General features: G+C 39.2%; 1 protein-coding gene and 1 non-coding gene across 2 annotated transcripts; one reads left to right on the top strand and one right to left on the bottom strand.

Moving 5' to 3' along the window:
• Positions 1–69562: 69562 nt before the first annotated feature.
• Positions 69563–137567, top strand: UFL1 (UFM1 specific ligase 1). Its single transcript, XM_019967337.2, has 19 exons — positions 69563–69721; positions 70912–71057; positions 72403–72431; positions 84874–84971; positions 85494–85608; positions 88049–88179; positions 113851–113909; positions 115895–116041; positions 118685–118860; positions 119495–119674; positions 121390–121510; positions 123811–123927; positions 126807–126924; positions 128018–128184; positions 128262–128392; positions 133472–133552; positions 133847–133932; positions 134428–134608; positions 135228–137567. Exons 1-19 carry the CDS (start codon positions 69645–69647, stop codon positions 135444–135446), a joined length of 2379 nt encoding a protein of 792 aa, XP_019822896.2. The 5' UTR covers positions 69563–69644; the 3' UTR covers positions 135447–137567.
• TRNAG-UCC (transfer RNA glycine (anticodon UCC)) lies at positions 101745–101817 on the bottom strand. Its single transcript has one exon. It is a non-coding gene; the product is annotated as a tRNA-Gly (tRNA).
• Positions 137568–144179: the final 6612 nt, after the last annotated feature.

The raw sequence follows: 144179 nt of genomic DNA, 5'->3' as shown, positions 1-144179 counted from the left end.
AATAAGCCAATGAGGTGGGGCAGTAATCAAAGTCTTCTATCCTAAAATGATCTCTGGTGGTAGTTAATTGAGTATGAAAATCCCTAGGAATAAAATAGATAGGCAGCCATTAAAATACTTCTTGATGTGTACAAATGAAAAAAATCTTAGGTCTAGTGATGGAAACTTGACTATAATGGGGATTAAAAACCACTTGAAAAGTGAAAGTGTTAGTCACTCAAAGTGTTAGTCCCAACTCTTTGGGACCCCATGGACTGTAGCCTGCCAGGCATCTGTCCACGGACTTCTCCAGGCAAGAATACTGGAATGGGTTAGACATTCCCTTCTCCAGGGGATCTTCCTGACCCAGGGATAAAACCTGGGTCTCCCACATTGCAGGCAGATTCTTTACTATGCGAGCTACCAGGGAGGTCCCAAGAATACTGGAGTGGTAGCTTCCATAAGCCTCTTACCCTTATCCATCAGAGGGCAGACAGAATGAGAACCACAATCACAGAAAACTAACCAATCTGATCACATGGACCACAGCCTTGTCTAAATGAATGAAACTATGAGCCATGCAGTGTAGGGCCACCCAAGATGGACAGATCATGGTGGAGAATTCTGACAAAACGTGGTCCACTGGAGAAGGGAATGGCAATTCACTTCAGTATTCTTGCCTTGAAAACCCCATGAACAGTATGAAAAGTCAAAAAGATATGACACTACATCACTGGCTATCACAGAAGTTTTTGTTTAGTCACTCAGTCATGTCCAGTCCAACTCTCTGCAACCCCATGCACTGCAGCACACCAGGCTTCCCTGTCCTTCACTATCTCCTGGAGTTTGCTCAAATTCATGTCCATTGAGTCAATGATGCCATCCATCCATCTCATCCTGTTACTCCCTTCTCCTACTGCCCTCAATCTTTCCCAGCATCAGGGTCTTTTCTAATGAGTCAGCTCTTCGCATCAGGTGGCCAGAGGATTGGAGCTTCAGCTTCAGCTTCAGCATCAGTTCTTCCAATGAATATTCAGGACTGATTCCCTTTAGGATTGACTGGTTTGATCTCCTTGCAGTCCAAGGGATTCTCAAGAGTCTTCTCCAGCATGACAGTTCAAAGGTATCAATTCTTCGGAACTCAGCCTTCTTTAAGATCCAACTCTAACATTCGTACATGACTACTGGAAAAACCATAGCTTTGACTATAAAGGCCTTTGTCAGCAAAGTAATGTCTCTGTTATTTAATACACTGTCTAGGTTGGTCATGGTTTTCCTTCCAAGGAGCAAGCATCTTTTAATTTCATGGCTGCAGTCACCATCCACAATGATTTTGGAACCCAAAAAAATAAAGTCTGTCACTGTTTCCATTGTTTCCCCGTATATTTTCCATGAAGTGATGGGACCAGATGCCATGATCTTCATTTTCTAAATGTTGAGTTTTAAGCCAGATTTTTCACTCTCCTCTTTCACCTTCATCAAGAGGTTCTTTAGTTCCTCTTCACTTTCTGCTTAAGGATGATGTCATCTGCATATCTGAGGTTATTGGTATTTCTCCTGGCAATCTTGATTTCAGCTTGAACTTCATCTAGCCTGGCATTTTTCATGATGAACTCTGCATAGAAGTTAAATAAGCAGGGTGACAATGTGCAGCTTTGACGAACTCCTCTCCCAATTCTGAACCAGACTGTTGTTCCATGTCTGGTTCTAACTGTTGCTTCTTGACCTGCATACAGGTTCTCAGGGGAAATTAGTGCTGCCATCAAAGACATGAAAGATGTAGTGGTAACAATTCCTATAATCTCTTTTTACTCCCCTATTTAGTTAGTATAAATTCCAGATATATGCTCAGGAATACCTGTGCGTGATGATAAAGATAATCAGGTTATGACACCAATTGCAGCTGCTATTCCCAATGTGGTATCATCAGTGGAGCACGCCACCACAGCTCTTGGCACCTTTCAGGCAGTCACTGATTCAGCAAACATTTATTTTCTATGCCAGGTAATAGAGAAAATTAGAAGCGATTCACCCTCGCTCTTATACCTCAGTGCTATGTCAGCTCTTGGCTCTTGGTCCCATAATATCCTAGGGGAACCTTGATTGCCTTGATATTCCACAGAGTATCACACTGGTTCATTATATTGATGACAGCATGCTAAGTATATCTGGTGATTAGAAAGTAGGAGAAATAGATGCTTTTGAAAGGCCCATGCATGCCAGGTAGAGGAGACATAAAACTCATGAGAGTTCAGAGACCAGCCACATAGATAAGTTTCTAAAGAAGCAGTGGGCTGTAGCAGGTGAGGATAACTTCTCTTAAGTGAGAAAAGTTGGCCTCACTTGGCACTGCCACTGTGAAGAAAGAGGCACAGCGCTTGATTGAACTTTTTAGACTTTAGAAAGAATGTATACCTTATTTGGAAGTGCTGTCCCAATCCAATTACAAGGTAATATATAAAGCTGCCACTTTTAAGCCGGCTTCAGAGTGAGAGAAGCCTCAGTGTTGTGTATGAGCTGTGGTTCAAATGGTGCTACAATTTAAGCTTTATGACCAAGCAGATTCAATGATACTGAAGTGCCTCTGGCCAACAGAGGCTCAACAGAAGCACCACAACACAGATCTTAGAATCTGGGTGTAAGGACATGCTATGTACTTCCAACAACTATCCTTCATTTGAAAAGTGGCCTTGAACTGGGTCCACCAAAGACATGAGTCTCCATGTAACTGTGTCTAGGACTCTCCTTTGTGAAATGAGACTTATTTGATGTACCAAATTATGAAGTTGAACATGTACAGCAGCATTTCACTCTTAAATTGAAGTGGTACACTCAAGACCAGGTTCAAGGTGGTCCAGACAGCACAACTGAATTACATGAGTTGGTGAATCAGACCTCAGGGCAGTTGCTGCTATTGCCTTTATGCCTCCCCCTCACCAACATCTATGAACTCATATGCAGAGGCTAATGACTAGCTCATAGAGGAGGAAAAAGCACAGGCCTTTTTTAGAGTTAAATCTACAAGGTATTATGTCTCCAGCCAAGAATAATCACTGCTTTATTACAGTCCCACTTCTAGATGTCCATAAATGACAGTAAGAGAGGGAACTTCCCCTGCTGAGCAGATCTTCAGGCAATAATTTGTGCTTCACTTTTTGTAGAAGGAGAGGTAGATGGGTACAAATCTAAACTAATCATTGGTCAATGCCTCATGAGTTATCTGGCTAGTCAAGGGCCTTAGAAATGTGAAGAGTGATGACAGCACGAATTGAGGAAAAAGTAACATGGATGGATGTATTGACCATGAAAACACCTTGCTCAGCTCCCCGGCTCCATGGAGCATAACTGGTGGATTGAGCTATTGCTCTTCTGGATCCACCACCACAGTCCTGTCCAGGCCACACTTCCCAGTTGTTGCACTGAGCCAGTGACTTTGCACAAAGGCTTACAGATGCAGACCCATTCCTGCAGGCACAGGAATTTTTAAACGAAGTACTTTGGTTCAAGGACTCCCTGTCAGCTAGGCAAACTTTTCTGGAATTGCACTGAGGCCTGATACACTCTGTACACATTGCCCCTTCCTTTTCACTCCTTTTCAGAGATGTCAGAACTGCATTTCCCCACTGCCTCTGCATTTTCCTTCCTTTTTGCCTTTACAGGTATTTCCCCAATAATCTATTGCATGTTGCAGGGGGACTGTATTTTAATATTTTAATATCCAAAGATAACAGGTCAAAATCCTGAAATCTTTGAATGTACCTAATTTGGGAAAGGTTTTTTTGCAACTGTGGTTAGTTAAGGATTTTTTTATCAAAGAAGAATATCCTAGATTACCCAGATGGGCCTGAAACACCATCATAAATGCCCTTAAAGTGAGAGTTGACATAAACACAAGTGGAGGGAAAGGCAACAGTGAGAGAGAGATTTGAAGATACAGGTAATGGAAGGCATCCACCAAAAGCTGGAAGAAGCTGGGAGCAAATGCTCCCCTAGAGCCTCCGGAGGAAGTGTGCTTCTGCCCACAGCTTGATTTCAACCCAGGGAACTGATTCTCAAACTAAGTTTGAGCCTCCAGAACTGTGGAAGAATAGATGTGTGATGTGTGCTGTTTGAAACTATTCAATTGACGGTAATTTGTTAAAGCAGCCACAAGAAATTAACACACATGTCTAATTCTGTCTCGGTGCCCCACTTCTTGAGGATCTGAACTAATACAGATGATACCACTTGTAGTTCAAGACAAGAGGCACTGAGCTTTAGGGGCAGGTTCATTCACTGCCCAGTAGTGTAAGATGTTATCATACTGAGTGGTATGTGGGGCCTGGACACTCTTTGGCCCAAGGCAGCCCAAGGCTAATGGCTACCGCAGATGACATGGAAGGCATTTAGAATATCAAGAGAATCAGTACCTACAAAGCAGCAGAGGTGGTTGGTTACTGATAAATTGTATTGCTAACTGCAAAGGAATAATAAGAAATTGAGCATTGCTAAAAGGCAGTTAAGGGCTAAGTGAGAGAGCCACTTACAAAGTAGAAAAGAAGACACAGCTGAGCACCAAGTTGAAGTTCTGAAAGTTAAGGATGCAGGGCTCCATAGATGATTAAATAGTTGAGGAAGGTCTGGGGTGGAAAATCAGGGTAGCCTGACACAAAGGTCCCTGCGCTAGAAGGTGTAACATATGTAAAGCAATGGGTGCCCCTTTTGGAAGCTGCTCGCACTTTCTCTCCTGGTTACCAGTCTTATGACCAGGGTTAAATCCCAACATAACCTGCACAAGGCCAAGCCAGGTGCAGCAAGGGAGGAAGGAAACTGAGCCCCCCAGGGGCAGCAACACCAGTGAGAGCCAAGAGAATGCATCTGGCATTGGACTTAGAGGGTGCTTAACCAAAGTGTTGGAATATGAGACCAGATAAACTAGGGATTTATTGATTTGGAACACTTTCACAGGGCATAAGATCTAACAACCTGGCAGGAACCTCAGGGAGTGGGTGCATTTGTTACCAGAATGGCTCCTGGAAGTCTGAGAAATTGATGTCCCACGCTAACAGATGGTAAAGAGTACAGGGGCTGAGAGAAGTGATATGCTGGAATAAATGCAAGGCTAGAATACTCATCAGAGGATTAATGTTCCAGTGGAAGAATGGGACACCGAGTAAAGAACTATTCAGCAAGGCCACGAGGCATGTACTGGTCTGGGTGCCAGCATCACTAAGTAGTTTGGTGGTGGCCTTCTCTGCAGTGCAGGCCCGAGTGTGGCAGAGGAGGCCACAGAGTTGGGTTTGTTTCTATCCATAGAGATGAGTCTGGGATGTGGGGCTTGGCAGCAGATGCCAGGAGGCCACAATTATCTGGTCAATTGGCAAGGCCAGAGAGGCAGCCCAGGGGCTTTGACTACCCAGGAGTTGTTAGTAGGGCTTCATCTCTCTAGAGCAATGGTCCCCAACCTTTTCAGCACCAGTGACTGGCTTTGTGGAAGACAATTTTTCCATAGACCAGGGGTAGGGGGGATGGTTTCAGGATGATTCAGAGCATTATATTTATTGTGTACTTTATTTCTATTATTATTATATCAGTTCCACCTCAGATCACCAGGCATTAGATCCCGGAGGTTAGGCACCCCTATTTTAGAGATAAGGTAGACATGCAGTCAATGGTGGTGTTACCCAATGTCTGTTATTATTGCTGTTCAGTCACTAAGTCATGTCCTACTCTTTGCTACGCCATGGACTGCAGCATGCCAGGCTCCTCTGTCCTTCATTATCTCCCGGAGTTTGCTCAAATTTGTGTCCATTGAGTCAGTGATGCTACCTAACCGTCTCATCCTCTGCCACTTCCTTCTCCTTTTGCCTTCAATCTTTCCCAGTATCAGGGTCTTTTCCAATAAGTCAGTTCTTCATGTTAGGCAGCCAAAGTACTAGAGCTTCAGCCTCAGCCAGTCCTTCCAATGAACATTCAGAACTGATTTCCTTTCAGATTGACTGATTTGACCTCCTTGCTGTCCCAGGGACTCTTCTCCAGCACCATAAGTATCAGTTCTTTGGTGCTCAGTCTTCTTTATGGTCCAACTCTCATGTACCTACATGACTACTGGAAAAACCATAGCTTTGACATACAGAACTTTGTTGGCAAAGTGATATCTCTGCTTTTTAATACAGACAGTCAGTCATAGCTTTCCTTCCAAGGAGTAAGAGCCTTATAATTTCATGGCTGCAGTCACCATCCACAGTGATTTTAGAGCCCAAGAAAATAAAATCTGTCACTGCTTCCACTTTTCTCCATTTGCCATGAAGTGATGGGACCAGCTGCCATGATTTTAGTTTTCTTTAATGTGAGTTTCAATCTCTAAAAAGGCAAGAGCAGGAAGAGCAGAATGGTCTCAACAATAAAAAGTCACAATCTTAGTCCCTAAATCTTAGCAAGTTCTCAGATCCAGAAAACATTAATTGAAGAGATGGACTATATCGATCTCACTTTCATTTAAAGAAACTGAGGTACTGGCAAGGTAAACAGCTGGCCAAGATCACACAGCTAGTGTGTCAAGGAATAAGCTCAGGAAAATATAACTGCAAACTCAGGACTAAATGTTAATATGTGAAGACATCAATAAAGTAGATGAATACTCACAAAAATGTGCAAAGGAATACAAGTGATAAACATGTGGCAAAATTTTAGTAAACAAAGAACATAAAACAATGTACTATCATATTAAACTTGATTAATAAGGATTTTAAATAATATGCTGAGCTAAAATTCAGGAATATATAAACTGGCACATTATTTCTAGAAGTAATATTCACTAAAACACCTAAATTTGGGGAATTTTTTGACCTATAAATGGTACACTTAGGAATTTATTATATACAAATCATTAAACATTTGCATAAGAGTTCATTTACAGAGGCAATGATTAGCATAAAATATAACAGGGAAATTAGAAAAAATACCCTAATAGCTTAAAAAAAGATTGATAGGAACATTATATAGTCATCTAATATAATACTATAAACCATTAAAAATCATAATATTAGATAATATTCAATGCCATAGAAATCTCCATAAAGCATTTTTAGATGTGAAATGGTGAATTAAAAAGAATTTTTATATTACTGTGCAAGAGTTCTTATCCAAAGATTAAGTGAAAATTTAATATTCATATAATGGGGGATAGACTTCAGAGATCAATTATAAGCAAGAGTCTCATTTTCTGATGAATCCACTGAAGCACATAGAAGTTAATATTTTAAAGTATAAACAAAACAAATAGACTGAGAGCAATTTTCTATCCAAAAATGTGCATGTGTGTTTGTGTGTATACATGTATATGAAAGAATTATAAGAGTTCATGTCACAGTGTCATTGGTGCCTGTCTACCTGTGGTGCAAATAATTATTTAATGTATTAAGTTTTCTCTATTTCCATTAGTTTTGCAATGAACATGTATGGAAAACCAAGAAATATTATTTGTTTAATTTGTTCAATAAATTAGTATGCAATTAAAAGCCCTCTGTTCTAACATCTCAAGATTTGCCTGTACATACCTAACAATTCTCAGGTGGCATTCATTAGCATTCACATAAATCCTTTAAGCTCAAAATTACCTTAGTTAGGATGCAATCTAATTTTATTTTTACAATCTGAAACAATAATCCCATTGCTTGAGTACGGAACTAATTTATATGAATACTGATAAGTATGTGAGTAAATACGAATATTGGTATCAGTTATTTTACTGAATTCATATGGAATTTTTAGCTTTATATCTAATTGTTATTTTACTTCTCAATAAATAAACCTAAGCTAAAATTAGGTCACAGAAGTACCATAGTTTTTATAATTAGTACTATAATAAGTATAAATTTAAAATTTTCCACCTTACATTATATCTATTATGAGCACAGATTTCCAGTTTTCCCCAGTGGCATTTACTGTTTAATTCTCTTTACCACCATCATCAGTAAACATCATCATCACCCACTGCAATTTCACTGTGCTGACACATTAGAAAAACCAGCACCACTGACTCCACCTCTCGTATTATATATGCTCAGATCCATTAGTGCTCTCCTGACACTTTACCACAATCAGAAGTCTTTGTGCACCTACTAACTGGACCACCCCAACATATCAAGGATCTCAGGGTAACAGACGACTTAAGGCCCTTAGAACTTTGGAAAATGAGGCCATGGTTTATCCAGTGTTAGGTTTAACAAGTACAGGGGATAGGGGATAATAGAATGAATAATGGTTCTACATCTCTGGTACTTGAGAATTTAAGAACTGAGACCTCAGAAAAGAAAGACATGTAGTAAAGAACATGGAAGACAGAAAGGAGCCCAGGGACATCGCTTCTAATCCAGACTCTGTGTATGTGTGTGTGTTAGTTGCTGAGTTATGTGCAACTCTTTGCGACCTCATGGACCATAGCCCACCAGTCTCTGTCCATGGGATTCTCCAGACAAGAATACTGCAGTGGGTTGCCATTGCCTTCTCCAGGGGATCTTCCCAACCCAGGTCTCCTGTATTGCAGGTGGATTCTTTACCATCTGAGCCACCAGGGAAGCTCATAGGCATTCTAAAAGACTACAGTGGTTTTACCTCTGGGGTTAGTCATCAGGCCAATTTAATTCAGAGATAAAGAGGACACTTGTCAAAAAAAAAATTCTAACCATTCATGCCTAAAATTATTTTACAGACACAAAGAAAGTCTTTATTCCCCAAAGAGAGAAACACAATAAAATACTAATACCAGGACGAGTTCATCTGAAGAGTAAGTGGAAATTTTAATTGTATACAGATTAAGAAAATTCTAGGGCTGGACCTGAGAGATCAATTACAGCAACATTCTCATTTTATGATGAGCCCACTGAAACCCAGAAAGCTATATTATAAACAGCGTAAGTAGATTGTGTGATAATTTTCTAAATCCCAAAACACTAGAATGAGAAGTGAGCTTGAAATTTTAGAGACATTGTTTTAGGACAAAAATAAATGCAAATTTTCTGCACTTATATGTTAGCTTAATTAAACCTGTAACCTTGCAAATGTCATTGAAAAACAAGAGTTCAGATAACTATAACATGGCAGACCACAGTAGATTATCAGGGAAATTCGGTGCTATGCAGACTGATATTATGACATAGTCTGGACAAGAGTTAAAAGGACCCACTGTATAGTCCTTGACAAAATAATGGACCTTTTAGGAACTCCTCTAGTACTTTGAGTGTAAGATAAAAGGATTGATCTTCAATGATCAAATTCCACAAAATTCTATGAAAGTCACACTTTCTGCAAATTTCTTGGGGTCTTTGTCCACAAATACTTGATTGTCTACCCCTTTGATCTTATCCACTGAGAACCTCTATGATTCTTGCAAAAACAACAAAACATAGACCATTCAATCAATGAATCAATACTATTACTTTTATCATAATTGCCTTAGATCTCACATGGCAGACCCTAAAATGAGGCATACTGCAAATATCTGCTGCCAACTCAAATACTATAGAGTGATAAAAATCTGATAAAAATCTAATAAAAATGATGAAATGTGTCCCACAAGAGGCAGCAGCAAAAATACAATAACCATTTATCCCCATGAATGATGAGTTTATAAATTACAGACCTGTTCTGGCTATCCCTATGAAAATTTTTATAACTAAAGATTAAAAAACAAAATTTTTTTAAAAAATTCCCTCTGTTCAGTTCAGTTCAGTTCAGCCACTCAGTCGTGTCCAACTCTTTGCGACCCCATGAATTGCAACATGCCAGGCCTCCCTGTCCATCACCATCTCCTGGAGTTCACTCAAACTCATGCCCATCAAGTCAGTAATGCCATCCAGCCATCTCATCCTCTGTCATCCCCTTCTCCTCCTGCCCCCAATCCCTCACAGCATCAGAGTCTTTTCCAATGAGTCAACTCTTCGCATGAGGTGGCCAAAGTACTGGAGTTTCAGCTTTAGCATCAGTCCTTCCAAAGAACACCTAGGGCTGATCTCCTTCAGAATGGACTGGTTGGATCTCCTTGCAGTCCAAGGAACTCTCAAGAGTCTTCTCCAACACCACAGTTTAAAAGCATCAATTCTTTGGTGCTCAGCTTTCTTCACAATCCAACTCTCACATCCATACATGACCACTGGAAAAACCATAGCCTTGACTAGATGGACCTTTGTAGGCAATGTAATGTCTCTACTTTTCAATATGCTATCTAGGTTGGTCATAACCTTTCTTCCCTCTATAATTATAATCAATTCAAAAGGCTTCTAATCAACACTGATCAACTACAAGCAAGATTCTGTGTACTGGCTCTTTAAATACCTGCTCAGTTAAAATATTATTTTAACAAACAAATCATAACTTCTGCTTATATTTTATAACCATAGTAGTGTGCTCAGTTGTATCTGACTCTTTGCGACTCCATGGGCTGTAGCCCGCCAGGCTCCTCTGTCTATGTAATTTCCAGGCAAGAATATTGGAGTGGGTTGCCATTTCCTACTCCAACTTTATAACCATATCAGGACTTATAAGACGATTTTTAATTCTTCCCTTGAGCCTCCATGACAAAATTGTTTTAAAATGGTTTTCAGAGACCTGACCTTGCCAAATGTTCCACTGTTCCTTCTTCACCCCCTTTCTAACAATCAGGGAGACTCAAAGTAAAATGGTTGATGAATATTAACTTCCCACTTCAGAAAAAAAGAGTATACAAATGTTAAACTCTGATCCACAGGTTAAGTTTAGGTCTAAAAGGAAAAGAATTTTTTTCTAAGAATATTGGAAAGAAAAACACCTAATCTTATACCATTTATTCAAAGAGTGAGTATTATTCATTAAAATACTTAACTGAAAAAAATTGAAGAAATTCTAAGGGTCTTAAAAAAACCAAATCATTTCAAGTTTAAAAAAAATGAATGGGATTCTCTCTTGTTAATATATCCAGCAATATTAGGGTCTCAAGAACATTAATTTCCATCAAACACCTGGTCTCTCTGAAAACTGGTACATTCCCACACATTTATCAAGAAACAGTTCCGATTTCTCAGCTTTCCTCATTTACAGTTTCAGGGAAAGATCTTGACATCGATTTTTGCACATGACTCTGATTGAGTCCAGTGGGAATCCTGCACGCAATTCAGTAGTACAAAATGACCCCTCACCTAGCAGACACTATGCCCCTGTTACATATGTTATAGTTTCCAATTCCCAACTTTTTATTTTCTAAATCAGTTGCTCAGCTCTTCGGAGATTTCTCCCTATATTCTCTAACATTTTAAAGCACAGAATTTAAAATTTGAGAAAATCATTTTTAGTTTAATATTGACTTAATATCTTTTTTTTTTTTGTCAGCATTATGATTTCTTTTATGTATTATACCCATAATAGGCAGAACATAGCAAACAGACCAGCGATCACAGCAGCTGGGGAAGTGGGGAATGGGGAGTGACTCCTTAATGGGTATGGGGGGTATTCATGGGGGTAATGAAGAAGTCTCTAAACCAGACAGGCGGCAGTTGTACAACACTGTGAATGCACTAAATGTCACTGAACTGTATACTCTGAAATGGCTTATGGTGGGTAATGTGAATTTTTTTCTGCAATTCAAGAAAAAAAGAAAGGATTGATAGGCTGTGTCCTGGTTCAGCCACGGGCACCGAAGTGGGCGGTGGCGGCCCGTGAGCTACACGTCTGCCAATCCTGACTTAGGAACGTACACGTCACCACAACCCCAGGCCTGTGGAGGCCCCCAGGCTCACAGCTCTGCCCAGTCACAAGCTCCGGTCTTCACAATCACCCCATGGAACAGTGAGGGCGATCCCTACTGCCCCCAACTGCCAGAGCAGGAAAACCGAGGCTCCGAAAGAGAAGGTGGCACTGCTGTCGGGAGAACAGGCTGAATCGGAGCCCAGTTCCCCTCAATCTCAGCCTTAGGCTCTCCTCCACCTGACCAAGCTGGCTCAGCCTCAGGAGGTAGACCCCTAAAGGAGGGGCGACCCTTTATTTCCAGAGACCCAGGGGATCAGCAGTAAAGCAGGCTGTGGGGCCAGAGTGGCAGGTCTGGCGTTCAGGGTCACAGGAGGGGAGAAGCAGGAAGTCCTGACTTCAAAGCAGTTTGTCAGACGGACCCCTGGGCTACTGACACAGCCCAGAGGAGCAAGGCAGACGCCAATGCGAGATGAAGGCAGGCTCTGACAGCCGGCTATCTGGGCCGTGCACTGCACAGCTCCAGGGTCCACCACTCACACAGCCCCTTGGACTGTGACCGAGATCAGTCTAAGTCTCCTACCAGAAAACCACCAGGTCGGGAATCTGAGGCCCTGTCTTCAGATTCAGTCACTAGACACCACCGATCCAGCAAAACGGAAAGACAGTAAAAGTCGCTCAGTCGCGTCTGACTCTTTGCAGCCCCATGGACTATACAGTCCATAGAATTCTCCAGGAGTGGGTAGCAGCTTTCTTCTCCAGGGGATCTTCCCAACCCAAGGATCGAACCCAGGTCTCCGCATTGCAGGCGGATTCCTTACCAGCTGAACCACAGGGGAAGCCTGAGAATACTGGTGTGGGTAGCCTATCCCTTCTGCAGCAGATCTTCCCAACCCAGGAATCGAACCGGGGTCTTAAAAGCCTCTTGATTAGAGAGAGACTTCAGACACGAGGAGTCACACAGACCGGATGGATTTAAATCCCAAGCCTGCTCCACATGCTGTGTGGCCTCCAGCAAATGACTTAACCTCTCTGAGCCTCAGCTTGCTGCTGCTAAGTTGCTTCAGTCGTGTCCGACTCTCTGCAACCCCACAGACGGCAGCCCACCAGGCTCCCCCGTCCCTGGGATTCTCCAGGCAAGAATACTGGAGTGGGTTGCCATTTCCTTCTCCATGACTTAATATCTTTAGCACACAGTCATTATGGCCTCAGGTGCCTAAAAGTTCTAAACAGTGTTACTGGCACTGAATTTCCAACAGAAAAATTATAAATTATAATAGTCTCAAGATTAATACAGTTTATAGCAAGTATCAATAAGAGCAAGTAGTTGTATACTTTTATTCTGTTGCTGACAGGAATAAACATAATTTGTTCTTTCCACAAGAATTTTTCATTTAGGAGGGGTGCTACTTCAAATAACAAAATATGTGAATGAAAGGGGATTTAACATTAAAGATATTTTAGTAACTCACTTATCCAGACTGTTTGAAGTAGAAGTTTTAGAATTGGTTACTTTAGCTGCTCAGAAATATCAGGACCCTGGGTGGATTTCCCTGCTACTTTGTTGCCTCTACCCTCATGGTCACAAAATGACTATAACACCTCCAAGCCTCTCAGACTATATCTCCTAGGGCATGAAAGAGGAATGTGGGCTTCAGTTTACAGTTTATTCCTTGGAGGGAGGAGACATTAGTGGAACTCCACCTTATCTGCTCACATTTCAGCCATATAGCTGAAGAAAATCAAGATTTGGTTCACAGTGAAGTGGAGTTGGTAGTGTCTACATCTGGAACTCCTTACTTGACCGTAGCAGAAGCCACATTTATTGGATGTTTTGTGTGACCACTTTTGGGGTAGCTACGTATGTACAGAAAGTTCCCAACAAATATCCACAGTAGGTATGAGAAGGAGGGTGGGGCCCTAGCACTCAACAGGTTTCTCTCCAAAATAACTCCATTTTTAAATAAGGCACCATAGTCAGAGATGTTGAGATGACTTAGGGAATACCTCAAAAACATCTGATTATCTTCACTTTATCATTAAAGCTAGATCAGTTGGTAAAGAATCTGCCTGCAATGCAGGAGACCTTGGTTCAATTTCTGGGTCGAGACGATCCTCTGGAGAAGGGATAGGCTACCCACTCCAGTATTCTTGGGCTTCCCTTGTGGCTCAGGTGGCAAAGAATCCACCTGCAATGCAGGTGACCTGGGTTTGATCCCAGGCTTGGGAAGATCCCTGAGGGGAAAGGCTGCTTACTCCAGTATTCTGACCTGGATAATTCCATGGACTATATCCATGGGATCGCAAAGAGTTGGACACAACTGAGCGACCTGCACTTTCACTTTATCATTAACCCTACTATCAGTATATATTTTATTTAACTATACACTAACTCACTAGAATACCAATGGTATAGACTTTAATATTCAATATTCTTACAATGAGTGAATTTTCTAATATGTGCATTCAGTTCAGTTCAGTCACTTGGTTGCATCCAACTCTTTGTGACCCCATGGACTGCAGCACACCAGGCTTCCCTGTCCATCACCAACTCCCAGAGTCCACTCAAACTCATGTCCATTGAGGTGGTGATGCCATCCAACCATCTCATCCTCCGTTATCCCCTTCTCCTCCTGCCCTCAATCTTTCCCAGCATCAGGGTCTTTTCAAATGAGTCCATTCTTTGCACCAGGTGGCCAAAGTATTGGAGTTTCAGCTTTAGCATCAGTCCTTTCAATAAATATTCAAGATTGATTTTCCTTAGGATGGACTGGTTGGATCACCTTACAGTCCAAGGGACTCTCAAGAGTCATATCCAACATCACAGCTCAAACACATCAACTCTTCGGTGCTCATCTTTTTCCATACATGACCACTGGAACCATAGCTTTGACTAGATGGACCTTTGTTGGCAACGTAATGTCTCTGCTTTTGAATATGCTGTCTAAGTTGATCATAAGTTTTCTTCCAAGGAGCAAGAATCTTTTAATTTCATGGCTGTGGTCACTATCTGCAGTGATTTTTCAGTTCAGTTCAGTCGCTCAGTCTTGTCCGACTCTTTGTGACCCCATGAATCGCAGCACGCCAGGTCTCCCTGTCCATCACCAACTCCTGGAGTTCACTCAGACTCACGTCCATCGAGTCAGTGATGCCATCCAGCCATCTCATCCTCTGTCGTCCCCTTCTCCTCCTGCCCCCAATCCATCCCAGCATCAGAGTCTTTTCCAATGAGTCAACTCTTCGCATGAGGTGGCCAAAGTATTGGACTTTCAGCTTTAGCATCATTCCTTCCAAAGAAATCCCAGGGCTGATCTCCTTCAGAATGGACTGGTTGGATCTCCTTGCAGTCCAAGGGACTCTCAAGAGTCTTCTCCAACACCACAGCCCCCAAAATAAAGTCTGTCACTGTTTCCACTGTTTCCCCATCTATTTGCCATGAAGTGATGGGACCAGATGCCATGATCTTAGGTTTCTGAATGTTGAGCTTTAAGCCAACTTTTTCACTCTCCTCTTTCACTTTCATCAAGAGGCTCTTTAGTTCTTCTTTGCTTTCTGCCATAAGAGTGCATTGTGTCTTAATAAAACTGTACCACCACTGCCTGCCTTGCCCACCCCCCCCCCACCCGCCACCCCCGCCCCCCCAGCCACCAATAAAAGGTACTGTGGCTTCTGCATTGGTGCACTCTTTTGGAATATTTGCCCTTGTAACCTGCCATTATGTAATGAGGAAAACTCAGGACTGATGAACAGGCTCCATAGAGATGCTCCAACCAAAACCACAGTAGACACTCATTTGACAGCTAACATCACCTGCCAGACAGGAGACTGAGCAAGCCTCTAAATGATTCCAGCTTAGGTAAGGCTCCAGAGATCAAGGAGGAGAAACAAGCCATCCCTTTTGTGTCCTCTCTGAATTCCTGACCCACAGGAAGCATGAGAAATAATAAGTGATGGTTGTTGTTTTAGACCACATAGTTTTGGAATAATTGATTATATCAATTGATAACTGACACTAATGAAATAGCAACACAAATTTAAAATGAAATGTAAAAATGTAAAATAAAAAGATCTCAAGAATAGGAAGTATATAATTAGGGTATGAATTTATTTCTTACAATAAATCCACAAAAAATCAGGAAATCAGGAAATGCTTCTAGCTGTGATATGCTACATTGAAAGGCAAACCATTCAATACCACGGTAATCCAAGCCCATGCCCCAACCAGTAATGCTGAAGAAGCTGAACGGTTCTATGAAGACCTACAAGACCTTTTAGAACTAAAACCCAAAACAGATGTCCTTTTCATTATAGGGGACTGGAATGCAAAAGTAGGAAGTCAAGAAACACCTGGAGTAACAGGCAAATTTGGCCTTGGAGTACAGAATGAAGCAGGGCAAAGGCTAATAGAGTTTTGCCAAGACAACACACTGGTCATAGCAAATACCCACTTCCAACAACACAAGAGAAGACTCTACACATGGACATCACCAGATGGTCAACACTGAAATCAGATTGATTATATTCTTTGCAGCCAAAGATGGAGAAGCTCTATACAGTCAGCAAAAACAAGACTGGGAGCTGACTGTGGCTCAGATCATATACTCCTTTTTGCCAAATTCAGACTGAAATTGAAGAAAGTAGGGAAAACCACTAGACCATTCAGGTATGACCTAAATCAAATCCCTTATGATTATACAGTGGAAATGAGAAATAGATTTAAGGGCCTAGATCTGATAGATAGAGTGCCTGATGAACTATGGACTGAGGTTCCTGACATTGTATAGGAGACAGGGATCAAGACCATCCCCATGGAAAAGAAATGCAAAAAAGCAAAATGGCTGTCTGGGGAGGCCTTACAAATAGCTATGAAAAGAAGAGAAGTGAAAAGCAAAGAAGAAAAGGAAAGATATAAGCATCTGAATGCAGAGTTCCAAAGAACAGCAAGGAGAGATAAGAAAGCCTTCCTCAGTAATCAATGCAAAGAAATAGAAGAAAACAATAGAATGGGAAAGACTAAAGATCTCTTCAAGAAAATTAGAGATACCAAGGGAACATATCATGCAAAGATGGACTCAATAAAGGACAGAAATGGTATGGACCTAACAGAAGCAGAAGATACTAAGAAGAGGTGGCAAGAATACACAGAAGAACTGTACAAAAAAGATCTTCACGACCCAGATAATCACGTTGGTGTGATCACTCACCTAGAGCCAGACATTCTGGAATGTGAAGTCAAGTGGGCCTTAGAAAGCATCACTACGAACAAAGCTAGTGGAGGTGATAGAATTCCAGTTGAGCTATTTCAAATCCTGAAAGATGATGCTGTGAAAGTGCTGCACTCAATATGCCAGCAAATTTGGAAAACTCAGCAGTGGCCACAGGACTGGAAGAGGTCAGTTTTCATTCCAATCCCAAAGAAAGGCAATGGCAAAGAATGCTCAAACTACCACAAAATTGCACTCATCTCACACGCTAGTAAAGTAATGCTCAAAATTCTCCAAGCCAGGCTTCAGTAATACGTGAACCATGAACTTCCGATGTTCAAGCTGGTTTTAGAAAAGGCAGAGGAACCAGAGATCAAATTGCCAATATCTGCTGGATTATGGAAAAAGCAAGAGAGTTCCAGAAAAACATCTATTTCTGCTTTATTGACTATTCAAAAGCCTTTGACTGTGTGGATCACATAGACTGTGGAAAATTCTGAAAGAGATGGGAACACCAGACCACCTGACCTGCCTCTTGAGAAACTTATATGCAGGTCAGGATGCAACAGTTAGAGCTGGACATGGAACAATAGACTGGTTCCAAATAGGAAAAGGAGTACATCAAGGCTGTATATTGTCACACTGCTTATTTTTCTTATATGCAGAGGACATCATGAGAAACGCTGGACTGGAAGAAACACAAGCTGGAATCAAGATTGCCGGGAAAAATATCAATCACCTCAGATATGCAGATGACACCACCCTTATGGCAGAAAGTGAAGAGGAACTCAAAAGCCTCTTGAAAGTGAAAGAGGAGAGTGAGACAGTTGGCTTAAAGCTCAACATTCAGAAAACGAAGATCATGGCATCTGGTCCCATCACTTCATGGCAAATAGATGGGGAAGCAGTGGCAACAGTGTCAGACTTTATTTTTTGGGAGTCCAAAATCACTGCAGATAGTGACTGCAGCCATGAAATTAAAAGACCTTACTCCTTGGGAGGAAAGTTATGACCAACCTAAATAGCATATTCAAAAGCAGAGACATTACTTTGCCAACAAAGGTCTGTCTAGTCAAGGCTATGGTTTTTCCTGTGGTCATGTATAGATGTGAGAGTTGGACTGTGAAGAAAGCTGAGCTCCAAAGAATTGATGCTTTTGAACTGAGGTGTTGGAGAAGACTCTTGAGAGTCCCTTGGACTGCAAGGAGATCCAACCAGTCCATTCTGAAGGAGATCAGCCCTGGGATTTCTTTGGAAGGAATGATGCTAAAGCTGAAACTCCAGTGCTCTGGCCACCTCATGCGAAGAGTTGACTCATTGGAAAAGACTCTGATGCTGGGAGGGATTGGGGGCAGGAGGAGAAGGGGATGACAGAGAATGAGATGGCTGGATGGCATCACTGACTCGATGGACATGAGTTTAAGTGGACTCCGGGAGTTGGTGATAGACAGGGAGACCTGGCGTGCTGCGATTCATGGGGTCACAAAGAGTCGGACACAACTGAGCGACTAAACTGAACTGAACTACAATCACTAAATAAAGTGGGGGACTTCCCTGGTAGTCCAGTGGTTAGGACTCCTCACTTCCAATGCAGGGTGCTCAGGTTCTATCCCTGGTTGGGAAAATAAGAGCAGCTTATTTCAAGCCACAACTAGAAAAGTAATTAATTAATTAATTAAAAATCACCTTAATAATATTAAATAAAGTGACTTTGTTAGATAGAATGGGAGGGTAGCCATGGGCATAGACTGGTTAGATAAATCTCCCAGTTTGGGAGTCCCCCTCTGCCACAGTTATTTATGAAACCTCGAACACCCAGGTGGCACTAGTGGTAAAGAACCCACCTGTTAATGCAGGAGACATAAGAGACAAGAGTCTGAATATTGGAAGATCCCCTGGAGGAGGGCATGGCAGTCCACTCCACTATTCTTGATTAGAGAATCCCATGGACAGAAGAGCCTGGCAGGGACAGAAGAGCCCATAGGATTGCAAAGAGTCAGACAACTGAAGCAATTTCACACACACATACACACAATACACACACAACCTTGAACAAATAACCTTTATGAGTCTGTTTTCTTAAATGAAAAAGATGTATTTTGGAGAATTAAATGAGATGATTCATGTTAAATACTTAGCCTAAGGCCTGACCTGATTAGTGCTGTAGCTACCATGAAATACTTGGAGAGCAGCAGCATGGCCCTAAATTATCTCCATCTATAAAGCTGCTGCTTAACTCATAGATTTTAGAGAGATAGAAATAGTAAGTCCTTTCTATGAACATGCTATCCGTGACGTTAAAGCATCTTCTTTCACATTTTCTAATTCCTAATTAATTGCTCAAAATCACTTGTTGAAAATAATCATGGAATCAAGAAGTGCAGTTGCTGCTAAACAGATGAAGAATGAGATTTCCATTTATTATTTTATGGAATTTATGGAATTTGATGGTAGTAAATATTATTTCAGATGATGCCTTCCTTGCTGGAGAGGCAATATCACCTTGCCATTTTTGCATGACTATCAGATGATGTCTTTTTCTACATGCTATTTGCTATTTTAGAGAACAAGTGAAGTCAGGAGTCAAAAAAAAAAAAAGATCTAAAATACAGGGATGGAAGAAGAAAGTTGGCTCTTATTCTTCCGTTTCAGTTATTGCATATCTGTGGTCTAAGCTCAGTAAGCCAGCAGGTTAATAAACAGCTTTAAGCAGCCATGGCCTGCTACTGATGGCCAGAGAGGATCCTAGGAATTTGATTCATCTTATACAAACATCTTCAGTTGCACTTCCCTGAATGATTTGAGATGTGAACAAAAAGGGAGGTTGACTTCTAGTAAGAAACAGGCACACATTTGGAACTGTGCATTTTCACTATATCATTCTGCTACTTTAAGGGCATCAGCAAAGAATGCCATCTGAGGACATTTATAAAATAAAGAGCATCTTTCCAAGATTTAATGCAGATTCTTATCTGTGTCTTACCTGTCTTGCTGTTCCTAGCACATTACATGATTCCTAGATCACAAGAGGCACTCAGTAAAGGTCAGCTGAACTGAATTTAAGTACCAGGTCAGAAAGTAGTCTCAAAACCTTCAGAAGAATACTCTACAGGCCATTGAGCATAAAGAAGTGATGTTTCTCCCCCAAGCGCAATAAAGCTTCACTACACCTTCTGTTGTACTTTTCTCTCTCCCTCCAGGGCTTTTCCAGCTAAGATGGCACAGTGTAGCTTGGTGTGTGCATGTTCAGTTGCTCAGTTGTGTCCAACTGTTTGCAACCCTGTGGACTGTAGTTCACCAGGCTCCTCTGTCCACAGAATTTCCCAGGCGAGAATACTGGAGCAGGCTGCCATTTTCTCCTCCAGGGGATATTCCTAATCCAGGGACTGAACCCACGTCTCCTGTATTGCAGGTGGATTCTTTACTGTTGAGCCACCAGGAAAGCCCATAGCATGGTAGATGAGTGGAAAATCTCCACAGCATGATGGTCAAGTTCAAATCCCAGCTCTGCCACTTTTCTAGATGTGTTATCTTGCGCAAGGTTACTTAACTTCTCAGCACCTTAGTACATCATTTGCAAATGAAGAATAACAATACCTACCTGTTGGGGTTATTGTAAGGAATAAATCCATAAGAATTTGCCAAGTAAACAGATTGAAGTAAGCATAGGATAAACAGCCAATAAATGACAATTGTAATGATAGGCATCTGATCTGTTATTGTCCGAGGCATGCAGCCCAGGCAAGGTCTTAGTTCCCCTCTCCCTTGCCACCCTGGTTAAGAAGACACACAGATGTTACAGCAGAGAATGCTCTTTGCACTCACATGCTCTGAGAAGGATGACTGGAAAGGATCTTGTTTCTACCAGAACTCTAATCAGCGTGGTGAATGGAGAATCACACTGATGGTCCTTAGAAGGCCCAGCTGTGAACAAAAACAGTCTTATTTTATTTCATGGGCAGTTATTTTCCTGCCACTTTGAATTTAATTAATGCCAAACATGCCCTGAAAATTCAACAAGTCCTTGATTTTTGTCAGCAAATTAGGTTATCTTGCCAGGCTTCCCCCAAATCATCACTAGCCACACTCAGGAACACCTCCTTTAATGGCAACCCACTCCAGTACTCTTGCCTGGAGAATCCCACAGACGGAGGAGCCTGGTGGGCTACAGTCCATGGGGTCTCAAAGAGTCGGACACGACTGAGCGACTTCACTCATATAATGTATTAGAAATGCTTGAAATGCTGCCATCTAGAGACAAGTATTTAGTAAACTATACGAAGGCAGTGATGGTGAAAGACTGCAAAAAATAGAACTTGGACGTGCATTCCAAATATCATTTTAAAATTCTATAAAGTAAATTGGTTATTTATCTATTTTATATAAAATAAATAGGATCAAGCAAAAAAGGTGAAAGTAATTCAAAGCAGAAATAAATAGCATCCTTCATAATTAATATTTTTAAAGCAGTTGTCTATCACAGGCAATACACTAGAATAATCCTTCACTCAGAACACAATGGGAATGAACAGGAGTCAGAACATCTTGATTTTCAGTCTATCGCCCATGCCTGGGGGTCAGAGTCCCACGTGCCCTGCCCAGATAAACCATGTACTTCTTCAGGAGAAGAGAGACCAGATGGTGTATGCATGAGGTAGTTCCAAGAGCCTCAGCACCTCTCTCTGTCCCTCTCTGTGCACATACCTTTGGGTAAACTATTGTTAGCATTCAAGGATTGACTTTACACGGTGGAGGATAGGACATAAGCAACTAGTTACATTCGTTGGTTATAATTAGAAATTTCATGAGGAACAGAAGAAAAAGTTTTTTGTTATTTTCATCCCACAGGAAAGAATGTTTCCTAATACTATCCCTTAGGTAAAGAGAAAAACTCCAATCATAAATATATCAAAGTTTTCTACATTTTCCATTATTTTGTGACCAGTGTTTCCTTTCTAGCCTTCAAATCTCTCTTGCTGACATGTTGCTTTTGGCAACTGTTACTGTTTCTTATTCTTGTTAATGGTATGGACCTAACAGAAGCAAAATATATTAAGAAGAGGTGGCAAGAATACACAAAAGAACTATACAAAAAAAGTCTTCATGACCCAGACCATCATGATGGTGTGATCACTCGCCTAGAGCCAGACATCCTGGAAGGCAAAATCAAGTGGAACTTAGGAAGCATCACTATGAAAAAGCTAATGGAGGTGCTTGAATTCCAGTTGAGCTATTTCAAATCCTAAAAAATGATGCTGTGAAAGTGCTGAACCCAATATGCCAGCAAATTTGGAAAACTCAGCACTGAGCACAGGACTGAAAAAGGTCAGTTTTCATTGCAATCCCAAAGAAAGGCAATGCCAAAGAATGTTCAAACTACTGCACAATTGAACTCATTTCACATGCTAGCGAAGTAGTGTTCAAAATCCCTCGAGCCAGGCTTCAACAATATGTGTACCATGAAATTCCAGATGTTCAAGCTGGTTTTAGAAAAGGCAGAGGAACCAGAGATCAAATTGCCAACATTTGCTGGATCATGGAAAAAGCAAGAGAATTCCAGAAAAACATCTATTTCTGCTTTATTGACTATGCCAAAGCCTTTGTGTGATCCACACATAGACTGTGGAAAATTCTGAAAGAGATGGGCACACCAGACCACCTGACCTGCCTCTTGAGAAACCTATATGCAGGTCAGGAAGCAACAGTTAGAACTGGACATGGAACAATAGACTGGTTCAAAATAGGAAAAGGAGTATGTCAAGGCTGTATATTGTCACCCTGCTTATTTAACTTACATGCAGAGTACATCATGAGAAACGCTGGACTGGAAGAAACACAAGCTGGAATCAAGATTGCCGGGAGAAATATCAATCACCTCAGATATGCAGATGACACCACCCTTATGGCAGAAAGTGAAGAGGAACTCAAAAGCCTCTTGATGAAAGTGAAAGAGGAGAATGAGACAGTTGGCTTAAAACTCAACATTCATAAAACGAAGATCATGGCATCTGGTCCCATCACTTCATGGCAAATAGATGGGAAAACAGTGGAAACAGTGTCAGACTTTATTTTTGGGGGCTCCAAAATCACTGCAGATGGTGACTGCAGCCATGAAATTAAAAGACTCTGACTCCTTGAAAGAAAAGGTATGACCAACCTAGATAGCATATTGAAAAGCAGAGACATTACTTTGCCAACAAAGGTCCGTCTAGTCAAGGCTATGGTTTTTCCTGTGGTCATGTATGGATGTAAGAGTTGGACTGTGCAGAAGGCTGAGCACCAAAGAATTGATGCTTTTGAACTGTGGTGTTGGAGAAGACTCTTGAGAGTCCCTTGGACTGCAAGGAGATCCATTCAGTCCATTCTGAAGGAGATCAGCCCTGGGATTTCTTTGGAAGGAATGATGCTAAAGCTGAAACTCCAGTACTTTGGCCACCTCATGTGAAGAGTTGACTCATTGGAAAAGACTCTGATGCTGGGAGGGATTGGGGGCAGGAGGAGAAGGGGACGACAGAGGATGAGATGGCTGGATGGCATCACTGACTCGATGGACGTGAGTCTGAATGAACTCTGGGAGTTTGTGATGGACAGGGAGGCCTGGCGTGCTGCGATTCATGGGGTCGCAAAGAGTCGGACACGACTGAGCGACTGAACTGAACTGGGAACTGTCCTGCCACCTCTGGGTGTGTCATTTAGCTTGCAGATTGGGGATCAAGGTTTAATTGAATTTGACTTGTCATCTTGGACACATTTGCGTTTATTCGGTTTATGGTATGCCCTTGCGCTGTGTCGTTCTGCCAAAAGCTGTTCGCTGCCCCCTTCCCTCCTGTTTCATGCTCTTTTCCTGAGCCCCATCCAGGCCCACAATGTTGCCTCTACAATCTTCTGGAGGGACAACCAGAAAATAGCTGGCCCTTGGGAGGAAAATGCTGTATAATATCCAATCCCTCTAGATATTCAGGCCTTCATTTTCCATGTTTCCTACAACATGTGCAACATCAGCATCTCTCAGTGAACCCACTAGGGCAGGAGACAGGCACAGAACACCTGTTAAAAGTCCATGTGTTGGCATCCCTTCAAAGGCAATTGGGCTCCCAGGGATAATGTTTGCCACTTTGGGAATTAGCCCTGCAGGCTGTTTGGGCCCAAACCCTTACTACCCTTCTCCAAAAGTTACAAACACACCCCCAGATCAAATCTCCACTCCACTTTTATGGAACATCTGTTCTGTTGCCTCTTATCAATTTGTTCTTAAGTCACTTACTAACTCCTACAAACAGGACCCTGCCCCCTTGAAGGCCAACATCACTCCACCTACAGGAACAGATAACCCACTCCTTTGTCATTACTTCTGTTATAACCTAAAGTGGGTTTATGACAATCAAATGTTTACCATTGCAAACACCCTAAACTGCTCTTATGGAGGACTAGAAGAGGAAATCAATGACTTACATTCCCTCAGAGCAGTAACAGGATAAGGCTTATGGCTGCTTCACCAGGTTTCCCATCTCAGGGCACAGGCTTGGGTTGCTTTACATCTTGATAACTATTCCCATCTGTGGTGAACAAACTGGCAATAAATTAAAATTACAACCCCTTAATCCTACCCAGCACTGGTCACACTGAAGACCTTAACTCCAGCCTGGGGGTACCAAGAGGTTGACCTGCCTTGACCTGCCTAGGGATCTGGTCCCTGGGAGGTTGTCACGCCTCAACCTGCTCAGGGATCTGCCAGTCCGGGGGGTCCCAGGAGGTCAATCTGCCTTGTCCTGCCTAGGGATCTGGTCCTCAAAAGGTTGTCACACCTCAACCTTCTCGGGGATCCACCAGTCCAGAGTCCCAGGAGGTCGACACGCCTTGACCTGCCAGGGACCCAATTCTTAGGAGGTCGACCTGCCTCACCCTGCTTGGGGATTCAATCTCCAGGAGGCTGTCACGCCTCAGCTTGCCTGGGGATCTGCACCCTGATCCAGGGATGCCTGGCTCTCAGGCTGCAACAGTACTGGGTAGGATACATTTCAAAAAGACTCACCCCTAAGGAAGTCCACCCATGGAAATAGAAGGAAGCCTATTATTTCTGGGACTGTGCCTAGTCTCAGCAGTAACTCAGGAGCCCAATGAGAACCCCATTGCCTTTCTGAAAAAGCTAAAATAGGCCCTCTAAAAGTTTACCAATCTGGACTTAGACTCTTATGAGGGACAGGTGATTTTAAAGGACAAATTCCTGTCCCAATATGCATCAGACATCAGGATAAAGTTACAACAGCTACAGTAACAGGACCCTGCTGCCTCTTTAGATGAGATGGTCCAGACAGCCACCAACACCTTTTATAACAGAGAAGAGGAGAGGGAGGCCAAGGCCCAGGAAAGGGAAAAAGGGAAAGAGATAAGGTATGCCCAGATACTGGCTGCCCTCCAGGGAAGCCCTATGGCAAACCCCAAGTCCTTGAAGGACAAGGCATCACGCAAGTGCCTAATCTGTAGATAGGTGGGGCATTGGGCCAAAGAGTGTTCAAGTCGTGACAAATTTTCCTAAAATGGCTTGCTACAAATGCCATCAATTGGGACATTGGGTGGCACTCTGCCCTTGCAACCCAAGAGCCTCAAGGTCAAGTGCCAAGCCTTCCTTCACGATGGTTCAACAGCACTGAAGCGGCCCACTCCAGCCAGCCCACCTGTCACAGATAACCATCACAGTGCTGGAGCCAAGGGTGCAACTGGATGTGGCAGGTAGGTCTGAGAATTTCTTGGTTGACACAGGGGCTACTTACTCTTCCTGACCTCCTACTCTGGAGCCTTCTCCTCCCAAACTTGTACCATTTTGGCTGCTATAGGAAAAACAATTACTAAGCACTACTTCATTGCTGGGATGAACAAACATTTTCCTACAAGTTTCTGGTGGTCCCTGAGTGTCCAACTCCCTTATTGGGAAAATATCTTTCCTCCCTTTGAAATCTTGCAGCTATTGCAATCCTGATAAAAGATGCCTTAAAACTCTCTCTTAGGGGCAAACTATTTTTATCAACCACCAAGTGAAACAATTCCTAAAATGGGGAAGGCCATTAATGGATGTCTGATCAAAGAGTCCTAAGATATCAAGTAGTGCTGATGGAAAACCCAGGCCTCACTGTATCCCCTTGTGAGGGTCTTAACCCTGCCACCCTCCTGCCTACCCCCGAGGGCCCTCTCCCCTTTCTGGACAAAACCATGAGAGGGATTGTCAGAAGATCCTCTGACCAATCCTGAGGAAACCTGGTACACTAATGGAACCAGCTTTGTCTTCGATGGAAAAAGAAGAGCCGGATATGAAGTAGTCTGTAATTTTGAGACCATAGAGGCTGAACCTTTGCCACCAGGTACTTCAGCCCAATTAGCTGAGCTCATAGCCCTGACTCAAGCTTTAGAGCTGGGAAAAGGAAAAAGAGTAGCCATTTATACTGACTCCAAGTGTGCCTTTCTGGTGCTACATGCACATGCTGCTATTTGGAAAGAAAGAGACCGCTTGACCACCCGAGGGTCCCCAGTCAAATAAGATGAGCGAATCCTTAGGCTCTTGGAGGCAGTCCATCTGCCCGCTGAGGTTTCAGTCTCCCACTGTAAAGGACACCAAAAAAGGAACACAGAAGTGGCACGAGGGAACCAAGCAGATGATCAGGCAGCTAAGAGAGCACCATTACAGAACAGTGACCTAATAGGGGTTGCCACCTTAGTTCCACACATGAATTTTCTAGAAACTCCTTCATATGCTGAAGGTGAGACTCTTAAAGCTAAGAGTGGGGTCTTTCAAGAAGATCATATGGGGTGGTTCCAAAAGGAGGGACTCCTTTTTATGCCTGGGAACCTCCAGTGGAAATTAATTAACTCCTTACATGCCACCACTCATTTAGGGGAGAAGACCCTCCAAAGATTGCTAGAAAGGTCTTTCAGAGGAACAGGGCTCCAAACGACTATAAGGTAAGTGATCTCCTCTTGTCCCACTTACCAATTAAACAGCCCACAAGGAGCTCGAAGACCCCAGCTGGCCCAGCCTATCCAACGACATGGGACGTACCCAGGAGAAGACTGGCAGATGGACTTCACCCAGATGCCAGTTTCTTGAGGGTATAAATACCTATTAGTCATGATAGATACATTCACAGGATGGATTGAAGGCTTTCCCACCTGGATTGAGAAGGCTGAGGAGGTGGTAAAAAAAAAAAAAAAAAAAAAAAACTGCTCCATGAAATCATTCCTAGATTTGGTCTGCCTGGGTTTTACAAAATGACAATGGGACATCATTTGTTTCTAAAGGTCACTCAAGTGAAAGTGAAAGTGAAGTCTCTCAGTTGTGTCCAACTCTTTGCGACCCGTGGACTGTAGCCCACCAAGCTCCTCCGTCCATGGGATTCTCCAGGCAAGAATACTGGAGTGGGTTGCCATTTCCTTCTCCAGGGGATCTTCCCAACCCAGGGATCGAACCCAGGTCTCCCACATTGTAGGCAGACACTTTAACCTCTGCACCACCAGGGATGCCCTTAAATACAAGAATACAGTTTCTCAGAAAACTTCCTATAGAGACACAGAACTTCAAAAGGAAAAGGTAACCCAAGGGGTCTCTAAAGCATCGGGCATTACTTATTATCTCCATTGTGCCTGGAGGCCTCAATCTTCAGGAAAAGTAGAAAGAGCCAACCAATTCTTAAAATCAGTGATAAAAAATATAACCCAGGAGACCTCCCTGGAATGAAAGGGGGGTTTACCAATAGCTCTCCTCTGCACCCCTATTGTCCCTAAGGAACAGGTTGGTCTTAGTCCTTATGAGATGTTATATGGGAGACCTTTTGTTTATGTCAATGACCTCTTCCTAGATCCAGAGGTTCATACCCTCCAGTCTTATACCATGGCCACTGGGTAATTCCAACAGAATATATGCTTGTGGGGTGTCAACCAGGACCCAAAAGATTTTAAAGAGTCACCACTATATGCTCCAGGGACTCAAGTCCTAATTAAAGTCTGGAAAGATGGGTCCCCAAAGGCTCAACTCCAGCCCACATGGAAGGGCCCCTACCCTGTAATACTTTCTACCCCCATACCAGTCAAGGTACAAGGACACAACTCCCAGATTCACTACTCCCGAGTCAAGCCATGGAAAAAGACAGAAGAGAACACTCAATACACCTGTGAGCCCCTGGGAGATCTCAGATACCTATTCAGAATTACAAATGAGTGCCTTTCTTATGAACACCCCAAAAATTAAGTTTCTGGAGATAAGATTTCTCAGGATATCTCTAAAAGCCAACACAGCTTGGCAGGGGTTGTACACCAAAATAGACAGGAGATAGATCTCCTGATCCCTGAGCAAGGAAGGACTTGAGCCATCTTGAATGAGATGTGTTGTTTCTGGGTAAATACCTCCAGCTAAGTTAAAGCAAGTCTCACAGTCCTCAAGAAAAACATTCAGACCGTACAGGATCTCAAAGAACAAGCTGGAGAGTTCTTGGGGTGGCTACAATCTCTCTTTGGGAGATCTTTCTGGAGATGGGAATTTAGAGTTGGCTAATGCCCCTACTTGGAAAAGGCAATGGCACCCCACTCCAGTACTCTTGCCTGGAAAATCCATGGATGGAGGAGCCTGGTAGGCTGCAGTCCATGTGGTCGCTAAGAGTCAGACACGGCTGAGTGACTTCATTTTCACTTTTCACTTTCATGTATTGGAGAAGGAAATGGCAACCCACTCCAGTGTTCTTGCCTGGAGAATCCCAGGGACGGCGGAGCCTGGTGGGCTGCCATCTATGGGGTCGCACAGAGTCGGAAACGACTGAAGCAACTTAGCAGCAGCAGCAATGCCCCTACTAGTCCTTGTTATGACCATATTGATGCTGCTTGTGATTGCTCCACGTATTATCAATTGTCTAACCTATTTTGTCTCTGCCCAGGTCAACAAGTTACAACATGCAGTGTCAGTTAAACAAGGATATATAAAACTACAGCTGACCACAGAAAATATCACTCACCTTTAGATAGACACAGCTATAAGGACTCTGAGGCTTGAGAATAGCAAGAGGGGAAGGCCCAATGCCCCTCACCATCCCAGTTCAGCAGGAAGTAGCCAGAGAGACCTTGATGCCCCTATTCCCAAAGAATTGGGCCTCCTTTCTCTTGAGGGGGGAATGTTAGGTGGTTAGAATAGGAAAAAGGAGTCCAAAATGGCAGTGACTAACAGACAAAGAAGAGGAAAGCCCACAAAAATAGAACAAAAGAAAGTCCGAGGACCTGAGTAAGGACCTCAGGTAAAACAAACAGCCCTCCTAGCTAGCCCAATTTCCATAGGGTAGGCTCAGTAGAAAGAGAAAAAACATATAAAAAGAGGAGCCAAAACTGAGCCAGGGGCTTCTCTTCTCTTCACGTCTTTTGGGTCGGCTCACCCTCATCCCTTGAGGATATATTTTCCTTTACTTTCTAAATAAAACTGAGCTGTAACATGGAGCTGTAACACTGGTCCGTCCAAGAGCTGTAATGCTGGTCCATCTGTCACTTCAAATTTTTGTTGCAATGAGATAGAACCGAGGGTATTACACACTCGCCCAACAACTGGAAAAGGTCAGTTTTCATTCCAGTCCCAAAGAAAGGTAATGCCAAAGAATAGTCAAACTCCCGCACAATAGTACTCATCTCACATGCTAGTAAAGTAATGCTCAAAATTCTCCAAGCCAGGCTTCAACAGTACGTGAATCATGAACTTCCAGATGTTCAAGCTGGATTTAGAAAAGGCAGAGGAACCAGAGATCAAATCACCAACATCCACTGGATCATTGAAAAAGCAAGAGAGCTCCAAAACATCTACTTCTGCTTTATTGACTATGCCAAAGCCTTTGACTGTGTGGATCACAACAAACTGTGGGAAATTCTCAAAGAGATGGGAATACCAGACCACCTGACCTGCCTCCTTAGAAATCTGTATGCAGATCAACTAGCAACAGTTAGAACTGGTCATGGAACAGACTGGTTCCAACCAAGGAAGGGAGTATGTCAAGCCTGTTTACTGTCACCCTGCTAATTGAACTTATATGCAGAGTACATCATGAGAAATGCTGGACTTGATGAAGCACAGCTGGAATCAAGATTGCCAGGAGAAATATCAATAGCCTTAGATGTGCAGATGCCACTACCCTTATGACAGAAAGTGAAGAAGAACTAAAGAGCCTCTTCATGAAATTGAAATAGGAGAGTGAAAAAGTTGGCTTAAAATTCAACAGTCAGAAAACTAAGATCATGGCATCTGGTTCCATCACTTCATGGCAAATAGATGGGGAACAGTGGAAACAGTGACAGACTTTATTTTGGGGTGGGGGAGCTCCAAAATCACTGAATATGGTGACTGAAGCCATGAAATTAAAAGACACTTGCTCCTTGGAAGAAAAGTTATGACCAACCTAGACAGCATATTAAAAAGCAGAGACATTACTTTGCCCACAAAGGTCTGTCTAGTCAAAGCTATGATTTTTCCAGAAGTCATGTATGGATGTGAGAGTTGGACTATAAAGAAAGCTAAGCACCAAAGAATTGATGTTTTTGAACTGTGGTGTTGGAGAAGACTCTTGAGAGTCCCTTTGACTGCAAGGAGATCCAACCAGTCCATCCTAATGGAAATCAATCCTGAATATTCATTGGAACGACTGATGCTGAAACTGAAACTCAAATACTTTGACCACCTGATGCAAAGAACTGACTCATGTGAAAAGACCCCGATGCTGGGAAAGTTTGAAGGTGGGAAGAGAAAGGGACAGCAGAGGATGAGATGGTTGAATGGCATCACCAACTCAATGGACATGAGTTTGAGTGGACTCCAGGAGTTGGTGTTGGACAAAGAAGCCTGGTATGCTGCAGTCCATTGGGTCACAAAGAGTCAGACACAACTGAATGACTGAACTGACTGACTGACTTATACAAATTTTAAAAGACGTTTCTCTTAAAATTCTGTGTTGCTGTGATGACACCTATTTCCACCTGAACTTAACTGTTCTCAAATAGGTTCTGCTTAAGACTCAGAACTGATAAGGGCTCAACAAACCTGGATGTTTTACTTATACATTGTTCTCCTAATCTATGTTAATGAATCTATACACTTATGTGGAAACCTGCCTTTCTTGAAGATTCGTGTCAATGGTTTTATGGCCCGGGGTGACTCGCCTGTTGCCAATATTATCTCAAAATGCATGTTGTGGGTGAGGGGCCTGGTGCCACTGAGTTTTGGGACATCTCCTTTATCTAATTAACAGCTGGCTGATAGGTATATAGCACTGCTAAACACTAGCAGAGGAGAAGGCAATGGCAACTCACTCCAGTACTCTTGCCTGGAAAATCCCATGGACGGAGGAGCCTGGTAGGCTGCAGTCCATGAGGTCGCTAAGAGTCGAACATGACTGAGCGACTTCACTTTCACTTTTCACTTTCATGCATTGGAGAAGGAAATGGCAACCCACTCCAGATGGTGGGCTGCCATCTATGGGGGTGGCACAGAGTCGGATACGACTGAAGCGACTTAGCAGCAGCAGCAGCAAAGGCTAGCAGGGGAGCACTCTTTCTGCCCCCTTCTGATGTCTATGTTAGAAGCTTTCTCTATCTCTTTTATACTTTAATAAAACTTAATTACACAAAAGTTCTGAGGGATCAAGCCTCATCAGTGGTCTCAGATTGAATTCTTCTCCTCTGGAGGCCAAGAATCCTGGTGTATTTCATGGCTCAGCAACAACCTTTCAGTAGGACATCTCTAAAGCATTGAGAGATACAGATAAAAGTCAACATGTGAATATTTGCATATTCATCCTTCACATTTATAGGTGGGAAGCTTTCATTTCATGGAAATTAAAATTTTATTCATGTGAAATCTCAGAACAAGAAGAGGATGGATGACAGAATAAACTATTTTATCTCCGAATGGCTACTGTTTTACTCTCATACTCTAAATGGCTATTCTTAAATAGTTAAGAATATTTATCTTAGAATTATCTGTGGTGGTAATGGTCTGGCCAAGAACATGTCCAGATTCTAACATGCAGGATACTTTTTGCAGGAGAATTTTCCCTGATTTCTTTTAATGTTTCTTCTAAAGCAATGTAAGAGCAGAAAGTAATTCAAAAATCATGTCTTAGAAATGACTAAACTTTGCATATAAAATTATCCTGATGCACACCACTCATTCATCTAAGGTCGGTAATTCTAACCATCTACAGTGTTTCCAAATAATATTAGGTTTGTAGAATTCTGGATAATAGTAAATGATCTCTTCATTCACCAAATCTTAGTAACCTCATGTGATTCAAAACAATATGTAAATGCTAAAAATTAAAAGAAATCAGAATTGAATGGGTTCCTAGAGTTTGCATTCATAACTGTATGATAAATCATATCTAGTCTAATGATTACCAAATTTTTCCATGAAATGCTCTAATATGTAGTGTGATCATATCATTGCACTGCAAAGTCCTATCCATACTGCTCCCAGGACTTCCTTTGATAGAGCTTCCTTGATATACCAGGATGATATATACAAGGTAGAGTAGAATTCATAGAAAATTTAATTGACTAAGATGCCCATTAGCATCATGGAAGCAGGTGATACAATATCACAAGGAAAGCTCAAAAGAATATATTTTTCTCTAAAATGTTTTTACATTAAAATATCTTCTTAAATTCTCTTCCAGTCTGGCCCCTAACTCCACTTCCAATATTTCACAGTAAACAAATTTAGCCACTATCAAAAAAGAGTTTTTGATACTTCTTTTTCAAGAGTTTCATCTAATGTGCTTATCTGGCAGGGTACCATATTGCCAATTAGCACTATAAAGTTTCCAGGTTATGCAGGTGTTCTAGATATTTTGGTACCTGAATTACATAAATCTTTCACAGCAAACATGATAAAAATGTGTTTCCACTTTATCACAAAGATGATTGAAATAAGCCTGAAGTCAAAATGAAATACAGAATGAAAGTCTCTGTGGAGGCATTAATAATTTATTTTTATTTAAAAAAAAAGATTAAGTTTTTATGGATAGCTTCTATCCCCCATGAACAAAGGAGAGTTAATGAAGATGCACCAATGAAGACGTTAAAATTCCAAGCCCTTTCTCCTAGGAACCCAGGGCAGTTCATCCAAAAGGAGTTCTAGGCTGTTAGAGGATACAACTATACGATTACTAATAGATCATAACTGAGGTCACATAGATTTCCTCAACCAAAAAGTAACAGATACTCAACAATGTGTATAGTCTCATTGAAACAGTTCCACAATTAATGTTAACATTTCCTTATTGGTTTAGAGTTGGTGATGGACAAGGAAGCCTGGAGTGCTGTGATCCATGGGATCGCAAAGAGTCGGACACGACTGAGTGACTGATCTGATCTGATCTGATTGGTTTATTAAAGGTAGACTATCATAAATGTACTTACTCTTTTCCACAGACAACTTTGCTTTATTCAACTCCTCCTCTGAGTATACTAAGGGCAAAATAAGAGGAATCTTCTCCCCTCCTGTCCTTGCAACTCTTCACACTCAGATTAATCTGTTTTCATGAACTATGTCTGCCATGTGACTTTTCCCCTCAAACACAACCAGTGGCTTCCTGGTGGAAGCTGAAGCAACCTATCCTACCTTCAATGCCTCCTATAGGCCTTGTCCAGCCTGCATTTCCTGCCTTAGAGCCTGGTGCATGGCCATTCAAAGTCTCTCTTCTAGTTGGGCTTATCTGGCCTTTCAAGCACATGTGAGTCACTGTGGCACAGTATTGTTCCCCAATTTTCTTTACTTGGAATGAGTTCTCATCCTGTTCCCTACCATCTGAACCTTACCCATGATTTCAGGTTCAGAGAAAGTCACACGTTCTCTCTGAAGTTCTTCCTTATCAGAGCATTTCACAGTCCCTATACTTATTAGTGATTTGTATTGTGTTTATTATCTTTGCTAGCCAATTAATATCTATCCTATTCCTTGGATTTTTAATTAAATACTTGAATATTTATATATCTTTCTTCACATAAATTTGACTTTAATAAGGAAAGAGACACTCTTAATATTGCTTTTGAATTTAATTGTCCTTCCCCAGTGTATAGTGCATAGCAGGTGTTCAGCAAATTCTTAATTCATTCAAAATAAACTCAAAGAGCAGCATGAGGGGTTCATGCTACATATAAAGCATCCCTTTACAGAGAAACCTGCTAAGCATTGCTCTAAGTTTCCAAGAGGAATATTATCCCCTGGGTGTCATTAAAAATAGATACATGCTATTTTGTGCTGGATGATATAAAGGAAAGTAATAACTCAGGAAATAGATAACCAGAGGTGCATTAGCCCCAGTTCTCCTGTTTCATTATTCTTTGGCTATTTCAATGCTTTCCAGACTGTAAACATCCAAAAGAAAGATAATTTAGTACCTGGATGTGTGCTTTCATTTCCAGTGTGCACAGAATGAAGTAAACCAGCAACAACAGGGAGTTCTACTTGTAGTTTAAAGTTAAGCCTGACAAATCCGTCAAAGCTCTAACATATACAATACAGCAATATCACATTACATCAGATAATCTTCACACTATACAACTTCTCCTGAACAACAATAGCAAGCACCTACTACCAGTGCATTTCTCCCTTTCATCCTTATAATTCCATCTTTACTGTCATCAATGTTGCCTTTTGATTGGTCCAGACCATTTAAATGTAATGCAATTAAATGATGAATAAATAATGAGTCTTCTATTCATGATAGTGTGGGTGCTGTGTGTGTGCATGTGTGTGTGTGCGAGTGTGTGTGTGTACATTCATGCCTTAACTCGGATCACCGCTCAACTTTAGTTCTTGACCTAGTCTGCACTGTCATCTAGGTTGTATTGCACATCTCAATCTGAACTTCATCCTGGCAAAAACAAAGTTGCCGACATAACAGTTAGAGAATGCATTCCTCCAGCAGAGTGTTGAATCAGGGTGACCCTGAGCCTTCTTTGGATTTTATTTGGAACTAGGCTGCAGTCCATGGGTCGCTACAAGTTGGACACGACTGAGCGACTTCATTTTCACTTTTCACTTTCATGCATTGGAGGAGGAAATGGCAACCCATTCCAGAATTCTTGTCTGGAGAATCCCAGGGACGGGGGAGCCTGGTGGGCTGCCGTCTACGGGGTCGCACAGAGTTGGACACGACTGAAGCGACTTAGCAGCAGTAGCAGCAGCTGGCATGGAAAGCAAAAGTGGACTGCCCCAAGGAAAGACATCAACAAGGAAGCAGAGAGAGCCAAGTGCTAGCATGTCTTTGGCCTCTGTGTATCTGTGCACATTGTACGTCATTCATGATAGTTTATCTACAACTTGACTAACTTGGAGTTCTGCTAATAGTGGCAATCTTGACATTTCTTGGTCAGAATTTAGGCAGATGTAAGACTTTCAATTAATGTCTTACTTATTTCTTTTTGTTGATTAGCCTTTGAGATATGTGCTGAATCAGAAACCTAAATAAAGATAATTTTTTAAAATAAAAAAAAGATTAATGCAATTATTGATACGATTGATTGTAATTATACCACTTTACTACTTGGTTTTTATTTGCCCTGGTTTGTTTCTTTGTTTTGTTTTGTTTTTTGATTCTCTGCTCCTTCTTTCTTTCCTTTCTTGGGAGGATGGAGGGGTTAATCAAATAATTTTTATCATTTTATTTTAACTTATATATTGACTTTTTAGTTAGAACTACCATTTGTATTATTTGGTCGTGGTTATCCTAGGGAGTAATTACCACACTCTACTTATACTTAATAGTGTGTTAATTAATATAAAATTAGGAATCTTATAAGTGTAAAATTCCATTTGACTATCTCCTCTTTTGTACTATTTTTATTATTTTTTTCTTGTAGTATAAATTTTCACAAACCTCAGTCAGTTGTATTATAAAGGAAATGAAAGAAGAAAGAAATTGTCTTTTATATTTATGTATATATTTCCCATTTCTTGTTCTCTTCTCCCCTGCAATAGATTCAATTTTCATCAGGTGTTATTTCCCTCTGGCCTGAAGGACGTTCTTTAGAGTTTCTTGAAAGAACAGACCTGATGATAACTAATTCTGTCAGCTTTCATTTATCTGAAAACATCTATATTTTGCTTTTATTTTAGAAGAATATTTTCACTGGATATAGAGCCATAGATGGTAGAGGTATACATATATTATTTCACTACTTTAAAAATGTCATTCTACTGTCCTCAGTCCTCCAATGTTTCTGGTGAGAAAACAGGCACCATTCACATCATTATTCCTGTGTATGGAATGTGTCTTGGTTCTCTGACCACTTTCAAAATTTAAACTTATGTTGGCTTTTCCAAAACTTTGACTATGACATACCTAAAGTTTGGTTCGCTTTGATTTAGCCTGTTTAGAGTGTTCTGAGCTTCCTATCTGTAAATTTATATTTTTCACTCAATTTGGGTCATTAGTTTTTCAAACATTTTCTTCCCCTTCTATGTCTTTTCTTTTTTTGGAATTCATACTAGACATATATTGGATCACTCAATATTATCCCAGAGGCCATTGAAGATGTGGTATTTTCCCGTCTTTGCTTTCCTTCTCATCTTCAGATTAGATAATTTTTATTGACTTGTCTTCTCATTACTGACTTTATTCTGCATCATCCAATATGTTGGTAAGCCAATTTGGTGATTTTTCTTTTTTTTCGTTTCAGAAACTGTATTTTTCAAATCTAAAATTTCTTTTTTGAATAGATTTTCTTTCTTTACTGAGATTTCTCATGTTCACTCTTTATAACCATCATTTCCTTTGGGTCATTAAACATGTTTATAAAATCAAGTTTAAAGTCTTCATATGCTAATTTTTACACCTGATTCATGTTGGGGTTTTTTCCCCCTTGATTAAAAGTCACATTCTTCTGCTTTGCATATTTATAGCTTTTATCTCATATCAAGTATTGTGTTCCATTGTAAAATACTGTAATCTATTTTCTTCACTGGAAGATCGTTGATTTTTGTTCTAGAAGTGAGTTAAATTACTGGATGATCACCTAGAACTTGTGGATGCTTATTGTTATGATTTGCTAGGGTAGGTAGTTGAAAAACCCTGGGAGTTTATAAAAATCTTAATTTGAAAGAATTCAGACTCGAAACTCTTTTCTGCTTTGAGAAGCATCTAATATCTCTACTCACTTTTTCATCCTTTCAGCTACTACTTTCTAAGTGAGTTTCTTGGAGTCTCCCTCATACTTACATAGTCTAGAAGTCAGCCAAGTATTTGAACAGAGTTCATCTTCATATTATTGTGTCTCCTTGTCTAGGAATTCCTCTTAAAGTGTGTCCTCCCAAATTTTCAGCCACTCTGGCATCCTTGAACACCAACTTTTAATTTCTCAAGCCAGTAGTATTCTGACTTTCTGCTTAAGTCTAGGTGTTCTATATTATGCAGACAGCAGAGAGACTTGTGTAAAAAAAAGGGGGGGTCATATAAATGTGAATATCTCCTGTGCATATGAGTGTCTTCTTTTAAGGGTTAAATCCTGTCTCTTTGCTTCTAGTTACTATTCAATGCCTTCAAATTATATACACACAAACATACACACATGTATGTGTTACAGTTGTTACTATGCAAAGGTCAGTCCAATTATCTGCAACAACTGAGATTACTCTTCTAACACCCTTGTATGGCTCTCATTATACCTAGAATTGTAACCAGAATTCTAGATGGCCTTCAGTATCCTACATAATCTGCCCCTGTCTATTTCTTCCACTCCATCTTACCTGCTGTTTTATTTTATTTCAGATATTGTATTCCACTGTAAAATAAAACCAGATCCTCTGTGTTGAATTAAATCGTAAGTAGATTATTAGTTTCATTAAAAGATTCTTGGAAGAGATAAGATTTAGGTCATATGCATTGTACTTTAGAGTTAAGTTTGGTAAGGGCTGTGTTTCAAACATTAAAGACACATTAAAAATAAGTCTTGCTTGAAAAGAAAAGTGAAAATGTTAGTCTCAGACCTGTCCAACCCTTTCCGACCCCATAGACCATAGCCCACCAGGCTCCTCTGTCCATGGGATTCTCTAGGCAAGAATACTGGAGTGAGTAGCCATTCTCTTTTCCAGGGGATCTTCCTGACCCAGGGATGAAACCAGGGTCTCTTGCAATGCATGCAGATTCTTGACCATCTGAGCCATGAGGGAAGCCCAAAGTCTGGCTTAAGAAGCTAATAAAAGGATATTGATTTTCTATTGGAGGTCACTATTTTGATTATGGTTGAGTTGTTTTCAATCTACGTATTGAATTGAATAGCTGAATATTCTGTTATAGATTTCACAGTTTAAGTCATTTAAGACAGAGCTGACAGACTTCAAGGAAAAAATGGTGAAATATTTTCCATTCCAACTACCTCTAAAAAGTAACACAGTTAGCATCACAGCTGAGACTTTTTTCGAGTCTCTCAGGGTATATCACACATCTGGTTCAATGGAAAAAATCTAGATTTCCTGATAACTCTAATTAATTTCCATTCATTTATTCATTCAACAAATATTTCTCATGTTGCTGCTGTATGGTAGGCATATACTAGGCACTGGAAATCCAAAAACTGAATGAGGTCAATACAGCCTCTATCCTCATGGAGCTTGATAGCAGATTTCTCACAGTTATCTAGATTTACATATTCTATATACCATTTGTAAGTTGAAAAAGTAGATAATCAGGCACGTAGAAGTGTTACACAAAATACACAAAATAGCTAACTGGATGTGGACCTGAGGGGATTTCCTGTAAAATAAACCCTATGGGCTTTATGATGTGACGTTCAAACACCCTGATTCTTACTTTTCTCTCACTTCAGATGCTCTGTTTTTATGGTACATCACCACCATTTTGTAAGAAGCAGTCAGTTTGTCACATTCATGAACAAAAATTTTACTTCCTTTAAAGGATGTTTTCAGTGAGTATGCTTCTGTTGATTTTCAGTGACCCCCCCACTAGGTGCTTCCTTCTCCTAAGGCAGAAGCTGAAGCAGAGCGCAGAGGAACCGAAGTAGCATGCTGTCCAGGGATTAAACAACTGAGTGGTTTGGAAATAGTAGCTTCCTTGAGCTTCCTAGCTTGAGTCAAAATAATGAGTCCAAGAGATTTGGGGTGAGAAGTTTCTTGGCCCTGATAATATTTTAGTCAGACATAAAATACACCTCATTCTAATTAATTCCCACTGTCCTTCAAAATTAACATCACAATGATATCAAATAACAAAAAGAAAGTGTTGGCAACCAACTGGACGTAGCAACTAAGTTAAACAAGGCTCTAGACTACCTAATGTTCTGCATAAACTCCCCCTGAAGGGCCCTAAGCTGTTAGCAGCCTCCAGAGGAGGTGTGCTTGCCAAAGAGCTCTGTAAGATGCCAAGAACACTGGAATCAGATCAAGTTGCTGCTTTCTTAGACTCCGGGCACTTCCCAGATTGAACTCTCTCACCAAACCATTATTGGAGATCCTCTTCCTTATTATAATCTCTGGATTTCACAATCGTTTAAAACTGTCAGACCTTGTTTACTTTTTCAGCTTATTTTTTCTCTTATCATTTAAGATCCTTCTAATTTCTCCTTATTTTCTCTTTTGCTTCAGGATCTCACGAACCAAAGTTGTGTGTGTGTGTGTGTGTGTGTGTGTGTTTCTCTCATGTGGCCTGCTGGGAATGAAATCAACAAGGATTGCTCATCCATACTTAATTTTCTTCACAGCAGGTGCTGTAGTGCAGCAGGGATTCTGGACAGAAATACAGCAGGGCTTTTGTTGAAGCTGCCATGCTAGTTACTGGAAGATCAATAAATGATTAGAACACCTAACACAGTGAATGATTCCAGTGGAGTTGAAATGAAGATATTGGAAACCACTTAAAATTCATACACACATTTTATGGCTATCAAGATTTCAAACTTAACATGCATAGTACCTAGCCATTTTCTGAATATATTGTTTGAAAGAGATATAAGATTGATTTTTTTTCTTTATGTCTCACTAAATACACATTGAGAAAGAGAAAAAAAAATTTTTTTAATTGATTTTGGCAATCAATTTGATCAGGTAAAAAGTAAAGAAATTCAGTAAGAGTTCATTTGTCCAGTATTTGTAGATGTAAGGAAATTTTCATGATAGTTTATTTTTTCTAGCATAAAACTTTTAAATTTATAATAATTTGTAATATTATATTTATAATATATATAGTTATAAGTATATTTATAATATAATAACCTTCAACCAAAGACCTCAAAATTCCTATAATAATTTCTCTCTTTCTTAAAATCTTAACACTAAATAGAACTTCATCTTTTTCTTGATACAAGAATTCTAGTTACTCATTTGCCTTTGCTCTAACTGTGCCTTTAATTATAATTGTGGTTTACAGCTTCTCCACATTTCCATGGTTGATATGTCACAACATCACAAAATGAGTATATTTCAAATTTCCATATCCATACTCAGGTTGTCAACACTGATCAGCAGCCCTTCTCTTCTCCTTGTTCATCTCTCTCTCTTTCATGCAGAATCTGAACTTTCACCTAGTTCCACAGGCTTCCAATTCCACTACCCACTCTCACCTTCTTTGTCTTCCTATTACTTGAGAAAATTGAACCATGAATCTGTCAAGGACTTGTCCATTCCTAACTCAACATGTCAACATCAGCTTCCCTTCCTCAGGGGATGAATGGGCCCTCTCCCTTCAACCTCTGCTCTCCATCTCTCTTCCAGTGTACTGGCAGAATTTCCATCAATTATTTCCCCTGACTTTCCCATCTAAAATCTGTTTTTCCTCTTGACCTAGAAATAGACTTAAGTCTATTGCACCTTAAAAAAAACAACAAAACAAAGCAAAACAAAAATTCCCATTGATGCTGTACCACATTTCAAACTCCATTGTTGTTCATATTGATTCCCATTTGTGATGATTTACTTCTTGAGTGTTTTATGATTTTGAATTTTAAGCTCAGTTAATCTAAACCTATAATGTGGGGATCTAAGTTAAGTGTGGATCTTTATAGAGAGTAACTTTATTTGTTTCTGCCAGATACCCATGGCCACACTATTTTAATTTCCGGGATTTAGATTATGTAAATCCAACTACAGATTCCACATGAAGTTGTGCTTATATTTAGAAATTGTTAAGAAGCACATTCTTTTTGCCCTACCTAGAATAAGAGCCAAGGACAAACAAGTGACCTTGTCATATATCTTTGCTGGTAAGAAGATGTTATTTTCCTAGCCTGTCTTTTCACTGAGCAAATATCCCTTTGAAGGAATTGACTATAGGGATCACTTTGCATAAGTGAAAGGTATCGAATTATGAAAACACAAGTCTCCTTGAATCAGAAAATACCTGCTTGCAGTCACAAATCTAATATAGACTTACCATGGCAGATTGCTGCTTTTTCTTTTTTTGTAAACAATGAGGAGTGTTCTTGTGAACTTTAAAATATTGTTGATTATATCCAGGAGTGCACTTGTAGTAGGTGATCTAGCCCTCGATATTGCTGGAAGCAAAAATCCTGAAGTTTCTCTAGCAGTAAAAATGTGAGTTCTGTCTGTCAAGGTAATGTCAAACTGAAACACTGCAATTATGAGGAGCTCCAAAATACCAAGTTTTATTTATCTACAGAATTAAATATTCATATTATAACTTATTTTCTGGTAGAAAACAAAAAATCATCCATGATTTCTCACTATTATATTAATAGGTAAATATAAAAATCTACATTGCAACAGCTAACTATGTAAATTATGTTTAACATTATTTCCATTTCAAAAGGTGGAGAAAATCAAGCCTTAAAAATTTATGCAGACTGTCTAAAGTCACACAACAATTCAGGGATCAATCAAGTATGTAAATCTAGAAAAGTGAAAGTGAAAGTCACTTAGTCGTGTTCGACTCTGTGATCGAATGGACTGTATAGTCCATGGAATTCTCCAGGCCAGAATATTGGAGTGGGCTGTCTTTCCCTTTTCTGGGGACATTCCCAACCAAGGGATTGAACCAAGGTCTCCAGCATTTGAGGTGGATTCTTTACCAGCTAAGCCACAAGAGAAGCCCAAGAATACCGGAGTGGGTTGCTATTACCTTCTTCAGAGGCTCTTTCCCACATAGGATCCAACGTGGGTCTCCTGCAGTGTAGGCAGATTCTTTACTGTTTGAGCCCCCAGGGAAACCCTTTATACCCTCCAGATCAGATCAGATCAGATCAGTCGCTCAGTCGTGTCCGACTTTTTGCAACCCCATGAATCGCAGCACGACAGGCCTCCCTGTCCATCACCAACTCCCAGAGTTCACTCAGACTCACGTCCATCGAGTCAGTGATGCCATCCAGCCATCTCATCCTCTGTCATCCCCTTTTCCTCCTGCCCCCAAAACCTCCCAGCATCAGAGTCTTTTCCAATGAGTCAACTCTTCGCATGAGGTGGCCAAGGTACTGGAGTTTCAGCTTTAGCATCATTCCTTCCAAAGAAATCCCAGGGCTGATCTCCTTCACAATGGAGTGGTTGGATCTCCTTGCAGTCCAAGGGACTCTCAAGAGTCTTCTCCAACACCACAGTTCAAAAGCATCCATTCTTCGGCACTCAGCCTTCTTCACAGTCCAACTCTCACATCCATACATGACCACAGGAAAAACCATAGCCTTGACTAGACGAACCTTTGTTGGCAAAGTAATGTCTCTGCTTTCTAATATGCTATCTAGGTTGGTCATAACTTTCCTTCCAAGGAGTAAGCGTCTTTTAATTTCATGGCTGCAGTCACCATCTGTAGTGATTTTGGAGCCCAGAAAAATAAAGTCTGACACTGTTTCCCCATCTATTTGCCATGAAGTGATGGGACCAGATGCCATGATCTTCATTTTCTGAATGTTGAGCTTTAAGCCAACTTTTTCACTCTCCTCTTTCACTTTCATCAAGAGGCTTTTTAGTTCCTCTTCACTTTCTGCCATAAGGGTGGTGTCATCTGCATATCTGAGGTTATTGATATTTCTCCCAGCAATCTTGATTCCAGCTTGTGTTTCTTCCAGTCCAGGGTTTCTCATGATGTACTCTGCATAGAAGTTAAATAAACAGGGTGACAATATACAGCCTTGATGAACTCCTTTTCCTATTTGGACCCAGTCTGTTGTTTCATGTCCAGTTCTAACTGTTGCTTCCTGACCTGCATACAGATTTCTCAAGAGGCAGATCAGGTGGTCTGGTATTCCCATCTCTTTCAGAATTTTCCAGAGTTTATTGTGATCCACACAGTCAAAGGCTTTGGCATAGTCAATAAAGCAGAAATAGATGTTTTTCTGGAACTCTCTTGCTTTTTCCATGATACAGTGGATGTTGGCAATTTGATCTCTGGTTCCTCTGCCTTTTCTAAAACCAGCTTGAGCATCAGGAAGTTCACGGTTCACATATTGCTGAAGCCTGGCTTGGAGAATTTTGAGCGTTACTTTACTAGCGTGTGAGATGAGTGCAATTGTGCGGTAGTTTGAGCATTCTTTGGCATTGCCTTTCTTTGGGATCGGAATGAAAACTGACCTTTTCCAGTTCTGTGGCCACTGCTAAGTTTTCCAAATTTGCTGGCATATTGAATGCAGCACTTTCACAGCATCATCTTTCAGGATTTGGAATAGCTCAACTAGAATTCCATCACCTCCACTAGCTTTGTTCACTTCACATTCCAGGATGTCTGGCTCTAGGTCAGTGATCACACCATCGTGATTATCTGGGTCGTGAAGATCTTTTTTGTACAGTTCTTCTGTGTATTCTTGCCATCTCTTCTTAATATCTTCTGCTTCTGTTAGGTCCATACCATTTCTGTCCTTTATCGAGCTCATCTTTGCATGAAATGTTCCTTTGGTATCTCTGATTTTCTTGAGGAGATCCCTAGTCTTTCCCATTCTGTTGTTTTCGTCTATTTCTTTGCATTGATCGCTGAAGAAGGCTTTCTTATCTCTTCTTGCTATTCTTTGGAACTCTGCATTCAGATGTTTATATCTTTCCTTTTCTCCTTTGCTTTTCACTTCTCTTCTTTTCACAGCTATTTGTAAGGCCTCCCCAGACAGCCATTTTGCTTTTTTGCATTTCTTTTCTATGGAAATGGTCTTGATCCCTGTCTCCTATACAATGTCACGAACCTCATTCCATAGTTCATCAGGCACTCTATCAGATCTAGGCCCTTAAATCTGTTTCTCACTTCCACTGTATAATCATAAGTGATTTGATTTAGCTCATACCTGAATGGTTTAGTGGTTTTCCCTACTTTCTTCAATTTAAGTCTGAATTTGGCAATAAGGAGTTCATGGTCTGAGCCACAGTCAGCTCCTGGTCTTGTTTTTGCTGACTGTATAGAGCTTCTCCATCTTTGGCTGCAAAGAATATAATCAATCTGATTTTGGTGTTGACCGTCTGGTAATGTCCATGTATAGAGTCTTCTCTTGTGTTGTTGGAAGAGGGTGTTTGTTATGACCAGTGCACCTCTAATAATGTAATTATTGAATAGAGACTACAAAATAACTATCTTTAGAATAAAAATAGAAAATGTATCAGATCAGATCAGTCGCTCAGTCATGTCCGACTCTTTGCAACCCCATGAATCGCAGCACGCCAAGCCTCCCTGTCCATCACCGGCTGCCCGAGTTCACTGAGACTCACATCCATCAAGTCAGTGATGGGAATCTAAAACATACCAGAAGAAGGAGACTTTGTATAAAAATGTTTTAAAAGTAAAAGGAACTTATAAGAATTCATTCCCAGTAATTCTTAGCAAAGTAAATCAGATCCGCCTTCAAGCTAAGAACTATTAAACTGGCAAAAAAAAATTTTTTTTTTATTAAGTCTGCTGGATTCCATTTGAGGATGCAAGCAGCAGGGATTAATTAAAAGAGCAAGATCTAGGGGATGAAATAAAAAAGAAGAGTTATGAATTTGAGGCCACTTTTATGTACATGTTTATACCATAAAGAACATCTGAGAGAATCAGCAATTTAGCAGGATTTTCAACAGATCATTGTGCCACGGGAACAAATATTGGAGTTCACTGCCTGCCTAGGCAGGGGTAATGATAAATACCTTGGACACTGGTTTGGAACCACAAAGAAATATATCTTACAAATATGGTTCTATCATTAAAAGACAGGCTTTTATGAGAACTGAAGCCCAGATAAGAATCATCTCAAACTTTCATTAAATTGAGATGATCTGAAATTTCTAGCTAACTACCAGAAAAAATGTAAATCCCCTCTGGTGGACGATGACATTAATATGCCCCTAAATAATTTCTATTACTTTGCATTAAATGTGATGCTTACATTAAAAAATGAACAAGATACAGGGAGACAAGTTAGCTTGATCACAACCAAGAGAAAAACAGATAATAGAAACAAACAAAAAATTCAAATAATATATTTTTAGAAATAGATTTGAATATTTTCAAGGCAATAAAAGATAAGATTTAAAACATGGCAGATAACCAAAAGTTGCATAAAAAAGAATCAAATAAAAATTCCAGAGCTCAGAAAAATAATGACCAAATACTAAGAAATCAATATATAGGGTCATGGTAAATTAGTTACAGTTCAGTTCAGTTCAGTTTAGTCTCTCAGTCATTTCCAACTCCTTGCGACCCCATGAATCGCAGCACGCCAGGCCTCCCTGTCCATCACCAACTCCTGGAGTTCACTCAAACTCATGTCCATCGAGTTGGTGATGCCATCCAGCCATCTCATCTTCTGTCATCCCCTTTTTCCTCCTGCCCCCAATCCCTCCCAGCATCAGAGTCTTTTCCAATGAATCACGTCTTCGCATGAGGTGGCCATAGTACTGGAGTTTCAGCTTTAGCATCATTCCTTCCAAAGAAATCCCAAGGCTGATCTCCTTTAGAATGGACTGGTTGGATCTCCTTGCAGTCCAGATGTAAAAGAATAAGTCACCTGGGAAATAGGTCAGAAAATAATGTACAGAATAAATTACAGAGAAACAAAAGGAAAGGAAAAAGGAGAAAATTACATAGGAGATTGATAATACAGTGAAAAGTTTGAAAAGATGTATAATTGGCAGTTCAGAAGAAGCAGAGAGAAAAATGAGGCTGGCAAAAGAGATCAAGCCACAGATTCAGGTAGCATTAGGAAACCTAGAAGAGATAAACACCAAGAAAGCTATTGAGGAGCTACTAGAAGATTACTAGCATGAACTCTAGTCAAAGATTCAGTACCAAAGTTTCAGTAACTCTCCCGGATTTACTTTGTGGACTCAGTGGCTCCTAAAATTCTTGCTATTATATCCATGTTATAGGCATTAAAATGTAGGAAGAGGCAAGAGAAACCTCTTCTTCCCAGATTTATCAACTTTAAAGAGCTTTCCCCCAAAGGCAACTCTGGCATCTCCTTGACCCCTTCATTTGCAATAAATGTGAGGAACTAAAATTTTTTCATCTAGTTACTTTGTTACTCTAATATATAACTTTTAACAAAAGAGAGAATGGATCTTTGGGAAGTAATTAGCAATATTTAAGCATAGAAGCAGGACAATCAGTTGGTGAACTCTTTCCATCACCCATTTGGAGAGGACCAGGGTGAAGGAGAAGGAAATGGCAACCCACTGCAGTATTCTTCCCTGGAGATCCCACGGACAGAGGAGCTTGGTGGGCTACAGTCCACTGGTCACAAAGAGTCGGACGAGACTGAGCGACTTCACTTTACTTTCAGGGTGATGGTGGTGGTGGTTGTGAAAAGTGGTTGGATTTCTGCAGATATTTTGAGGAACTGATGGGATTTACTAATGAATAGCTAAAGGCTATAATAGTTTTACTACTAATAGCTCTTTGAAGACAGCATTACTAATGGATCAGGGATGGTATGGGGAGGGAGGTGGGAGGGGGGTTCAGGATTGGGAACATGTGTACACCTGTGGTGGATTCATGTTGATGTATGGCAAAACCAATACAATATTGTAATTAGCCTCTAATTAAAATAAATAAATTTAATTTAAAAAAATAATAAAATAAAAATAAAGTGTACTTTGAAACTCTCTGGGGAAAAAAAAGGATCTACTTCATAATGAAGTAATTTGAACCAAGAAAGGAATAGATGAAAGATGAAACTCAGAGGAAAGGAAATATTAAACCTCTGACTAATTTAAAGAATAAAAACAGTAGAATAAAGTTTAAAAATCAATAAGTGGAAAAATTAAAGCTTTCTAAGGTCTGTTGACTTAAAAAATACTCACAACCTAGAAGTTGAGAGTTATATTTTACTTGGTGGGAATTTTTAGAACTTCAAGCCCAGGAGATAGCATCTCAATTGACCTTGGGGGAACTGTTCCAAGGAGGGGGAAATTGGGGGGTGGAGAGGAGTCAGAAGTTTTCCACAAAGTAGTCTGAACATCAAAAGATTATTGTTATTTAAGGAAAACCAGATATCTCAAGTTAAGGGATTTAATATTTTTCTATGTATGGGAAGGTACTGAAATCATTCCTTTCACATGCATCTCAGCTGTCTGGGGCCAACATTCTGAGATTTGATTTTTCACATCCTTAGTTCCTCTCTCACATCCTTAGCTCCTCTCTCACCATAGGGAGTGGCATTGGTTCCTGGCACTGCCAGATCACAGGTATTATTCTCCTTCCTGGTTGCTCTGGAGGACTGGAATTGCTGATGAGGCAATGGCACCCCACTCCAGTACTCTTGTCTGGAAAATCCCATGGATGGAGGAGCCTGGTAGGCTGCAGTCCATGGGGTCGAGAAGAGTCGGACACGACTGAGTGACTTCACTTTCACTTTTCATGCATTGGAGAAGGAAATGGCAACCCACCCCAGTGTTCTTGCCTGGAGAATCCCAGGGACGGGGGAGCCTGGTGGGCTGCCATCTATGGGGTCCCACAGTGTCGGACACGACTGAAGTGACTTAGCAGCAGCAGCAGCATGAAAGAAATGGAAATACCAGACCACCTGACCTGCCTCTTGAAAAACCTATATTCAGGTCAGGAAGCAACAGTTAGAACTGGACACAGAACAACAGACTGGTTCCAAATAGGAAAAGGAGTACGTCAAGGCTGTATATTGTCACCCTGCTTATTTAACTGCTATGCAGAGTACATCGTGAGAACCGCTGGGCTGGAAGAAGCACAAGCTGGAATCAAGATTGCTGGGAGAAGTATCAATAACCTCAGATATGCAGATGACACCATCCCTATGGCAGAAAGTGAAGAGGAACTAAAAAGCCTCTTGATGAAAGTGAAAGAGGAGAGTGAAAAAGTTGGCTTAAAGCTCAACATTCAGAAAATGAAGATCATGGCATCTGGTCCCATCATTTCATGGCAAATAGATGGGGAAACAGTGGCAACAGCATCAGACTTTATTTTTCTGGGCTCCAAAATCACTGCATATGGTGACTGCAGCCATGAAATTAAAAGATGCTTACTTCTTGAAAGGAAAGTTATGACCAACCTAGATAGCATATTCGAAAGCAGAGACATTGCTTTGCCAACAAAGGTCTATCTAGTCAATGCTATGGTTTTTCCTGTGGTCATGTATGGATGTAAGAGTTGGACTGTGAAGAAAGTTGAGCTCTGAAGAATTGATGCTTTTGAACTCTGATGTTGGAGAAGACTCTTGAGAGTCCCTTGGACTGCAAGGAGATCCAACCAGTCCATTCTGAAGGAGATCAGCCATAGGTGTTCTTTGGAAGGAATGATGCTAAAGCTGAAACTCCAGTACTTTGGCCACCTCATGCAAAGAGTTGATTCATTGGAGAAGACTCTGATGCTGGGAGGGATTGGGGGCAGGAGGAAAAGGGGACGACAGAGGATGAGATGGCTGGATGGCATCACTGACTCGATGGACGTGAGTCTGAGTGAACCCCAGGAGTTGGTGATGGACCGGGAGGCCTGGCGTGCTGCCATTCATAGGGTCACTAAGAGTTGGACATGACTGAGCAACTGAACTGACCTGAACTGAACTTATGACATCCTTGTATATTGATATGGCAGGAAATACTCCATTTCACAGGTTTTTGTAATATTTAAGAGTAGAGCAAATAAAGATTGTTAGAGCAAAAATGAGAGGAAACCTACTTTGCCAGGGATGAACAAGAGTGGGAAGGGCATTTCAGAAAGATAAACTTTTGTGTGTAAATCTGCAGTCTTCCAGGAATCCTGCAGGTACTAAAAGAGTGATAATGTGGCACAAGCCTGGATCCCAGCCTTCCTTAGGCTGCAGCTGGGGCTATTATTTGGGAATAGGTTGTGTAGGTTTATTTCAGGAGACTTCTAGGAGTCTATTTCTTTGACAATTAAGAACCATCAAATGTTTTTAAAAGCACAAGTGGTATGACTTAAGCTATATTTTAATATAATTATGTTTTAAATACAGTTATGTTGTAGAAATGTAAACTGAAATCAATAAAACACCCTGGAGAAGGAAAGGGCGACCCACTCAGCATTCTCGCCTGGGAAATCCCATGGACAGAGGAGCCTGGTGGGCTATAATCCAAGGGTTGCAAAGAGTCAAGTACAACTTAGCACACAACTTAGCAACTAAACAACAACAATAAAACATACAAAAACAAACAAAAACATAAATACATATAACCCTCAGTGTACAAAAAGAAGGAATCAACAAAACAGTTCACAACTCTTTTTATAAATATATAAAAATAACTGTAATTATAATATAATTATATATTTAAATATACATATTATATATATATATATAAATCAAGTTGTTCAGCTGCTAAAAGTCAAGTATAAGGTGGATTGCTGGGAGAAATAGCAACAACCTCTAATATGCAAATGATACCATTCTAAATGAAGAGGAACTAAAGAGCCTGTTGATGAGGATGAAAGAGGAGAGTGAAAAAGCTGGCTTAAAACTCAATATTCAAAAAACTAAGATCATGGATTCTGGTTCCATCACTTCTTGAAAAACAGATGGGGGAAAAAATGGAAACAGTAACAGATTTATTTTCTTGGGCTCCAAAATCACTGCAGACTGTGACTGCAGCCATGAAATTCAGACACTTGCTCCTTGGAAGGAAAGCTATGACCAACCTAGACAGTATAGTAAAAAGCAGAGATATCACTTTGCTCACAAAAGTCCATCTAGTCAAAGCTATGGTTTTCCCAATAGTCACAAATGGATGTGAAAATTTGAACATGAACATGAAGGCTGAGTGCCAGGAATTGATGCTTTTGAACCATGGTCTTGGAGAAGACTCTTGAGAGTCCATCGGACAGCAAGGGGATCAAACCAGTCAATCCTAAAGGATATTCATGAATATTCATTGGAAGGACTGCTGCTGAAGCTTAAGCTCCAATATTTTGGTCATCTGCTGTGAAGAGTCAACTTATTGGAAAAGACCCTAATGCTGGGAAAGACTGAACACAGGAGAAGAAGGGGATTACAAAGGATAAGATGGTTGGATAACATCACCAACTCAATGGACATGAATTTGAACAACCTTTGGGAGACAGCAAAGGACAGGGAAACCTGGAGTGCTGCAATTCATGGGGTCACAAAGAGTCGGACACGACTTAGCAACTGAACAATAACAAGGTACTGTGCTGTGTACACTTGTTGAGTACAAAAATGAATGACTTTGTCCCTAGACTTAGGTAATTTATGAGATAGGTTGCTGGTGGTTGTTAGAATTGGAAAGAAGTGAAGGATGTCAGAGATAAGAGACAAAGAATCTTTGGGGTTCAAGAAGTACCAAAGGGTGTTTCCTGTGGTTGCTTTTCCTGTACCTCCTGTTCCCCTCACTAACACCCAGGCACATACAGTGTCCTTTTCCATTTTTTGGCTTGTATGTTGTTGAATAAATGTTATTAGGAAGATAAAACATTTTTGGATTTAGAATATTATTTCATACTGTATATTTAAATTAGAGCATTTCTTCTTCACTTAAGATGGCAATATATCAAATTTCTGAAAGCCCATAAATAATTAGTAATACTTTGTGGACTTCTAAACATGTTTCTTTTTCATATTGTTTTTCTCTACCAAATTACCCAAAAGAAAGCTATCATACACAGAATTAAAATGTGTGAAACCTCCATATGGTTATTGTGGCTTTTCATGGTATAGCTATAGAGTTGAATCTCAATTCTGCTGCTAGTGTTAGAATCAGTTTCAAGTAGAACTACTGAATATTTTTCCCTCTGTATCCTAATCTATTCTAGCATGTATCGTTTGCTTGATAGATGAATGTCTCATATTGCAAGGAGCACAGATGTGTCTTTTTCTCAGCTATAATGATGAAAAACTCCGTAAGCAATTATTTTGTGAATGGATTTTACAGAATGCCAACTCATGCTGCAGAACTAATTCATCCTTCTGTTAACAACAAACATTCACCCAAATGTTCCCCCACCTGCCACAATAAGTGTGATAACAAATACAAGATTTTAGAAAAACCATGTATTTACCAAATTTTGAAGAAGAGTTCAATCATAGTAATATTATGGATTTTTATTAAGAAAAATCACTAGATTTTAACATATTATAGTATATCATAATCTAGAACATTGTAATGTTAACAGTATTTCAAAGAAGCAATCTTGTTACGAAATTTGCTTCAACCTCAGGGAAAGCAATTGAAAATTTCTAACAACTTATGAAAAATACACAGTTTGAGGAGTTGGGTATTTTCTTACGGACCCACTGTTTACCCTCTAATGTTTTATTTATAACTAAAGACTTAAAGAAGCAAATTAAGAAGCTTTACTGTTGGTATTAAAAGTTTTTTAAAAATTTAGAGGAAACTCAATGATTTCTATTATATTTGGGGTCCAGTCTAAACTCTGAGTTTTATATCTAATTAAAAAATCAGAAAAGTTCTTGAGGTTCATTATATACAAAATGGAGAGTCTCCAATTACTTTACTGCATCACCACCACCTCCAAGATAATCATTGTATAACCATACTTACTTTTGTACTTCAGGTCTAGAAGGAAAAACTGTTGCCTCTGATATCCAAGCTTAGTCCTCTTTGGTTTTCTGTGTTTACTGTAACAAATTACTGCAAACTTAAATAACAGAAGTTTCCTAGCCTCTTCCAGCTTTGTGCAGCTCCAGATGTTCTTTGACTAGAGGCTGCATCACTTTATCTTCTGCTCTTCTGATGTCTGTCTTGAAATTCTTGCTGCCTATCTCTTACAAGGATATATGTGATTGCATTTAGGGCCCACTCAGATAATCCACGGAGAAGGCAATGACAACCCACTCCAGCACTCTTGCCTGGAAAATCCCATGGACGGAGGAGCCTGGTAGGCTGCAGTTCATGGGGTCGCTAAGAGTTGGGCACGACTGAGCAACTTCACTTTCATTTTTCACTTTCCTGCATTGGAGAAGGAAATGCAACCCACTCCAGTGTTCTTGCCTGGAGAATCCCAGGGATGGGGGAGCCTGGTGGGCTGCCGTCTGTGGGGTCGCACAGAGTCGGACAAGACTGAAGTGACTTAGCAGCAGCAGAAGCAGATAATCCAAGTGGGTTTCCCTGGTGGCTCAGGGGTACATAATCCACCTGCATTGCAGGAGACAGGTTTGATCCCTGGGTCAGGAAGATTCCACTGGAGAAGGAAATGGCAACCCACTTCTGTATTCTTGCCTAGGAAATCCAATGGACAGGTGGGAGTCAGGTGGACTATAGTCCATGAGGTCTTAAAAGAACTGGACACGACTTAGCAACTAAACAACAGATGATCCAAAATAAAACTTTCCTCTCAAGAGACTTAACTTTACCATTTCTTTTATCATATATTATTCACAGATTTTAGGAAATTAACAGGAATATCTTTTTCAACCTACTATACCATCTATCTGTGGTTTCATCCCATACTTTCCTACCTCTGCTGAGATTTTCTCCCTCTGACTCTCACCCCGCCTCTTGCCTCCTCCTCCCTTCCCCTCATACCTTTGACTCCTCCTTGTCAATGGTTTCCTTCCTTCATCATATATTCATAGTCTGTTAGGGCTACCATAATGAAGTATCACAGTTTGAGTGGTATAAACAACAGAAATTTATTTTCTCACAATTCTGGAGGCTAAAAGTCTGAGATCAAGGTGTTGTTAGGATTGATTTCCTTTGAGACCTGTCTCCTTGGCTTAAAGGCAGCCTTTTCTCTCTCTCCTCATATGGTCTTCACTCTGTAAATGTGTCTCCTAATTTCCTCTCCTTATAAGGACATCAGTCATATTGGATTAAGGACCACTCTAATGACTTCATTTTAGTGTAATAACCTCTTTAAAGACCCTATCTCCAAATATAGTCACATTCTGATGAGGGGGGAAGAAGGGTTAGAACTTCCACCTATAAATCTGGGGCAAGCACAATTCAGGGCGTAACACAAACCATTCTTTCCAACTCTGAAAACAACAGTAGCAACAAAAACTTCTCTTCAAAAGAACTATTCCCTCAAAGTTCCTTCTGTATAAGACATTTACTTCCCACCAAATATCCTGTGCTCCTCTACATTTCCTGGCCCTCTTGCTATAAGCTAGAGCCTTGGGACTAATTTTCAATAGGCAGTATGCAGTTCTAATGGACCAGCAGGGGCTTGTACTATGAAAATGTGAATATAAAAAAGAAAAGTAATTTCATTTTAGAGTCATGGTCTCATAAGACTGGCAACAAATGGATTATAATGTTCATTTCATAAAAAGTGGTTTCTGTGATAGTCTCAGCTGCATTGTGTTCTCATGCCATCAGCTTTCATCAATGTAGGCTTTAAGAAATAGCTTTATGAAATCCATTATGACATTTCTGTAGGAAATGTCCAAAAATCATCTCCAAAACATCTCCAAAAATCTTTGCTTCCCCAGAGAGGTCCTTTTTACTTTTGTCAATGATTATCTTATGATTGACATATTTGTTTTTTTGATTTTGCTTTTGGTTTTTTGTTTCATTCTTGTATTGCTTGAAGTCATATTTAGGATACAAGTTATACAACTAGCAGATAAGCTCAATAAAGGTAACAATTGGAACTGTCTTAGTCACATTCATATATCCCCTATGCCTGGATCAGTTCAGTTCAGTCGCTCAGTCGTGTCCAACTCTTTGCAATCCCATGGACTGCAGCACACCAGGCCTCCCTGTCCATCACCAACTCCCGGAGTTTACCCAAACTCATGTCCATTGAGTCAGTGATGCCATCCAACCATCTCATCCTCTGTTGTCCCCTTCTCCTCACACCTTCAATCTTTTCCAGCATCAGGGTCTTTTCAAATGAGTCAGCTCTTCGCATCAGGTGGCCAAAGTATTGGAGTTTCAGCTTCAACATCAGTCCTTCCAATGAACACTCAGGATTGATCTCCTTTAGGATGAACTGGTTGGATCTCCTTGAAGTCCAAGGAACTCTCAAAAGTCTTCTACACTTGAACCACAGTTCAAAAGCATCAATTATTTGGCGGGGTGCTCAATAAACATTTATTAAATAAATGAATGAGCAACTTTACAAAGTTACATGGCCTGAATATCTACACTGTCATTTTAAATTTTTATTTATTGATTGATTTACCTGTTGGCTGTGCTGGATCTTCATAGCTTCATGGGCTTTCTCTAGTTGCAGTGAGCAGAGGCTATTCTCCTGTTGCCATACTCAGGTTTCTCTTTGCTGTACCTTTTCTTTTTGAAGAGCATGGGCTGTAGGGTGCACAGGCTTCATTAGCTGTGGCTCATAGGCTCAGTAGCTGCAGCTCCCAGACTCTAGAGCACAGGATCAATAGTTGTAGTGCACAGGCTTAGTACCTCCACAACACATGGGATCTTCCCAGTCCAGGAATCAAACCTGTGTCTCCTGCATGGGCATGCAGATTTATCACCACTGAGCCACCAGGGAAACCCTACACTATCATTTTCTCTCCAGATCTCAACTTTCCAGTTTTTCTGGTATTTTCCTACACCACATTGTTTTTTATTTGGGTGAGTCCTAAGTCATGTCCTACTCTTTGTGACCCTAGGAGCCCACAAGGCTCCTAAGTCCGTGGAATTTTCCAGGCAAGAATATTAAAGTGGCTGGCCATTTCCTACTCCAAGGGATCTTCCTAACCCAGGTATCAAACCTGTGTCTCTTGCATCCCTTGCTTTGGCAGAAGGATTCTTTACCAATGAGCCACCTGGGAAGCCCGTTTTTTATTTATCAGTTCAGTTCAGTCTTTCAAGTCATGTCCGACTCTTTGAGACCCTATGGACTGCAGCACTCCAGGCTTCCCTGTCTGTCATCAACTCCCAGAGCTTGCTCAAACTCATGTCCATTCAGCTGGTGATGTCATTCAGCCATCTCATCCTCTGTCGTCCCCATCTCCTCCTGCCTTCAATCTTTCTCAGCACTGGGGTCTTATACAATGAGTCAGTTCTTCACATCAAGTGGCCAAAGTATTGGAGTTTCAGCTTCAGCATCAGTCCTTCCAGTGAACATTCGGGACTGATCTCCTTTAGGATGGACTGGTTGGATCTCCTTGCAGTCCATGTCCCTCAAGAGTCTTCTCCAAGAGCTAACACCTATCCTACTCAAACTCTTCCAGAAACTTGCAGAGGAAGATAAACTTCCAAACTCATTCTATGAGGCCACCATCACCCTAATACCAAAATCTGACAAAGATCCCACAAAAAAAGAAAACTACAGGCCAATATCACTGATGAACATAGATGCAAAAATCCTTAACAAAATTTTAGCAATCAGAATCCAACAACACATTAAAAAGATCATACACCATGACCAAGTGGGCTTTATCCCAGGGATGCAAGGATTCTTCAATATCCACAAATCAATCAATGTAATACACCACATTAACAAATTGAAAAATAAAAACCATATGATTATCTCAATAGATGCAGAGAAAGCCTTTGACAAAATTCAACACCCATTTATGATAAAAACTCTCCAGAAAACAGGAATAGAAGGAACATACCTCAACATAATAAAAGCTATATATGACAAACCCACAGCAAACATTATCCTCAATGGTGAAAAATTGAAAGCATTTCCTCTAAAGTCAGGAACAAGACAAGGGTGCCCACTTTCACCATTACTATTCAACATAGTTTTGGAAGTTTTGGCCACAGCAATCAGAGCAGACAAAGAAATAAAAGGAATCCAAATTGGAAAAGAAGAAGTAAAACTCTCACTGTTTGCAGATGACATGATCCTCTACATAGAAAACCCTAAAGACTCCACCAGAAAATTACTAGAACTAATCAATGATTATAGTAAAGTTGCAGGATATAAAATCAACACACAATCCCTTGCATTCCTATACACTAATAATGAGAAAATAGAAAGAGAAATTAAGGAAACAATTCCATTCACCATTGCAATGGAAAGAATAAAATACTTAGGAATATATCTACCTAAAGAAACTAAAGACCTATATATAGAAAACTATAAAACACTGGTTAAAGAAATCAAAGAGGACACTAATAGATGGAGAAATATACCATGTTCATGGATTGGAAGAATCAATATAGTGAAAATGAGTATACTACCCAAAGCAATTTATAGATTCAATGCAATCCCTATCAAACTACCAATGGTATTCTTCATAGAGGTAGAACATATAATTTCACAATTTGTATGTAAATACAAAAAACCTCGAATAGCCAAAGCTATCTTGAGAAAGAAGAATGGAACTGGAGGAATCAACCCACCTGACTTCAGGCTCTACTACAAAGCCACAGTCATCAAGACAGTATGGTACTGGCACAAAAACAAAAATATAGATCAATGGAACAAAATAGAAAGCCCAGAGATAAATCCACGCACATATGGACACCTTATCTTTGACAAAGGAGGCAAGAATATACAATGGATTAAAGACAATCTCTTTAACAAGTGGTGCTGGGAAAACTGGTCAACCACTTGTAAAAGAATGAAACTAGAGCACTTTCTAACACCATACACAAAAATAAACTCAAAATGGATTAAAGATCTCAACGTAAGACCAGAAACTATAAAACTCCTAGAGGAGAACATAGGCAAAACACTCTCTGACATACATCACAGCAGGATCCTCTATGACCCACCTCCCAGAATATTGGAAATAAAAGCAAAAATAAACAAATGGGACCTAATTAAACTTAAAAGCTTCTGCACAACAAAGGAAACTATAAGCAAGGTGAAAAGACAGCCTTCAGAATGGGAGAAAATAATAGCAAATGAAGCAACTGACAAACAACTAATCTCAAAAATATACAAGCCACTCCTACAGCTCAATTCCAGAAAAATAAATGACCCAATCAAAAAATGGGCCAAAGAACTAAATAGACATTTCTCCATAGAAGACATACAGATGGCTAACAAAACACATGAAAAGATGCTCAACATCACTCATTATCAGAGAAATGCAAATCAAAACCACTATGAGGTACCATTTCACACCAGTCAGAATGGCTGCGATCCAAAAGTCTACAAGCAATAAATGCTGGAGAGGGTGTGGAGAAAAGGGAACCCTCTTACACTGTTGGTGGAAATGCAAACTAGTACAGCCACTATGGAGAACAGTGTGGAGATTCCTTAAAAAACTGGAAATAGAACTGCCTTATGATCCAGCAATCCCACTGCTGGGCATACACACTGAGGAAACCAGAAGGGAAAGAGACACGTGTACCCCAATGTTCATCGCAGCACTGTTTATAATAGTCAGGACATGGAAGCAACCTAGATGTCCATCAGCAGATGAATGGATAAGAAAGCAGTGGTACATATACACAATGGAGTATTACTCAGCCATTAAAAAGAATACATTTGAATCAGTTCTAATGAGGTGGATGAAACTGGAGCCTATTATACGGAGTGAAGTAAGCCAGAAAGGAAAACACCAATACAGTATACTAACGCATATATATATGGAATTTAGAAAGATGGTAACAATAACCCTGTATGCTGCTGTTGCTGCTGCTAAGTTGCTTCAGTCGTGTCTAACTCTGTGGGACCCCATAGATGGCAGCCCACCAGGCTCCTCTGTCCATGGGATTCTCCAGGCAAGAACACTGGAGTGGGTTGCCATTTCCTCCTCCAATGCATGACAGTGAAAAGTCAAAGTGAAGTCGCTCAGTCGTGTCCGACTCTTAGCGACCTCACGGACTGCAGCCCATCAGGCTCCTCCGTATACGAGACAGCAAAAGAGACACTGATGTATAGAACAGTCTTTTGGACTCTGTGGGAGAGGGAGGGGGTGGGATGATTTGGGAGAATGGCATTGAAACATGTATAATATCATATATGAAACGAGTCGCCAGTCCAGGTTCGATGCAGGATACTGGATGCTTGGGGCTGGTGCACTGGGACAACCCAGAGGGATGGTATGGGGAGGGAGGAGGGAGGAGGGTTCAGGATGGGGAACACATGTATACCGGTGGCGGATTCATTTCGATATTTGGCAAACCATTACAATATTGTAAAGTTTAAAAATTAAATAAAATTTAAAAAAATAAATAAAATAAAATATTAGAAGATAAAAAAAAAGAGAGAGAGAGAGAGTCTTCTCCAGCACCACAGTTCAGAAGCATCAACTCTTTGGCGCCCAGCTTTCTTTATAGTCCAACTCTCACATCCATACCTGACCACTGGAAAAACCATAGCTTTGACTAGACAGACCTTTGTCAGCTAAGTAATGTTTATTTCTGAATCAATAATTTTGAAAATATCTTCAATAAACATTTAATTGAAAAAATTGACTCAGTCAACATATATTGTTTCCACAGGCTTGATACTTTTTGCATGGTGAAAAATGACAGAGACAGACCTACCAAGAGACTCTCAGCATTCATTTTACATCAAGTCAGCAATCTTCCCAGAATGGGTTAAGGAGTCAGATCTGGGAACATCAGTCAGGAACCTCTGCTGTTCCTAGAATCTTTCAAGGGGGGCTCTGCAAGGTCAAAACTATTTTCAAAATAGTACTAAGACATTATTTGCCTTTTTCACACTTATTTTATCAAGAGTATATAGTGAGGTTTTCTGGAGACTGCATGAAGTGTGGATAGCTTAACAAATTGAATTAAGAAACTAGCTACTTTCTATTAACCTTTTAAAAAGACACTAAAAGGGAGGGCACAGTTTGAATATACCTCTAGGCTAAATGCTTATAGTCTTGTAACCAAAATTTAAACCTGCCTCAATTTCCCTATCGGAGAAGGCAATGGCAACCCACTCCAGCACTCTTGCCTGGAAAATCCCGTGGACGGAGGAGCCTGGTAGGCTGCAGTCCATGAGCAAGCATCTTTTAATTTCATGGCTGCAGTCACCATCCACAGTGATTTTGGAGCCCCAAAAAAGAAAGTCTCTCACTGTTTCCATTGTTTCCCGATCTGTTTGCCATGAAGCAATGGGACCAGATGCTATGATCTTAGTTTTCTGAATGTTGAGTTTTAAACCAACTTTTTCACTCTCCTCTTTCACTTTCATCAAGAGGCTCTTTAGTTCTTAGCTTTCTGCCATAAGGGTGGAATTATCTGCATATCTGAGGTTGTTTCTTCCAGCAATCTTAATTCCAGCTTGTGCTTCATCCAGTCCAGCATTTCTCATGATGTACTCTGCATAGAAGTTAAACAAGCAGGGTGACAATATACAGCCTTGATGTACTCCTTTCCCAATTTGGAACCAGTGTGTTGTTCCATGTCCAGTTCTAACTGTTGCTTCTTGACCTGCAAACAGATTTCTCGGGAAACAGGTCAGGTGGTCTAGTATTCTCCTCTTTTTAAGAATTTTCCACAGTTTGTTGTGATAAAGAAGGCAGAGGACCAAAGAATGGATGTTTTCAAACTGTGGTGCTGGAGAAGACTCTTGAGAGTCCCTTGGACATCGAGGAGATCAAACCAGTCAATCTTAGAGGAAATCAACCCTGAATACTCTTTGGAAGGGGCTTCTCAGGTGGCTCAGTGGGAAACCATTTGCCTGCAATGCAGGAGAGTCGGGTTTGATCCCTTGGTCAGGAAGATCCCCTGAAGAAGGAAATGGCAACCCACTCCAGTATTCTTGCTGAGACAATCCCATGGACAGAGGAGCCTGGTGGGCTGTATACAGTCCATGGGGCAGCAAAGAGTGGGATATGACTTAGCGACACAACAACAATTCTTTGGAAGGACTGATGCTGAAGCTGAAGCTCCGATACTTTGGCCACCTGATACAAAGAGCTAACTCACTGGAAAAGACCCTGATGCTGGGAAAGACTGAGGGCAGGAGGAGAAGAGGGCAACAGAGGATGAGATGTTTGGAATGGCATCACTGATTCACTGGACATGAACTTGGGCAAACTCTGGGAGATGATTAGTCACAGGAAAGCCTGGTGTGCTGCAGCCCAGGGGTTGCAGAGTCGGACCTGACTTGGCAACTGAACAACAGCAAAGGTTAAACAGAAGGAGCTCCTTCCTCCATGTAGTAGGAACGCAAAACCGAAAATAATGTTTTTTCTTTCATCCTTTGGACTGCTAGTCCCAGGGAACACCTATGATATCATGATTGGGCAACATCTTGGAACACACACACACAAAATGCTCAATAGAATGAGAGGAATATGAGTGATGGCTACACAGATAGACAGTATACAGATCTAGAGGTACAGCCCCAAAGTTCGTTTTCTCTTTTCACTTCCATCTGACATTTACTCCAAACCAGAATTACCTTTCATCAATTCCTGGCTCCTGAGAAATTAGGATTTCTCTCTCATTTTCCTAGCAAAATTCCCCAATCAGAGAGATTTCTGACATCCTTGATCAGTGACCCTTACGTTTCTGATACCACTGCCCACAGATCTTTTTACATGAGGTTATTTCTCAGAGATATGGCCTTGCTCTGGAATGGCAAATATATTTCATAGCAAGTGCCAACTCTGATATATTGTTAGCAGTTGGCTGGAACATTGCGAAGAAATCTGAGGTATTTCCAGGCTTGCCAAGACAAATGCCATCATTGATTAGTGGTCTGCCCTGAGTCCTAGATGTGTTAGCTTGTATATGTGTGTTTGCTGACCCTATAAAATCTCTTAGAATTGTTGTGGTCAAACAGCTACAGAGCAAGACAATAAATGTTTAGTACATGAAAAAATTACCCAAAAATATAGCTACTATGGTGGATAATAACAGATATCAGTGACAATATCTCCCTCATAAGCAAACTCAATTCATTTAAAATATAAGCATATTTTTTAAGATTCAGAATAACAAATTCATTTAAAAGAGCATAAGATTTGCCTTAAAGGGTGCTATTGCATAGCCTGTGTATCTATATATCAGAGGATATTTTTACCTTTCACACGAACTAGGATAGATGCCAACTACTCTTGATTATGGCATTTTAGGAACTTGGCTGAACTTACTTTCAGAAGCCATCTCCTCAAAATGAAATTTAAGAAGGTGAATTTTAAGGATGCCAGCTGTGGCTCTTAACAATTCCCAGATGTTGTCATTGCTGCTGCTATAGAGTAGCATCTGCTGCAAGTCCTGTTCCTTTACAACATGTCATCTTGTTGGGGTAATTAATAAATAATACATAGAGGAAGAAGGAGGAAACTGAAAGAGGAGGAAGAACAAGAGCGAAAAGAAAGAAATCAAACAATGACAAATACTGAATGATATCACTTATATGTTGAATCTTTAAAAAAAAAATTTTTTTTTTAACTCATAGATACAAATACTTTTTTGTATTTGTAGTTGCCAGACTAGTAGTTGCCAGAGATAAAGGATTAGGAGTGGATGAAAAAGGTGAATGTTGTCCAAAGGTACAAAAAAAGAAGTGAAAGGAGAAGGAAGATGATAATGATGATGGTGATGACAAGGAGAAGAACAAGAGGAGGAAAAGAAAAATAAAAAGAAAGACACAAGTTGCTCCTGGAGATCTGGGCCAGCCTAACTTTTCCCTTGCTTGGCAGGAAGCACAGATATTAAGTATTTCTTTAGAATGTGTTCCTGTGTCTATTAACTCTACACACGACTGCCTTAGCACTGATACAAGCTGGCGATATATTCTTTTAAATCATATTTTGTTGGTGAAATAGAAGAAATTTCAGCTCCTTGGAGAACAAAGCTCAAGCACTGACAAGAGCACTAACTTGTTCCTTTACGAATTTGCCTTATTGTCATTTTGCCTGGGAGTTACACCGTGGAGAAGTGTATATAGGAAAGCACGTGTTGCCTGGAGCTAATAAGTCTGGCTCTAAATACAGTATTGTGAAGGAATTGGGATAAAAGTGAAACCAGAAAAGACTAATATAGAGTTTGTTCCCTTGGAAACAAAAGAATGCTTACTGCTTTTGGAATAAATAGTAGCACAAAAGGTGTGGCTTTAAAATGAAATTCTGACAATATAATCACAAATAACACTACTGCCGATGCTGCTAAATCTCTTCAGTCGTGTCCAATTCTATGCGACCCCATAGACGGCAGCCCACCAGGCTCCCCTGTCCCTGGCATTCTCCAGGCAAGAATACTGGAGTGGGTTTCCATTTCCTTCTCCAATGCATGAAATTGAAAAGTGAAAGTGAAGTCGCTCAGTTGTGTCTGACTCTTAGCGACCCCATGGACTGCAGCCTGCCAGGCTCCTCTATCCATGGGATTTTCCAGGCAAGAGTACTGGAGTGGGTTGCCATTGCCTTAGTGAGGAATAAATAGGGAGGATAAACATAAAATTTTATAGTTTACAAGGCATTTACATGCATTTAACTCCATAGGTCAAGACTACACTGATTATATACCAAAGATAAATTGACGGGAACCAGAAGCGATACTGGTTATTGCTTTACTGATGAGGGTGAAAGGTCACAATGAGCAGAAATTTGCTCCCTTACCTCCCAACAAAACTGACTGATATCCAAAGGGAATTTTAAGCTTTATTTTGGAGTAAGAAGAAAAAGAACATATGCAAAATAGGACATATTCTAAGAGAAATCATTAAGTAAATGACTTCGTACAGTTTAAATCTTTAACATGGTAGCTAGTAGAAAATAGTGGGAATTTCTTAACAATAAATCTTTAAAAATTTACTCCTCCTCAGATTAATAAATTTGAATTATGAAATTCTATAAACGAGGTGATATTCCATGATCTTCCCCTTAAACAAAAGGACTAGCATAGTGTGGTGCTAGTGGTAAAGAATCTACCTGCCAATGCAAACTTAAGAGATGTGAGTTCAATTCCTGGGTCAGGAAGATTCCCTGGAGGAGAGCATGGCAACCCATTCCAGTATGCTTTCCTGGAGAATCCCAACGACGGAGGCGCCTGGCAAGCTACAGTGCATGGGGTCAAAAAGAGTCGGACGTGACTAAAGTAACTTAGAACAGACACATGCATGGTGTTTAAGACAATGTTATAGTTATGCTAACTCTCTTTTAAAAAATATATGAATCACACTATTAGATGTTCCTAAATTTCTTCTGGCTCTAAAATTTTTTAAATCTAAGATCCTATTGTATGAGTGTCACCAGTTATCACAGGTATATATCCTTGATTCACTGTTAATCAATTTTGTTATTAAGTTGAATACTTAATCACTATAGAAGGCAGGTGATGGCAGAAATAACAATGTTGAATGACAGTTAATTTTTGAACTAATCTCAGCTAATTAGTTGAGCTTAATAATAGTTTGTTCTTCTTGATATCCCCAGGGTATACCATAAAGTCTGGCATATAGTAGACCTCAAACACTATTTGTTGAAAGAATAAATGAATGAATGGGTCAAAAATAACAAGGTGAAAGTTATCAAATAAAATTAATTTGTTCAGGTACAGAATAGACTGAACTTGGTTTGATAGCAATTTAGATAAATACCAGTCAGATACAGTTCATTACCAGCTCAATTTAAGCCAAGAGTCCAATTAACAGAAGTATAATATCTAGGGAAATTAATCTCACTGTCACTGCTCTAGTCAGACTATGTGTAAAATACTAAATTCCTTCTGGGCATCACTTTCTAAAGCTGACATTGCCAAGCTAGAGTTTAACAAGAGAGGGTAGCCAAGATATTTAGAAATCTGGAGATCTTGTCAGGAGATATAATTGAAGTATCTGAGATGTTTAACTTGGAAAAAGAAAGCAAGAGGGACACGCTTTGAATATCTAAAGAGTTGTCATGGGAAAGATATATTAGAATCATCCTCTGAGTCACCCAAGGAAAGAATATTGAAGTGATAGGGAAACAGATCTTGCTTTAGTATAAGGAAGGAATTTCAAACAGTTAGATTTGTCCCAAACAGGATTAATCTGCCCCGCAAAGAAGGGAACACTTCATCATTTTAAGTGTTCAAGCAAAAAGTACATAATCTGCCACGAGCTTGCAAAGAAATTATTGCTGTAGATGGGTATTAGCATTGATGATCTGAAGAGCCTTTCCTGCCCTGATACTCTCTGATTCTGTAAGCCCTGAGTGATTCACTGCCTATCTCTTCAACATCATAATAATCTCTATTTTCATTGACTTTTTTTTATTTAATACCCAATTAGTCCTCTTTGTTCTTTCTCCCATTACTCTCATTTGCTCGTGAGATAGTCCTACAATCAAACATTCATTGAAACCTCAGAAGGGAGAAAAGAAATTGCCTCTTAATAGTCACAACCAGGAATTTCCCTGGCAGTCCCGTGTTTAAGACTCCACTCTTCCAATGCAAGGAGCATGAGTTCTATACCTGGTTGGGGAGCTAAGATTCCACATGCCACACAGCAACCAAAAGGAAAAAAAAATCTCAACCTCTTTGCCCTAAAAGCAAATGGATTTCTTCCACCCATGACTCATACTAGTTTCCTGAGACATTGATGCTTTCTATGTACAGGATTATAGTGCCATTTTTGATGGTGGGATTGAGGTAACTGTTAAATCCCAAAGGGCAATAAGATAATGTTAGCTATATAATTAACAATATCTTTGTAATTTCTGTACAGTAACAAATAGTAAATACTGACTTGCATGAAAATACCCATTTTGCCATTGTTTCGTTTCATTTTCCTAGTTGAGTTGGAGAAAGTTTATCTTGGAGCAACTTTACAAGATCACATCCCCTGCCATTTCAGTGAAGCCAACAACCCACATTACAAATGTTAGAATATCTAATTAGCCTTAGATGAATCTAAGGATGGTGCCACAACCACATACTAGTGTAGCTAAAAAGACCTTGAGTCCTTTCCACATAATGAACATGTCAAAATCTGACTTAGGTTTGTAGAAAATAAAAATTTCTCTTAGGAAATATTTTAGAGAATTGACATGCTGTTTTTCAAATCTACACAAGCTTATTCTTAAAAGGAATTTCTCATCTCTTATTCAGTAGCCACTTGTGCTATTTACCGTTATCCTATCCGGTAATCTATCAGAGGTTGTCCAACATTGAACTATTTCCCATTCAAATTTTTATCCTTCATTCAAAATGACTGAAATTATAGTTATGATATGTGGCTGCTAACTGGAGGTGGTTGCTTTGAATCTCATGATCTCAGAGTCTGAACAAATGTGTGCCCTTATCAACGGTCTAAACCAGAGCCATCCAATAGAACTTTTGGTGAGGATAAAATTGGTTTTCTATACTGTCCCATAAGATAGCCATGAGCCACATGTGGCTATTGAGCACTTGAAAGGTAGCTATTGTGATTAAACAACTAATATTAAATGTTATATGTATTTTTAAAGACTAGTATTAGAGCAGTTTTAACTTCACAGCAAAACTGTGAGAAACGTGCAGAGACTTCCCATATACGCCATTCCTCCACACACATATAACCTCTCCATTATCAATATCCCCTACTAGTGTGGTACATTTGCTATTAATACAATCAATATGCTTACATTTATTTACACATCAAAACCACCCAAAAGCCCATAGTTACATAATGGCTCATTCTTGATGTTGCACATTCAATTTATGTGAACAAATGTGTAATGACAAGTGTCTCTCATTATAGTATCATATAGAGTATTTTCATTGTCTTTAAAAATCCTCTGTGTTCCACATGTTCATCTCTCTTCCCTTCCCAAATGCTGCCAACCATTGATTTTTCACAATCTCCATAGTTTTGCTTTTTCCATAATGTCATGAAGTTGAAATTATACAGTATGTAGGCTTTTCAGATTGGCTTCCTTCACTTAGTAATATGCATTTAAATTTTCAGCATGTCTTTTCATGACTTGATAGCTCATTTCATTTTAGCATTGAATAATATTCCATTGGCTGTATGTACCATAGTTCATTTACCCATTCACCCTTTGAAAGAAATATTAATTGCTTCCAAGTTTGGTCAATTACAAATAAAGATGCTATGAACATCTGTGTGCAGGTTTTATATGGACACAATTTTTCAATTCCTTTGAGTGAAATCCAAGGAGTGTGATTGCTAAATCATATGTTAAGAGCATGTTTAGCTTTGTAAGAAAGTGCCAAACTGTCTCCAAGATAGCTGTACTATTTTGCATTACCATCCATGAATGAGGATTCTGTTGCTGCACATCCTAGCCAGCATATGGCGTTGTCAGCATTCCAGATTTTAGTCATTCTGATAGGTGTGTAGTGGCATCTCATTGTTTAAATTTTTATTTCTTTGATGACATATGATACAGAGCATCTTTTCATATGCTGCTTTGTCATCTGTATATCTACTTTGGTGAATTATCTGTTAAAATTTTTGGTCCATTTTTCATTTTTTGTTTTATTGTTGAATGTCATGACTTTTTTATATCTTTTGAAAAACAGTTCTTATCAGATGTGTCTTTTGCAAATATCTACTACCATGCTGTGGCTTGTCTTCCGTTCTCTTGACATGGACTTTTGCAGAACAATTTTTAATTTTAATGAAGTCTAGTTTATCAATGATTTATTTTATCTGTTGTGCCTTTGTTGTTGTGTCTAAAAAGTACTGACATGCTACAAGTCATCTAAATTTCCTCCCGTTATTTCCTAGGTGTTTCATAGTTGCATTCTTCATTTAGGTCTGTGATCTGTTTTCAGTTAACTTATATGATGAGTGTAAGATCTATGTCTAGATTCTTCTTTTCTTTCTTGCATGTGAAAGTCTAGTTGTTTCTGTACCATTTACTTAAAAGACTATCTTTGCTCCATTGAATTGATTTTGTTCCTGGGGTCGCAAAGAGCCGGACACGACTGAGTGACTGAAGTGGACTGAACTGAACTGATGTGGTTTTATTTTGGGGCTGTCTATTCTGTTTCATTGATATATTTGTCTATTCTTTCACCAATACCACACTGTCTTGATTACTGTATCTTTGTAATTAGTCTTAAATTCAGGCAGTGTCTGTCCTTCAACTTTGTTCTTCTTCAACACCATGTTGGCAATTCTGGGTCTTTTGATTCTTCATATAAACTTTAAAAAGAGCTTGTTGATATCCACAAAATAAATTACCCAGGTTTTGATTGGGATTGTACTGAATCTACAGATCAAGTCTGGAAGAATTGGCATCTTGACAATATTGACTGTTGCTATCCATGAATATTGACTTTCTCTCCCTTTAATTAGTTTTTCTCTGATTTCATTCATTAGAGTTGGTAGTTTTCCTCATGTAGATCTTATACATATTTTGTTAGATTTATACATAAGTATTTCATTTGGGGGGTTGTTACTGAAAACATTATGTTTTCAATTTCTATTTGTTTGTTTCTGATATAATCTTCAGTTCAGTTCAGTTCAGTTGCTCAGTCATGTCCAACTATTTGGGAATCCATGAATCACAGCACCCCAGGCCTCCCTGTCCATCACCAGATCCTGGAGTTTACCCAAACTCACGTCCATCGAGTTGGTGATGCCATCTCATCCTCTGTTGTCCCCTTCTCCTCCTGCCCCCAATCCCTCCCAGTATCAGAGTCTTTTCCAATGAGTCAACTCTTCGCATGAGATGGCCAAAGTATTGGAGTTTCAGCTTCAGCATCAGTCCTTCCAATGAACACCCAGGACTGATCTCCTTTAGGATGGACTGGTTGGATCTCCTTGCAGTCCAAGGGACTCTCAAGAGCCTTCTCCAACATCACAGTTCAAAAGCATCAGTTCTTCAGAGCTCAGCTTTCTTCACAGTCCAACTCTCACATCATTACATGACCACTGGAAAAACCATAGCCTTGACTAGACAGACCTTTGTTGGCAAAGTAATGTCTCTGCTTTTGAATATGCTATCTAGGTTGGTCATAACTTTTCTTCCAAGGAGTGTCTTTTAATTTCATGGCCACAATCACCATCTGCATTGATTTTGGAGCCCCAAAAAATAAAGTCTGACACTGTTGCCACTGTTTCCCCATCTATTTGCTATGAAGTGACGGGACCAGATGCCATCATCTTCGTTTTCTAAATGTTGAGCTTTAAGCCAACTTTTTCACTCTCCTCTTTCACTTTCATCAAGAGGCTCTTTAGTTCCTCTTCACTTTCTGCCACAAGGGTGGTGTCGTCTGCATATCTGAGTTTATTGATATTTCTTCCGGCAATCTTGATTCCAGCTTGTGCTTCTTCCAGCCCAATTTTAATTAATTTAAATAGCTTCATCTGTCTAGTGACTATCCTTTTAGGCAGCACAAGCTGTCTCTACAAATTACAATCTTGAATTGAGTACCGAATAATTGATTTTTTGAACTGTGGTGTTGGAGAAGACTCTTGAGAGTCTGCGAGTCCCCTTGAGAGGACTGCAAGGAGATCAAATCAGTCAATTCTAAAGGAAATCAGTCCTGAATATTCATCGGAAGGACTGATGCTGAAGCTGAAGCTCCAATACTTTGGCCAACTCATGCAAAGAACTGACTCATTGGAAAAGACCCTGATGCTGGGAAAGATTGAAGGCAGGAAGAGAATGGGACAGCAGAGGATGAGACGGCTGGATGGCATCACCGGACTGGATGGACATGAGTTTGAGCAAGCTCTGCGAGCTGGGGAAGGATAGAGAAGCCCGATATTCTGCAGTCCATGGGGTCATAAAGAGTCAGACACTGCTGAGCTACTGACCTTATTGGATTAGTCAAAACCTTCGTTCAGGTTTTCCCGTAAGATGTTATGGGAAAATCCAAAGGAACTCTGTGACCCATAGCATGATTCCCTACACAAATCGAACTGCCCTACGTTAACAGAGAAGACGTAATGTTAACTGCAGCTTGGGGAACAGCTCCTCCCCCGCCTCCCCAAAATGAATCAAATAGAGGGCAGGGAAGAAAAAAAAAAAGAGTGGTTAACTTTATTATCACTGCGCCAAAATATTAGGAATAATGCAAACAAACGCTTGAAGTAACACTTTATTAACTTGGCTTTCTGGCAGACGAGTACACAAACTGGAGGGCTGGCTCTCCGCAGCCGCGAAGGGATCCCACTGCTGCTGCTGCTAAGTCGCTTCAGTCGTGTCCGACTCTGTGCGACCCCATAGACAGCAGCCCATTAGACTCCTCTGTCCCTGGGATTCTCCAGGCAAGAATACTGGAGTGGGTTGCCATTTCCTTCTCCAATGCATGAAAGTAAAAAGTGAAAGTGAAAGTGAAGTCGCTCAGTCGTGTCCGACTCTTAGCGACCCCATGGACTGCAGCCTACCAGGCTCCTCAGTCCATGGATTTTCCAGGCAAGAGTACTGGAGTGGGGTGCCATTGCCTTCTCCGAGGGATCCCACAGCCCAGGACAAACGTCCCGCGCGGGGAGGGCGGGGCTGCTGCTTTTCTGGCCCCGCCCCCGCCGGCGCAAGTCGCGCACGTTCCGTAGCTGCGTCGCGGAGAGTCTCTTGTCCCTCCGCGCGGCCCGTTCCGCCTCGGCTCCCGCGACCTTTGGGCTGACGTGTCTGCGGTTTGTCGGCGGCTGGGCGAATAGGGCCGAGATGGCGGACGCCTGGGAAGAGATTAGGCGTTTGGCGGCAGATTTTCAGCGGGCGCAGTTCGCAGAAGCCACGCAAAGGTGCCTGACCCTCCCTCTCCGTTTGTGGAGTCCAAAATAGCCTCGGGTGGCCACTCCGGGATCTGAGGCTGCAAACCCCAGGCCTTGAATCCCCGACCTTCCCATCCCCTGTCAGCGTTCCCGCCCCCTCCCTTCCTCCCAGAGGCTGGAGTGCGGTTTCCAAAATAGTTCTCGGTGGGGAAGACCTAGAACATTCCTTCCCACCCCTTCCAAGCCCCAGCAAGGTGCAGGCGAGGCCACCCCACCTCGACGGCTGGGGCCGGTGACACTCCTAAGACTATCCCTCTGATCCTTGCTTAACTGTTAGCAAGTCCCTGAAGCGTCATTGCCTATTATACACTTCCTGACTTAGAGCTTGAAAGGAGAGGCTAACCCCAAGGTACAGTATTTTGTAAATACTATGTTGACTCCGTAAACATTTTGCCTTCTTGTTCACCAGTATAGGTGTGCTAGGCCAGAGCCATACTCCCATCTGTCATTTTTAGGGACTCCAGACACTTGACGTTTTGGGGGGTGTGTCCTGAAAAAGCTCCCTAAATTTGCTTTTCACCTTTATGGAACACATATAACGCTAATAGAACCCTTTTTTATCTGTTGACTACTTCTTGCCTTGTTCTTTCTGGAGCTAAAGACTTCAATCCTCTGGTGCTGTGTTTTGTATCAGTGCTAGCAAACGAGGACACTTAAGTGTTTGTGTAACTGTCAGTTGCAAATTATGGTTTTCCTGGCCTAGCCATGGCCTAGCTAGGTGTCCTGCTTAGAAAGCTTATAGATAGGAGTGAGGCAACTATGCATTTAATAAAATAAAATTTTGTTTTTTTTTTTTTTAAACTGAAGCGAAAGCGAAAATTGAACCAAAAGTAGGACGTGTTTTTTCTTTTACTTAAATTACATGTCCTTACTTTTCTATTTACATTTGAAGATTAGAAGCATGCCTAAGAGAGCAAACTCGAAATCTAAAATAGATTTGTAACAATGAATTACATGATTTAAGTTAATGTAAACCTGTTTACGCCCTATAATTTTTTTAAATGTATTGAATTAGTATTATACGAAAAAAGATGCAGATGCTGTAATATAGAACCTAATGACTATCCAAACCTTTTAAAAACCCATTGTCATACATCTCCTTCAACATATTGAGCACTGGATGTAACAAATTCCTTTTTTAAAACTTTTGTTTCCCTCAGATTGTCAGAACGGAACTGCATTGAGATTGTGAATAAATTGATTGCTCAGAAACAGCTAGAAGTAGTTCACACACTTGATGGGAAGGAATATATTACTCCAGCCCAAATTAGTAAAGAAATGAGAGATGAGCTACATGTTCGAGGTGGTAAGTAATTCCTTAGTTTTTTCTTCTGGTTCTTCGGAAAGGGGCCTGGGCATGACCTTTCAAACCATAAATCATAAATGGTTTGGAGGTTATAGGACACCCTTCTCAATTGTTAATATAATATTCAGCTTTAATACTTTTAAATAGATTTGGGTGAACATTATATAATTTAAATGAAGTCAAATATTGTCACTTTACAGAATCGCATTTTTTATTTTGAGTTATGTCTTCTGTTTGTGAATTAATCAGCTGTTTCTTTTCACAGTTCTTGAATTTATTGGGTGACTCAGGGGTGGACTTAGCTGTCTGTTATCAGGTGATAATTATGAAAAGGGAACAGAGGTTTTAAATTACAGACCATTGAAAATCAAGACTGTAATGGTCTTTTTTTAATTTTGTTTGCAAATTACAAAATAATTTAGTATGATGTTATATCAGATTGTAGGAAAAGCTACTACAAACACGAAAAAGTTTTTGTTTCCATTGCGTTTTTGAAATATGAAGAAATTACTGAGCAAATTTGAATACTGTTTGATTAAAATAGATGCATCTGTGAAAACAACTTGTTAGATGTTATGATGTTTGTTTTTTATCTTACTGCATAGTCCTAATAAAATACTAGCTATAATTTGAAATGCTTAACAGATATTTAGGTAATAAGTGATAACATACCAGTTTCAAATAATTGAAAATAATTTATCTGAATTTTGTTGTCAATGTGTCTTTGGTCACAGTAGATAAATTGTGAAGGGATGAAAATAACCCTCATAGGTCTGCCCAACTCAGTATCAGCTGATGCTGGTTATTAGTTTGATATGACAAATGGAACTTTGAAAATAAGCTATCCTCTATATTTTAGCCATGGATACTTATTATGATAATAACTTGTCTTTGAAGGCATTAATTACTGTGGCCCTGTTGGTAAAGAGTCCACCTGCAATGCAGGAGACCCTGGTTCTATGCCTGGGTCAGGAAGATCCGCTGGAGAAGGGAACAGCTACCCACTCCAGTATTCTTGGGCTTCCCTAGTGGCTCAGATGGTAAAGAATCCGCCTGCAATGCAGAAGACCTGGGTTCGATCCCTCCCTTGGGAGAAACAGCTACCCACTCCAGTATTCTGGCCTGGAGGGTTCCATGGTCAGAGAAGTCTGGCAGGCTACAGTCTGGCGGGTCACAAAGAGTCGGTCACGACTGAGCGACTCTCACTTTGCACTTTCATTGTGTCCTTTGCAGAAAGATTTATATTTTGGATCTTGAAATGTCCAAAACATAAATATGTTGGAATTTGCAGTTTGGGGCTGGTATGTACTTTCTGATAACTTAAATGAATGTCTTTTCTTTAAAGGTCGAGTAAACATCGTTGATCTGCAACAGGTAAATTTCAGCTTTGTAACAGTTTTTACTTTGATTTCTCAACTTTTTATGTTACTAATTTTTTCAGTGCCTTAAGTAGCCACTTGATATTGGTATCATATTGTGTTTGTGAAGAAATAATTATATGACCTTCACTGATACATTTAATCAGTTTAACAAGTTTTTCTTTCTCAGTTGACTTGCTTATACTTTATTCTTTACAAAATAAACTCATAGTTAACCATTTTATGTAATTATAGAGTTTATGTAATTTTGAGAGAAAAATCACTTGTTTCATGGTGACTTGTTTTAGTATGTGGAAGTTAAACCTAGAAAATATTTTTAGAAAATACAAGTGTACGTGGCATCAGTAAGGGTTTTGTTGTTGTTGTTCAGTGGCAAAGTCATGTCCAACTCTTTCCGACCTTATGGACTGCAGCATGCCAGGCCTCCCTGTCCCTCACCATCTCCTGAAGTTCACCCAAGTTCATGTCCATTGAATCGATGATACCATCCAACTGTCTCATACTCTTCTGCCCTTTCTCCTTTTGCCTTCAATATCTCTCATCATCAGGGTCTTTTCTAATGAGTCAGCTCTTCGCATCAGGTGGCCAAAGTATTGGAGGTTTAGCTTCAGCATCAGTCCTTCAAAGAATTTTCAGGGTTGATTTCCCTTAGGCTTGACTGGTTTGATATCCTAGCTGTCCAAGGGACTCTCAAGAGTCTTCCCCAGCACCACAATTCAAAAGCATCAGTGCTTTGGCATTCAGCCTTCTTTATGGTCCAACTCTCACATTTGTACATGACTACTGAAAAGACCATAGCTTTGAGTATACAGACCTTTGTCACTGTATAGGTTTGTCATAGCCTTCCTTCCAAGAAGCAAACATCTTCTAATTTCATGGTTGCAGTCACCATCTGCAGTAATTTTGGAACCCAGGAAGAACAAAATCTGTCACTGCTTCTATTTTTTCCCCTTCTATTTGCCAGGAAGGAATGGGACCAGATGTTATGACCTTTGGTTCAGTTTACTAGCTCAGTTGTGTCCGATTCTTTGTGACCCCATGAATCGCAGCATGCCAGGCCTCCCTGTCCATCACCAACTCCTGGAGTTCACTCAAACTCACATCCATTGAGTTGGTGATGCCATCCAGCCATCTCATCCTCTGTTGTCCCCTTCTCCTCCTGCCCCCAATCCCTCCCAACATCCGAGTCTTTTCCAGTGAGTCAACGCTTCGCATGAGGTGGTCAAAGTACTCGAGTTTCAGCTTTAGCATCATTCCTTCCAAAGAAATCCCAGGGCTGATCTCCTTCAGAATGGACTGGTTGGATCTCCTTGCAGTTCAAGGGACTCTCAAGAGTCTTCTCCAACACCACAGTTCAAAACCATAATTCTTCAGCGCTCAGCCTTCTTCACAGTCCAACTCTCACATCCATACATGACCACAGGAAAAACCATAGCCTTGACTAGACGAACCTTTGTTGGCAAAGTAATGTCTCTGCTTTTGAATATGCTATCTAGGTTGGTCATAACTTTCCTTCCAAGGAGTAAGCGTCTTTTAATTTCATGGCTGTAGTCACCATCTGCAGTGTTTTTGAGCCCCAAAAAATAAAGTCTGACACCGTTTCCACTGTTTCCCCATCTAGTTCCCATGGAGTGATGGGACCAGATGCCATGATCTTCGTTTTCTGAATGTTGAGCTTTAAGCCAACTTTTTCACTCTCCTCTTTCACTTTCATCAAGAGGCTTTTTAGTTCCTCTTCGCTTTCTGCCATAAGGGTGGTGTCGTCTGCATATCTGAGGTTATTGATACTTCTCCCGGCAATCTTGATTCCAGCTTGTGCTTCTTCCAGCCCAGCGTTTCTCATGATGTACTCTGCATATAAGTTAAATAAGCAGGGTGACAATATACAGCCTTGACATACTCCTTTTCCTATTTGGACCCAGTCTGTTGTTCCATGTCCAGTTCTAACTGTTGCTTCCTGACCTGCATACAGATTTCTCAAGAGGCAGGTCAGGTGGTCTGGTATTCCCATCTCTTTCAGAATTTTCCAGAGTTTATTGTGATCCACACAGTCAAAGGCTTTGGCGTAGTCAATAAAGCAGAAATAGATGTTTTTTCTGGAACTTTCTTGCTTTTTTGATGATCCAACAGGTGTTGGCAATTTGATCTCTGGTTCCTCTGCCTTTTCTAAAACCAGCTTGATCATCAGGAAGTTCGTGGTTCACGTATTGCTGAAGCCTGGCTTGGAGAATTTTGAGCATTACTTTACTAGCATGTGAGATAGTGGTAGATATTATGGTCATCTGAGTTAAATTTGCCCATTCCCGTCCATGTTAGTTCACTGATTACAAAGATATTGATGTTCACTCTTACCATCTCTTGGTTGACCACATGTAATTTACCTTGGTTCATGGACCTACTTTCCAAGTTCGTATGCAATATCATTCTTTACAGCACTGGACTTTACTTTCACCACCAGACACATCCACAACTGAGCATTGTTTCTGCTTTGGCCCAGCTGCTTCAGTCATTCTGGAGCTATCAGTCTGGGGTAATTGCCTTCTGCCCTACCCCAGGAACATATTGGACACCTTCCAACCTGAGGGACTCATCTTCTGATATTGTATCTTTTTGCCTTTTTCTATTGTTCATGGGGTTCTCATGGCAAGAATACTGGGGTGGTTTGCTACTTCCTCCTCCAGTGGACCACGTTTTGTCAGAACTCTCCAACATAACCCGTCTGTCTTGGGTAGCCCTGCAGGGCATAGCTCATAGGTTGATTGAGTTTTGCAAGCCCCTTCACCTTGACAAAGCTGTGATCCATTAGGGGGCATCAGTAAGGTACACTACACTATATGCAGGAAACTGGCCATTTTTGTGTGAATAGGTTTAATTTCTTATTTTTTCAAATTTTTTTATTTTCACGGTATAGTTGATTTATAGTTCTTTTTCAGAATCCTTTGCCACATGGGTTATTACAGAACATTGGATAGTATTCCCTGTGCTATACGGTGGGTCCTTGTTAATTATTTTATACATAGTACTGTGTATCAGTTCAGTTCACTCACTCAGTCGTGTCCAACTCTTTGTGACCCCATGGACTGCAGCACGCCAGGCCTCCCTATCCATCACCAACTCCTGGAGTTTACTCAAACTCATGTCCATTGAGTCGGTGATGCCAACCAACCATCTCATCTTCTGTCATCCCCTTCTCCTCCTGCCTTCAATCTTTCCCAGCATCAGGTTCTTTTCAAATGAGTCAGCTCTTCTATCAGGGGGCCAAACTATTGTAGTTTCAGCTTCAACATCAGTCCCTCCAATGAATATTCAGGACTGATTTCCTTTAGGATGGACTAGTTGGATCTCCTTGCAGTCCAAGGGACTCTAAAGAGTCTTTTCCAGCACCACAGTTCAACAGCATCAATTCTTCAGCGCTCAGCTTTCTTTATAGTCCAACTCTTACATCCATACATGACTACTGGAAAAACCAGAGCCTTGACTAGACAAACCTTTGTTGACAAAGTAATGTCTCTGCTTTTTAATATGTTATCTAGGTTGGTCATAGCTTTTCTTCGAAGGAGCAAGCGTCTTTTAATTTCATGGCTGTAGTCATCATCTGCAGTGATTTTGGAGCCCCGCAAAAATAAAGTCTGCCACTGTTTCCACTGTTTCCCCATCTATTTGCCATGAAGTGATGGCACCGGATGCCATGATCGTAGTTTTCTGAATGTGCAGCTTTAAGCCAACTTTCTCACTCTCCTCTTTCACTTTCATCAAGAGGCTCTTGAGTAGTTCTTTATTTTCTGCCATAAGGGTGGTGTCATCTGTATGTCTGAGGTTGTTGATATTTCTCCTGGCAGTCTTGATTCCAGCTTGTACTCCATCCAGCCCAGCATTTCTCATGATGTACTCTTCATATAAGTTAAATAAGCAAGGTGACAATGTACAGCCTTGACGTCCTTTTCTTATTTGGAACCAGTCTGTTGTTCTGTGTCCAGTTCTAACTGTTGCTTTCTGATCTGCATATAGATTTCTCAAGAGGCAGGGCAGGTGGTCTAATATTCCCGTCTCTTTCAGAATTTTCCACAGTTTATTGTGGTCCACACAGTCAAAGGCTTTGGCATAGTCAATAAAGCAGAAATAGATGTTTTTCTGGAACTCTCTTGATTTTTCAATGATCCAGTGAATGTTGGCAATTTGATTTCTGGTTCCTCTGCCTTTTCTAAAACCAGCCTGAACATCTGGAAGTTCACGGTTTATGTATTGTTGAAGCCTGGCTTGGAGAATTTTGAGCATTACTTTACTAGCCTGTGAGATGAGTGGAATTGTGTAGTAGTTTGAGCATTCTTTGGCATTGCCTTTCTTTGGGATTGGGATGAAAACTGACCTTTTCCAGTCCTGTGGCCACTGCTGAGTTTTCCAAATTTGCTGGCATTTGAGTAGAGCACTTTCACAGCATCATCTTTTAGGATTTGAACTAGCTCAACTGGAATTCCATCACCTCCACTAGCTTTGTTCATAGTGATGCTTTCTAAGGCCCACGTGACTTCACATTCCAGGATGTCTGGCTGTAGGTGAGTGATCACATCATTGTGATTACCTGGGTCATGAAGATCTTTTTTGTACAGTTCTTCTGTGTATTCTTGCCACCTCGTCTTAGTATCTTATGCTTCTGTTAGGTCCATCCGTTTCTGTCCTTTATTGAGCCCATCATTTTCTTAAAGAGATCTCTAGTCTTTTCCATTCTATTGTTTTCCTCTGTTTCTTTGCACTCATCACTGTGGAAGGCTTTCTTATCTTTCCTTGCTGTTCTTTGGAACTCTGCATTCAAATGGGTATATCTTTTCTTTTCTCCTTTGCTTTTCACTCCTTTTCTATTTCACTCCTTTTTAATGGCTTAGTAATATTCCACTCTATATATGTACCACATCTATATCTTTTCCTCTGTCAATGGACATTTAGGTTATTTCCATGTCTTACTTGTTGTAAATAGTGCCCCACTGAACATTGGGGTGAATGTATCTTTTCAAAATATGCTTTCCTCCAGATGTATGCCCAGGAGTGAGATTACTGGACCATGTGGTAGTTATATTTTTAGTTTTTTAAGAAACTTCATACTGTTCACTGTAATGGTTATACCAGTTTTACATTCCCACCAACAGTGTTCGGAGGGTTCTTTTTTCTCCACACACTGTCCAGTATGTATTGTTTGGAGACTTTCAGATGATGGCTGTTCTGATTGGTGTGAGGTTATAACTGATTGTAGTTTTGATTTGCATTTCTCTAATAATTAGTGATGTTGAGCATATTTTCATGCTTTTGGCCACCTGCATTGTCTAATTCAATGAAACCATGAACCATGCCATGTAGGACCACCCAAGACAGACGAGTCATGGTGGAGAGTTCTGACAAAACATGGTTCACTGGAGAAGGGAATGGCAAACTACTTCAGTATCCCTGCCTTGAGAACCCCGTGAACAGTATGAAAAGGCAAAAAGATAGGACACTGAAAGATGAACTCAGGTTGGTAGGTGCCCAATATGCTACTGGAGAACAGTGGAGAAATAACTGCAGAAAGAATGAAGAGATGGAGCCAAAGCTAAAATAGCACCCAGTTGTGGATGTGACTGGTGCTGGAAGTAAATACCGATGCTGTAAAGAACAATATTGCATAGGAACCTGGAATGTGTGAATCAAGGTAAATTGAAAGTGGTCAAACAGGAGATGGCAAGAGTGAACATCAACATCTTAGGAATCAGAATGATCTCTGTTCGTTTCCAAGGCAAACCATTCAATATCATAGTAATCCAAGTCTATGCCCCAACTAGAAATGCTGAATAAGCTGAAGTGGAACGGTTCTGTGAAGACCTACATGACTTTCTAGAACTGACACTAAAAAAGATGTCCTTTTCATTATAGGGGACTGGAATGCAAGAATAGGAAGTCAAGAGATACCTGGAGTAATAGGCATATTTGGCCTTGGAATACAAAATGAAGCAGGGCAAAGGCTAACAGAGTTTTGCCAAGAGAATGCACTGGTCATAGCAAACACCCTCTTCCAACAACACAAAAGAAGACTCTATCATGGACATTACCAGATGGTCAATACCAAACTTAGATTGATTATATTCTTTGCAGCCAAAGATGGAGAAGCTCCATACAGTCAGCAAAAACAAGACTGGGAGCTGACTGTGGCATAGATCATGAATTCCTTATGGACAAATTCAGACTGAAATTGAAGAGAGTAGGGAAAACCACTAGACCACTCAGGTATGACATAAATCAAATTGCTTAATGATTATACAGTGGAAGTGACAAATAGATTCCAGGGATTCGATCTGATAGAGTGCCTGAAGAACTATGGACAGAGATTCGTGACATGGTACAGGAGACAGGGAGCAAGACCATCGCCAAGAAAAAGAAATGCAAAAAAGCAATATGGCTGTGTGAGGAGGCCTTACAAATAGTTGAGAAAAGAAGAGAAGCTGAAGGCAAAGGAGAAAAGAAATGATATACCCATTTGAATGCAGAGTTCCAAAGAATAGCAAGGAGAGATAAGAAAGCCTTCCTCAGTGATCAGTGCAAAGAAATAGAGGAAAACAACAGAATGGGAAAGACTAGAGATCTCTTCAAGAAAATTAGAGATACCAAGGGAACATTTCATGCAAAGATGGGCTCAATAAAGGACAGAAATAGTATGGACCTAATAGAAGCAGAAGATAGTAAGAAGAGGTGGCAAGAATGCACAGAAGAACTATACAAAAAAGATCCTCATGACCCAGGTAACTATGATGGTGTGATCACTCACCTAGAGCCAGACATCCTGGAATGCCAAGTCAAGTGGGCCTTAGAAAGCATAACTGCAAACAAAGCTAGTGGAGGTGATGGAATTCCAGTTGAACTATTTCAAATCCTAAACAATGATGCTGTGAAAGTCCTGCACTCAGTGTGTCAGCAATTTTGGAAAACTTAGCAGTGGCCACAGGACTGGAGAAGGTCAGTTTTCATTCCAATCCCAAAGAAAGCCTATGCTAAAGAATTCAATATACCACACAATTCCACTCATCTCACACTCTAGGAAGATAATGCTCAAAATCCTCCAAGCTAGGCTTCAACAGTATGTGAATTGTGAACTTCCAGATGTTCAAGCTGGATTTAGAAAAGGCAGAGGAACCAGAAATCAATTTGCCAACATCCACTGGATCATCAGAAAAGCAAGAGAGTTCCTGAAAAATATCTACTACTGCTTTATTGACTATGCCAAAGCTGTTGACTCTGTGGATCACAACAAACTGGAATATTCTGAAAGAGATGGAAATAGCAGACCACCTGACCTGCCTCCTGAGAAATCTGTATGCAGGTCAAGAAGCAACATTTAGAACTAGACATGGTTCCAAATCGGGAAAGGAGTATGTCAAGGCTTTATATTGTCACCCTGCTTATTTAACTTATATGCAGAGAACATCATACGAAATGCTGGGCTGGATGAAGCACAAGCTGGAATCAAGATTGCCGGGAGAAATATCAATAACCTCAGATATGCAGATGACACCACCCTTATGGCAGAAAGTGAAGAGGAACTCAAAAGCCTCTTGATGAAAGTGAAAGAGGAGAGTAAAAAAAATTGGCTTAAAGCTGAACATTCAGACAACTAAAATCATGGCATGCAGTCCCATCACTTCATGGCAAATAGATGGGGAAACAGTGGCTGATTTTATTTTTTTGGGCTCCACAATCACTGCAGATTGTGACTAAGCCATGAAATTAAAAGACCCTTGCTCCTTGGAAGAAAAGTTATGAGCAACCTAGACATATTAGAAAGTAGAGACATTACTTTGCCAACAAAGGTCCATCTAGTCAAGGCTAACTGTTGCTTCCTGACCTGCATGCAGAATACCAGTCAGGTGGACTGGTATTCCCATCTGTTAAGAATTTTCCACACTTTGTTGTTATCCACACAAAGGCTTTGAAATAGTCAATAAAGCAGAAATAGATGTTTTTCTAGAACTCTCTTGTTTTTTCGATGACCCAACGGATATGGCAGTTTGACCTCTGGTTCCTATGGGCTCTATGGTAACATTAATGGTGAACTGCAAGGGAGACTTTCCCAACGTGATGCGCTGCCAGGGCCCTGGTCCCTGTGGTGAGCCCCTGCCAACCCATGCCTCCACAGGAGACCATCCAACACTAGCAGGTAGTTTTGGTTCAGTCACCTGTTGGGTCACTGCTGCTTTCCTCTGGGTATTGGTGCCTGCAAGATTTTGTTTGTGCCCTTCAAGATTAGAGTCTCTGTTTCCCTCAGTCCTGTGGAAGTCATGCAAACAGATTCCACTGGCCTTCAAGGCCAGATTCCATGGGGGTTCCGGCTCCTCTTATCAGATCCCCAGGCTGGGAAGCCTGATGTGGGGTTCAGAAGCTTCACAACAATGAGAGTACCTCTTTGATATTATTGTTCTCCAGTTTGTGGGTCACCCACCCCACAGGAATGGAATTTTATTTTACAGTGATTGTGCCCCCTCCTACCATCTTGTTGTGGCTTCTTCTTTGTCTTTGGACATGGGGTATCTTATTTGGTGGGTTCTAGCATTCTCCTGTCAGTGGTTGATCAACAGCTAGTTGCAGTTTTTGTGGTGTTGCAGGAGGAGATAAGCACATATCCGGCTACTCCGCCATCTTGAACTGAACAGCACTGATCTTAGTTTTTTGAATGTTGAGTTTTAAACCAGGTTTTTCACTCTCCTCTTTCACCTTCATCAAGAGGCTCTTTAGTACCTCTTCACTTTCTGCCTGCCATTAGGGTGGTATCATCTGCATATCTGTGGATGTTGATATTTCTCCCAGAAACATTGATTCCTACTTGTGATTCATCTAGCTCGGCATTTCACATGGTGTACTCTGCATATAAGTTAAATAAGCAGGATGACTATATACAACCTTGATGTACTCCTTTCCCAATTTTGAACCAGTCACTTGTTCCATGTAGGTTTCTAACTGTTGCTTCTTGACCTGCACACAGGTTTCTCAGGAGGCAGGTAAGGTGGTCTGGTATTTGCATCTCTTTACATTCTCCACAATTTGTTGTGATCCACACAGATTAACTTCAGCAATATTATCCAAAGGCAAAGACACGTACTAGAGACATACATAAATCCAGACTAACAGAGGTCTCACAGTTTCTGCTCAAGGTTTAAAATGCCTCTTTGCATTTTTTTTTTTAACCTTTGCTTGCAGTTCTACTAATGAATCCAAGGGCAAAGTCCCAGGAAAAGTGGGCTGTGTTTGTATCTCAAGGACATAGTAAGAGTTAACTTCAAGCTTTCTTCTAGGTGTGTTTTCTCTCAAGGTCAGAATTCCAAAGGAAAAAAATATTTTAACAAGCTAACTTTCTCTAATTGCCTGTACAAAAGAACCAATTTTGTTGAGAAGTGTCTGTTTTAAGTCTTCCACCCACTTTTTTGATTGGGTTGTTTATTTTTCTTAAGTAAGTTGCATGAGTTGCTTTTATATTTTGGAACTTTAACCCTAAGAAAACCATAATTCAAAAAGATACATGTACCCCAGTGTTTATTAGAGCACTGTTTACAGTAGCTAGGACATGGAAGCAACCTAGATGTCCATCAACAGATGAATGGATAGAGAAGTTTTGGTACATTTAAACAATGGTATGTTACTCATCCATGAAAAGGAATGCATTTGAGTCAGTTATAGTGAGGTGGATATACCTGTAGCTTGTTACACTGAGTGAAGTACATTATTAATGCATATATGTGGAATCTAGAAAAGTGGTACTGATGAATCTATTTGTAGGGCAGGAATAGAGATGCAGACATAGAGAAAATACTTGTGGAAAGAGTTGGGGAAGGAGAGGTGGGACAGATTGAGAGAAAAGCATGAAACATATTTTTACTCATTACCATGTGTAAAATAGCTAGCTAATGGGAAGTTGCTGTATAACACAGGGAACCCAAAGTGGTACTCTATGACAATCTAGAGGGGTGGGATGGAGTTGGAGGAGGTTCAAGAGGGAGGGGAACATATGCATACTTATGACTGATTCATGTTGTTGTATGGCAAAAGCCAACACAATATTGTAAAGCAGTTATCCTCCAATTAAAAACAAATTTAAGGAGGAACCAATTTTGCAATTTCAAAAGAGTTTTAACGAGTTTTCTCTGGAATCTAAAGAATATTGTGGTCTCACAGTGTCAAAAAAGATTATCTTTTTTTGTATTCATAGTTTTATAGCTAAAATTTAGACCAAATAGTGCTTAAACCGACATTAATAAGAGGGGCAGACTGGCTGATGAAATGTTGTCCCAGGGGTACCGTCAGTGGTGTTTATAACTGAAAGTGGACAGAAAGAACAAAAAAACTTAGTGTCCTAGGAGCGTTTTCAAGGGGTGTTTCTTTGGGTTTAGAAGGAGATCCTCCCATGTTGAATAACCTGCAACCAAGAACAGCAGTCCTAGAAATGAAGTCCAGCATCCTGGAAACATTACTAGGAGGCACCTGTAAGGGATTCATAACATCCTCTGAATTACCTTTGATCTTTATGCTGATGGGCTTTGGAGCATCCTCTACTCCCTCACTGCTTTCTAACCAGACATCTCTGGTCAGCTTTGGTTCCTTTAAAGGTGCTCTCCCTCCCTGCCTATGGTGGACATTTGAACCAGTGCAAAGCAGTTGCCAGTTTTTCCCTTAAGCCTTTATAGACAAGACAACAGATCTCCCCTGTGTCCTATAACAAGATTTCCTACACTGGGGTGTACTCCTCAGGATTGAGTATTTATAAAATTTATGTTGTGATCTACTGAGAATTGGCCAGCTCACTAGGCTGGCTGTAGCAGTGTGTGGGTTGCCAACGCCTGGGGTCAGGGTGAGGGGGCAGCTGAGAAGTAAAAGGAAAATCTCTTGGAGGAATTAGAGTTGAGAAGCATAATTATTTCAGATGTGTGTGTTTTGTAACAAAGATAAGACCTCAGGGTACCTGTGCACTCAGCCTGATGAAGACAGCACTGGCAGTTTAGAAATAAAAAGCAAAAGATCTTTTCCCAGGAGGATGTTGAACATATGTAGTGAAAAACAGGCCCTTCTGTGCAAGATAAGTAGGAAAGAAAGGCACAATCCAAAGGAGAAGCAAAGAAGATAGTGCTTGCAGAGATCTCTTGCCATAGTTGAGCGAGACCTGCAAATTACCTTGGCAGCAATCCGAATCATGGCACCAGATGATGATGGCAAGTGAGAGGACCTTGGTTCTTTTCTTCTTCAGAGAAAGAATTCCACAAAGAAACATTTTAAAGCAGACACAGAATTTATTGGAAGCATAGTACATGCAAAGAGAACAAAGAAGCAGTCTATTTAAAACAAAGCAGAAATACACACACAGGAAAGAGTGTGGGTGTCCTCCCTAATGAGGAGCATCCCAGAGAGGTGATTTAAATCACTTATATGGAAGCAGTTTTTCCTTGGTTTTTTATTTCCTCTGGCCAGTCATCTTTCTTCATTTCCCACCTCAGACTTGACCCAAGGCTCTTCCTGATATACTTATGCATCTTTTTGCCAAGATGGATTCCAGCATGGAAGCCTATAGGAGGTTGACAGCACCTATTATGGGATAGCGCCCCTCCGTTTTTGACCCCCAAGTCTTTCTACACATGTGCAGTCCTGGAGATCCTGACCTCAGGAGTGATAGATGTAGTCATCTTATTTCTTGACTCCAGCAGAGCTCAGCTTCTGCTATTAAGTTTATCCTTGAAATGTCTAGGGGAAGCAAAGGTCCAGTTTACTCCACTTGACAATCTCCAGCTGTTTAGCTCAGGGACCCATCTACCTCCTATCTCAGAACCACGAGCCAGGATCTGCTGAGAAACCTCATTCACGACCCTGACAGTGGGTTTGGCTGACTTCTTTACAAGCCCATGGATCACACCATGGGCTGAGATGTATCAGCAGGCTTGACCCCCTGAGTGCTGGCCTGCAGAGCCTCTCTCTAGTGAGAGAATCAGGGCTGGGATGGTCCTTGGGCCAGGAGGCTCCCCATGGGGCAGCAGTCCAGTGATTGCTCAGAGGCAGTGGGCAGTTTGGGTCATAGACTCACAGACTCACTGCATGATGTCAGCAGGTCAGGACCTGCCTGTTGCACTGCTTCAGGCGCTCCCTCTCACTCCTGTCTGCCTCCCTGGGGACTAGGTGGGACTCTGGAGGTGAAAAGACTTTTGAAGTTGTGTGATTTTTGTAGTGCAAGCTTTCTTAGCGAGTGAAAGTGTACAGGTTCAGAAATGAAAGTGAATAAGCAATAAGCCCCTAATTGTTTGAGATTTTTTATAATATTTCAAATCAATTTGAAATTCATCTAAGGGGAAGTAAGTTTTCATTTTTTTAAAAGTTCTAAAATATATAATTTCAAATTTTAAAACAATATGAACTTATCACTAATAGAATGTGTACTTATTTTCCAGGCAATTAATGTGGATCTGACTCATATTGAAAATAGAATTGGTGACATTGTTAAATCAGAAAAACATGTTCAACTAGTATTGGGACAACTGATAGATGAGTAAGTACAATAATTAAGAATACCTTTTTGTGTTTCTTTTTTTGTAAGTTTATACTTAAATTTAGAATAACTGTGGCACTATGGCATTTTTTAGTACTCTTCCAGTACTGATTTTCATTATTGTGCTTAAAAAGTAAGTGCTTACTTGTGTGGAATACTTGGGAATAATATAAACTTTTAATTTTTTCTGTTGTTTTAAAGCAACACAAAACACAATTTTTATCATCTTTCCTATGTGAACTTAACTCTGAAAGCAGAATTGTTAAAAAGTCCTAATGAAAATGACTGTAGAATTTTAACTGTTGAAAACAATTTCAGCATTTATTTGATTAACCTTCCATTTAGTTACATTGATAAGAAAAATTTCAGACTATGATTAATGAATGGTGTTTACCTAAACATACCATATTAATTACTTTTGGGGAGTGCCTTATTGCAGCAGAAATTAAACATAAAAAGAAAGAGAAAAATTATTATTCCTAATTAAGTTTTTCCTTTTTTTTTTTTAATTTAAACTATTAGGAACTATTTGGATCGTTTAGCAGAAGAAGTAAATGATAAATTACAGGAAAGTGGTCAAGTAACCATAGCAGAACTGTGTAAAACCTATGATCTTCCTGGAAACTTTCTGACACAGGTATTTTTTTTCCTTAATGGTATAATTTGTCTTTTCAAATAAATGCCAAGTTTGAAAGGGTGGGAATAAACTAGACTTACTATTATTTGTTTTTTTGCAAGTGTTTTGACTATTCTCTAGTTTTGACTATGTTCTAGCAATATATTTGGGGGATACTTAAACACTGACGGCTCTGATAAGATTGTTTAGAAGTGATTTTAATCTTCCTGAACCCTGTTGCTGCTGCTAAGCCGCTTCAGTCGTGTCCAACTCTGTGCGACCCCATAGATGGCAGCCCACCAGGCTCCCCCGTACCTGGGATTCTCCAGGCAAGAACACTGGAGTGGGTTGCCATTTCCTTCTCCAATGCATGAAAGTGAAAAGTGAAAGTGAAGTTGCTCAGTTGTGTCTGAATCTTAGCGACCCTATGGACTATACAGCCCACCAGGCTCCTCCATCCATGGGATTTTCCAGGCAAGAGTACTGGAGTGGGGTGCCATTGCCTTCTCCATTCCTGAACCCAGAGATACCTAAACTTGGTAGACTTAAGGTCTCAGCCTGCTTGGATGCAGTAGCAAGTATACCAGAAGTGTATATCTTTATTGAATGCTTCTTTAGCAAGAATATCTTCAGTTCTGATTGCTAGTTATAATTTAAGAAACAGCTGATGAAGATTATAATTTATAAGAGGTGCTACTGGCATCTTGTGTGGTAAAGGTCACAGATGCTGCTAAACATCCTGCAGTGCACAGAGCATTCCTTCCCAGTAGAAAATTTTCTTCCCCAGATGTCAATAGTACCAACTTCTTTTGATGTCACCTTTCTTCCTCCTCTAAACTGAGAGCATGATAGGGAGAGAAATCAAGGAATGGCTTATAGTCACTTAATTTTTGGTACTTGTGTCAATACTCAAATCAAATTATAAGTTAAATTACAATGGTGCCTGAAAATAGAGGCTATTTCCTTGTTATTTCAGTTTTCTTAAAGTTGTTTAACGTTTTAGAAGTCTGTTTGGAACAGTGGAAGTTAAACAGGCCATGCTTTGAATTCTGTCTATGACACTGCTTTGTTACTTAGGGTCAGAAAAATTATTTTTATGCCTATTTGTGCTTCAAGTTACGTATCTGAAAATGGGAATAATTGTCTCTCATAGATGTCAGTAAGGTGTCGAATACATGGTATATCTGGTGAAATGGCTGGCCTAGAGGAAGTACTCAATAAATGATGGTTTTGTTTATATATTTACTGAAACAAATAAGGGAAAAGCCAAATCATTTTAGGTATACTTTAAAAAAATCCATCTTACAGAAATTACCAAACCATAATTGCATGAGATTAATTTATAATGAAACAGATTTACTCACTCATTTTAAGTGGGTGATTTCTCCTCATTGCATCTAAAATACCATTGAGCATATAGATCTGTTTTACAAAGTATTTCAGGAGAACTAAGCTCCTGAGCAAGTGTATGTAAATTACAGAAGATAAAATGAGCAAATACATGTAAATCACAGAAGGCAAAAAAAAAGATACTTTTAGTCAGTTTTACATTAAAATATCAGAACAGATCAAGTGGTTTCTTATTGTGCTACTGATACATTTTAGAAACATATATATATTCTTTTTTCAGTTTTAATTTTTCTCAGTATCATAGGCAGTATTGTAAAAGCTCACTAAGAAGTGGTTTGGGGGACTTCCCTGACAGTCCGGTGGATAAGACTCTGAGCTTCCAATTCCAATGCTAAGGGCATGGGTTTAATCCTGGCTCACAGAACTAAGATCCCGCATGCCTCATGGGGCAGCAAAAAAATGGATCCTTAAAAAAAAGTTGTTTGGAAACCATTTTTCTGTACCATAGAAGTATCAGCCAGGCTGACTCAAATAGATTTAACTTGTCCTGGAAAGGGAAATATGTCCAAGCTTATTTCATAAACCTGATCCCAGTCATAGTGTAGCTGTGGAGAAATGCTCTCCTCAGGTTACCAAGAAATCAGGTTGTCTGTCAGTATAGATTTATGGACACAGTTTGTTAATATTTACATCACAGAGTATAACTTTTCAGGTTTTATGTATCCCTAGGTTGCAGAATCTTGGGATAATATTTATTTCTCTGTTAGTATTAGCAGTTCCATATAGGATCCTCTCCAGGATCCTTGTAAATGTCTTGGTTGTCTGTGTTTCAGGCTGCCTGTGGCCTTATTAGCGGGTAGCTGAGTTTTTTAACATATCAGTTATTAGACTCATTCAGTTCTTGTCTTCACCATAAGATTATGAAGTTTCCTAGATCGTAAGTCTTCATTTTACTTTATGTATCTTGTTAATTCATGCTTGCTGAAATTACTCAGTCGTATGATTAATACAACATCAGCATGCCGCATGACTTTAGTAAACCTGTACACATGTAAATCTGTAATTTTGTTCTATCATTTTAATAAGAATTTTCATCCATCTTTACCCTCAGGCACTAACTCAGCGACTAGGTAGAATTATTAATGGACACATTGATCTTGATAACAGAGGAGTAATATTTACTGAAGCCTTTGTATCTAGACATAAAGCACGCATCCGTGGACTGTTCAGTGCTATTACCCGGTAAGCAAGTTTTAAAGTATGTGTATTTTTACATTTCTTTGATCATTGTTTGCCTTTTTTTTTTTTCCTTAAATCTTATTCAGGACCCTAGTTTATTAAACAGAAGGGGAACTTCCGTGAAATAGGAATGGGGATTCCAGACTCTCGAATGTGTCCACATTCTCTCCAACCCACATCTCTTTCTTCTACCTTCACCACCCTTAAGACTCCAAATGCACTTCTGCAGAATACTCAGATCATATATAGTCACTCTGGGATCGTGGAAAGAGCATGCAGTCAGAAACCCCTGGGTCATAGCTCTACCATATAGTAACCATGTGACCTTGAGCAGGTAAGTTAGTCACCTAACTTCTTTGAGTCTCAGATGGTGCTGGATGACTTTAGAACTCTTTACTAAATAAAATTCTAGTAGTCTAATGAATAACCATTGTACTTTCAAAATCACTTTAACTGAATGTTTGGGGCCTCTGTGACAAACTCCAGCATGGAATTAAGAAAACCTGCATTCTCAGTTTTCTCTTTTATCCTGTGTCATTAAATTTATCTCAGTAGTTTTTTTTGGTCCCCCAGCATATAAATGTCCAGATTTCTCCATTTTAAAACAATCAAACCTCTCTTAACCCTGGATTCCATTCCCTCTACCATCTTGTTTATTCCTTTCCTTAAAGGGAACCATCTCAAATTGATGTCTACAGTTATTGTCTCAGTTTTCTTACCTTCTGTCACTTCTCAGCTTACCCATCTGGCTTCTTCCACTTACATAGCAATGATGTCAGTCTCGTTAAATCTAATGGGTATTTCCTGTCCTTGTTTTACTTGACTTTGTAGCACCATTTAACTCCAATTATGTCTTCTTCTTGAAATGTTCTCTTCTCTCTCTCTCTCTCTTTTTTTTTTAACACCACACTTTCCTGGTTTCTTCTTAACCTCTTTTGGCTGTGCCTTATAAGTCAGCTTTTCTGGCTCTTCCTCCATTCACTAGCCTTGAAAGTTTTCTTTGAGGCCATCTTCTCTTCTCAGTCCTGCACTACCTGCATAGGTGCTTTTACTTTTAAGTTCCAGACACATACAACTTGTACAGTATCTCTATTGAAGTGTTTTACAAGTGCCTCAAATTCAACATATTTAACTCACTGTCCTGAGCTGTCCCACTCCTTGTCTCTTCTGAATTCTTCCACTTGTATTTCCATTATCAGTAAATGCCATCATCAGGTTGGTTTTGCCAGAAACCTGGGAGTCGTCCTTTATGCCACCTTTCTCTCACCTCCGTTTCCATAACACAACATCTTTTGAAGTCATAGCCTAAATATTTATGTAATCTTTACTTCTCTGACATCACTGTTCTCACCAATTCAGGCCGTTTTTTACTGGAGTGTTTTAGTACCTTTCTAACAAGTCGCTCCTCTTCTATTCTTACTGTGTTTCAGGATGCTCTTTTGCATGGCAGCCACAGTGATTTCCTTTTGTCATTCAGTAAATCAGGCGCGCTGATTGAATACCTGATACATGCAGGGAGGGCCCTGGTAGAACAAAACAATAGAAGGTTAGAAGAGAGAGCTCGCAATCTAATGCAATAGTATTCTTTCTCTCTTTTTTTAATCTCACGCTTATATTAATAGAAAAGTTCAAAGAGAACCTTTTTTTCAAATTCTGTCCCATTTGAAAGAAAGTAGCTGACATTATGTCCCATGACCAAAAATACTTTAGTCTCTTTCCTATAAGCAAGGGCAAGTGTCCTATAAAACTACAATACAAACATCAAAATCAGAAAATTGACCTTGATCCATTACTACCATCCAATCTTTGGATCCCATTTGTGATTTACCAGTTCAATCCTAATAGTATTCTATATAGAAAAAGGATCCAGTTCAGAATCATATATTGCATTTACTTGTCAAGTCTGCTTGGTCACTTTCAGTCTTGAATACCTACCTTACTTTCATGAGAATATTCATTCTTTTCTTTCTGCTACATGATTCTACTGATAATTCAGATTATTCATCATTGGCAGGAATATCACAGAAGTAATTATACGTCTTTGTCATTGAACCCTATCAGGTGGCATGCAATTTAGATTTTTGCGATTACTCATGCTGCTGTGTTGTGCTCAGTCATGTCCGACTCTTTGCAACCCCATGGTCTGTAGCCTGCCAGGCTTCTCTGTTCATGGGATTCTCCAGGAAGAATACTGGAGTGGGTTGCCATTTCCTTCTCCAGGAATTACTGATGAGGTGCGTTGTAACTTCTTAATAAGAATGTATGTAGATTTCTCATTAAGGTTTTTTGTTTCCCTTTATAATTATTTGTGGGGAGGGCAATTTGAGATCTTGTGAGTTACCCTGTTTTTCATCAAATTTTCAATTTATTCATTTATTAAATCACTACAGACTTACAGCTTTCTGTATCATTCTTTGGATTATAATCCATTGTTATCATTATTTAGATTTTCAAGTTGCCTCTGATTTAGGCTAGTGGAATGCCCTTCAGCCTGGCTTCTTTGTTCTTTTGACATTTCTCAATCTTTCCAACACTTCTTTTCTTTCTGATACACAAAGGAGTTCTAGGCTCAGTTCATCCTTTGCCTGTTCAACCTTAGAATCAGCCATTTTAGTAGAGTATATAGAAACTAAGATCTGGACACTAGATTGTTTATTGCTGTTTGGGTTGTTCCTGCTCCCAAGCCCTCAGCAGACAAGCTAAAGGATACACATGGGAAAACAGGGAGGCCTGGCGTCCATGGGATCACAAAGAGTTGGACACAACTGAGTGGCACGACGACAACATACATGTACACCCCTATATGTATATTTTCTTTTTTGCATTTTTATTTTTGTGTATCAAAAACCATGAGTTCACACTGAAGTAATTAGTTAGAAGAATGAGATATGTAGGTTAACTACGTTGCAATTCCAAGTTGAAATAAAAATCCAGCAGCCAAGTTTCATTGTACTAAAAAAGCTAGAAATTTTGTGCAGTCCAATTAAACTTTTATTGAACATCCACAATAATTTATGCACCCAGTAGTTTTAAGATAAAGTTCTTCAAGGAGCCCTTTGCATGTTTGTAGGAATACATTCAGGTAGAAAGGAACAGAAAATAAAAAACATGAGAAGCTTGTAATAAGATAAACAGAGGAGAGCAAAATTCACAGAGCATGTAATTGGACCTAATTGGTTTGTTGTTGTACAGTTGCCAAGTTGTGTCCAAATCTGCAACCCATGGACTGAAGCACACCAGGCCTCCCTGCCCTTCACCATTTCTTAGAGTTTCCCCAGGTTCATGTTCATCGAATTGGTGAAGCCATCCAACTGTCTCATCCTCTGTCACCCTCTTCTGCCTTCAGTCTTTCCCAGCATCAGGATCTTTTCCAATGAGTCAGCAGTTCACATCAGGTTAGCCAGAGTATTGGAGCTTCAGCTTCCACATCAGTCCTTCCAATGAGTATTCAGGGTTGATTTCTTTTAGGGTTGACTAGTTTGATCTCCTTGCAGTCCAAGAGACTCTCAAGAGTCTTCTCCAGCACCACAGTTCAAAAGCATCAATTATTTGGTGCTCAGCCTTCTTTATGGTCCAGCTTTCACATCCATACATGACTACTGGAAAGACAATAGCCTTGACTAGTAGACCTTTGTCAGCAAAGGGGTGTCTTTGCTTTTTAATACACTGTCTAGGTTTGTCATAACTTTCCTGCCAAGAACCATTCGTTTCTTAATTGCATGGCTGCAGTCAACATCTGCAGTGATTTTAGAGCCTAGTAAGAGGAAATCTGGAACTACTTCCACCTTTTCCCTTTCTGTTTGCCATGAAGGGATGGAACCAGATGCCATGATCTTAGTTTTTTAATATTGAATTTTAAGCGGGCTTTTTTGCTGTCTTCTTTCACCCTCATCAAGTGGCTTTTTGCTTCCTCTTCGCTTTCTGCCATTAAAGTGGTATCATCTGCATGTCTGAGGTTGTTGATATTTCTCCCAGCAGTCTTGATTCCAGCTTGTAACTCATCCAGCCCAGTGTTTTGCATGATGTGCTCTGCATAAAAGTTAAAGAAACAGGGTGATAATAAACAGCCTTGTCGTATGCCTTTCTCAATTTTGAACTAGTTAGTTGTTCCATACAAGGTTCTAACTATTGCTTCTTGACCCGCCTACAGGTTTCTCAGGAAACAGATAATACGGTGTGGTATTCCCATCTCTTTAAGCATTTTCCACAGTTTGTTATGATCCACCAGTCAAAGTCTTTAATGTAGTCAATCAAACAGAGGTAGATATTTTTCTGGAATTCCCTTGCTTTCTCTGTGATCCAGCAAATGTTGGCAGTTTGATCTCTGGTTCTTCTGCCTTTTCTAAACCCAGTTTGAATATCTGTAAGTTCTTAGTTCACATACCACTGAAGGCTAGCTTGAAGGATTTTGAGTATAACCTTACTAGCATGGGAGATGAATATAATTGTCCAGTAGTTCAGACATCTTTAGTATTACCCTTGGGATTTGGGATGAAGATTGAAGTTTTCTAGTCCTGGGGCCACTGCTGGATAGTCCAAATTTGCTGACATACTGAGTGCAGCACTTTAATACCATCCTTGTTTAGGATTTTAAATAGCTCTGCTGGGATTCCATCATCTCCACTGGCTTTACTGACAGCAGTGCTTCCTAAGGCCTGGTTGACTGCACACTTCCGGAATGTCTGGCTCTGAATGCGTGATGACACCAACGTAGTTATCTGGGTCATTAAGGTCTTCTTTGTACAGTTCTTCTGTGTATGTATTCTTGCCATCTCTTCTTTACCACTTCTGCTTCTGTTAGGTCCATACAGTTTGTGTCCTTTATTGTGCTCCTCTTTGGATGAAATGTTCTTTTGATATATCCAGTTTTCTAGAAGAGCTCTCTAGCCTTTCCATTCTGTTGTTTTCCTCTGTTTCTTTGCACTGTTCGTTGAAGAAGGCCTTCTCCTCTGACCTTGCATTTCTCTCAAACTCTGCATTCAGTTGAGTATACCTTTCCCTTTCTCCCTCGCTTTCAATTCTCTTTCCTCTGACAACCATTTTGTAAAGCCTGCTCAGACACTTTGCCTTTTTTCATTTCTTTTTCTTTGGGATGGTTTTGCTCACTGCCTTCTGTACAATATTATGAACCTCTGTCCATAGTTCTTCAGGCACTTTATTTACTAGATCTAATCCCTTGAATCTATTCGTCACCTCCACTGTATAATCATAAGGGATTTGATTTAGGTCGTACCTGATGGGCCTTGTGGTTTTCCCCACTTTCTTTAGTTTAAGCATGAATTTTGCTGTAAGGAGCTGATGACCTGAGGCACAGTCAACTCCAGGTCTTATTTTCTCTGACTGTATATAATTTGTCTATCTTCGGCTACAAAGAATGTAATCAGTCTGATTTTGGTATTGACCATCTAGTGAAGTCCATGTGTAAAGTCATCTCTTGTTTTGTTGAAAAAGGGTGTTTGCTTTGACCAGTGTTTTCTCTTGGCAGAATTCTGTTAGCCTTTGCCCTGCTTTGTTTTGTACACCAAGGCCAAACTTGCCTGTTACTCCAGGTATCTTGACTTCCTACTTTTGCATTCCAGTCCCCTCTGTTAAATAGAACATATTCTTTTGATGTTAATTCTAGGAGGTCTTGTAGGTCTTTGTATAACTGATCAACTTGAGCTTCTTCTACATCCGTTGGGGCATAGACTTGGGTTACTCTGGTGTTGAATGGCTTGTCTTGGAAATGAACCGAGATCATTCTGTCATTTTTGAGGTTGCACCCAAGTGTATTGCATTTTAGACTCTTCTGTTGATTATGAGGACTGCTTCATTTCTTCTATAGGATTCTTGCCCACAGTAGTAGATACATGGTCATCTTAATTAAATTCACTCATTCCCATCCACTTTAGTTCACTGATTCCTAAGATGTCAGTGTTTTTTCTTGCCATCTCCTGCTGACCACATCCAGTATACCTTGATTTGTAGACCTAACGTTCCAGGTTCCTATGTAATTCTTTTCTTAATAGTATTGGATTTTACTTTCATCACCAGACACATCCACAACCAGGCATCACTGTTGCTTTGGACCAGCCACGTCATTGTTTCTGGAGCTGTTATTAGTAGTTGTCCTCTGCTCTTCTCTGGTAGCATATTGGACACCATCCAGCCTGTGGGCCTTGTCTTTCGGTGTCGTATCTTTTTGCCTTTTTATACACTTCATTGGGTTCTCATGGCAAGAATCCTGGAGTAGTTTGCCATTCCTTCCTCCAGTGGACCATGTTTTTTTAGAACTCTCCACTTCACCCGTCTGTGTTTGTGGCCCTACATGGCATGGCTCATGGCTTCACTGAGTCTGACACGTCCCTTCACCACCACAAGACAGTGATCCATGAAGGGGCTGATTGGTTTCAGGAACTGTAGATAATTTAGCTGAATATTTTAGGTAAAATAATAAAACCAAATTGGCCTATATAGAAATTTGGTAAAAATAATAATTGAATCAAAAATCCCCATACAGAGGTTTTAAATATTAAGTCATATTTTAAATTAATATTTTCTGCTCTCCTAGGTCTGTTATATGGAAAAATTATAATGTCTTAAATAGTCAACAAGAGAAGGTCAAGTAGTTTGAATAAGTTAAAAGTCTGTTAGTCATATTTTTGTTGTTCAGTTGCTCAGTCATGTCCCACTCTTTGTGACCCCATGGTCTGCAGCACGCTAGGCTTCCCTGTCCTTCATATCTCCTGGAGTTTGCTCAAACCCATGTCCATTGAATTTGTGATGCCATCTAACCATCTCATCCTTCTTCTCCTGTCCTCAATCTTTCCCACCATCAGGGTCTTTTCCAGTGAGTCAGCTGTTTGTATCAAGTGGGCAAAGTGTTGGAGCTTCAGCATCAGTCCTTCCAATGAATATTTAGGGTAGAATTCTTTTAGGATTGACTAGTTTGATCTCCTTGCTGTCCAAGGGACTCTGAAGAGTCTTCTCTAGCACAATTCGAAAGCATCAGTTCTTCAGCACTCAGTCTTCTTGATGGTCAGACTTTCATATCCATACATGACTACTGGAAAAACCATAGATTTGACTAGATGGACCTTTTTTGGGAAAGTGGTATCTCTGCTTTATAATATACTATTTAGATTTGTCATAGCTTTTCTTCCAAGAAGCAAGCATCTTTTAATTTCATGGCTGTAGTCACTGTCCACAGTGATTTTGGAGCCCAAAAATATAATATCTGCCATTGTTTCCATTTTTTCCACATGATGTGATGGGACCAGATACCATGATCTTAGTATTTTGAATACTAATACTTCCTCACTCTCCTCTTTCACCCTCATCAAGAAACTTTAGTTCTTCTTTGTTGTCTGCCTTTAGAGTAGTGTCATCTGCGTATCTGAAGTCATTGATATTTCTCCCAGCAATGTTGATTCCAGCTTGTGCTTTATCTAGCCCAGCATTTTGCATGATGTACTCTGCATTATAATTTAAATAAGCAGGGGACAGTTTACAGCCTTGATGTGCTCCTTTCCCAATTTTGAACCAGTCCATTTTTCCATGTTCAGTTCTGTTACTTCTTGACCTGCATACAGGTTTCTCAGGAGGCAGGTAAAATGGTCTGATATTCCCATCTCTTTAACAATTTTCCATTTTGTTGTGATCCACATAGTCAAGATTTTAGCATCATCAGTGAAGCAGATGTTGATGTTTTTCTGGATTCCCTTCACTTGTCTATGGTTGAGTGGTGGTTTGCAATTTGACCTCTGGTTCCCCTGCCTTTTCTAAATCCAGCTTGAACATCTGGAAGTTCTTGGTTCACATACTGTTGAAGCCTCACTTGAAGGATTTTGAGCATTACCTTGTTAGCATGTGAAAGAGTGCAATTGTGCAGTAGTTTGAACATTCTTTGGCATTACCTTTCTTTGGGATTGGAATGAAAACTGACCTTTTCCAGTCCTGTGGCCACTGCTGATTTTTCCAAATATGCTGGCATATTGAATGCAGCACTTTCACAGCATCATCTTTTAGGATTTGAAATAGCTCAACTGGAATTCCATCACCTCCACTAGCTTTGCTCGTAGTGATGCTTCCTAAGGACAGCTTGACTTCACATTCCAGGATGTCTGGCTCTAGGTGAGTGATCACATGATCGTAGTTATGTGGGTCATGAAGATCTTTTTTGTATCTTCTGTGTATTCTTGCAACTTCTTACTATCTTCTGCTTCTGTTAGGTCCATACCATTTCTGTCCTTTATTGAGCCCATCTTTGCATGAAATGTTCCCTTGGTATCTCTGATTTTCTTGAGGAGATCTCTAATCTTTCCCATTCTATTATTTTCCTCTATTTCTTTGCACTGATCACTGAGGAAGGCTTTCTTATCTCTCCTTGATATTCTTTGGAACTCTGCATTCAAATGGGTATATCTTTCATTTCTCCTTTGTCTTTTGCTTCTCTTCTTTTCTTAGCTATTTGTAAGGCCTCCTCAAACAACCATTTTGCCCTTTGCATTTCTTCTTGGGGATGGTTTTGTCACCATCTCTTGTACAGTGTTATGAACCCCTGTCTACAGTGTTTCAGGCACTCTATCAGATCTAATGCCTTGAATCTGTTATCTCTACTGTAAAATCGTAGGGGATTTGGTTTAAGTCATACCTGAGGGCCTAGCTGTTTTCCCTACTTTTTTCTATTTAAGTCTGAATTTTGCAATAAGGAGTTCAAGATCTGAGTCACAGTCAGCTCCTGGTCTTGCTTTTGTTGAGAGTATACAGATTCTGTATCTTCAGCTGCAAAGAATATTATCAACCTGATTTCAGTATGGAACATCTGATGATCCATGTCCAGAGTCATCTCTTGTGTTGTTGGAAGAGGGTGTTTGCTATGACCAGTGCGTTCTTTTGGCAAAACTGTTAGCATTTGCCGTGCTTCATTTTGTACTCCAAGGCTGAACTTGCCTGTTACTCCAGGTTATCCCTTGACTTCCTACTTTTGGATTCTAATACCCTGTTATGGAAAGGACATTTGTTTTTGATGTTAGTTCTAGAAGGTCTTGTAGGTCTTCACAGAACCATTCTTCATCTTCTTCAGCATTAGTGGTTGGGGCATAAACTTGAATTACTATGATGTTGAATGGTTTGCCTTGGAAACAAACGGAGATCATTCTGTTGTATTTGAGATTGCACCCTTGTACTACATTTCAGACTCTTGTTGACTATGAAGCCTACTCCATTTCTTCTAAGGATTCTTGCCTGCGGTAATAGATATAATGGTAATCTGAATTAAATTCGCCCATTTCCATCCATTTTAGTTCACTGATTCCTAAAATGTCGATGTTCACTCTTGCCATCTCCTGTTTGACCACTTCCAATTTCCAATTTGACCACCCTGATTCATGGACCTAACATTCTAGGTTCCTACACAATAAGTACTATTCCTTACAGCTTCGGACTTTACTTTCACCACCAGATACAACCACAACTGGGTGTCATTTCCACATTGACTCAGCCTCTTCATTCTTTCCAGAGCATTTCCCTGCTCTTCTCCAGTAGCATATTGAGCTGGGTAGTTCATCTTTCAGTGTCATATCTGTTTGCCTTTTCATGCCGTTCATGGGGTTCTCAAGGCAAAAATGCTGAAGTAGTTTGCCATTCCCTCCTCCAGTGGACTGCGTTTTGTCAGGACTCTCCACCATGACCCATCCATTTTGGGTGGCCCTACATGGCATGACTCACGGTTTTATTGAGTTACACAAGCCTGTGATCCATGTGATCATATGGTTAGCTTTCTGTAATTGTGGTTTTCATTCTCTCTGCCCACTTATGGGTGAGAATAAGAGGCTAGTGGAAGCTTCCTGCTGGGAGAGACTGGCTGTGGGGAAAACTCAGTTTCACTTTGGTGGGCAGGGCCGTGCTCAGTAAATGTTTAATCCAATTATCTGCTAATGTGTGAGTCTGTGCTCCCTCCCTGTAGTTTGGCCTGAGGTGGCCCAGTCCTGGAGTCTTGGAGTCTCTGTGGAAGGGGTATAGTCTCTGTTAGGCCTAATGACAACCTCCTCCAAGAGGATTTATGCCAACAAGCTGCACCTCCTAGGACTGCTGGCAACAGTGTCCCTGTCCCCATGGCAGGTCACTGCTGACCCATGCCTCTCCAGTAGATCCTCAAACACTGATGCAGGTCTGGCTCAGTTTCATGTGGTGGTTACTGCTCCTTTCTTTCCCTGGATCCTGGTAAGCACAGAGTTTTGTTTGTGTCCTGCAAGAGTCTCTGGCTAGTGCATAAGAACAAAAATACAGACTAAACCTAAACTAGAGAACTGGTATAATTGGCTTAAAATAAATAGGGAAGAAAAGAATTGGAGTCAGAAAAAAATCTGGATTTTTTTTAATGATTTACTTAAATTATAATTATTATAAAAGAAAAGCATTCACAAGAATCTATCCAAAAGAAATTAAAGCATATCTCCACACAAAGACATGAAAGCAAATCTTCATAGCAGCCTTAGTCATAATAGCCCCAAACTGGAAATAATCCAAGTGTCCATCAACTGATAATGGATACAAACTACAAAATGTGGTATATCCATATACCAGAATACTCTTTCGCAATAAAAAGGAATGAATGCTGATCTCTGCTTTATTATTCATGAACCTCAAAGACATGCTAAGTAAAGGAAGCCAGGTGGCTCAGAGGTTAAACCATCTGCCTCCAGTGCAGGAGACCCAGGTTCGATCCCTGGGTCGGGAAGATCCCCTGGAGAAAGAAATGGTAACCCACTCCAGTGTTCTTGCCTGGAGAATCCCGTGGATGGAGAAGCCTGGTAGGCTACAGTCCACGGGGTCACAAAGAGTCGGACATGACTGAGCAACTTCACTCACTCACTCACTCACTCAAAGGAAGCCAAATGCACGAGACACATATTGACTCCATTTATGAGAAATCTCTAAAAAGGCACATTTGTAGAGGCAGAAATCCAGTCAGTGGTTCTCTGGGTTACAAGTGGCAACAGGAATTAACTGCAGACATCTAGGAAGAAACTTTTTGGGTAATGGAAACCTTCTAAAACTGGACTGTGGTGTTGGTTGCTCAGCTCTATTAATTTATTGAGGTCATTGAATTCTATATTTAGAATTGGTTAGATTTATATGTGAGTTTTATATATCTCATTCAAGCTGTTTTAAAAAATATGTGTAGTCATTACAGAAAATATTGATAAACAAAAGAGATTAATTAAAGTGGATCTCTACCAATCAAATTTCTTAACTGGAATACAGCATTCCAGTTTCCTTTCAGTTTGTGTATGATCTCATTTTTCTTCAAAAATACAATCATATAAGATTCAGTGACTTCCCAGGTAAGGACAGTCTCTCAGACAGAAAGAATAGAATAAACAAAAACTTAATATATAATAAAGGGCAAGGCAGATAGTCAAGATCACTAAGTTCAGTTCAGTCGCTCAGTCATGTCCAACGCTTTGCGACCCCATGAACTGCAGCACGCCAGGCCTCCCTGTCCATCACCAACTGCCAGAGTCTACCTAAACCCATGTCCATTGAGTCAGTGATGCCATCCAACCATCTCATCTTCTGTCATCCCCTTCTCCTCCTGCCCTCAATCTTTCCCAGCATTAGGGTTTTTTCAAATGAGTCAGCTCTTCGCATCAGGTGGCCAAAGTATTGGAGTTTCAGCTTCAACATCAATCCTTCAATGAACACCCAGGATTAAAATCACTAAATCTGAAGTTAAATTTTGGTTGGAAAGGAAATTGATCTTGGAATAGGAAGACAGATCAATTACCTGGTATTTCAGTAGCATAATTCTGCTTAAGGATATAAAGTTTGGTGCAGTTTTTTTTTTTTTTAAGTTAATTTACAGTATTGTGTTCATTTCTTGTGTAAAGCATGTAATTCAGGTGTACATATATATGTATATATTTTTCATGTTCTTTTCCATTATAGTTTATTACAGGGTATTGAATATAGTTCCCTGCGCTATACAGTAGAACCTTATTTATCTATAGTAATTAGTGTCTCCTAATCCAGAACTTCTAATTTATCCCTCTCCTACCCCTTTTCTCCTTTGTAACCATCAGTTTGTTTTCTGTGTCTGAGTCTGTTTCTGTTTTTTAAATAAGAGCTGCTGCTGCTGTTGCTAAGTCGCTTCAGTCGTGTCTGACTCTGTGTGACCCCATAGATGGCAGCCCACCAGGCTCCCCCATCCCTGGGATTCTCCAAGCAAGAACACTGGAGTGGGTTGCCATTTCCTTCTCCAATGATGAAAGTGAAAAGTGAAAGTGAAGTCGATCAGTCATGTCCGACTCTTAGTGACCCCATGGACTGCAGCCCACTAGACTCCTCCATCCATGGGATTTTCCAGGCAAGAGTACTTGAGTGGGGTGCCATCGCCTTCTCCATAAATAAGAGCATTTGTATCATATTTTAGATTTCACATCCAAATGATACTATATGATATCTGTTTTTCTGTGTTTGACTTAACTTCACTTAGTATGATAATCTCTAGGTCTATCCGTATTGCTGCAAATGGCAGTATTTTATCCTTTTTTTATGGCTGGGTAGTAATCCATTGTATATATGTACCACGTTTTTATCCATTCCTCTGTTGATGGACACTTAGGTTGCTTCATGTCTTACCTGTTGTAAATAGTGCTGCTTCGATCATTGGGTGCATACATCTTTTTGAATCATAGTTTTGACTGGTTTATATACCCAGAAACAGGATTGCTGAATCATATGGCAACTTTATTTTTAGTTTTTTAAGGAGCCTCCATACTGTTTTCCATAGTGGCTTTACCAATTTACATTCCCATGAAAAGTGTAGGAGGGTTCCCTTTTCTCCATATCCTCTCCAGTATTTATTATTTGATGTTGGCTATTCTGACCCATATGAGGGTGATACCTTATTGAAGTTTTAATTTGCATTTCTCTAGTTACATTGAGCATCTTTTCATGTGCATATTGGCCGTCTCTATGTCTTTTTTGGAGAAATGTCTATTTGGGTCTTCTGCACGTTTTTTGATTTGGTTTTTGGTTTTTTTAATTGAGATATGTAAGCTGTTTGTATATTTTGGAGATTAATCCCTTGTTGGTCACATCATTTGCAGATATTTTCTCCCAATATGTAGGCTGTCCTTTTATTTTGTTTATGGTTTTCTTTGCTGTGTAAAAACTTAAAAGTTTGAATAGGTCCCATTTGTTTATTTTTGCTTTTATTTCTGTTGCCTTAGGAGGCTGACCTAAGAAAAACATTGCTACAGTTTATGTCAGATAATATTTTGCCTGTCTTCTCTTCTAGGCGTTTTATGGTGTCATGTCCTACATTTTAAGTCTTTAAGCCATTTTGAGTTTTTTTGTGTGTGTACAGTGTGAGGGAGTGTTCTGATTTCATTGATTTACATATGGCTCTCCAGCTTTCCAGATACCACTTCCTGAAGAGACTCTTCTCTGTGTATATTCTTGCCTCATTTGTCAAAGATAAATTGACCATGGGTGGTGGGTTTATTCTAAGCTCTCTCTGTATTTTGTTTTGAGGCTTTTTTTTTTTTTTTTTTTTTGCCATGTGGCTTGCAGGATATTAATTCCCTGATCAGGGATTGAACCTGTGCCATCAGCAATGGAAATGCAGAGTCCTAACCACTGGACCACCAGGGAATTCCTTGGGCTTTCTTTTCTATTCCATTGATCTAGATGTCTGTTTTTGTGCCAATACCATGCTGTTTTGATTAATGTAGCTTTAAAATACTATCTGAAGCCTGGGAGGGTTGAGCTTCCTGCTTTTGTTCCTTTTCCTCAGGATTGCTTTGGCAATTCTGGGTCTTTTATGGTTTCATATACATTTTAGGATTTTTCTGGTCCTGTGAAAAATGTCATGAATAATTTGATACAGATCACATTAAATCTGTAGATTGCTTTGGGTACTATGGTCATTTTAGCAATATTAACTCTTCCAGTCCAAAAGCATGAGATACCTTTCCATTTGTTTGCATCATCTTCAGTTTCCTTTGTTAATGTTTTGTACGTCTGAGCATGTAGGAGTTTCACCTCTTTGATGAGGTTTATTCCTAAGTATTTTTTGATGCAATTTTAAAAAGGATTGCTTTTTTTACTTTCTGTTTCTGACACCTTTTATTATTAGTATAAAGAAATGCTCCAGTACTCTCGCCTGGAAAATCCCATGGACAGAGGAGCCTGGAAGGCTGAAGTCCATGGGGTCGCTACTGAGTGACTTCACTTTCACTTTTCCTTTCATTCATTGGAGAAGGAAATGGCAACCCACCCCAGTGTTCTTGCCTGGAGAATCCCAGGGACGGGGGAGCCTGGTGGGCTGCCGTCTATGGGGTCGCACAGAGTCAGACACGACTGAAGCGACTTAGCAGCAGCAGCATAGGATTCAAACTCAGGTCTGTCTTTCTCCAAAGCCCATGTAAGGATAAAAGGTAATGATGATAAACATCTGACTAAAAGTACATCAGAGAAATCACTAAAAGCCTTAAGATCTTAGTGACAACTTGGAAAACAGTGACAGCACAATTGTTAGTTCCTCATTAAGTTGGAAAAAATTTCTAACATCCAGAAGTCGAAGTTCGGGCCCTCATCAGTGTTTAAAAAAAAAAAAAAATTTCAAATAAAGACATTTCTGTCAAAAAAAAAAAAAAAGAAATGCAACAGATTTCTATATGTTAATCTTGTATCATGCTACCTTGCTTAATTCGTTTATCAGTTTTAGTAGTTTTTGTGTGGAGTTTTTTGTTGTTGTTCAGTCACTAAGTCATGTCTGACTCTTTGTAGCCCCATGGAGTGCTGCATACCAGGCTCCCCTGTCCTTCCTTCAGTATCTCCTGGAATTTGCCCAAATTCATGTCCATTGAGTTTGTGATGCTATCCAATCATCTCATCCTCTGCCGCCCCTACCTCCTTTTGCCTTCATTCTTTGCCAGCATCAAAATCTTTTCCATGAGTGGCCTCTTTGCATCAGGAGGCTAAAGTATTAGAGGTTTAGCTTTAGCAACAGTCCTTCCAGTTAATATTCAGAGTTTCTTTCCCTTAGGATTAATTGGTTTGATGTCCTTGCTGTCCAGGGGATTTGCAAGAGTCTTATCCAGCACCATAATTCATAAGCATCAGTTCTTCAGTGCTCAGCCTTCTTTATGATCCAACTCTCAAATCCACATGTGATTACTGAAAATAATAGCTTTGACTATACAGACCTTTTGGAGAAGGCAGTGGCACCCCACTCCAGTACTCTTGCCTGGAAAATCCCATGGATGGCAGAGCCTGGTAAGCTGCAGTCCATGGGGTCGCTAAGAGTTGGACACGACTGAGCGACTTCCCTTTCACTTTTCACTTTCATTTATTGGAGAAGGAAATGGCACCCCACTCCAGTACTCTTGCCTGGAAAATCCCATGGATGGCGGAGCCTGGTAGGCTGCAGTCCATGGGATCGCTAAGAGTTGGACACGACTGAGCGACTTCCCTTTCACTTTTCACTTTCATTTATTGGAGAAGGAAATGGCACCCCACTCCAGTACTCTTGCCTGGAAAATCCCATGGATGGCGGAGCCTGGTAGGCTGCAGTCCATGGGATCGCTAAGAGTTGGACACAACTGAGCGACTTCCCTATACAGACCTTTGTTGGCAAAGAGATGTCTCTGCTTTTTAATATGCTTTCTAGGTTTGTCATAACTTTCCTTCCAAGGAGCAAGCATCTTTGAATTTCATGGCTGTAGTGCTTATTTGCGGTGATTTTGGAGCCCAAGAAAAGAAAATCTGTCACCATTTTGACTCTTTTAGTTTCTATTTGCCATGAAATGATGGGGCCAGATGCCATGATCTTAGTTTCTGAATGTTGAGTGTTAAGCCAGCTTTTTCACACTCTTCTTTCACCCTCATCAAGAGGGTCTTTAGTTCCTCTTCACTTTCTGCCATTAGAGTGGCATCATCTACATATCTGAGGTTGTTGATATTTCTCCCAGCAGTCTGGATTCCAGCTTGTAATTCATTTAGTCCAGCATTTCACATGATATACTCAGCATAGAAGTTAAATAAGCAGGGCGACAATATACAGTCTTGTCGTACCCCTTTCCCAATTTGGAACCAGTCCATTATTCCATGTCCATTTCTAACTATTGCTTCTTGACCTGCATATAGGTTTCTCAGGAGACAGGTAAAGTGGTCTGATGTTTCTATCTCTTTAAGAGTTCTCCACAGTTTGTTGGATCCACACACTCAAAGGCTTTAGTGTAGTCAGTGAAGCAGAAGTATATGTCTTTGTGGAATTCTCTTGCTTTTTCTCTAATCCAATGAATGTTGGTGAGAGATCTCTGGTTCCTTTACCTTTTCTGAAACCAGCTTGTACATCTGGAAATTCTTGGTTCACGTAACTGCTAAAGCCTAACATGCAGCATTAGCTTGCACAATTGTACAGTACTTTGAACAGTCTTCTGTCATTGCCCCTCTTTGGGATTGGAATGAAAACTGACCTTTTCTAGTCCTGTGACCACTGCTGAGTTTTCCAATTTTGCTGACATACAGAGTGCAGTATTTAACATCATCATCTTTTAGGATTTTTAAATAGTTCAGCTGGAATTCCATCACCTCCACTAGCTTTGTTCATAGTAATGCTTCCTAAGGCCCACTTGACTTCACACTCCAGAATGTCTTGCCCTAAGTGAGTGACCACACTGTCATGGTTATCCAGGTCATTGAGACTTTTTTGTATAATTCTTCTGTGTATTCTTGCTATCTTTTCTTAATCTTTTCTGCTTCTCTTATGTCCTTACCGTTTCTGTCCTTTATCATGCCCATCTTTACATGAAATGTTCCCTTAATATGCCCAGTTTTCTTGAAGAGATCTCTAGTCTTTCCCATTCTGTTGTTTTCCTCTTTCTTTTCATTATTCACTTAAGGCCGTCTTGTCTCTCCTTGCTCTTCTCTGGAACTCCACATTCAGCTGGGTATATCTTTCCCTTTCTCCCTTGCCTTTAGCTTCTTTTCTCAGCTATTTGTAAAGCCTACTCAAAACCATTTTGCCTTCTTGCATTTCTTTTTCTTTAGGATGGTTTTGGTCACCTCTTCCTGTAAAATGTTATGAACCTCCATCTGTAATTCTTTTGGCACCTCTGTCTACCAGATGTAATCCCTTGAAACTATTTACCTCCACTGTATAATCATAAGGTATTTGATTTAGGTCATACCTGGCCTAGTGGTTTTCCCTACTTTCTTCAGTTTAAGCCTGAATTTTGCAATAAGGAGCTCATGATCTGAGCTACAGTCAGCTCCCAGTCTTGTTTTTACTGACTGTATGGAGCTTCTCCCATCTTTGGCTGCAAAGAATATTGACCATCTGGTGATGTCCATGCGTAGAATCATCTCTTGGAATCTTTTGAGTTTTTTATATATGGTATCATGTCATCTCCTTATAATGAAAATTTTACCTCTTCCTTTCCATTTTGGATACCTTTTATTGCTTTTTTTTGTCTGATTCCTGCAGCTAGGACTTCTGATACTCTGTTGAACGGAAGCGGTGAGAGTGGGCACGCTTGTCTTGTTCCAAAATTTTATTAGGAAGGTTTTCAGCTTTTCACCATTGACTATTACCTTATTTGTGGATTTGTCATACATAGCTCTTATTATGTTGAGATATGTTCTGTCTTACCCACTTTGGTAAGAATTTTTATCATGAATGGTTGGTGATATATGGTATCATGTCATCTGCTTATAATGAAAGTTTGTCAGATGCTTTTCTGCATCTGTTGAGATCATGTGGTTTTGTCTATTCTTTTCTTTATATGGTTTATCACATTCATTTGCATACGTTGAACCATTCTTGTGAACTTGGGGTAGATTCCACTTGGTCATGGTGTATCGTCTTTTTTATGTGTTGTTTGATGCAGTTTGCTAATATTTTGTTGATATTTTTTGCATGTATATTCATCAAACATACTGACCTGTAATTTTCTTTTCTTTTTTCTTTTGATGGTGTGTTTAGTTTTGGTATCAGGATGATTGTGGCTTCATGGAATGTCTTTGGGAGTGTTTCCTCCACTTCAGTCTTTTGGAATATTTTGAAAAGAATCAGTATAATTCTTTGTATGGTTGGTAGAATTTGCCTGTTGAAGCCATCAAGTCCTGGACTTTTGTTGTAGAAAGCTTTTAAATTAACGATTCTACTTTACTTCTAGGGATAGGTCTGTTCAAATTATGTAGTTCTTCTTGATTCAGTTTTGGTGGGCTGATTTTTTTTCTATGTTTTTAAATTGAAGTATAGTTGTTTCTAGTGTTGTGCTACTTTCAGGTGTATCTTTGTCTGATTTTTGTATCAGGCTGATGGTAGCTTCATAGAATGACCTTTGGAGTATTTCCTCCTCTTCAGTATTTTGGAAGAGTTTGAGAAGGATCATTATAAGTTCTATGTATGCTTGATAGAATTCCTCATTGAAGCCATCCAGCCCTGTACTTTTGTTTGCAGAGAGTTTTTTTTATCATTATTATTATTACAGATGCTATTTCACTTAAAGTGATTAGCCTATTCAAATTATCTGTGCTTAATTCAGTTTTGGTGGACTGTGTATTTCTAGAAACTTGTCCATTTCTTCTGGGTTGTCTAATTTGATGGCATGTAATTGCTCATAGTATTCTCTTATAACAGATATTGTGTATTTCTGTGATATTGGTTGTTATTTCTTCCCTTTCATTTCTTGTTTTATTTGGTTCTCTCTTTTTCTTCTTGGTGAGCCTGGCTAGAGGTCTGCTGATTTTGTTTACCCTTTCAAAGAACCAACTCTTGGTTTTATTGATTTTCTTTTTCTATTTTTTTTTAAATTGCAGTATAGTTAGTTTACAGTGTGTTTCAGGTGTACAACAACGTGATTCAGTTATATTTATATATGTGTATGTGTGTGTATATATGTTCTTTTTCAGATTCTTTTTCCTTATAGATTATTACAAAATATTGAGTACAACTCCCTATGCTATACAGTGGTTCAGTTCAGCACAGTCACTCAATCGTGTCTGACTCTTTGCAACCCCATGCCAGGCCTCCCTGTCCATCACCAACTCGTAGAGGTTACCGAAACTCATGTCCATTGAATTGGTGATGCCATACAACCATCTCATCCTCTGTTGTCTCCTTCTTCTCCCACCCTCAATCTTTCCCAGAATCAGGGTCTTTTCAAATGAGTCAGTTCTTCGCATCAGGTGGCCAAATATTGAAGTTTCAGCTTTAACATCAGTCCTTCCAGTGAACACCCAGGACTGATCTTTAGGATGGACTGGTTGGATCTCCTTGCAGTCCAAGGGACTCTCAAGAGTCTTCTCCAACACCACAGTTCAAAAGCATCAATTCTTCAGCACTCAGCTTTCTTTATAGTCCAACTCTCATATCCATACATCACTATTAGAAAAACCATAGCCTTTACTAGACGGACCTTTGTTGATAAAGTAATGTCTCTGCTTTTTAATATGCTGTCTAGGTTGGTCATAACTTTCCTTCCAAGGAGTAAGCGTCTTTTCATGGCTGCCAGTCACCATCTGCAGTGATATTGGAGCCCCCAAAAAATAAAGCCTCACACTGTTTCCACTGTCTCCCTATCTATTTGCCGTGAAGTGATGGGACCAGATGCCATGATCTTAGTTTTCTGAATGTTGAGTTTTAAGCCAGTTTTTTCACTCTCCTCTTTCACTTTCATCAAGAGGCTCTTTAGTTCTTCTTCACTTTCTGCCATAAGGTTGGTGTCATCTGCATATCTTAGGTTATTGATATTTCTCCTGCCAGTCTTGATTCCAGCTTGTGCTTCCTCCAGTCCAGCGTTTCTCTTGATGTACTCCGCATATAAGTTAAATAAGCAGGGTGACAATATACAGCCTTGATGTAGTCCTTTTCCTATTTGGAGCCAGTCTGTTGTTCCATGTCCAGTTCTAACTGTTGCTTCCTGACCTGGATACAGGTTTCTTCTGAAACTCTGGAAGTTCTTCTGGTTCACCCAGAAGTATTCCCATCTCTTTCAGAATTTTCCACAGTTTATTGTGATCCACACAGTCAAAGGCTTTGGCATAGTCAATAAACCAGAAATAGATGTTTTTCTGGAACTTTCTTGCTTTTTCAATGATCCAGTGAATGTTGGCAGTTTGATCTCTGGTTCCTCTGCCTTTTCTAAAACCAGCTTAAACATCTGGAAGTTCATGGTTCACAAGCCTGGCTTGGGTGGCGGTTTAATCACTAAGTCGTGTCCACCTCTTGTGACCTCATGGACTGTAGGCTGCCAGGCCCCTCTGTCCATGGGATTTTCCACTAGAGTGGGTTGCCATTTCCGTCTCCAGGGGAACTTCCTGACCAGGGATTGAACCTGCATCTCCTGCACTACAGGTTGTCTCCTGCATTGCAGGCAGATTCTTTACCAACTGAGCCACTGGGGAAGCCCATGCTATACAGTAGATTCTTGTTTATCTGTTTATGTATAGCAGTGGTGGTTTAGTCACTAAGTTGTGTCTGAGTCTTGCAACTGCATGGATGACAGCCCACCAGGCTCCTCTGTACATGGGATTTCCTAGGCATGATTACCAGAGTGGGTTGGCATTTCCTTCTCCAGGGGATCTTCCCCACCCAGGAATTGAACCAAGGTCTTCCAGATTGCAGGCAGATTTTTTACCATCTGAACCACCAGGTAAGCCCTATATATAGTAGTGTATATGTATTAATCCCAAGATTTTCATTTATCCCTCCCCTATTTCTCCCCCCATTTTCCCCTTGGGTAACTAAATTTGTTTTCTATGCCTGTGGGTCAGTTTCTGTTTTGTAAATAAGTTTATTCATATCATTTTCTAAAATTTCACATATAAGCAATATCATATGCTATATGGCTTACTTCTGTTAGTATGATAGTCTCTACTTCCATTCATTTTCTGCAGAAAATACCATTTTTCTTATGGCTGAGTAATACCCCCACTGTGTGTTGGGGGAGGTGTATCACATCTTTTTTATCCAGTCATATGTCACGGAACATTTAGGTTGCTAAATGGACATTAGGTTGCTGTGCTGCAATGAATATTGGGATGCATGTTTTTTTCAAATTATAGTTTTGTCTAGCTGTATGCCCAGGAGTGCAATTACAGGATCACATGGTAGCTCTGTTTTTGGTTTTTAAGGAACCTCCATATTGTTCTCCATAGTCCCTGTAACAGATTCACATTCTTACCAACAGTGTTGGAGGGGTCCTTTTTCTCTACATCTTCTCCAGCATTTATTTGTAGACTTTGATGATGATCATTCTGACTGGTATTAGGTGATACCTCATTGTAATTTTGATTTATAGTTCTGTAATAATTAGCAATGTTGAACATTATTTCATGTGCCTATTGGCCATCTATATGTCTTTTATGGAATGTATGTCTTAAGTATTCCGCCCATTTTTTCATTGGATTATTTCTATTTTTTTTTAACTCTTTTATTTATCCTTCTATGAGCTTCATTATTTCCTTCCTTCTGTTCATTGTAGGTTTTATTTTTTCTTCTTTTTCTAGTTTTTTTAGGTGTTAGGTTGTTTAATTCATATTTTTCTTGTTTTTGGAGGACAGCCTGTATCATTATGAACTTCCCTCTAAGGGAATTGCTTTTGCTGCATCCCAGAGATTTTGTATGGTTGTGCTTTCATTGTCAGTTATCCTGAGGTATTTTCAGCGTTCCTGTTTGATTTCATCATGACCCATTATTTTTTTAGTAGCATGTTGGGTAGTGTCCACTAATAGTTTTTTTTTTCTTGTTTCTGTTTCTGTGGTCAATTTCTAGTTTCATACTGTTGTGGTCAAAAAAGATACTTGAAATAATTTCTACCCTCTTCAATTTGTTGAGGTTTGTTTTATAGCCTCATCTGTGGTCACTCCTTGAGAATGTTCCATGTGCACTTGGAAACTATGTGTATTCTTGGATCTTTTCAATGCAGTGTCCTGAAAATATCAATTAAATCTGTTGTAGTGTGTCATTGATTTTCTGTCTGGAAGATCTCTCCATTGATGTGAATATGGTGCTAAAGTTTGCTACAGTTATTGTATTCCCATCAATTTCTCCCTTTATGTCTGTTAGTATTTGCTTTATGTATTCAGATGCTCCTATGTTGGGTGTATATATGTTAACAAGTGTAATATCCTCTTGTATTGATCCTTTCATCATTATATAGTGTCCTAGTTTATCTTTTTTTATGGTCTCTATTTCAAAGTTTATTTTTCCTCAAATGAGTATTGCTAGCCTCTCTTTCTTGCCACTGCTATTTGCATGATATAGTTTTATCCATCCCCTCACTTTTAATCCATATGTGTCATTTGCCCCCTAAAGTGGATCTTTTGTAGGCAGCATATTGTAGGCCCTTATTTTTTTTTCATCCAATCTGCCACTCTTTGACTCTGGATTGGAGCATTTAGTCTGTTGACCTTTAAGGTAATTATTGATATATATTTCCATTTTAAACCTTGTTTTCCAGTTTTGTATTTCTTAATGGTTCCTTTTTCTTTTTGTCTTTCCTCTTGTGGTTTGATGGTTTTCTTTTGTATTATGCTTTTGTTCTCTTTTGGGTTTTGTGAATCTATTGTGTGTTTTTGATTTGTGATTACTCTATTTTTCAGATGTTTTAACACATTCCAAACCCTTGCTTCAAACTGGTAATCATATAGGCTCAAACATACTCTTAAAAATCTATATTTTACTACTCTTTTCCCCCATATTTTATGATTTTGATGCCCTCTTTCACACCTTCATGTTTATCCTTTTGCTGGTCATTGTAGTTATTGTCACTTTCTTTCACAGTGTTTTTTTAATCTGTGTAGTGGCCTATTTAAGTCATTTACTTTCCAGCTGTGATTTTTTTTCCCCCTACAGATTCTTCCTTCTTTTCTATTTAAAGAAGACCTTTCAATATTTCTGTTAGGATAGGTTTAGTATTGCTGTATTTTTTTTAAGTTTTTGTTTGTCTGAGTAATTCTCTCTTCTATTTTAAATGACAATATTGCTGGTAGAGTTTGCTAAGTTGTAGGTTTCCCTTTCAAGACATCAAATGTCAATTTCTTCTGGCCTGAAACCTTTTTGTAGAGAAATCAGTTGATAGGCTTAAGTGGGTTCCCTTTGTAACTCTGTTTTTACTTTTGCTGCCTAGAAACATTTCTCTAACTTTGCTATTTTAATTATAATATTTCTTATTGTGGGTTTGTTTGGGTTCATCTTTTTTGGAGGGGAGCTTCTGTGCTTCCTTTACCTGGATATCTGTTTCCTTAGATTTGGGAGATTTTCAGCCATAATTTCTTCCGTTGTTTTCAGTCCCCTTTTCTCTTCTGAGATCCTGTTATGCATAGATTGGCACACTTTATATTGTCCCATGCTGCTGCTACTGCTAAGTCACTTCAGTCGTGTCCGACTCTGTGCGACCCCATAGACGGCAGCCCACCAGGCTCTCCCGTCCCTGGGATTCTCCAGGCAAGAATACTGGAGTGGGTTGCCATTTCCTTCTCCAGTGCATGAAAGTGAAAATTGAAAGTGAAGTCGCTCAGTCATGTCCGACTCTTCGAGACCCCATGGACAGCAGCCTACCAGGCTCCTCTGCCCATGGGATTTTCCAGGCAAGAGTACTGGAGTGTGGTGCCATTGCCTTCTCCATATTATCGCGTAGGTCTCATATATTGCTTTCATTCTTTTTCATTTGTCTTTTTGTCTGCTGCTCTTATTGGGTGATTTCCATTATTCTACCTTCCAGATCATTTATTCATTTTCTGTATCATTCAGTTTGCTATTGATTGCCTTTAACTTGGCTTTAATCTCAACAAATGAGTTTTCTAGTTTTTCTTGATTCCTTTTTATAGTTAACTTGTTACAGAGATCTGCATTTCTGTTGATAACCTTTCTTAATTCTTCAGTAGTTTTATTACCTCCTTTTTGAACTCAGGGTCTAGTAGACTGGATAAGTTTGTTTCATTTTTTTTTTTTTCTTTTCAGGGGAATTGTCTTGATCTTTTAAATGGGTATGGTCCCTCTTCATTTTACTTACATTTTTCTGACTCTTAATTTAGGAGAAATAGCTATTATCTACTGTGGTCTTAGAGGACTGATTTTATGTAGGAGCATCCCTGGGTAGCCTGCATGAGTCTAATATTTGGTGCGAGGGCTCTTTTTAGTACAGGTGCTTGTCAAGTCTTTTCTCAGTATGTGCTGGCCATTATCCCCTTGATGGGGGTGTGACTGTTATTGTGACCAGTGCTTCCAGTGGATATTGAGCAGGGCCTCCTCTTTGCTCTGTGGTTCTCAGAGCCCTGTTGGGAACAGAGCTGCTCCCCAGTTGTTGAAGTAGAAATCCCCAGATCCATTTCAAAGCTGTGGTATGAGAAAGGCAGGACTGGAGCGCTCCCACTGGGAGAGAAACCACTGCGTAATTCCTCTGCAGAAGCTGCCCACTGGGAGTGCACTCTGTGGTGTTGCCTGTCAGTCATCATGTGGGCTCATGAAGTACACTGTTGGAATTGCCCTTGACCCCTTCTCAGCCATGGGAATGCAGGAAATTGGCCTGGGCTACCCTCAAGCACTGTGCTCACAAAACCACTAGCACAGATCTACAGGCTCAGGTCCCCTGTAGGTAGGCACCTAAACTGTCATGGTCACACACCTGGACCTGCCATGAGAGTTACAGACCCCAGTCCCACCTATATATATGCGTGCCCCCAAAGCTTGCAACTGTTCATGCCAGACCTGCCCCAGCCACAGGAGTGCCAGTAATCTGCTTGTATGTCCGACAGGTGCTGAGCTTGCAAAACCACCAGCATGGCGTAAATCTATAGATCAATCAGCCACTGAGACAGCTCAGATTTCAGCCCCACCTCCAAATGTGGGCATCACTCCAGCTCTTGCATCCTCCCAGAGCTCATAAAGGAAAATCCACACTGCTGTGAGCACACAGAGATTAAAGATGCTCTGGTGGGGCCCTGCCCTTCCCTTCTCTCGAGGGTTACTGTATTAACAGTGGGGCTTCTACAGCAGATTCAGGGTCAATCCTGTGTACACCTCCAAAGCGCACTCCACCTCCTTCAGGCTGTTTCTGCACAGCCAACCCCTGTCCTCTCCCCAGGTCTGTCCCCTGGACCCCAAGTTTCAGCACTCAGCCTGTGATGTCCACTAGCAGACGTGTGTCCTTGGCTGGGGATTGCAGCGAGGTGGACAGGACCATTAGTGCCAATCTCTCTCTGTTCTGCCTGTGGCAGACCAGTTACTACACACTCCTCTGAGTCTCCGAAGCTCTCTTTCCGTCCTGGTTGACATTTCAGCCAATGAAAGGGGTTCCCAGGGTGAAGGAACCTTTCCTCTTTCACGGGTCCTTTCTAAGGGCATAGATCCTGCCCCAACTCCTTTTTCTCTTCCTACCCAGGTTCTTGGTGATCTTTCTTGCAACTTCAGTTGTATGAGTTCTGTCAGCTTTCAGAAGGTATTCTGTGAGAATTACTCCACATGTAGATGCATTTTTGATGTATTTATGAGACGAGATGAACTCCACATCTTTCTTTTCCACCGTCTTGATCTCTGATACAGTTTTTGCCTTCATTTTTTTTCTTCTAAATTATGTTTTTTCATAAGCTAATCATCCTAATTTATGTAATTCCTAACTATGTGCAACTCTATAATCAGTAAAAAGGTTTTTGTTTTGTTTCCTCTACATAAAGGCCTACAGCAGTGAATTCTTTGATTTCAAGATATGGATTTCAGGAGCAGCTTCTTTACTGTGAGTTTGATTTAAATTGCATTTCACATAATTAGCTTTTGAATAGACTAAATATAAAACTTAACTAATTATAGTATTTTTACCTCTTTTAATCTTAAAACTTATTAAAATATTTCTAGTTGCTAAGTTTCTCTGTACCATTTTTCATGTATGTGTCTTATCTGTTATATTCACCATTTAGTATTAGGTACCTCAAAAGGAATGGGATTTTTAAAGAAATTGTGTATGTGTATAAAATACTCTGTTATGTGTATGCATACATAGAGAGATTTAAAATTTTAGGATTAAGAATAATTTTCACTTTGTTCTTACCAATTTTTACTAAATTTTTTTATGAAAGTAAGTGTGTGGGGGCTTCCCTACTGCCTCAGATGGTAAAGAATCTGCCTGCAATACAGTAGACCTGTGTTCAATCCTTGGATCAGGAAGATCCTCTGGAGTAGGAAATAGCAAACCACTCCAGTATTCTTGCCTGGAAAATGCCATGGACAGAGGAGGTAGTTCGTGGGCTATCATCCATGGGGTGTTTGGCTAAAAAAATTTTACAGAAAGCTTATAGCATTAAAAGTATATTCTTAGCATTTAAAAAATAAGTAATTCTCTAAAATAATGTTGGTCCATTGCCTATTTTGTATGTGAAACTTTTTTTTCAAACTTTAAACTTTTTATTTTGTATTGGTGTATAGCCGATTAATAGTGTGGTAGTTTATATGTATATATACGGCTGAGTTCTTTCGCTGTTCATCTGTGAAACTCTTAAGAGGTTTTGAAGGCTTTTTTTTTTTTTTTTTTTTCCCCTAAGCTTGGCTGGAATAATTTTTTAAAGCAGTGGCTTAATCTTTCAACTCTAGTATCTATGCAAGTATAAGAATTAAAATAAATAATGGAAAAGAAATTCAAATTCAGAACCAAAAGTTTAATTTTTATTCACTACCAAAAGCTTAATTTTTATTCACTATGTTTTTCATAAGACAAATTTAAAATTAAAAATGTGATGTATTTTGGAATCTGCTTAATTGGGTTTGGTGGAATTTCATTATAATGTAAACTTCTTTAAGTAATAACTGATAACTTGATAATTTTGGTCTGAATTTAGCTTGGATTTGTGTTGTACAGTCACACAAAATTTTAAATTATGTGTTTGAAATCTAGACCTTTCTGATATATTCTAATTTACTCAGCAATGGAATTCTGAAATTCATTTTTAAACTAATTTTTATTTCTGTTAAAGGCTAAGTTTCCTGAATCATTTTGTCCCAGGCATCTTTTGAATGCTCTTGTTGGTACACTTAGAAATAACTCCTTCCTATCTGCTTTATCTTTTTTTTAGGGGATTGATATTTAAAACAACAAAGTATGTAGTTAAGTGTTACAGTTTAAATAAAAAGCATAAATTTGGTGTTAATGGCAGCACCAGTAGGTGGCAGAGTTGAAGTTTACGCTATCTGGGTCCATACCCATCCTCTTAACCATGCGTTATACTTCTGTTATAGGTAGGGTTTTAATGTGTTGCTTCAGTTTAAACAGTGGAAGTGTAATAATTTATACAGATTTTCATGGCTTAATTTTTCACTGTTGATTCTAATAGGATCCAGGTGTCTTGATTTTCTAAATACGAGAATATTGAACTTGGTTACACCAGTGATTGTGTATTATCTATTCTCAAAGTGTATAGTCGTCTACTTTTAATCATGAGATAGATAATGGAATGTTTTTCCAAAATAACTCAGACTAAACAGTTCAACATTAATATTAATTAGTTAGAATTACAGTTCAGCATCTTTATCTAGTTGACACATTTTCCTGAATTTATGACATGAGTATTCTCATAAATGGCAGGAAGTTTTGTCTAAAATCTAATGTCTTTATTTAGTATGCAACTTGAATTTTAAATTGCTTTTTCTAAGGATAATAAATAAATGGTGAAATTGTAAAGTGTTTTTGAGATTTTTATCTGCTCTATCTCTATTTGTTTTTCTTTTAAGCTGTTCTTGAAGAACTTGTTAATGATGGACGCTTACGAGGCACTGTGGTTGGTGGGAGACAGGATAAGGCAGTGTTTATCCCTGACATTTACTCCAGAACACAGAGTACTTGGGTGGATTCTTTTCTCAGGCAGAATGGCTATCTGGGTAAATTTTTTTTTTCTTTAAACAAAAAATCATTTCTAATGTTAAACACATTCTTAGAAAGACTGTATTAACCCTGGGAGTGAGTACACATGTACTTTACTGTTGGCCAGCACACTAAAGTGCTTCTCTTTGAATATGAAAGTAGTCACATTGAAGGTTTTTGTGAGTCATGCAACTGAGTTTAATTCCATAGTCACTGAACAGTTGTAATGTAGAAAAGCCAAAGCTGGTATTGATTATTACCAGCCTTCCAGTAATGTGATACTATATATCAAATACTTCCAGTTCTTTTTAATTCATAAAAAGTAATTGTTTTTATAACATAACTTATGAAGTTGCCTGGTTTACATAATCTTAGAAATACTTTATTGGCTGTCAGTTTTATCATTTTTATTAGTTATCCACTATTTCAGAAACATTGAAATTGTACTAAATTCTGTTTCTGAGGTTCCATTATTTGGATGAAATACATTGATTGAATTTAATCATTAAAACAAGTAGTGCGTGTGTGTGTGTGTGTGTATTAGTCACTCAGTCATGTCTGTCTCTGCTACCCCATGCACTGTAGACGACCAGGCTTCTCTGTCCATGGAATTCTCCAGGCAAGAATACTGGAGTGGGTTGCCATTCCCTTCTCCAGGGGAATCTTCCCAACCCAGAGATCGAATCCAGGTCTCCTGCATTGCAGGCAGATTCTTTACTGCCTGAGCCACTAGAGAAACCCAAGAGATGAGTTACCTAAAAATAAGTAACCTATAAGTCATTAGATAGATAGTTCAGTTGCTCACTCGTGTCCAACTCTTTGCGACCCCATGAATCACAGCACGCCAGGCCTCCCTATCCATCACCAACTCCCGGAGTTCACTCAGACTCACATCCATCGAGTTAGTGATGCCATTCAGCCATCTCATCCTCTGTCATCCCCTTTTCCTTCTGCCCCCAATCCCTCCCAGCATCAGAGTCTTTTCCAATGAGTCAACTCTTCGCATGAGGTGGCCAAAGTACTAAAGCTTTAGCATCATTCCTTCCAAAGAACACCCAGGGCTGATCTCCTTTAGAATGGACTGGTTGGATTTCCTTGCAGTCCAAGGGACTTTCAAGAGTCTTCTCCAACACCACAGTTAAAAAGCATCAATTCTTCAGCACTCAGCTTTCTTCACAGTCCAACTCTCAAAATCTATACATGACCACTGGAAAAACCATAGCCTTGACTAGACGAACCTTTGTTGGCAAAGTAATGTCTCTGCTTTTCAATATGCTATCTAGGTTGGTCATAACTTTTGTTCCAAGGAGTAAGTGTCTTTTAATTTCCTGGCTGCAGTCACCATCTGCAGTGATTTTGGAGCCAGCCCACTGTTTCCCCATCTATTTCCCATGAAGTGATGGGACCAGATGCCATGATCTTTGTTTTCTGAATGTTGAGCTTTAAGCCAGCTTTTTCACTCTCCTCTTTCACTTTCATCAAGAGGCTTTTTAGTTCCTCTTCACTTTCTGCCATAAGGGTGGTATCATCTGCGTATCTGAAGTTATTGATATTTCTCCCGGCAATCTTGATTCCAGCTTGTGCTTCTTCCAGCCCAGCGTTTCTCATGATGTACTCTGCATATAAGTTAAATAAGCAGGGTGACAATATACAGCCTTGATGTACTCCTTTCCCTATTTGGAACCAGTTTATTGTTCCATGTCCAGTTCTAACTGTTGCTTCCTGACCTGCATATAGGTTTCTCAAGTCATTAGCGTTCAGTTTAAATGTGTGCTAGAATGAGTACTGGTTTGACTTACATTTTCTTGACTTTCTGTAATGTGCCTTTGCATCCAAGGATTTGAATTAAAATTTTGTTGTAATTAATTTTCTTAAATATTATTATTTGAGGACAAAGAGAGGTTGGTAGCTGTCTCCAGTAACTTTAATGGCTGCAAATTTAAGTCTTAAATATTTTACTTTTTATATACTAGATCTTTTATTAGTATAAATTAGACTAGAGAATTGCTATCGTCAATTGTTTGATAAAACATTTGAAAAATAAATTCCATTCCTTTTGCTAACTGTGATAAGCAAAATTTCAATTTTTGTTTCTCTACATTACATTCCTTTATCCTCAGTTCTATTTTTATTGGCCTTTTGTCTTTTGTCCTCATGCTTCCCTTCGACTCCTCAGTTGGAGAGTAAAAGACAAAGCAGGATTAATGAAGTACTTGAACCAATTTATCTACAAATATGTTTAGTAATAAAAATTTGGGAGTGTAACATAAGGGCCCCAGTGGCTCAGCAGTAAAGAATCTGCCTGTAGTGTAGGAGATGCAGCAGGAGCCAAGGGTTTGATCCCTGGGTTGGGAAGATACCCTGGAGAAGGAAATGGCAACCCTCTCCAGTATTCTTGCTTGAAAAATTCCATGGACAGAGAAGCCTGACGGGCACACTATAGTCCATGGGGTCTCAAAGAGTTGGACATAACTGAGCATGCGTGCAAACACAGCACAAGGTAATATAACTAGGAAAGAGGCTGTGATATGTTATATTCTTGAAAAATTCTATTAAAATACAATGCATTCCCAAAGAATAGATTTTGATAGAACTTAACATTTTCTAAGAATTCTAAGAGTGATTAACAATTCTATTCCAATCTTGTAATGCATTTCTAGAATTTGATGCTTTGTCCAGACTTGGAATCCCAGATGCTATGAGCTACATAAAGAAAAGATATAAGACTACACAACTCTTGTTTTTGAAAGCAGCTTGTGTTGGCCAAGGACTTGTGGATCAGGTGGAAGCATCAGTAGAGGAAGCCATCAGCTCTGGAACATGGGTTGATATTGCAGTATGTTTTATCTTTTTCTTCTTAATTTTCCTTTAAGCCAAGAACAGCTGGTATTTCACTAGTATATGACCATTTTAAGAATTAGGATACAGCTCTCAGGAGGAATACTTTCATGGTTGGGGGAGGGAGAGGGATATTAATGAAAATGATAATTTCAGATGGTAGAAAGAGCTAAGAAGAAATGTATATTGGAGGCAAAGGTATCAAGAATTGAAGTTAGATTGTGAGTTTATGAGAGGAACGAAGCATGACTTGTAGGTTTAGGGCCTGATTAATGGAATGGAAAGTGGGTCCATTGGTTAAGATCGGGAAACAATGGGGAAGAGAAGATGGGAGCTGGGTTCTGGACACACCTGGAGGCACAAACCAAGTTGTTTTGAACAGGACATGTTAAAATTTGAGATGCCTGTTTAGGTATGGGTTGAGGTAGGTTAGGGAAGCAGTAAGATATGTGATTTCAGAGTTCAGAGTGGTGATAAAATTAGAAGTATAATTTGGGAGGTTGTTCAGCATATAGATGGTTCCAAAACCATTGAACTTAATGAGATCACTTAGGGAGGGCATATACATAACAAATGGTTGATCTGTATTATATTGCACTTATACTTTGTTTTCATTTTGTTTGTAATTCTAGCCTCTGCTACCCAGTTCCTTATCAGTTGAAGACGCTGCAATATTGCTGCAACATGTAATGAGAGCACTCAGCAAACAGGCTTCAGCTGTAGTCTTTAGCGATACTATTGTAGTCAGTGAAAAATTTATAAATGATTGTACAGACCTGTTCAGTGAACTGATGCACCAGAAAGCTGAAAAGGTATGCCAGATTTCCTTTCGCCTACTGATTTAACAGTATTTTCACATTACAGTCATCTGATGACTTTTGAAAATAAGGTAAGCAGTATACCCAAAACTGAAAACTATTTCATACATTATTTTCCTTCACTGCATCATTCCTTTTTATTTCCTCTCCTGGATTTGTTTTTCTCCTCCTTCATTCCCATCAGAATATAGAAGTTAGAACATAGGAAGCTGATTTTATAAATCAAAATCTTATCAATGAAATTATACACTTATCGCCTGAGAGTATTTGTCCATCATTAAAATCCATACAAATGATACCAGTGTATTATATGCATAATATAGAGTGTATCTATTTATCAATACACATTATATTTACTATATCTAGCAGAGCCTCATAATTTTACCTATTTAGTAGTTAACCAGCCAGATGACTTACTGAGGAAAGAAATTGTTACTATCCACATTGATTAGTTCCTCAGAGCAACTGCTGTGGAAGTGTTTAGAAGCAGAGGTCATACCATGTCTGCTTTAATGACTGTTGAATTCATGTTTCTGGTTAACAGCACCCCCATAATAAAGCCTGCTCATAAATAGGTGGAAAAAACCCATTTATATCTTAGACTGTTAATAAATTCATGAGGGCCTATTAAGTATATAATTTGTGTTTATCTGTATTCCTTTTAAGCTCCTTAATAGTCTTTAAAATGACATAACTTTTCTATATTTGGCCTGCAAACCAGCAGAGAGGAGTATAAAGTACACTGGATTGATATCTGCAAACCTGAGTTCTAATTTCAGCTTGTTTACCCTGTAGGTGTTTGACTAATAGACCTCCAGTTCCCCCATCTTCAAAGAAAAGGATGATGCCTATTCTTAAAAGGATAAATGTGAATTAAGGAATGATGTAAATAAAATGTCTGATACATGTTAGCTACCAGTTAGTAAAGGACTACATTATTATTTTCATTTGTGACCTTTCACTAAACTGCAGTTTAACACTATCATTTTTTTTCTTATTTTCCTCCCTCCAACCACAAAAATAAATTCAGGGGGAAAAAACATTCCTTTGTTGAAACTGTCATTTCAAATAAAATGACACTCAAACAAAATGATATAACATTTCATTGGAAAACTGAAAAGGAAATATTTTCAACAAAATGTTTTTCACTACAGATTTAGAACCATTTTCTGAACTTTGAAATAGTTAATTGTTTCTAACATATATTTATAAAAAAGCAGAGATCAAGAATGAGTCCAGAGTGGGAAAAAGTGTACATGACAAAGTATGCAACTCATATGTGATCATTATTGTGGGAATGGAGATTTCATTATCTTTCTAGTCATCTCGGATATCCAAGTGGTACTAGACCATGGGAGTCTTGAAAAGAGAGGGAGAAAGGGTCACCTGTTAGGTAGTGGCAAAATTAGCCAATAACATTTAAAGAGGATTATATCCAGTACTGTGTGACCAGTTAGTTGTTAAGTGATCAAGCATAGGATTTCTCATTACCTGGTGATAATTACAAGAAGTCAAGGACAACAGGGAAGGAGATTGATTTGGAGCAAGGACTAACAATCTGAGTGGCAGCTGAGACAAAGCTCTATAATTCTTAGCAGTGAAACCAAACAAAAAACAATTAGGATATGAGTATATAAACAAGTTTTATTTTATGCATTTTGTAATATTTTGTATTTTTGCCTATAAAAAATAAGCATGTTTTATTTCAGGAAATGAAAAACAATCCTGTTCATTTAATCACTGAAGAAGATCTGAAACAAATCTCCATTTTAGAAAGCATTAATACAAGTAAAAAGGATAAAAAAGATGAACGAAGGAGGAAAGCAACAGGTAACAAATTATTAACAACATGGAAGATTCAAGATGAGTTTTTTATTCATTGCCGTGAACTTTGTATTTATCAGACCTTTAGGAAGGCCTTTTATTTGTTTAATTCACCTGCTGATATTAACCACATCTTTTGATAATGAATTAACTTGATTATAAAAATGAAAATATTGATGGTTACTCTTCATTTTGTGAGAATTAAGCTAATTTCATGACCTCCTGTTCCCATTGCTCTTTAATGTTCCAGCCCTAGTAGCTTTTTTTCTTCTTCTTGATTCTCAGACTTTGCAAGTTTATGTTCACTTCTACCTGGAATGGTCTCATGAATTCAAGTAACTGTTTCCTTCTTATCATCAAGAGCTCCCCTTGAAATGTCAGTTCCTCACAGAGGCCTGCCCAACCACCACCCAGAATAGTAGACAACATTGTCAGTCTCCATATATTATTCTCCTAGTTTGTTACATCACTTTTATCACTGTGATGTCTTTTATCATTTTGGAATCTTCTCCATCTCATTTATTGTTGTTTCCCTAATACTTAGAGCACTTCTTGGCATATTTTAAGTGCCCCATAAGTATTTATTGAGTGAATGAATTTCCTGAGGGCCTGTTTTTATGTATTCTTTTAATTTAGAATCACTGGAAATTATCCTAGGTATCACTGGTATACTAGTAACTTGCATTGGGAAATGTAACACATATTTTCCATACTTTTTGTAGTATGAAAAATTTTATTAGTGCTATATCAAGGTTAAAGAAATTAGATATTCAACGTATTTAATCAATAAATACAGCTATATTGAATATCCATTATAAAAACTTTATTTGCTGTGAAAGTTCACTACTTCAAGATTATTTTTCTCTTCAAAAATCTTTTTCTACAAAATCAATAATGGTATTTTGAAATTTGTCTATTCTAGGAAAACTAGAATATGGTAAATTACTGTAAAAAAATCATAATTTTCATAGCAATGCATATTTTGTTAATTGAAGATTTAAAACCACTTAATCAGTTGGTTGTACTTACATCAGTATAACTAGTCTGTTGTATATCCTTCTTAAAATTTAGGGTCATCTGGTGTTTTGTTCTGATACTGCTGTTAAATAGTTTAATTACAGTTCATGGAATAATGTCAAACATATTTACCATAAGAAATGTATTACCAAATGTAAAAAACACATTCACTTTAAACTTTAATTTGAAAGTTGTGTTTTTCTATCATAAAAGCAATAGAACTTACAGAAAATGATGAAATCTAGGTGGCTCAGCTGATAATCAATCTGCTTGCAATGTGGGAGACCTGGGTTCCATCCCTGGGTTGGGAAGATCCCCTGGAGAAGGAAATGGCTACCCACTCCAGTATTCTGGCCTGGAGAATTCCATGGACTGTATAGTCCATGGGGCTGCAAAGAGTCGGACACGACTGTGTGACTTTCACTTCACTTTGACTTTAAGGGAATTCTACTTAGAGTTTAGAAAAAGAATCTTTGTTTTTTATATATATATATATTATATATATATATATCTCATTCTATTTTAAAATGAATCTTTTATGACGAAATAATTTTCAATATTTTTCAATGTTATAATCCCATTATTATTTTATTTTGTTGAATAGATATTTTAAATGTAGATGTATAATAGAGGAATACTCTAATTTATTGATAGTGTCTTAGTCTGTTTCTTGGTTTGTATTTTTTTAGTCTTTATTTAGCCCGTAGGTGATTGATATTTTTCCACTTAACCAATTTATGGTCAGTATTTATTGAGTGCCTGTTATCTGTCCAGCATTGCCTTAACCCTGAGGATGTGAACATTAGTGAGAGAGGCTCCCTACTTTCAAGAAGTTCATTGTCTTTTTTAGGGTGGTGGGAGAGTCAGCATGTCTCCTGTAAACCTGGGGAATAATCTTTCAATCAAGAAGACAAAACCAAATTTGTCAGGTACTGGAATAGGGGCTGTTAGTGAGGCTGTGGTAACAGATATAAGCAACTTAGGGCACTTTTGAGGAAGATAGAAGGAAGCTAAAGGGATGAGTTTGGCCAGGAAAAAGTCAAAGCTTCAGAAAATAGATGTTATTACAGAAAGACTGCATTTAGAGTAGATAGGCTATCTAAGTGAGTTGCTTTAATTCAAATATTTCATCTTATTATTTATTAATTTTTATTGTTTGAATTTTAAAAATATTTTAATAAACCACAACATTTAAAAGTGGCTAAAAGTTAAGTTTATTTGGCAATATAGTGTCATTATTTCTAAAAACAGTTATTAGGTAATACTAACTAATGTCATTTTCCCACCAGAGGGCAGTGGAAGTGTGAGAGGAGGAGGTGGCAGCAATGCCAGAGAGTACAAAATTAAAAAAACCAAGAAGAAAGGAAGAAAAGATGACGATAGCGACGATGAGTCATCTCACACAGGTGTGTAGCTCATTTTACTTCTCCTTTGTATGTGTGTGATTTTTTTTAACTTACTTTCTTAAGATGCATACAGTGAGGTGTCTGTGATTATGCAGGAAGTCCTTGCTTTACAGAGTTTCAGTGGGCACAATTTCACAGTTACGTAACACCAGTACCCCAACAATGCAGTTCATATTTCAGTTACCAGGGTAGTGTACTGAGTAATTGCATAGGGTACAGACTTGGCTGCTGGCTCCTTAGTCCACAGATCACATAAATAACAGATGTGCATCATGGTCTGTGACAGTCACATCACTTATTTCCAGGTTTGTCAAAGACTGATCACTGTGCATCCCTTAACTTGCTTTATGCACTGAAAACACAGCATGTAGTTTGTGTTACCTCCTTGTCCCCCGGTGATAAATCCATGTGACATTTTACAAAAATGCATAATCAAAAGAGGAAATTGGCCAACAAAGATGAATGTGTGGCAGAGGAAACTGATAACACTGGAAATATGAATCAAGAATAAGCGGAGTTGTAGAAGAAATACCTGACTGTGGGAATGTTGAAGTTGCCTCTGTTCAAGAAACTTTAGCTGCGCAGAGGAGCTTGGTAAAGGCACACTTGACGTAAATAAGGGGAATGATTATGACAAAAAGGATAAAGATGTCTTCAGGGTATGAAATTGACAAAAAAGCTTCACCTTAAAGGAATTCTCATAAGTGTTTCACAGTGTTGAGAGGGCAAAGAATAAAATGTTGGAAGCTGATTGAGAGTTAAAAAGGGAATATGACAGCTTGCTCAGGCATAGAAAAGGTGCTTGCTCTGTATTTTAAGTTACAGGATGAGAAGAAGGTAAGCAGTGTTCAAATTATTCTTGGTAAGTTTTTTACAAAGAAAGTATTTTCATTCTCAGTGTTTCTGATACACTAAATTACAGTGTACTAAATTAGAATTATTAGTCTTATTTTTCATTTCCATATACATTCATAACCAGCAATAAGAACTTTGAATGTTTTCACAAACATTTTTAAAAGGTTACAGAACAATCATAAATTTTCCCATTGTTTATTACAAACACTTTGCAGTTACAGCTTGCATAGATTTTTATGGTCTCCCAGCTTCCATGCAAAGCAAAGTAGAACATTTTATGAAAAGTGACTCTCTGCAAATTGAAGTTAAAAATAATTTTATCCAAAATTATTTAAATTATTTAAATTTAAAATTATTAAAAATAATTTTAATTTTTATGGTAACACCTAATTGGTTGGTTGCTTGTATCTAAGCAGGGGAACTAGATATATGCATCTTTCTTTATCTAGACTTTAGTTAGTATTTGGTATGGTTAAGTTAGCAAGACACACCTTACTTTGCTTTTCTAAATAAAAGTACGATTTTTTTTATGTTTGTTTTAAAAATTAATGAAACTATGATACCTCCCCTTCTCCTTTTCCCCAGCACAAAGAGAAACTTGAAATGATTTGAGATTTTTTTTTTTACCTCTTCCGCAGAATTATTTATCACCTTGGGAAATATAAATATCAAGTGACAAGGCTTCAGATGTTAATACGCCACTACTTGTAATAGAACAATTGCTTAAGATCTGTCTAAAGTATTCTAAAATAAGTCAAAATAGGTACTGTTCTCAACATACATAAAGCAATATTAATTAACAGAAAAGTATCTTAGAAACTGTGAACTCAACCCTTATTTTTAACTAGCATTAAGACTATTCTGTGCGAGTTCCTCAGAGGTTAGACAAGGAGTTAGTGAAGGGGCATTTAAGAAAATACTTCTCTAAAATCTGTAGTCTTAAGTAATTGAGGCAGTGTGATACTCCTTTTGTGTATAGTTTAGTAGGAGAGGAGCTATAAAAGAATTTAAATAAAAGGCAATTTCAGTGCTTTTGAAAAACTGTTTTGTTGTAATCTCAGAAATGGGGGATGCAGTTTGATTCTCAGCTAAAATACACGCTCAACTCTGTGTAAAAGATTACTGGAAGGAAATAATACAGTTTAATAACTAGTCAAATACTATTTGATGTCAGAGAGCAGGAATGAATAGCAGAACTCAGGGAAAAAAAAGGATAGTACTTTCCTATCTATTCTAAAGCTACAAAAAGTAGCTGTACTTAGATCTTGATGCATACTGAAAATTGATTTTTGAGCTATTCTATTATCTCTAAGGTTTCACTTTTAGGGGCAATAACCTAATTTAGCTGGAAATAATCACTTTTTTATACTTTAACAATTAATTATGGAAATATTGTTAGTTTTCTTTGCAACCCATACTTTCCCAAGTAAGTGAGTAGGCATGACATTTCCTCAATTAACAATTATTTCCATAACATACAAATTTTCCTTGGCATAGACTTATTTCTGTGAGAGCAAAAATAATTATGGCTATAAAATTGTAGGTTTTTTCATCCATGCCTGTTCAAAAAGACAGTTTTTAGCTTCATTCTACTAGAATTGTGGTTCACTTGATTATAAGGATGATTTGATTTTTCGTAAATATTTATAAAGAAGGACAGTCTGCTCCATATCCATTGTTCAACAAAAAAATTATCCTAAGATTTTAACAATCCACTTGATTGTTTTAATTTCCAGATATTTGCATCATCCAAGTTAGATTAGGGGGAGAATCATCGTTACTATTTTTGACTGACATGTAGAAAACAAGTTAAAATGTTATTACTCCAAATGCCACTATATATTCTATTTTAACAGTGTTTTCATTGCTTACTGCTATTTGACATGGGTAATTTTGGTGACAAAAGTTAACATTAGAGACTTTACGATCAGCAATGAATAAATTACTATCGTATTAAATATATTATTTGCTTGTAGGTTGCTTACTTCATTGTTTTTTCCTGTGGCTCGTTTTTTTTTTTACAGGAAAGAAGAAACCAGAGATTACTTTTATGTTCCAGGATGAGATTGAGGATTTTTTAAGAAAACACTTACAAGATGCCCCTGAGGAGTTTATTTCTGAGCTTGCAGAGTATTTAATAAAGCAAGTATATGTTTTTTGTTTTATGATAGAGATTTAGTGAGTTACTAAAATTTTCACAATCTCATTGAAAACATATAATATAGGTGTTTTGTTTTCAAAACTTTTAAGTCACTAAATTCTAGATTTTGTTTGCTTATAGTAGTTCAACAAATATTTAAGTGTGCTGGGCAAGGCAGTGCCGAAAATACAGGGCAGGAATGTGGAGTCAGTCTCATCTCCTTCTCTGTTCCAGTCCTAGGTGGAAGAAAAACAACATTGCATGAAAAGTAACATCTAAAATGAAAAGATTATTCTCTGTCAAACAGAAGATAAACAGTGCACTTTTAGAGAGAAAATAAAGTAACAAACTGGCCTCAGAGAGAATAAATTTAGACAGCACTACCTTGTAAATGAGCCAGGCTAAATTTATTTTTATACAGAAATAAATTGTATATAACGACTATCCCTAACTACCATGAAGTTTTCCCACAAGTTAGTCTGTATGTATAAGCTTCTCTAAACGCAATCCAGGAGCCCAGTGCATCTAACTAACTTTTTGAATTTAGAAACAGAGCTTTTGTAGTCAAATTTTAAAAAATTTAAATGAATGCTCTTGTGCATAAATATGTTACATAGTTATATTTTTCATATATAAAAAGTCAAAATAGTTACTATTAACCATTTGCCACTACATTTTAAAAGTCTATTCTGTGTTTAGCATAAGGATTTTTAAAAATACAGATCTTCTTATAGTACTTTAGAAATTGAGAGTTTAAGTTATTATTCCTGAGAATGAGAGACAAATTTATAATCTGCTGTATTTATACCAGATTACCTAATTTAAAAAGTTGCTCTGAACTGAATTTGAACTGAAGCTTTTGTTAAAACTGTTTTTCTTGTTGTCTTTAGTGCAATAAGTTTAATTACTTTATAACTTCAAATTAATTAATTTTAATTTCTGGAATTAGAGGAAAAATTCTTGTGAACCATTCTCCAAATCTTATTATTTTTAAATAGAGATCTTTTTAAAGCCTTATTTCCATAGAAGCAAAATTTCCTATCTACATAAACCCAGTGCATTTTAATGAACTAAATATATTTATCTTATTCATAGACCTTTAAATAAAACTTACCTCGAGGTGGTACATTCAGTTTACATGTCTTCAACTTCTTCGGCCTCTGGAACTGGTAGAAAGCGCACGATCAAGGACTTGCAAGAAGAGGTTTCAAACCTTTACAACAATATTCGATTATTTGAAAAAGGGATGAAGTTCTTTACAGGTATTGTACTTAATAGTGTTTTTTCATTCTCAGTTGTTCTTGGACATTCATTTTAATAAAGCATCTTTATTTTCCAGATGATACCCAGGCTGCTCTTACGAAACACTTACTGAAAACAGTGTGTACTGATATCACTAATCTCGTTTTCAACTTCTTAGCTTCGGACTTAATGATGGCAGTAGATGATCCTGCAACCATTACCAGTGAAGTAAGTTAGTGTTTTTCTTGCCACTCTTGATGTGTTTTGCTTTGAAGTCCAAGTACATTTTATTTTCTCACATCCTAAAAGGAAAATGAAATTCAGGAAGGAGTTTTTACAAATCTGTCAGATTTTTAGTTCAGGTTTAGTACACGGTATATACAGTTGCTACCAGGACTGGTAAGACCAGTCTATTAACAGTAATAATAAAAGGAAATACTAGTCATTGTGTCTGGAAATGCCTGTAATAAATATGATAGCATGCATGCTTGGCCTTCTACTTCCTATTAGCATATAGAAAGTAACAGGAGAACATCCTCTCTTTTAAAAAAGATAAGTTCTTAGGCTTCCCAGGTGGCACAGTGGTAAAGAATCCATCCACCTGCTAGTGCAGGATACACAGGTTCAGTCCCATGGACAGAGAAGAAGGGCAGTCCACATGTAGTCCAGTTCAGTCACTCAGTCGTGTCTGACTCTTTGCGACCCCATGAATCACAGCACACCAGGCCTCCCTGTCAATCACCAACTCCCGGAGTTCACTCAGACTCACGTCCATCGAGTCGGTGATGCCATCCAGCCATCTCATCCTCTGTCGTCCCCTTCTCCTCTTGCCCCCAATCCCTCCCAGCATCAGGGTCTTTTCCAAAGAGTCAACTCTTCGCATGAGGTGGCCAAAGTACTGGAGTTTCAGCTTCAGCATCAGTCCTTCCAATGAACACCCAGGACTGATCTCCTTCAGAATGGACTGGTTGGATCTCCTTGCAGTCCAAGGGACTCTCAAGAGTCTTCTCCAACACCACAGTTCAAAAGCATCAATTCTTTGGCGCTCAGCTTTCTTCACAGTCCAACTCTCACATCCACACATGACCACTGGAAAAACCATAGCCTTGACTAGATGGACCTTTGTTGGCAAAGTAATGTCTCTGCTTTTGAATGTGCTATCTAGGTTGGTCATAACTTTCCTTCCAAGGAGTAAGCGTCTTTTAATTTCATGGCCACAATCACCATCTGCAGTGATTTTGGAGCCCAAAAAAATAAAGTCTGACACTGTTGCCACTGTTTGCCCATCTATTTCCCATGAAGTGATGAGACCAGATGCCATGATCTTTGTTTTCTGAATGTTGAGCTTTAAGCCAACTGTTTCACTCTCCTCTTTCACTTTCATCAAGAGGCTTTTTAGTTCCTCTTCACTTTCTGCCATAAGGGTGGTGTCGTCTGCATATCTGAGGTTATTGATACTTCTCCCGGCAATCTTGATTCCAGCTTGTGCTTCTTCCAGCCCAGCGTTTCTCATGATGTACTCTGCACAGAAGTTAAATAAGCAGGGTGACAATATACAGCCTTGATGTACTCCTTTTCCTATTTGGAGCCAGTCTGTTGTTCCATGTCCAGTTCTAACTGTTGCTTCCTGACCTGTATATAGGTTTCTCAGGAGGCATGTCAGGTGGTCTGGTATTCCCATCTCTTTCAGAATTTTCCACAGTTTATTGTGATCCACACAGTCAAAGGCTTTGGCATAGTCAAGAAAGCAGAAATAGATGTTTTTTTGGAACTCTCTTGCTTTTTCCTTGATCCAACGGATGTTGGCAATTTGATCTCTGGTTCCTCTGCCTTTTCTAAAACCAGCTTGAACGTCTCAAAGTTCACAGTTCACATATTGCTGAAGCCTGGCTTACAGAATGTTGAGCATTACTTGACTAGCATGTGAGATGAGTGCAATTGTGCAGTAGTTTGAGCATTCTTTGACATTGCCTTTCTTTGGGATCGGAATGAAAACTGACCTTTTCCAGTCCTGTGGCCACTGCTGAGTTTTCCAAATTTGCTGGCATGTTGAGTTCAGCATTTTCACAGCATCATCTTTCAGGATTTGAAATAGCCCCACTGGAATTCCATCACCTCCACCAACTTTGTTCATAGTGATGCTTTCTAAGGCCCACTTGACTTCACATTCCAGGATGTCTGGCTCTAGGTGAGTGATCACACCATCGTGATTATCTGGGTCGTGAAGATCTGTTTTGTACAGTTCTTCTGTGTATTCTTGCCACCTCTTCTTACTTCTGTTAGGTCCATACCATTTCTGTCCTTTATCAAGACCATCTTTGCATGAAATGTTCCATTGGTGTCTCTAATTTTCTTGGAGAGATCTCTAGTCTTTCCCATTCTGTTGTTTTCCTCTATTTCTTTGCATTGATCGCAGAGGAAGGCTTTCTTACCTCTCCTTGCTATTCTTTGGAACTCTACATTCAGATGCTTATATCTTTCCTTTTCTCCTTTGCTTTTCGCTTCTCTTCTTTTCACAGCTATTTGTAAGGCCTCCTCAGACAGTCATTTTGCTTTTTTGCATTTCTTTTTCATGGGGATGTTCTTGATCCCTGTCTCCTGTACAATGTCATGAACCTCTGTCCGTAGTTCATCAGGCACTCTATCTATCAGATCTAGTCCCTTAAATCTATTTCTCACTTCCACTGTATAATCATAAGGGATTTGATTTAGGTCATACCTGAATAGTCTAGTGTTTTTCCCTACTTTCTTCCATTTAAGTTTGAATTTGGCCCATGTAGTCCAGAGGGCCACAAAAAGTTGGACTTAACTAAGCATGCACACACAAATAAGCTCTGTAATGTACAAAATCTTCTTTTAAGCTAATCAGATGACCTAGACTGCAATTAATTTTACCAGATAACCTTTCAGAGAATGAAGGTGACTATCCAAAGAGGTAGGATAGATAGACTGGCTTACCTAAGGTGGATCTTCAGGGAGAAGAGGTGTTTGCCACAAAGACAGGAAGTAAAGCAGCTGAAATTTTAACAATTCTTAGAGGTCTAGGCTAGCACAACAGTTTAGAATCCCATGAGACAGCCAGAACAAGGTGGGGAGAGGGGGAAGAGTAATGGTGTTTAGTTATTTTGAAATCAGGTTTTATTTTCTCCTAATTATTGTTGTGTCACACCCCTTTTGAGTTGCATATCCCTTACCAGAGTTCTGACCAGATTCTATAACTTTGCAGTTATTTTCATTTCGTGACACTGTCTCATTTATTTAGACTGACTCCAGTTCATTTTCTTAAGTTCTAATCTCAAATTCAAAGCTCCTCTCTTCCCTTTTTGCAGTGTAAGGTGGAGCTATGGCTCCCATTTGCCTAGAGGAAGAAAAGTATGGTCTGCCCCATCCCCCTCTCCTTCCACACCCTGGATCCACTTAAAGTTGGAGATTAGGAAGAATGAAAGACAAAACTGCCTTTATGAGACTGACTGCATATCACTGGCATTGATCCAGTTCAAACCAAATCAGCCTAATGCTTGTGGCCTCTCCTGATGTGACATTTGTCACATAAGTGAGATAGGCTGTTTGGGGGAAATGTTTTTATTATCATGCAACTCCTTCTCATATCAAGGACTCTCCCTAAACCTCCAGAGGTCCATTTATCTCTTCCTCCTACCCTAGAAAGGCACTGTTTCCCTTCCATTCTTCAGCTCGAACAGTGAGTGCCAGCTATGTGGACTTTTTCATGTACCTGCCTGCATGCCAACCTCCGCTGTGGGAAATACATGGGTACTGTCCCATGCCCTTCAAGGGCCACAGGAAGATCGGTGTAACATGGAGGACAGGAGTCAGTAGGTTGTCCAGTCCTCCAAGACACTGTAATTTTAGAGCCTGCTGCCCACACCATTCCAGTAAGGCCTCCTCTAGCACTTCTGCACTAGGAGGAGCATTAAGACTGTCCACAAATGCCACCAAACTTTACAAAGCATATCTGGGGTGGAGTGCAGTAAAGTTCCACACACCAGACACTATAGCATCTGTCTATCCATGGCTCAAGTCCCCTCACTTATAGATACGCTTGATCTTTATGAGTGGGGCTCCGTCAACTGGCCTTAGGGAAAAATACTCTTCCCACCACAATGGAAAAGATAAGGAGCAGCCTCTTACCCCAGATTCTCTTTTTCTTGCAAGATGAACAGTGGGTATGTGCTCATTCACTCACGTGCTCTCTGATCCTCCTGTTTTACTGCAGGAGCAAATGGGATGAGTGCAGGCTGCATCTAGCTTCTTTGGCTAGCTGTTCACTAGCGTTCTGATGTTAAAGTATTTTACCATATTTTATCCTGAGTTTGCAGTCTGAAATTTAAGAACAAGGATAATACACATTTTTTGTTTTGCTTTGTTTGAATGTATATTCAGTTCAGTTCAGTCACTCAGTCGTGTCCGACTTTGTGACCTCATGGACTGCAGCACAGCAGGCCTCCCTGTCTATCACCAACTCCTGGAGTTCACTCAAAACTCACGTCCATTGAGTCGGTGATGCCATCCAACCATCTCATTCTCTGTCATCCACTTCTCCTCCTGCCTTCAGTCTTTCCCAGCATCAGGGTCTTTTCAAATGAGTCAGTTCTTCATATCACGTGGCCAAAGTATTGGAGTTTCATCTTCAACATCAGTCCTTCCAATGAACATTCAGGACTGATTTCCTTTAGGATGGACTGGTTGGATCTCCTTGCAGTCCAAGGGACTCTCAAGAGTCTTCTCCAACACCACAGTTCAAAAGCATCAGTTCTTCAGAGCTCAGCTTTCTTCACAGTCCAACTCTCACATCCATACATGACTACTGGAAAAACCATAGCCTTGACTAGATGGACCTTTGTTGGCAAAGTAATGTCTCTGCTTTTTAATATGCTGTCTAGGTTGGTCATAACTTTTCTTGCAAGGAGTAAGCATCTTTTAATTTCATGACTGAAATCACTATCTGCAGTGATTTTGGAGCCCAAAAAAATAAAGTCTGACACTGTTTCCCCATCTGTTTGCCATGAAGTGATGGGACCAGATGCCATGATCTTAGTTTTCTGAATGTTGAGCTTTAAGCCAACTTCTTCACTCCCTTTCACTTTCATCAAGAGGCTCTTTAGTTCTTCGCTTTCTGCCATAAGGGTGGTGTCATCTGCATATCTGAGGTTATTGATATTTCTCCCAGCAGTCTTGATTCCAGCTTGTGCTTCATCCAGCCCAGCGTTTCTCATGATGTACTCTGTAGCTTTGACATGTAGTGCATATACAATCTCAAAGGATTTTTTTTTTTTTTTTGCCCTATAGGTAAGAAAAAAAATTCTAAGTAAATTATCAGAAGAAACAAAAGTGGCTCTCACAAAACTCCACAACTCTCTGAATGAAAAGGTAAATAAAGTTGAGCTAGAATTTGTGATCTTTGAATAGATTTTTATCAAAATAACTGAAAACTAAATTTAAAACTATTAATCTACACTCAAGACATCTCTTTGGAGGGTGAAGAAAGAGACGAAGCTGGGGACACTTTACTGTCTAGTCCTAAATCACAGTTTCAAACCTAATGACAAAATGACCTTTTTAAAAATTGTATTTGGGGCATAAAATTATAAAACAGTATTAAATGACTGCTTTTCTTTAGGCGACTGTTTATAAAAGTAAATAATGGTTTAAATACCTTTCCAGAGCATAGAAGACTTTCTTGCTTGTCTGGATTCTGCAGCAGAAGCTTGTGATATTATGTTGAAGAAGGGAGACAAAAAAAGAGAAAGGTAACACTGAATTAATGTCTGAAATTGGAGTCTGTCTGAATCCTGCAAAGAGAACTGTTGTATCTAAGTGGCTATAGACCTTCAAACGTAGTCAGTCTTCATATCCTTAAGTGTCCCTCTCTGACCCAATGGAATAAGGTATCAGAGTTCTTAATCCCATATCTGATCAAGCCTAGGAATTAATAATTCTTATTAGCCTTAAGACCTTCTTTATAGGAAGCCTTATTTAAACCACGGCACTTCTGTTTGATACCCTACAATTCAAAATAAAAAGCATACTTAGAAAAACTATACATCAGAGATTCTCAATCTATATAGTTTTTCTATTTTTAGCATATTAGTTTATCAGTGCTGTTCAGAACTATGTGTCTGTTGCATAAAAGGTCCCTTAAATTGTTTATGAAACCTAAAAATGAGTACAGAAGGGAAGAACTGAAATTGGTGAGAACTTGTTAGAATATGATAACGTGCTTATGTTACTTTCTTTTTGTTTAGGCAGGTACTGTTTCAGCATCGACAAGCACTGGTTGAACAGCTAAAAGTCACAGAAGACCCTGCTCTTATTCTGCATCTCACGTCGGTTCTGTTGTTTCAATTCTCAACCCATAGCATGCTCCATGCACCTGGAAGATGTGTCCCCCAGATCATTGCTTTTCTGAGTAGTAAAATTCCAGAGGTATTATATTTTCAGTGTACTTGAAACTTTTAAAACTTTTAGATTCTGAATATTTTGAGTGTACTAACATCATGTTTCTGCTTCCTGGAATGAGAACAGTGAAGGAGGAGATTGATTTTTAAAACTCAGCATAGTTCAGGAATGTTTCAGGATCCTTTAAGATCTATGGTAAAGAATATTCTGAATTTAGAAATTAAGCTTTTGGAAGTGATATAACAATGTTCAGTCTTCCATTTCAGTTTATGCAGGTTTAACCTGTCCTTCAAGAATCAGCTCAAAAAGTCTTACCCAACACACATTCTTCTGAGGGACTTCTCAGCTAGAAGTAAACTGGCTTCTTTGAACTTTCATGTCACTTTATCTTTGGTGATAGAACCCAGCTCAGTCAACTTACATTAAAACTATCTGTATTCATGTTTTATCTCCCCCAAACTAACCTCCTTGAGAGCAAGGAACCTCCTTGAGAGCAAGGACCTTGCTAGATTCAGCTTTCTACTTCTATGACCAGTAATTTGTAAAGATGAAGACCTGCAGTGTATAATGGTTGAATAAATCTTACTTTGTCCCACAGAAAATTAAATCGTGTTTGTTAACTTTGCTCTCCTTTCTCTTTTCACAGGATCAACATGCTCTTTTAGTAAAGTATCAAGGTTTGGTTGTAAAGCATTTAGTCAGTCAAAATAAGAAGACTGGGCAGGGAGAAGATCCCTTGAGTGATGAATTAGACAAAGAACAAGAGGATATCATCAATACAACTCGTAAAGAACTTCAGGAGCTTTCCTCATCCATTAAAGACCTTGTTCTCAAATCTAGGAAGTCATCAGTGACAGAAGAGTGATGATTTTAATTTACTTAATGTTGTCATACAGTAAATATTTTTCCCTTTAAATAAGTTAAAGGTGAGTGGTTACCAAAAAAAAAAAAAACTCATTTCACAGTCCAGAATCCCAATAGCACCTCCCACACCCACAATTCAGTTAAAACAGTAGCACTGTATTCATTGTAAGTTTAAAAAAATGTAAATTTTTGTAAATTGGGCTCTCCATGGAAGGTTTCTTTTTCACATTATTCTAAAAATTATACATTTCAAGTTTATTTTCTTCCTAGAAGGTGAATGAAAAATAAATTTTCTGATATCTTTTATCTCTAGGAAAGGACTCTTTTGTTGTGTTACTAGATTTCAGGTGACATGTGTAAATATAATTTTCATAGAAACTTAAAATGTGGTCAGTGTCTTTTAAAGAAAGGAAAAACCTTTAGTATCAAAATGAAAATAGTGTATTTTTCTTTAAAATTAATAGAGAACGCTTCAAAAGAAGTTTGCCAACTGAAGGCCTCTCATTTCCCCCACAAGAGTGAACTTCTGTGTGTCTGGGGGCTTCAGGGATGTGTTTACAGATATAGAAGAATACCTGAGAGTCCCATGCATTTCTGTGCTCTATTCTAAAATAAGATGCTAACAAGAGTGAGAGAAAAAGTAGTAATTTACTACTTACAGGTGTTAAATCACATTTACTAAAAATGTAGTACAAATAGTTTTCTATAACCCAGTTTGCATTTCTGAATTTCATTTTTCATATCAGTAGACACTGTCACCTAATACTTTGTTGTAGGGGATCTATAATGCATTTAAATCGTTGGGACTTTTTTTTTTCAAAAATAGAAACTTATTTAGAAATAGGTATTCTTAATTTATAAAGATTAGCAATTAAAAGACTAAAATAGTTCCTTGGAGTAATAATTTTAATCAAATGAGTTTTAAGCAACAACTTATTGTATATAAAAAAGGAATTATTTAAAATAGTAAATTAAATCTCCAATATTTAAAAAAATACTATTTTATATTATTCCTTATATGGCATTTAAAACAATGTTTTAAAATGTTTGAATACAAAGATCAGTCTACCTCTACCCTAATTCTAGACAAAGTATTAACACTGATTGAAAGAAATTAATAAATTTGCTAAGCAATGTCAAAGTTGATAGGAATATAACAAATTTTAAAATATTTTCCATTGGTAATTTTCTATTAATGTATTTTCATAAGGGCAAAGAAGAAAAATGACAAATCCTCTGTGACCACAAACTCCACTTAGTCGTGTTGATTCAGGTTCCAGAATACACCCAACCTAATTTTTTATTCAGTGCTTGTTTAAAGATCTTATTACTTAGGTTTCAAGAGATACCAAGTAATCCACATTTAAGTCAAAGTATCAGACAATGAAACAAAAAGCCATTCTTACTTTGTTGCATTAAACTTTCATTAAATTCTTTTTCTTTTATCAAAATGGTTATTTTTCCACAGTGAATAAGCAGTTTTTTATTATTTTTGTAAATAAAATTACTTAGCTGATTTTGTATGTAAAAATCTAATTTCATTAATAAAACAAAAACTGTTAAATGTTTACTGTGCTCTTAATGGGCAGATTTAAGAATGTTATTTAGAATAAAGTTCTCTTTCTATTAAATTTTATGTGCTTTGAATCTTCTACTTTAACTACTAGGATTGATGTATATGTGTAATGTATTTACATTTTAAAATTTTTATTCTGAATATTTTTAGAGGATTTTATTACGTTTGTACACAAAAATAGTTCCATAGTCCTCTGTGCCTTTTATTCCTTGCAAGTTTGCCATTCATGAACCATTTCACCTTAATAAATCATTTTCAGTTACCTGGATTTCAGCAAATGTATAGCTGAACTTTTATCTGCTATTAGTACTTCTTACTATTGCACATAATGGCAGGGATATTTGAATAATATGCTCAGGTATTTATGTTCATATGTTCTCTCTCCAGACCATTTGTTTTTGAATAGTCAAAGGAAACTCATTTCTGACCATCAGAAAGAGTCAATGAACAATGGCATATGTTAAGCAAAAATCACAGTGTATTTCCCAAAAAGACCTTAATATGAAATTAGAAAAATAAATGTAGAAGTTGCTTAACCTGAATATAGACCCATCTTGAACTTTTTGGAGAATGTACTTTAGTCAGACCATGAAGCACCAAGGGTGAAGTCAAAGTGCGGCAGTAATCTGAAGAGTGTGTCTGTAGAGTGAAAAGAAACAGTTCATTCCTTCCTCAGAAATGCCACTTGACACACAGCCAAATGGGATTTTTTTTCTATCAAGAACTAACTTACATGAGTTGGGTGGGGACAATGGAAGTTTTGCTCTCTTTGACTAATACCAATGAAGCCTTTGACCCCAGTGTACACAGTATATAAGGAAAATGAAAGAAAGAAATTTATAAATTTTGGCATGTAGATTTTCCACAAAATCTGAGAGCACTATTAAAGTTATGGCTATTAAAATAGCCTACAGATTCACTCAAGTTGTTCCCCTCTGAAGGCCACACTACACAAACAGGAGAATAAATAGAACCCAGGACTCCACAGCAATGGAAGAAAAAGGAATACAAATTGGAAAAGAAGTAAAACTGTCCCTATTTGCAGATGACATGATACTATACATAGAAAATCCTGAGGATACTACCAGAAAACTACTAGGGCTCACCAATGAATTCAGTCAAGTTGCAGGATACAAAATAAATACACAGAAATCCACTACATTTCTGTACGCTAACAATGAAATTTTAGAAATAAGGAAACCCATATAAAGAAGAATAGGATACCTAGGAATAAACTTAACTGCAAAAGATCTGTACTCAGAAAACTCTAAGATGCTGATAAAAGAAACTGAAGCCCACACAAACAGATGGAAAGAGATTACCATGTGCTTGGATTAAAAGAATATTGTTGAAATAACCATACTACTCAAGTCATTTTACAGATTCAGTGTAATCCCTATCAAATTACCAATTGTATTTTTCACAGAACTGGAACAAAAAATTGTTAATTGTATGTAAACACAAAAGACCTCAAATAGCCAAAACACTTTCGAGAAAGAGCTGGAAGAATCCCGCTCCCTGACTTAAGAATATAAAGCTATAGTAAATAAGTATGATACTGACACAAAAACAGACACACAGATCAGTGGGACAGAATCGAATCCAGAAACAAGCCCATGTGTTTAAGGTCAATTATCTACAGCAAAGAAGGAAAACATACAGTCGAAAAAAGTCTTCCATAAGTGGACAGCTGCATGTAAAAGAATGAAATTACAACATTCTCTTAACACCATATTAAAAAAAAATAGACTCAATAGAGTTAAAGACCTAAATGTAAGACGATACAATAAAATTTGCAGAGGAAAACACACAGAAAACTCTTTGACATAAATAGTAACTTTTTAATCTATCTCCTAGAGTAACGTAAAGAAAAACAGAAGTTTTAAAATGGGACCTAGTTAAACCTAAGAGCCTTGCACAGCAAGAGAAACCACAAAGAAAATGGAGAGACATCCCTCAAAAGGTAGAATGTATTTACAAATGATGTGACTGATAAGGGATTCATTTCCAAAATATACAAACAGCTCATACAACTCAATAACAAAAAAGCAATTAAAAAATAGGCAATGCATCTAAATAGACATTTCTCCAAAGAAAACATACAGATAGTCAATGGGTATTTACACTATACTAACACATATATATGGAATTTAGAAAGATGGTAACAATAACCCTGTATACGAGACAGCAAAAGTGACACTGATGTATAGAACAGTCTTATGGACTCTGGGAGAGGGAGAGGGTGGGAAGATTTGGGAGAAGGGCATTGAAACATGTATACTATCAGGTATGAAACGAGTCACCAGTCCAGGTTCAATGCACGATACTGGATGCTTGGGGCTGGTGCACTGGGACGACCCAGAGGGATGGTATGGGGAGGGAGGAGGGAGGAGGGTTCAGGATGGGGAACACATGTATACCTGTGGCGGATTCATTTCGATATTTGGCAAAACCAATACAATATTGTAAAGTTTAAAAAAAAGTAAAAAAAAAAAAAACAAAAGATGCTCAACATCATAATTATTAGAAAAATGCAAATCAAAACTACAGTGAGGTGTATCACCACACACTGGTCAGAATGGCCATCAAAAAGTTTATAAACAGTGCTCAAGAAAGTACAGAGAAAAAGAAAACCTCCTGCACTGTTTGTGGGGATAATAAATTGGTGCAGCCACTACTGAGCACAGTATGGAGGTTTCTTAAATACTAAAGATGGAGTTGCCATATGATCTAGCAATCCACTCCTGGGCACATACCCTGAAAAGACAAAAACTCTAATTTGAAAGGATACATGCACCCCAGTGTTCACAGCAGCACTACTTAACAGTAGCCAGCACATGAAAGAAGCCTATAAATGTCCATCAAAACATACATGGAAAGAGAAGATGTGGCATATATGTTATACATAGAGAGATATATAGTATATGGGGCTTCCCTTGTGGCTCAGCTGGTAAAGAATCCACCTGCAATGCAGGAGACCTGGGTTCGATCCCTGGGTCAGGAAGATCCCCTGGAGAAAGGAAAAGCTACTCACTCCAATATTCTGGCCTGGAGAATTCCATGGCCTGTACAGTCCATGGGGTTGCAGAGAGTCAGACACGACTGAGCAACTTTCACTTTTCCTATAGTATATTACTCAGCCATTAAAAAAGAATGAAATAATGCCATTTGCAATAACACAGATGGACCTAAACTTTCATACTAATTAAGTCAGAGAGACACAGTATCACATAGAATCTAAAAAATGCATGCGTACTATGTCACGTCAGTCGTGTCTGACTCTTTGTGACCCTATGGACTGTAGCCCTCTAGGCTCCTCTGTCCATGGGATTCTCCAGGCATGAATACTGAAGTGTGTTGCCATTTCCTTGGCACCACCCAGGAAGCCCATATAAGTGAACTTGTTTACAAAACAGAAATAGACTCACAGACATAGAAAACAAATTTATGGTTACCAGAGGGGATAGCAGTGGGTAGAGGGGAGATAAGTTAGGAATTTCAGATAAAATAGATAATAAGGACCTGCTGTATAGCACAGGAAACTATATTCAATATCTGATAATAACCAATAATGGGGGGAAATCTGAAAAATATATATGTATATATTTGTGTGTGTGTGTGTTTTAGTGTTAGTCACTCAGTTGTGTCCAATTGTTTGTGACCCCATGGACTGTAGCCTGCCAGGCTTCTCTGCCCATGAGATTTTCCAGGCAAGGATACTGGAGTGGGTTGCCATTTCCTTCTCCAAGGGATCTTCCTGACCCAGGGATCGAACCTGGGTTTCTTGCATTGTAGGCAGATTCTGTACCATCTGAGCCACCAGGGAAGTGTGTGTGTGTGTGTGTGTACACACATATATGTATGTGTGTATATATATACATACATATATCATTAAAAAGTCACTTTGCTATATATCTGAAACATGGTAAATCAACTATAAATAAATTAAAAAAAAAAAATAGAACCCAGGTCAGACTTTTTCCAAATCATTAAGAAAGCAAGCCTGACTTTTGGATCTTCAAAAACTGTTTATTCCATTTACACACAAAAAGAAGGAACTACTACATTAAACCACACATAAACCACACATAAACACACACTGTTTATTCCATCACACACAAAAAGAAGGAACTACTACATTAAACAGGTATTAAATTTTTTAAGGTCCCCAATGTTGTGTTTTATGTGTTTTACCAGGCTTGTCTCTATTTGCACCTCTGTTCCTCTTCAGTGATTAGTAGTAAGACTTAACTTGAATGTGTGTTTGAAGAGCAGGAAGGAAGGGATTATATTGGGGTGTGATGGAGGAAAGAGAGGACATGGTGAGTTTCAATCCTTGGCTCAATAGTCTGGATCCTGTAAGACAACTAAGTACAAAGAATAAGAATACAGATCTTAAAAATGTGTCTTGCTTTCAAGGTGATGGCAAGAATCAACAGTTATAGTTCAATACAGTGTTGAGAGAGCAGCAAGCAGAGGATGTAATGGGAGAAGAAAGTCAAACTGTCTTGCACTGCAGGGAGGGGAACTGAACCAGCTAGAGGTGACCCTTAAGAAAAGTAGGACTAGCCTGGTAAGGGCATTTCTGGACAAAGAAAAGGAGATTCCAGACTACTAAGATAATATGAAGCAAGAAATTTTGGAATTCCTAAAGTATGAGAAATATGAAAAATGATTTGGGAAGTAGTGTAAGATGAAGCTGGAGAGACTAGAGGAGGAGGAATCACAAAATGGCTTACATTTAAGCTGAGAAGTTAGCCATTCTCCTAAAAGCAAGAGATTGCCTTTAAAGATTAATCAGGGAAGTGAGGTGATTGTCTTTTAAAAAGATCATCCATTCTAAAAGGCAATTTGACAGTTTGCCAAAATCCTTTAAAATGTATGTATTATTTGTGAGATCAGTGTCTCCTGAGAAGTAAAATGTGAACTTAAAAACGTGTACAAATCTTTTCCCCCCAGCCTCTGATAGAAATGTGGATGATACATCTCTCAAGGAATGGAAGCAGTCTTCCACCAAAGAAAAGTCCTTTCTCTGACTAGTCAAGCTATGACAAAATCCCCACAGGTTTTCTTCTGTGTTCATTATTCATTATAAAGAAGAAAAAATCATTTTAGCAAATTGTTTTCCTACTAAACTGTCTTTACTTACTAGTAAAGTGCAGCCTTAAACTAAATGTTTAAGTTTAAATTAATGAACTTAGAGTGTTCTATTTTTTTTCTTCTCTCTTTCCCACAAGAATCTAAGTCTTGTGAGTCATAAATTATAAATGCTGAGGCTAAGTTTTGGTGTTGAAGAAAACAGATCATAGAGAAAAAAGAGGAAACATTATTCCATCACATACTTCATTATGTTGCATCCATTATTTACAGCCACTTCAAAAATATTGGATTTGGAAAATCACAGTATATTAAGTAAAAAAGATATATGCAGTGTGGTTTTGATTTTCTTATTAAACGTATTTAACTATAGCTGTGTAAGCATTTGCATGAAAATACATAAACATTTCCTCATATAGCTACATGTGTGCATACAGAATATTTCAAAGATATTTGAGTGACGAATTGTGACTGTCTCTTGGATTTCAAGTCATTTTAAACAATGTTTTTCATTATTTCAGACTTTCTGCAAGAAGCATGTATTTTATAATTCAATAAATATATCTTTAAATATTGTTTTATAGTGATACAAAGAAATTATAGAAGGGAACTAGACTGAGGTAGATGCCAAATGTTTTATGACTGATAACAACAATCCTGGAGAAGGCAGTGGCACCCCACTCCAGTACTCTTGCCTGGAAAATCCCATGGACGGAGGAGCCAGGTAGGCTGCAGTCCATGGGGTCGTGAAGAGTCAGACAGGACTGAGCGACTTCACTTTGACTTTTCACTTTCACGCATTGGAGAAGAAAATGGCACCCCACTCCAGTGTTCTTGCCTGGAGAATCCCAGGGACGGGGAGCCTGGTGGGATGCCATCTATGGGGTCGCACAGAGTCAGACACGACTGAAGCGACGCAGCAGCAGCAGCAGCAGCAGCAACAATCCAAGTGAGAAATGTGAGGGCCAGAATGCAGGGATAATGACAAATCTAGGAAATATTTAACAAAGTAGAACCACCAGAAGTTGAGGATGGGGATGAATGATGGGGATGGTGGAGACTAACTGAGGAAAGTGACAAGTCCAAGGTATGATGGATTAGGTGATTGTGCCATGTCCTGAGACAGGAAATGCAGCAGACCTCATCTGTACAGTGAGAGGTGGGGAAAAGATAAAAGTGTTTGTTTGGGAGGCCTACGGACCTCTGTGCAAAGAGGATACAAGCAAACAGACAATAGGATACAGGCCTAGAACCTTAGACAGCAATACCAGCTGAGAATACAGGCTTAACAGTCATAATATATTACTAATCGTTTTCATGAGAAAACCCATGGAGAGTGTAGAGAAGCATTCTGAACTGACAATGAAGTTCTAGGGAAGGGTGAGGTGAATAAAGGGAGAGGAGGTTGAAGATGCTAAGCCCAAGGAGAAAATTAGGAGAGAATGATTTAGTGAGACCAAGGGAAGAGAGTTTCAAAAAGAAATGGACATGGCAGAGATGAGAAATTTCAGGTAAGATTAAAGACAGTTACTCTTAGGAGTGTTAACTAAGATATTTTATGAGCTTAATGGAGCTACGTGGAATAGTTTGAGAATGGAGCGGGAGGATCTTAGGTTGGATGCGTGAATGAAGATTACCCTCTCAGGAAAACACAGGGGCAATAAAGAGGGTTCCATAACTACATGGGGACATAGGCGACTTTATAACTCCTGGACTCTACTTCCTCACTTTTAAAAGGAGAAAATTAATGCCAGTCTGCCCATGGCATCATAAGAATTAAAAGCTATTACTAATAATAGGTTTTATGTTAGATTGAATGTTTTATAATAGTTTGAATGTTCTCTTGTCCTTTCACTGAATCAATTTGTTGCTGCTCACCACATGTTTTCATTTTCATAATATCTTTATCATCAAAGTCAGGTGAATAACAAGGCACCGAGTTGACTGCCTTTATATATTTCCCTAGCTCCAGTTTTTTGATTGTATGTAACTGAGTTTGACCTCAGAAAACATTAACATATTTCTTTGGCACCTCGAACAAGGACAGGTCAAGTTTGGTCT

This window comes from Bos indicus, chromosome 9, assembly GCF_029378745.1.
Source record: "Bos indicus isolate NIAB-ARS_2022 breed Sahiwal x Tharparkar chromosome 9, NIAB-ARS_B.indTharparkar_mat_pri_1.0, whole genome shotgun sequence".
Lineage (NCBI taxonomy): Eukaryota > Metazoa > Chordata > Mammalia > Artiodactyla > Bovidae > Bos > Bos indicus.
Note: the sequence above shows the minus strand (reverse complement) of the source record. Positions and strands in the feature narration are given on the sequence as shown.

Bases quoted from the DNA above. Each gene is read 5' to 3' on its own strand.
- UFL1 (XM_019967337.2), top strand. From the start codon at position 69,645: ATGGCGGACGCCTGGGAAGAGATTAGGCGTTTGGCGGCAGATTTTCAG. The intron at 116,042-118,684 runs GTAAATTTTTTT...ATGCATTTCTAG, and splicing joins CAGGCAGAATGGCTATCTGG to AATTTGATGCTTTGTCCAGA. The intron at 133,933-134,427 runs GTAACACTGAAT...CTTTTTGTTTAG, and splicing joins GGAGACAAAAAAAGAGAAAG to GCAGGTACTGTTTCAGCATC.